At 40.1% G+C, this 144,179-nt stretch overlaps 1 protein-coding gene across 1 annotated transcript; it reads right to left on the bottom strand.

The window, feature by feature from the left end:
- Nucleotides 1-38,917: 38,917 nt before the first annotated feature.
- Nucleotides 38,918-128,781, bottom strand: LOC133254333 (transmembrane protein 45A-like). The gene is made up of 6 exons (XM_061428618.1): nucleotides 128,568-128,781; nucleotides 74,678-74,869; nucleotides 73,765-73,974; nucleotides 71,834-72,018; nucleotides 57,321-57,466; nucleotides 38,918-39,324 (listed from the first exon to the last, which is right to left on the bottom strand). Exons 1-6 carry the CDS (start codon nucleotides 128,584-128,586, stop codon nucleotides 39,231-39,233), a joined length of 846 nt encoding a protein of 281 aa, XP_061284602.1. The 5' UTR covers nucleotides 128,587-128,781; the 3' UTR covers nucleotides 38,918-39,230.
- Nucleotides 128,782-144,179: the final 15,398 nt, after the last annotated feature.

Raw genomic sequence — 144,179 nt, 5'->3', positions numbered from 1 at the left:
CTCCCAGCATCAGAGTCTTTTCCAATGAGTCAACTCTTTGCATGAGGTGGCCAAAGTACTGGAGTTTCAGCTTTAGCATCATTCCTTCCAAAGAAATCCCAGGGCTGATCTCTTTCAGAATGGACTGGTTGGATCTCCTTGCAGTCCAAGGGGCTCTTAAGAGTCTTCTCCAACACCAGAGTTCAAAAGCATCAATTCTTCGGCGCTCAGCCTTCTTCACAGTCCAACTCTCACATCCATACATGACCACAGGAAGGCTTGCCATCCAATAACTAAGGACAAAAGGGCTTTGAATTGGATGTGAAGGAGAATATTGACCTGAGAGACCAGAAATAATATGTAAAGTTCCTACTAGATATTGAATTATATGTTGATCCTTCTTTCTTTAATCAAATCTGAGTAAACATGAAAGGCAAAGAGTTCTACAGTACTGCAGCATCTAGAAAATACGTTATTGGCTCTCAATAAATCACTGGGTTTATTTCCTAGGATTATACCTGAGTCTCTGCATCTCAATGTCCTCCTCTGGCCAGTACTCAAGAGGCTGTAAAATCACCTCCAGCTGTCATTAGAAGGACAGCTGATCAGTAGGTGAACTCTCCTCAGGACCAGCTTTGGGTAGCTGTTTGAGCAACAACTAAAAACACAGAGACTGCTCCTACAACTCTTAAAGTAGAAGGTTAAAACCATTCCTACATGATTGTTCTATCTCTACAGCATTATGAAAATTTTAAACATTTATGTAGGATGTTATTTTTTAAGTGGTCATAGTTCAAAGGCATCTTTTCCTCTATATTATGTACAAGTATGAACCCACCTACTCAAAACCATTGAAAAGTATTTTGGTCATTCACTATCAGTTCAGTCACTCAGTTGTGCCCAACTCTTTGCGACACCATGGACCACAGCACACCAGGCTTCCCTGTCCATCACCAACTCCTGGAGTGTACTCAAAATCATGTCCATCGAGTCAGTGATGCCATCCAACCATCTAAACCTCTGTCGTCCCTTCTCCTTCTGCCTTCAATCTTGCCCAGCATCAGGGTCTTTTCAAATGAGTCAGTTCTTTGCATCAAGTGGCCAAAGTATTGGGTTTCAGCTTCAGCATCAGTCCTTCCAATGAATATTCAGGACTGATCTCCTCAAGGATGGACTGGTTGGATCTCCTTGCAGTCCAAGGGACTCTCAATTGAGAGTCATCTCCAACATTGCAGTTCAAAAGCATCCCTTCTTTAGCGCTCAGCTTTCTTTATATTCCAGCTCTCACATCCATACATGACTACTGGAAAAACCACAGCTTTGACTAGATGGACCTCTGTTGGCAAAGTAATGTCTGTTTTTCAACATGCTGCTATGTTGGTCATAACTTTTCTTCCAAGGAGCAAGTGTCTTCTAATTTCATGGCTGCAATCACCATCTGCAGTGATTTTGGAGCCCCCAGAAATAGAGTCTGCCACTGTTTCCCCATCTATTTGCCATGAAGTGATGGGACCAGATGCCAAGATCTTAGTTTTCTGAATGTTGAGTTTTAAGTCATCTTTTTCACTCTCCTCTTTCACTTTCATCAAGAGGCTCTTTGGTTCTTCTCCACTTTCTGCCATAAGGGTGGTGTCATCTGCATATCTGAGGTTATTGATATTTCTCCCAGCAATCTTGATTCCAGCTTGTGCTTCATCCAGTCCATCATTCACTATATAAAGCCAAAAAATTAGAAGTAATTATTAATATGTTCATAATACTACTAATGTTACTACTAATAATACTAAAGGCAAATTTGCCAATAGTTTTAGTCTGTGAAGAGGAACTAAAAAGCCTCTTGATGAAAGTGAAAGTGGAGAGTGAAAAAGTTGGCTTAAAGCTTAACATTCAGAAAACGAAGATCATGGCATCCGGTCCCATCGCTTCATGGGAAATAGATGGGGAAACAGTGGAAACACTGTCAGACTTTATTTTGGGGGGCTCCAAAATCACTGCAGATGGTGACTGCAGCCATGAAATTAAAAGACGCTTACTCCTTGGAAGGAAAGTTATGACTGAACTAGATAGCATGTTCAAAAACAGAGACATTACTTTGCCAACAAAGGTCCATCTAGTCAAGGCTATGGTTTTTCCTGTGGTCATGTATAGATGTGAGAGTTGGATTGTGAAGAAGGCTGAGCGCTGAAGAATTGATGCTTTTGAACTGTGGTGTTGGAGAAGACTCTTGAGAGTCCCTTGGACTGCAAGGAGATCCAACCAGTCCATTCTGAAGGAGATCAGTCCTGGGATTTCTTTGGAAGGAATGATGCTAAAGCTGAATCTCCAGTACTTTGGCCACCTCATGCGAAGAGTTGACTCATTGTAAAAGACTCTGATGCTTGGAGGGATTGGGGGCAGGAGGAGAAGGGGACGACAGAGGATGAGATGGCTGGATGGCATCACTGACTCAATGGACGTGAGTCTGAGTGAACCCCGGGAGTTGGTAATGGACAGGGAGGCCTGGTGTGCTGTGATTCATGGGGTCACAAAGAGTCAGACACGACCGAGCAACTGAACTGAACTGATGTGTTTAAATAACTTTATGGGATCAATCTTAAGTTCAAGTATAGTATAGTATAAGTAAATATTTTCATAATAAGTATATTTTTTATACTATAGTATAACTATTGTAAACATTTTCATAATAGTTTCTCAGAGAAGAAAAATATATAACCAAATGAAAGATGGTGATTCTTTGGTCCCAAAAATGTAATATGTTTCAAGCAATTGTGATGTCCCTTGATGGGTATACCACTGACATTTTTACTGTTTCTGATTCAATAGCACAGTTATTTTTTTTTTTTTAGCCACATCTGTTTTGTAATTAAATTAAATATTTAAGACATAAAAACATAAAAAGTAAGACAGTAGGTATCTATGGAACAACATAGGCAGTAAGTATCAATGTAGCTGTAGTTCTTTTAACTCCAAGCTTTTAGTCAAGAAACTGGAAGGAACTATGTAAAGAATAAAATCATGAATACTTGAGTAACCATGATATATGTGAGCAGAGACAATTTAGATTCAGCAAATGGAATTCCAGTCTAAATAATCTCTTAGAAGAAATAAGACAAAGAAGGACATAGGGAGAAGCAGTACATGTAATTATTTAGTGTTTCAAAAAGTGCTTGACACACATAGGAATAAATACCTAAATAAAATGTAAAAAGTTTTCCAGGTATGTTATTGGCATAAGTTTGATCAAATACTTGCATATTTGATCAAAATATTTACACTGAGATATCCTGTTCTGCACGAAGTGGATGATGACCCCCAGGAAGGTATGAGAGGCAAGAGTACTAGTCAGATGAAAATCAATGCAAACAAAGAGCTTCTAAAACATTTAGGGAAATTATATGACATAAAGGGCTCTAAGCTGTCAGGAAAGGAGTCTATGAATTTAAAGGTGACTCTAAGAAGATATTACCCAACTGGCATTAAAATCACATATGTCATCAAAACCCTGGCTATCATCAGGGAGTATATTAAAAACAGAAAATGTAACTTGCTCCTTTATTCTTGGAAAGTGTCTGTGCAAAAAACATTGTCATACTTCAGGAAAGGTATGCTGAAGCTAGAGAATGTTCCAAGATGAAAACCTAAAATGTTCAAACAGGTGAAAGACTACTAACTGGACAGACTCAACTGCATTTCTACCTAGAAAGATGAAGTCTCAAAATCCATGGTCTAGCTAATCTTTAAAATTGAGATAAATTAGGTAACTGAGAGAATAGATCTTAACCTGGTCTAACTCCAGGAGATGAAGGAGGCTGCAAGAATAAATCAAGCTGAAGAAGAATTAAAAGGAATTCATTACTTCCAATCCTAAAGGAAACCAACCCTGAATATTCATTGGAAGGACTGATGCTGGATCTGAAGCTCCAGTACTTTGGGCACCTGATGCAAAGAGCCAACTCACTGGAAAACACCCTAAAGAGGGGAAAGACTGAAGGCAAAAGAAAAAGGAGGCAGCAGAGGATGAGATGGTTGATGGCAACATCAACTCAATGGACATGAGTTTAAGCAAACTCCGGGAGATAGTGAAGGACAGGGAAGCTGGGCATGCTGCAGTCCATGGAGTCACAAGAGTCAGACATGACTTAGTGACTGAACAACAATAACACTGATCTATATTTCAGTTTTTAGGAAAACTCTAATTATGTGAGTTAACACCCAAAACTTTGAACATTGGCATCATGAAAAGGAGCCAAATTCTTTGACAAAATCTCCCTTGATGCCTCTTTCAGGGACCTAATACTTATTGGAGAAAATAATAGGTATGATCCAGCACAGCAATTCATATGCCTAGACAGAAGAGATGTTTGGAAAAGCACATACCATTTTGAGTGTTCTTGTCACAGGTTTGCAAGGAAGACCCACATCTTCCCACAGGAATTCTGTCACAAGTGAAACTCCTATAGGCACTGTTGCCACAGTAACTGTAATGGAAAAGAAAATTAACTGTAATGGAAAGAAAAGATATTTTTCACCATAAATTCATCATTAATCAAAAATTTTTCACTATAAATTTTCATTATTTTTCTTTCTCAAATTATAAACCAGATAAAAGTCAAAGTTCGAAATCTATCCAGTGTAATCTGAAAGGTAACAGAAGGTTTATAGGCCTCACTGACCAGCCAGGAACTACAAATTTTCTTATCAAGTTAAGTTACTACCATTTATGTTACATAACAGGTTCCAGTTAAAATGTGCACAATATATAACTCAGTAGAGGTGGAATGTGATCACCAACACGTCAGAAAGAATAGTGTGTCACATTATCTGAAGTCTTGAAAATTAAAGATAAAGAGCCTACAGTAGCAAATGAACTGTTAGGGTATGGGTTAAAGCAAAAATGTCAAAGTGAGGTACAGGGGATACCCTGGCTGCTTGGAGTGTAGGAAATTATAGCAATCATCTTCTAGGTCTCTGAATCCTTAGGCAGCATGAAGTGTGCAGAGTGTTGGGAAGCACAGGAAGATCAAAAAGTGGCTTTGAACTTTCATTCTGAAATACCATTGATGGAAGTAAGGCCACTAATTTAATAACATCTCTCCAACAGAAAGGAAGAAAAAAAAACAAAATTCGATCTAAGTCTATACTTGGGTAAGTAGGTACATATTGACTTCAGAAAAGTTAAATATGTTAAAATTATGATGTTTGAAATGGAGTGATATGGCACATCACCAATTGAAAGGATCTGAGAAAGCCATATTATCCACTGCCCTGTAGTAGACACTGTCAGATCAGATCAGTCGCTCGTCGTGTCTGACTCTTTGTAACCCCATGAATCACAGCACGCCAGGCCTCCCTGTCCATCACCAACTCCTGGAGTTCACTGAGACTCACGTCCATCAAGTCAGTGATGCCATCCAACCATCTCATCCTCTGTCGTCCCCTTCTCCTCAGAAAGAAAAGCAACTGTGAGTTTTACAGAGAAACTTGACAGTTTGGAAATAAACAAGGTACATTGAACATACAAGTAAATAGCATAAGAAACCTCAGCTTTTACTACTGAGCTAAAAAACACATCTTAAATCCATCATCCCAAAGCCCATTGTTACTACAGTCATTAATGGAAGCTTTGAAAGTCTTTGTTGCTGTCCTTATAAACACAAGAGTCACCTAAATCTCGCACCCTAGTATTATCCCAAGTAACTCACTGATTGTACATCTCAGTCCTTTCCGTTCTTCTGGGCAAATGCATCTGCCATTTTCCCAGGTCCCGCATTCTTGCAGAACTCTACAAGGGTGCTTAATGTGGAGATTAACAGTTCCTAATGAAACAATAACAGAGTAGTATATGAACTGGCTGATTAGTTTCTCTTTTGGGTTCTATGGCCTGTAATTTACATATGTAAAACCATTATTTTGAATACCACTGCTGAAAAACATTCTTTGTAATATCAAAAAATATATACACTGAGAATCTATACAGGGTATACAAAGCTTACTAGATGTTATGGATACCAAAAAAAAAAAAAAAAAACATATTTGAAAGATAACAGCATCTTGACCAAGAAGATTAGAATCTACTGGAGGAAAAAGGAGACTTATAAATAGACTGCTGCTGCTGCTGCTAAGTCGCTTCAGTTGTGTCCGACTCTGTGCGATCCCATAGACAGCAGCCCACCAGGCTTCCCTGTCCCTGGGATTCTCCAGGCAAGAACACCGGAGTGGGTTGCCATTTCCTTCTCCAATGCATGAAAGTGAAAAGTGAAAGTGAAGTTGCTCAGTCGTGTCCGACTCTAGTGACCCCATGGACTGCAGCCTACCGGGCTCCTCTGTCCATGGGATTTTCCAGGCAAAAGTACTGGAGTGCGGTCCCATTGCCTTCTCCAATAGATAGACTAGATCGACAGATATAGACAAACCATGTCAACATGTAGATTTTTAAGTGCTGTAAGAACACAGAAGACAGATGTTGAGGATTGAGACAAACTCTCCGGGAAATACTGGTAACTCACACAGGGAAGAGGTGCTGTTAGCATCAAATTTTAACACTAAATCTAGAAAAGTCAGATAAAATGTAGGCAGGATACAAACAGCAAAAAATCAAAAACAGAAAGTTCTGATGTGCCCAAGAACAGAGAAATACTTAACATATCATGAGCATTGGTTCTAGATGGATCAACAGCAGGACATAAACTGCATTTTAGCAGTTTATAGACCAAGCTAAAAAGATTTAACCCTGCACAGGCCTTGAGGGGTCTAAAAACAAGGGAGTAACAAAATAAGGAATCTTTTTAGGAAGCTGTCTCCTACGATATGGGAAGCAATATGGGAAGTGACTGGGGCTGGAAGGAAAAGAAGACCAGCTAAATGAGAACCTGATCTAAAATAGCAGTTCTAAAGAAGTTAGGTGTCAATCAGCTCAGGAGCACACCTGAGACAGGACTGTTTGGATCTAGTGATGGGGATATTTTGATCTGGGGACACTGGGGACTCTAAATTGAAACACAGGGTGGATGATGAACAAATTAACTAAGGTTAAAAATATAGGAGGCAGAGTTCCAGTTCCAATAATGATAGAGTAGATTGTACCACATTAATTCTTCCACAGTTGACAATTTTAAACTCTGGACAAAAATTTTAAATTAGCTACTTGAGGAGACTGGACAGCAATAAAAAAAACCAGAGAGAAACTGAAGGTTATTTCAAGTTTATAGAGTTTCTCCACAGAAGGGCACTACCCAGTCTGTATAGAAAGAGTGACTGAGACACCAGCAGAAAGCTGCAATCTTAATGGGCGAAGTTTTGAAAGGAGAAAAGGCTGAGGCTACTCACAACTAGAAACTGAAGGGAGACATCCCAGAAAGGAGGGAGCCATACAGAAGGGAAATTCAAATTCTAGGTGTAAATTCCCCTCAAATCTGGAGGAAAAAAATAAACAGAACTTCTGGGACATGTAGAAAAATATCAAGAGTCTAACCTGTAAGCAAATGAAGTCCCAGAAAGGGAGAAGAAAAGGAATAAGGCAGATAAAAATATCTGAAGGTGAAAACTTTTCAAACTTGGCCCAAGAAGTTCAGTAAAGCACAAGTAAAATTCATACCAGATTTATACCAGCAGTTCAGGGGAAAACACACTTAGACACATGGTAGTCAAACTGCTAAAAAATAAGAAGAAAATCCTGAAAGCAACCAACTACAAGTCCAAACAGTTTTACTGCTGAGTTAGAGAAGAAATACCAATCTTATATAAACTCTCTTAGAAAATAGAGAAAGGGAGAAACTTCCCAAATGATATTAAAATACCAGGATAACCTTGATACCAAAATCTGACAAAAACATTATAAGGAAATAAAATTACTGACCAATAAACCTCATTTATACAGATGCAAAGATCTTTCTGAAATAGCAGAAAATCAAATCCAGCAGTATATAAAACTGACAATACATCATAACAAAGAGATTTATACTAGGAGTACAAAGTTGATTTAACAATAGAAAATAAATTATTTAATTCACCATGTGATAGAATAGAGGGGGAAAACCATATAATTATTTCAATAATCATAAATTCAAGAATCATTTCAATAAAAGGGGCAAAAAACATCTATTTTTAAACTTTCAGCAAAAAGGGAACTTCTTCAAACTGATAAACCATCTATAAAGAACCTACCACTCACATCATACTTAATAGTGTAAATATTGAATGCTTTCACCCCTGAGACTGACAGAAAAGAGGTCAATATAACTGCTATAGCCACTTTCATTCAACATTGTGCTGAAGATGCTAACCAGTGATATGGGTAAGAAAAAGAAATAAAAATCACAAAGAAATGGCAAAGTAGGACTACCATCTGTTGCAGATGACATAATCAAATATATAGAAAATTCTAAGGTGTCTCAAAAACATTACTAGAAATAATAAGTAAATTTAGCAAGATTTTACAATATAAAATAAATAAAATTATATTTATTTCCCCATGCCAGCATCACATAATTGGAAAATAAAATTATTAAATAATTTATATTTAAATCAGCTTAAAAATCATTAAATTTTTGAAAAGAAATTTAATAAAATGTGTGTTAGATCTCAGTACTGAAAAAAATTTTTAAAGATCTAAATAAGTAGAAACATATACCATGTACTTATGAAAGACTCAAAGTTAAGGTGTCTATTTTCTCCAAATTTATAAAGCCAAAATCCAAAAACATGAGAACTCTTTTGTAGAAACTGATGAACTGATCTGAAAATGTCATGGAGGGACTTTGCTAGTGGTCCAGTGGTTACGACGCTGTAGTCCTAATACAGGAGGCCCAGGTTTGATCCCTAGTCATGGAACTAGATCCAATACACCACAACTAAGACCCAGTGCAGCAAAATAAAAATTTTTTAATGTTACAAAAATGTAAAAGACCTGGAAAAGCAAAAATAAACAGTTGAACTCTACTCAATACTCTGTAATGGCCAATATGGTAAAAGAATATTTTTTTAAACTGAATCAGATCAGATCAGTCGCTCAGTCGTGTCCACCTCCTTGTGACCCCATGAGTCACAGCATGCCAGGCTCCCTGTCCATCACCAACTCTCGGAGTTCACTGAGACTCACGTCCATCAAGTCAGTGATGCCATTCAGCCATCTCATCCTCTGTCGTCCCCTTCTCCTCCTGCCCCCAATCCCTCCAAGCATCAGAGTCTTTTCCAATGAGTCTTTTCCAATGAGTCAACTCTTCGCATGAGGTGACCAAAGTACTGGAGATTCAGCTTTAGCATCATTCCTTCCAAAGAAATCCCAGGGCTGATCTCCTTCAGAATGGACTGGCTGGATCTCCCTGCGGTCCAAGGGACTCTCAAGAGTCTTCTCCAACACCACAGTTCAAAAGCATCAATTCTTCAGCACTCAGCCTTCTTCACAGTCCAACTCTCACATCCATACATGACCACAGGAAATACCATAGCCTTGACTAGATGAACCGTTGTTGCAAAGTAACGTCTCTGCTTTTGAATATGCTATCTAGGTTGGTCATAACTTTCCTTCCAAGGAGTAAGCGTCTTTTAATTTCATGGCTGCAGTCACTATCTGTAGTGATTTTGGAGCCCAGAAAAATAAAGTCTGACACTGTTTCCACTGTTTCCCCATCTATTTCCCATGAAGTGGTGGGACCAGATGCCATGATCTTTGTTTTCTGATATATGTATATAAATAACTGATTCACTTGGTGTACACCTGAAACTAATACAACATTGTAAATCAGTTCAGTTCAGTTCAGTCGCTCAGTCATGTCCGACTCTTTGCGACCCCATGAATCACAGCATGCCTGGCCTCCCCGTCCATCACCAACTCCCAGAGTTCACTCAAACCTATGTCCATCGAGTCAGTGATGCCATCCAGCCATCTTATCCTTTGTCATCTCCTTCTCCTCCTGTCCCCAATCCTTCCCAGCATTAGGGTCTTTTCCAATGGGTCAACTCTTTGCATGAGGTGGCCAAAGTTTTGGAGTCTCAGCTTCAGCATCAGTCCCTCCAGTGAACACCCAGGACTGATCTCCTTTAGTATGGACTGGTTGGATCTTCTTGCAGTCCAAGGGACTCTCAAGAGTTTTCTCTAACACCACAGTTCAAAAGCATCAATTCTTCGGCACTCAGCTTTCTTCACTGTCCAACTCTCACATCCATACATGACTACTGGAAAAACCATAGCCTTGACTAGACGGACCTTTGTTGGCAAAGTAATGTCTCTGGTTTTAAATATGCTATCTAGGTTGGTCATAACTTTCCTTCCAAGAAGAAAGCATCTTTTAATTTCATGGCTGCAATCACCATCTGCAGTGATTTTGGAGTAAATCAACTACATTCCAATAAAAATTAAAGGAAAAAACAGAGTTGGATAGTTGACATTACTAGTTTTATGACTTTCTATACAGCCATGGCAATCAAAGCATTATGAGAACTTCATAAAGACAGTCAAATACACCACTGCTTAGAAATAGATACAACACATATAGTCAGTTTATTCTTCCAAAAGATTCCAAGGCAATTCAGTGGGAAATGGAAAAATAGTTTCAACAAATAGTGCTAGACTAACTGGATAATATACCACACTCAAAACGCAATTTAAGATGGACCAGAGATCCAAAAGCAAAAGCTAAAACTACCAAGCTTCTCTAAGAATACAGGAGAATACCTTTGCAACTTTGGGACAAAGTTTTTGTTTTTTTTTAAGAGGACACAAAAAGCACTACACATAAAAGAAAAAATACTGATCAATTGTACTTAATCAAAACTAAAAACTGCTCATTGAAAGACACCATTAAAAAAAATAAAAATGGAAACCACAGACTGGGAGAAATGTCTGCAGTACTTCTCTGACAAAGGAAGTGTTTCTATAACTTTAAACGAGGATTGTAAAGAGTATACATTATTAATAAGAACACAAACAACCCACTTTTTTAAATGGGCAAAAGGCTTGAATATACACTTCATAAAAGAAGATATACAGAAGGGTACTAAGCACATGAAAATGATCAGCATATTAGTCATCAGAGAAATCCAAGTTAAAACCACAATGAAATATCATCTCACATTTGACTAGAACAGCTAAAATTACAAAACAGACAAGGTCAAATGCTGTTAAGGAAGTGAAACAACTGGAACTTCAGCAAATTGCTGAGAATTTCAAATAAAGCAACCACTGTGGAAAGCTGTTTGGTACTGCCATGAAGTTAAAGACACACCTACCAGAAATTCCACGAATAAATGGAAATATATGTCCACAAAGAGATTTGAATGTTTCTAGCACCTGCAGTAAATGCGATCAATCATATGCCACCTTTAGGACTAAAGCACTCACTCCTCCTGCCTTGGGGGATGTTGGCAACTAAGAAAATAGCTGAATCCTTTTCTAGAAATTGCCCTCAACTGAAGAGAGTCAGACTGTACAGGAGTCTCGTGATACATGCCATGACTAGTCAATGCCAGGGAATAAAGGCTCATCCCTCAGCCTCAATACCTCAAAGAATGCATTTTCCAAAGACAGCTGTACTACATATTCCATCTCACTCACTCTTCTTGTAGTGATGACACTTCTCCATTGAGAAGCAGGTTTGTGTTCTCTCCTTGGATCCTGCGGACTTTTGTATCTGTCTTGACTAATACGGTGGGAGAAATGTGCTGTGTGACTTCCACGCTGGACCATAGAAGGTGGTTTGCCCTCCACCTAGCTCCTTCTCACTCAGGACAGACACTTTAGTAAGCCTTGAGCCTACAAGAGACATGTAAGAAGCCTCGCTACTCTGAAGCCTCCATGCTGGAGATACAAAGCAGGGAACTACACAGAGACAGGGAAGCTGGAAGAGCTTCAGCTGTTTCAACTTTCTGAGTCTTCCCAGCCCAGGCACCGGGCTTCCCAGGTGGCACAGCAGTAAAGAATCGGCCTGCCAATTCTTTACTTAACAAGAGACACAGGTTCCTTCCCTGGGTTGGGAAAAGCCCCTGGAGAAGGAAATAGCAACCCATTCCAGTATTCTTGCCTGGGAAATCCTATGGACAGAGGAGACTGGCAGGTTACAGTCCAGGGGGTCGCGAAGAGTTGGACACAACTTAGCACCTGCACACAAAGCCCAGGCACCACACACGGGTGAAGAAGCATTTACCCAGCTCCAGTCACCATCTGAGGGCAACTTTATGACAGATCCTAATCCAGAACTACACAGGCAGGCTGCTTCCAAATTCTAAATTCTGACAGATAATAAATGATTGTGGTTGTTTTAAGCCACTAGGTTTCAGGGTGATTTCTTCTGCAGCAAGAAAACTGATACACAGAGGGCAACTCTGAAGGGCCAGTCCAGTTTCAGCTGTGTTCAATTTCTCCTTTCACCCAATCCTGCCTGTCATTTCCCATGAGTACTGATCTCAACAACACCTGTTGAAACCTTTATGTAGAAAAATCAATTCAGAATTTGTTTTCCAGAGAACACAATCTTGGAGTTTTGTGGGGTTTTTTAACTTTTCATTTTTTTTGGCCACACCACTTGGCTTGTGAGATCTTAGTTGCCTGACAGAGGATCAACCTGTGCCTCCTGCGGCGCAAGCACAGAGTACAACCACCAGATTGCCAAGGAAGCCTCTTGGAAGTTTTATTCATGGTAGCCACAAGAAAAGGAAACCACCCAAACAGTCCATCAACAGGAGACTGAGTAAACAAATTATGGTATATTCATACAATAGAATACTGATTGTTTAGTAATAAAATCAATACACTCAACATAGATATGTTAATGAAAGTATTCAGACACAGTAAATCTTGTATGGTTCTTTTCATGAAGTTCAAGGAAAACAAAACTAATCTTATGGTGATAAAATCAGAACAGTGTGGCCTAAAGGGTGGGTAGTAGGGACGGGGAGATTGACTGGCAAGAACACCTACAGCTACCATAAACAGCGAACACAGTCTAATTCCTGGCCTGACAAACATAAAACCTCACACTAAAGGCTTGCACCTCAGTTCCGTTCACCTAATATATCATGTCTGATTTTCTAGTACACATTAAAGGGCATGCTGAAAGGCAAAAGACAGCCTGAAGGGACAAGTCATCCATCAAAACCACATTTATAGATGACAGAGATTTTGGAATTATGGATCAGGAACTTAAGATAATTATGATTAATATGCTAAGAGCATTAAGGGAAAAAACTGGACAATTTTTAAAAACAAGGAGGTGATATAAGTAGAGAGATGGAAACTCTAAGCAAGAATCAAAAGAAATGCTAGATTTCCCTGGTGGGCCAGTGGTTAAGAATCCACCTGCCAGTGCAGGGAACACAGGTTCAATCCCTAGTCCAGGAAGTTTCCACATTCCTCGCAGCAACTAAACCTGTGCGCCACAACTGGGCCCATGTGTTGCAACTGCTAAGCGTGTGCATTGCAACTGCTGAGCCTATGCACTGCCACTGCTGAGTCTGCTTCCCCTGGAGCTCTTCAAAAAAAGAAGCTACCACAATGAGATCATGCACCACAAACAGAGAGTAGCCCCCAGTCTCTGCAACTAGAGAGAGCCCATGCACAGCAACAAAAAGCCAGAGCATCAAAAAAAATTTTTTTAATTAATTAACAAATGAAGAAGGCCTTTTCTGGGTTCATTAGTAGACTAGACAAGAATCAATGAGCTTGAAAAATGTCAGTAGAAACTTCCCAAACTAAACAGCAATGAGAAAAAATAATGAAAAATATAATATCCAAGAAATGTGGGACAAAAGGTATAGTGTATACATAATGGGAATAACAGGAGAGGAAAAGGTAAAAGAAATTTTAAAATATTTGAAGTTTTTATGTCTGAGAATATTCCAAAATAAATGACAGACACCAAATTACAGATCCAGAAATCTCAGTCAGAGAACAGTAACCAGGATAAATATTAAGTACAATACAAAAGCCTACACTTAGGCATTTCCTATTCAAACTGCAGAAAAATCAAAGATGAAGAGATTATTTCTCAAGAAGTTAAAAGGGGAGAAAAATACCTATAGAGCAACAAGTACAAGAATATACTGAAATTTTCTTCAGAAATCACATAAGCAAAAGAAAGTAGAGTGAAATATTTGGTGTTGAACGAAAACCAACAAAGAATGCTGTATCCAAGGAATTATCCTTTAAAAGTAAAGTAGAAATAAAGACATTTAAAAGTAAAGTAGAATTTAAGACAAAGAAAAATTGAGGGAGTTTGTCACCAGTAGACCTGCCTTGCAAGAAATATCAAAGGAATTTATTCAGAAAGAAGGAAATGATAAAGGTCAGAAGCTAAGATCTACATAAGAAGAACATTAGAGAAGGAATAAATGAAGGTAAAATAAAATCTTTCAGTTACTTTTATTTTTAATTGAACTGATAACAGTTTGTTTAAAATAATAATAGTAATGATATATGAGGTGATTAAAGCTCATGGACAAACGAAATGAATGACAAAAAGTGTTATAAGGAACGAGGATGAAGAACTGGAAATACTCTGCTATAAGGTACTGGCATTACCCATGAGGCCATATATTGTTACTAGAAAGTCAATTTAGATTAATTGTAAATGTATATTGCAAACTTTAGGCTGCTCCTAGGCATTCACCCAAATAAGTGAAAACTTGCCCCCAGATAAAAAGCTGCACCTGGACGTTTATAACAGCTGTATATACAATCACCAAAAACTGGAAGCAAACAAGATGACCTTCAGTAGGTGAATGGATTTTTAAAAAAGCCTGCAGTATATCCATACAATGGTATATTATTCAGCCATAAAAAGAAACGAGCTATGAAGCTGTAGCCCACAAAAGATAGGAGGGAATCTTATATATATTTAGCTAAGTGAAAGAAGTTAGTCTCAAAAGGTTACATACTGTATGATTCCAAATATGTTATTCTGGAAAAGGCAAAACTATGGAGACAGTAAAAAGATCAGTGGTTGGGGAAGAGAGGGAAGATGAATAGGTGAAACAGTCAATTTTTAGCCAGTAAACTACTCCTAATGAGCCTATATTAGTGAATATGTAATTTTGTCAAAATCCATAGAACTATACAACACAAGAGTTAACCATTATGTAAACTATATATTTTAACTAATAATAATGTATCAATATTGGCTTCTCCATTGTAACAAAAGCAACACACCAGTGTAAGCTATTAATGATAAGGGAAATTATAGAGGAGGAGGAGTGATGAGAGAGAGAGAGTAAATGGGAATTCTCAGTACTTCCTGCTTAATTTTTCTATAAATCTAAACTGCTCTAAAAATAGTTTTTTCAAAACAAGGTATGGATCCTGATCTCAAAGAGCTTGCAGTCTAGCAAGAGAGATTTAATTGTAACTGTTGTGTGACAAACTTCTCTATGTGAACAAGAGATATGCAAATCTTTCTAAATTATGAAATACTTCAAATACACAAAGCACAGATAATAATAAAACATCACTAATTACCCACATTCAGGTTTAAAAGACAGTAACTCTCTCACATATTTTCTTTAGATTTTTTTTAATGAGCAATGAAACTTTACAGAAAGAGATGAAACCCTCTGAATTTCTATTGATATTCTTTTAACCCCCTACCTAGAAATAACACTATTCAGAAATTATCTTCCCCATCACATTTTATACTAGTGTTATATCTAAGTCAGTATGTAGCATGCATGTAGCTTTTGGAAAAAAAATACCAATAACTATTTTAATGGTAACTGTTCTATTTAGGTTTTTTCCCTTCTTTTTGGAGTAAATTTTGGTCACTTACATTATTTCAAGAAAATTGCCATTTGACCAAAGTTTTATAGTAGCTAAGATTCTTCATGGTATTTACTTATGAGTTTCCTCATAAGTTACTGTTTTTTTTTTAATCACTGTCTTACTTTAATATATATTTTAATAGGTAATATATACAGAGTTGAAATATAAAAATAACACTTGTTCCCATTCACAAATATACACAAGTAATTAATTTCTATTCATTTTTTCCAATCTTCTTTTCACAAGGATAAGAAAATATGAATCTACAGTCTTATTTTCTCCCGTTTTCTGTAGCTTGAGTGAGTGAAGTCACTCAGTTGTGTCTGACTCTTTGCAACCCAGTGGACTGTAGCCCACCAGGCTCCTCCCTCCATGGGATTCTCCAGGCATTTCTGTAGCTTGCTCTTACACTTTACAAATGTCAAAAATCTTTACAAGGCAGTTCACAGGGAACTTCCACATCTTCCTTTGCAGTTGCATTATATCCCATTATGTGACTGTACTCTAACTAACTTCTTATGAACAACACTAGCATTGTTTTCAGTTGTTGCTTCCAGGTTGCATTATGCACATTTTATTTTGCCACTGTACAAATTCATCTGTAGAATAAATTTCCAGAAATGAAATTTCTGAGCCAAAGAGTACACATTCACATCTTGACAGTTTTTACCACCTCGCCACAGGGGTGGTGCTAATTTGTATTTTCAGCAGCAACACAACCACATGCACGATCTGGGACGAAATACGATGAAGACCTACGTACCATTTATATATAAGAAAACAGAAAAGTCTATTCTAATGCCATAATAAACATACCTTCACAAACACCTGAAAATCCAGGTCTGGAATTTAGAAACCGTGGGTTTCTCGGAGCCCTACCTCAGAAGGCCAGCGACAGGCAGCTGCCCTTCTCACCCCATGTCCGTTCTAACCCACCCTCAGGGGGCTTTGTGCTCACACACGCCGACAGCCCAGCCCACACCCACAAGCTCTTCTCACACCACACTGTGGACAGCCTCCCCTCACAGTCAGCGAAGGTTGACCCAAGAGAGGATGATGGGAAAGGGAAGCACAGTCTCACAGGCTGGTCAGGGCTTCTAAGGACCCAGAAGCAGAAGAGGCACGCAGCGGTTAGAAGGGGTGATGCAGGATCTGGGTGGGTGTATTTCCTTGGCTTCCCAGAGGAGTGGGAGTTTGCTTAAAGAGTCGTGACCCTTTTATTTTTGTATGAAAGTGAAAGAAAGTGAAAGCGTTAGTTGCTGAGTCCTGTCTGACTCTTTGTGATCCCCATGGACTGTAGCCCACTGGGCTTCTCTGTCCATGGGGTTCTCCAGGCAAAATTACTGGAGTGGGTAGCCATTCCCTTCTCCAGGGGATCTTCCCCACCCGGGAGTGGAGCCAGAATCGCCTGCACTGCAGGCAGATTCTTTACCATCTGAGACACCTTATTTTTGTATATATTGCTTAATTATGCTCTTTTTTTGGGGGGGGGGTCCTAATAAGTCTCCCAGGAAATGTATCTATTTAAATTATTCTTTTTAAAAAATTAATCTTTTGGTTTTGTTGATCTCTCCTCTTGTTTCTTTGATTCCCATTAATTGGTCTTCCTTTTATTACTGCCAAACTTACTTTCTTAGAACTTACTCTTTTCATTTTTCCTTCTAAAATTAGAATCCTTAATATCACTCTATCCTGCTTTTTAATACATACCTAAAGCTATACATGTCAATCTGTTCAGTTCAGTCACTTAGTCGTGTCAGATTCTTTAAGACCCCATGGACTACAGCACGCCAGGCTTCAACAATATGTGAACCGTGTACTTCCAGATGTTCAAGGTGGATTTAGAAAAGACAGAGGAACCAGAGATCAAGTTGCCAACATCCACTGGATCATCGAAAAAGCAAGAGAGTACCAGAAAAACATCTATTTCTGCTTTATTGACTACGCCAAAGCCTCTGACTGTGTGGATCACAACAAACAACTGTTGAAAATTCTTCAGGAGATGGAAATACCAGACCCCCTGACCTGCCTCCTGAGAAATCTGTTTGCAGGTCAAAAAGGAACAGTTAGAACTGGACATGGAACAACAGACTGGTTCCCAAATCGGGAAAGGAGTACGTCAAGGCTGTATATTGTCACCCCACTTATTTAACTTATATGCAGAGTACATCGTGAGAAACACTGGGCTGGATGAAGCACAAGCTGGAATCAAGCTTGCCAGGAGAAATTTCAATAACCTCAGATATGCAGATGACACCACCTTTATGGCAGAAAGCAAAGAGGAACTAAAGAGCCTCTTGATGAAAGTGAAAGAGGAGAGTGAAAAAGTTGGCTTAAAACTCAACATTCAGAAAACTAAGATCATGGTATCAGGTCCCATCACTTCATGGCAAATAGATGGGGAAACAATGGAGACAGTGAGAGACTTTATTTTCTTGGGCTCCAAAATCACTGCAGATGGTGACTGGCAGCCATGAAATTAAAAGACACTTGCTGCTTGAAAGAAAAGCTATGACCCACCTAGACAGCATATTAAAAGGCAGAGACATTACTTTGCCAACAAAGGTCCATCTAGTCAAGGCTATGGTTTTCCCAGTAGTCATGTATGGATGTGAGAGTTGGACTATAAAGAAAGCTGAGCACTGAAGAATTGATGCTTTTGAACTGTGGTGTTGGAGAAGACTCTTGAGAGTCCCTTAGACTGCAAGGAGATCCAACCAGTCCATCCTAAAGGAAATCAGTCCTGAATATTCATTGGAAGGACTGATGCTGAAGCTGAAACTCCGATACTTTGGCCACCTGATGTGAAGACCTGACTCATTTGAAAAGACCCTGATGCTGGGAAAGATTGAGGGCAGGAAGAGAAGGGGACGACAGACGATGAGGTGGTTGGATGGCATCACCAACTCAATGGACATGAATCTGAGTAAACTCCAGGAGTTGGTGATGGACAGGGAAGCCTGGTGTGCTGTAGTCCATGGGGTCTCAAAGAGTCGGACACGACTGAGTGACTGAACTGAACTGAACTGACACTGGTAGGATAAATTCAGCTTCTATAGCCTGGGGTTTCATTTACATGTGGTGACTATTCTTTTCCTACTCAGGTCCCTGAACAGATGATACTATTTTTCAGTGCTTCTCTGGAATAGTGAAAAGAGCTCTTCTAACCTTCTAATGGTCAAGGCAACTTTTTAAGGCTTTAGGATAATCCCTGTGGCTCAGGTCCAGCTTTCCCTCTTGACACAGGATGGAAGACATGCTTCCAGTGCCCATGTCTACATTGAATGACCACCCCCAGCCTCTAAAGCTAATTCAGTGCCTCATCATTATGGTACTGACTTTTCTGTTTCTGCCACCTGGAATTTCCCTTCAAGAAAGAAAGTCTGCTATTTATTTCAATTATTTTTATTTTTTATTTATAATTTTTATGTGTTACAAACACTGCTACTGCTAAGTCACTTCAGTCTTGTCCGACTCTGTGCGATTCCATTGACAGCAGCCCACCAGGCTCCCCTGTCCCTGGGATTCTCCAGGCAAGAACACTGGAGTGGATTGCCATTTCCTTCTCCAACACAGGAAAGTGAAAAGTGAAAGTGAAGTCGCTCAGTCGTGTCCGACTCTTAGCAACCCCATGGACTGCAGCCTACCAGGCTCCTCCGTCCATGGGATTTTCCAGGCAAGAGTACTGGAGTGGGGTGCCATTGCCTTCTCCGATTACAAACACATACAAATACAAATACAAAGTAGGAAGGGTGCCTATCTGTGTCTATTCTTTTTGCCATTAATCAAGAGTCATTAGAGTCATTCCTTTTACTTAGTGAGTATTTTGACTCCCTTTAGAGAAGGGCTGTCCGAAGAAGCCAATGGCAACCTGTTCCAGTACTCTTTCCTGGAAAATCCCATAGACGGGGGAGCCTGCCGGGCTGCTGTCTATGGGCTCACACAGAGTCGGACATGACTGAAGCGACTTAGCAGCACCAGCAGCAGAGAAAGGCTGTGAGTTATATCTTCAGTTGCTAGCACAATGCCAGATACATGGAAAGTACCCCAAAATTTTTGCTCACTGGCTTCTTTGCCATTTACCTTTTTGTTGAGGATATCAAACTGAGCTATCTACTCTTGGATCATAATCGCATTTTAACTCCTTGTGCTCCCCAGTTCAAGACCCTATCCTCTGAAATACCTAAAATACCCACAAAATATACTAAAAGTAGTATTCGTATTTTTAAGCCTCTCTGTTTTCAGTAAAGAAAGTCGGATCCAGAAAGACTGAGTGATTTGTTTTTATCCTATATCTAGTATTTTAGGGTTATTGACTCATAAACATGGCATTAGCTCTTCACTGGCCCAACTTCCTCATCCTATGTAGTGAGTATATTCTCCATTAAGAACAATTCTTTCTAGTTCAATAATTGGTTGGTAACTGAGTAGGCACTATAATTCAGATCTCATTATTAGCAACCAAGTCCTCCTGGTCCCTCCTCACAATGCCTAACTTTACCACAGAGAAAACAGGAAAAGTGGGCATCAGCTTCATTTTACTTGAGATTCCATACACTGGAACATACTTAATAGTGCTATTTTTCTTTTATAACATCAGTGTGATAATAATAAATATTCATCATATTTAATACTTACAAAAGCCAGGACATGGAATCAATCTAGATGTCCACTGACAGATGAGTGGATAAAGAAGTTGTGGTACATATATACAATGGAATATTACTCAGCCATAAAAGGACTGAATTTGAGTCAGTTGTAATGAGGTGGATGAATGTAGAGCCTATTAAACAAAATAAGTCAGAGAAAGAAAAACAAATATTATATATTAATATATGCTAGTAAACTAATGCTCAAATTCTCCAAGCCAGGCTTCAGCAATATGTGAACTGTGAACTTCCTGATGATCAAGCTGGTTTTAGAAAAGGCAGAGGAACCACAGATCAAATTACCAACATCCGCTGGATCATCAAAAAAGCGAGAGAGTTCCAGAAAAACATCTATTTCTGCTTTATTGACTATGCCAAAGCCTTTGACTGTGTGGATCACAATAAACTGTGGAAAATTCTGAAAGAGATGGGAATACCAGACCACCTGACCTGCCACTTGAGAAACCTGTATGCAGGTCAGAAAGCAACAGTTAGAACTGGACATGGAACAACAGACTGGTTCCCAATAGGAAAAGGAGTATGTCAAGGCTGTATATTGTCACCCTGCTTATTTAACTTAAACGCAGAGTACATCATGAGGAACGCTGGGCTGGAAGAAGCACAAGCTGGAATCAAGATTCCTGGGAGAAATATCAATAACCTCAGATATGCAGATGACACCACCTTTATGGCAGAAAGTGAAGAGGAACTAAAAAGCCTCTTGATGAAAGTGAAAGAGGAGAGTGAAAAAGTTGGCTTAAAGCTCAACATTCAGAAAACGAAGATCATGGTATCCGGACCCATCACTTCATGGGAAATAGATGGGGAAACAGTGGAAACAGTGTCAGACTTTATTTTTGGAGCTCCAAAATCACTGCAGATGGTGACTGCAGCCATGAAATTAAAAGACCCTTACTCTTTGGAAGGAAAGTTATGACCAACCTAGATAGCATATTCAAAAGCAGAGACATTACTTTGCCAACAAAGGTCCATCTAGTCAAGGCTGTGGTTTTTCCAGTAGTCATGTATGGATGTGAGAGTTGGACTGTGAAGAAAGCTGAGTACAGAAGAATTGATGCTTTTGAACTGTGGTGTTGGAGAAGACTCTTGAGAGTTCCTTGGACTGCAAGGAGATCCAACCAGTTCATTCTAAAGGAGATCAGTCCTGGGTGTTCTTTGGAAGGAATGATGCTGAAGCTGAAACTCAAGTACTTTGGCCACCTCATGCGAAGAGTTGACTCATTGGAAAAGACTCTGATGCTGGGAGGGATTGGGGGCAGGAGGAGAAGGGGATGACAGAGGATGAGATGGCTGGATGGCATCACCGACTCAATGGACGTGAGTTTGAGTGAACTCCAGGAGTTTGTGATGGACAGGAAGGCCTGGTGTGCTGCAATTCATGGGGTTGCAAAGAGTTGGACACGACTGAGCAACTGAACTGAATATATATATTGGGCTTCCCTGGTGGCTCAGATGGTAAAGAGTCCACCTGCAATGCAGGAGACCCAGGTTCAGTCACTGGGTTCGGATGATCCCCTGGAGAAGAGAATGGCTATCCACTCCAGTATTCTTGCCTGTAGAATTCCATGGAGAGAGGAGCCTGGCAGGCTACAGTCCATGGGCCTCATAGAGTCAGACACAACTGAATGACTAACACTTTCACTTTCACTTCATGGAACCTAGAAAAATAGTACCGATGGACCTACTTACAGACAGGAAATGAAGGTGCAAACATGGAGGACACTGGTGGACACAGTGGAGGAAGGAGAGGGTAAGACAGGAAAGTAGCATTGACATAGTTCATTTCAGTTGCTCAGTTGTGTCCAATTCTTTGAGACCCCATGGACTGTAGCACACCAGGCTTCTCTGTCCATCACCAACTCCCAGAGTTTACTCTAAATCATGTCCATCAAGTCGGTGATGCCATCCCATCATCTCATCCTCTGTCATCCCCTTCTCTTCTCACCTTCAATCTTTTCCAGCATCAGGGTCTTTTCAAATGAGTCAGTTCTTCACATCAGGTGACCAGAATATTGGAGTTTCAGCTTCAGCATCAGTCCTTCTGAAGATATTCAGGACTGATTTCCTTGAGAACTGACTGGTTTGATCTCCTTGCAGTCCAAGGGACTCTCAAGAGTTTTCTCCAACACCACAGTTCAAAAGCATCAATTCTTCGGTGCTCAGCCTTCTTCACAGTCCAACTCTCACATCCACACATGACCACAGGAAAAACCATAGCCTTGACTAGACAGACCTTTGCTGGCAAAGTAATGTCTCTGCTTTTGAATATGCTGTCTAGGCTGGTCATAGTTTTTCTTCCAAGGAGCAAGTGTCTTTTAATTTCATGGCTGCAGTCACCATCCGCAGTGATTTTGGAGCCCAAAAAAATAAAGTCTCTCACTTTTTTCACTGTTTCCCCATCTATCTGCCATGAAGTGATGGGACCAGATGCCATGATCTTAGTTTTTTAAATATTGAGTTTTAAGTCAGCTTTTTCACTCTCCTCTTTCACTTTCATCAAGACACTTTTTAGTAATTCTTCACTTTCTGCCATAAGGATGGTGTCATCTGCATACCTGAGGTTATTGATATTTCTCCAGGCAATCTTGTAGCACTGACATACTATACACTATCATATATTCATGAAGATATACTAGCGGGAAGCTAGTGTAACACAGGGAGCCCAGTCTGGCACTCTGTGATGACCTAGAGAGGTGGGATGGAGGTTCAGAAGGAGGCTTAAGAGGCAGGGTATCTAGCTATCTATATATGTATATATAGATATAATTTATATTTTTATTTTAGAGGGACAGAGAGGCCTGGCATGCTGCAGCCCATGGAGTCACAGAGTAGGACACAACTCCACAACTAAACAACAACAAAATTAAATTATGACTGATTTGTATTGATGTACTGTTGAAAGAGATGGGAATACCAGAACACCTGATCTGCCTCTTGAGAAACCTGTATGCAGGTCAGGAAGCAACAGTTAGAACTGGACATGGAACAACAGACTGGTTCCAAATAGGGAAAGGAGTATGTCAAGGCTGTATATTGTCACCCTGCTTATTTAACTTATATGCAGAGTATATCATGATAAATGCTGGGCTGGAGAAAGCACAAGCTGGAATCAAGATTGCCGGGAGAAATATCAATAACCTCAGATATGCAGATGACACCACCCTTTTTTTTTTTTTAATTTTTAAACTTTACAATATTGTATTAGTTTTGCCAAATATCGAAATGAATCCACCACAGGTATAACTGTGTTCCCCATTCTGAACCCTCCTCCCTCCTCCCTCCCCATACCCTCCCTCTGGGTCGTCCCAGTGCACCAGCCCCAAGCATCCAGTATCATGCATCAAACCTGGACTGGTGACTCGTTTCATACATGATATTATACATGTTTCAATGCCATTCTCCCAAATCTCCCCACCCTCTCCCTCTCCCACAGAGTCCATAAGACTGATCTATACATCAGTGACACCACTCTTATGGCAGAAAGTGAAGAGGAACTAAAGACCCTCTTGATGAAAGTGAAAGAGGAGAGTGAAAAAGTTGGCCTAAAGCTCAACATTCAGCAAACTAAGATCATGGCATCTGGTCCCATCATTTCATGCCAAATAGATGGGGAAACAGTGGAAACAGTGTCAGACTTTATTTTGGGGGGCTCCAAAATCACTGCAGATGGTGATTGCAGCCATGAAATAAAAGACACTTACTCCTTGGAAGGAAAGTTATGACCAACCTAGATAAGCATATTCAAAAGCAGAGACATTACTTTGCCAACAAAGGTCCATCTAGTCAAGGCTATGGTTTTTTCAATGGTCATGTATGGATGTGAGAGTTGGACTGTGAAGAAAGCTGAGCACCGAAGAATTGATGCTTTTGAACTGTTGAGTTGGAGAAGACTCTTGAGAGTTCCTTGGACTGCAAGGAGATCCAACCAGTCCATTCTGAAGGAAATCAGCCCTGGGATTTCTTTGGAAGGAATGATGCTAAAGCTGAAATGCCAGTACTTTGGCCACCTCATAGAAAGAGTTGACTCATTGTAAAAGACTCTGATGCTGGGAGGGATTAGGTGCAGGAGGAGAAGGGGACGACAGAGGATGAGTTGGCTGGATGGCATCACTGACTCGATGGACATGAGTTTGAGTGAACTCCAGGAGTTGGTGATGGACAGGGAGGCCTGGCGTGCTGTGATTCATGGAGTGACCAAGAGTCAGACATGACTGAGTGACTGAACTGAACTGCTGAGACAACCACAATTATTAATTGTAAAGCAATTATCCTCCAATTTAAAAAATTCTTCTTGGGAATCTGAGAGATGTGATGAAAAACATTTTTCATTTTTCATCCCTTTTATGTTTTCATCTTATATTTTTATTATTTTTTCAAGTATTATAATAATAAATATATCTATTATCTCTTCAATAGTAAAGGGAATCATTTTCAATAAATAAGAAACCCAAGTAAAAGAATACCAACAAAGGTGCTAGGCACTTTACATATTTTATTTCATTTATAAATATGTACAATAATCCCATGGAACAGATACTTTTGCCCATTGCATGAATGAAGAAATGAGACTTGGGCAAGTACTACTCTGAACAGGAGCTCTGTGGTTAAGGACATCTGGGTGACACTGGGTTACACAAAGTTAACAGCTTTCTTCAATTCTAGGATTTCTCAGAGCCTTTCGTATGCTCACATACCTTGTGAATGATCAAGTTCCCAGCATTATTTGGCCACAGAATCCTCTTCCTGAGAAGAACCTTTCAGAGGTAGCATTCTTAGGAGTGTGCTTTGGAAGCACTGCCCCACATGAACATCTGCAGAATGGTCTTAGTTGAGCAGTGTGACTGCAGGCGCTGGTGATGGGCAAGTCTTTGCCATGTAGCTAAGGGCATTCATCTCATGTAAAGTTCCAGGTATGTTGAAGGGGTGACTAAAAACCAGCTTTGGTGGTGCTCAAGACATATTCTGTTCCACACATGGTAGAAGTGCTGGAATCCTGGGAATCTACATTAGCCACAACTTTTTAGTGTCTCCATCTTCATCTGTAGGCCAGATATCCCCCTAGGCACTCAAGAAATTCAGGGAATGGAAGAAATCCCTAGGCACAGAAATTTAGATGTTGACATTTATATAAGAGCATGAATTTCTATTGGTTATAGACCAATATTAACATATAAAGTCATTAACCTATGCACACATATACTAAGATGACAAAGAAGGAATGGAAAAGAACTACACAGGGGATGATTCACTCATTCATTCATTGTATTCATGGAGACATCACTCTAGGTGCTGAAGACAAAGCAGTGAACAAGAGAGGCAGGGTTCCTGCTCTCACATAGCTGACACTCAGGGGGACCTGGACTTGTACTGACTTTGTCTCAATTTGGTCTGTGACCAGGGATAAGCCACATAAACTTCTGAATCTCTGTTTCTTCACATTTTAAACAACCTATTAGATCCCTTTCCTTCATTTAAATTTCAGCCATAAAGTCATAGTTGAGGAAAAACAAGGTAGGTATCTGTGATGGGGGTATAGAGTAGAAGTAGCCCAGAGCAGGTGTCAGAATTCAACAGGATAAGAAGGGGATTCATAATGGTTGAGGGCAAAGGATGGGGAAAGCCTGGCATGAGATGTTAACCCCTAAGCAAGGTGAATAAGCCACCCACACAATGGGGAGAGGAGCCTGGCATGAGGTATCAGAAGCAGATGTGAAGAAGGTGTCCAGGTGATAGACAATCCCATATGGGAAATCAAAGTCAGAACAGAGGAGGACAGTGCTTCAGAGACCAGGACGGGTCAGAAAGACATCTTCATGATGAGCTGATTGATGTGGGAACTCAAAGTCATGGTTAGTGGGAAGGGTATCCACATGGAATGGCAGCCTAGAATAGGGAGTCAGACCCCAATCAAGAAGGAAAGGGTGTCCCACATGGAGGTGGGAAGTGAAGTTGCTCAGTCATTTCCGACTCGTTGTGACCCCATGGACTGTAGTATACACCAGGCTTCTCCATCCATGGCATTTTCCAGGCAAGAGTATTGGAGTGGGTTGCCATTTCCTTCTCCAGGGGATCTTCCTGACCCAGGGAATGAACCTGGGTCTCCCGCACTGCAGGAAGATGCTTTTACCCTCTGAACCACAAGGGAAGCTATTGGGTGGAGGTGGGGGTGAAGACAAAAGTTTGGTTACACAGAGGATCATCAAACAAGTCAATGTTTAAGAATAATCAGAGCCAATTTCCTTACTCTAGGAGAAGAGAGTTACAACAATGCAAAAGAAGAAAACTTAATTCCATGAGAATTTCAAAACAAGTAATCAGCAACATGGAGAAAGAAACAAAGCTACATACAGTCAATTCTGAAGGAAGCAATATCCTCCAGAGAAAGCGGCACTCAGACAAATGCATTAAATGCAACAATGAACAATGAATCCAAAAGCTGAAAACTTGTGACTTGCTGTGATACAACACAAACAAATATTTTGAAGACATATTATAACAAAGACAAATATTACTTTTCATTTCTAGTGCTTGAATGAAATAATTTCCATTGTGCCTTAATAAAAGTCATATACGAATGTGAGAGTTAGACCATAAAAAGTCTGGGCACCGAAGTGCTGATGCTTTGCAACTATGGTGCTAGAGAAGACTCTTGGGAGTCCCTTGAACAGCAAGGAGATCAAACCAGTCAGTACTATAGAAAATCAACCCTGAATATTCATTGGAAGGACTGATGCTAAAGCTGAAGTCCCAATACTTTTGCCTCCTGATGCAAAGAGTCAACTCATTTTAAAAGACCCTGATTCTGGGAAAGATTGAAGGCATGAGAAGCGGGTGACAGAGAATGAGATGGTTGGATGGCACCATTGACTTAATGGACATGAGTTTGAGAAAACTCTGGGAGATAGTGAAGGACAGGGCAGCCTGGCATGCTGCAGTCCATGGGGTTGCAAAGAGTTGGACACAACTGACCAACTGAATAACAAACTGTAGTGTTGAATTGGAATTGGATGTATATGTCAATATAAACTCATGGTTTTTCATATATTTTGATATACTTTTCATCATATATTTCAACATATGTTTAATAAATTTATTTTATATGTAAATAATATAGAAGCAAGCATAGATGCAAGTGTGTTAAATACAAAAATATATATACTGCACATTTGTGATATATATCACACAGATATTCTCTAGCTCCAGCCACTCATAGGGCCTGGAAGCAGTTATACCCCATTAGCAATAAGCACACCAATGCCCAGATTCTGACTTCTAAAAACAATTTTCCACTAAAAGGAATATGGCTCCTTTAGGAAATGGCTAATTCCAAGACTGGGGCAGGGAAAATCCAAGTTGAGCCTAGACTATCCTAGACCAGAAAGCAAAAAAGTGTACAAGGAATGATAGGTACATATTAAATGGACACAGACTCCAGCATGAAGTGACTCTCCATTACCAAATGGGAGACAATTTGAGCATCAAAATAAATGATGTTTACAACATATTATAATTCATTAAATAAAATAGGAAATCTACTGAATCTGAAGTAGGGCTCAGCAATCTGTGGGCCCAGCAATCTCCAACTCTATGCCCACAAATGTTTGGTAACCACTGTTCAAGGTGATTCTCCCAAAGGCAGTGATCAAGTTTGTGGTAAACTAGCAAATGGCAAGAGATTGAATGGCTTTTTCAATAATAGGATATTACTTTGTTAATGCTTATGGGAAATCTTATGGCTTTAAAGATTGCCAGATATCAGATAAGTATGCTAAAATTCATAAGTAGACTATATTTTTTGTCATATGTAAAACTACCATTCTGTTTTATCTTATTCATTTATTCAACTAGATTTTTAATGGGTTTATACCCAGAAGTGTCACGCAGTTCTTAAATCCCTTTAATCTTCCTACCATCTGGACTGTGATCCCAACAAAGAGTTAAGTATATATAAACCTGCTTACCTTACCTCCCACAGCATTGATGAGGAAGGCCAATCTCAACTTCCCCATCTATTATAACTTAGAGATGAGTCCCGGGTGTTCAATGGAAGGACTGATGCTGAAGCTGAAACTCCAATACTTTGGCCACCTGATGTGAAGAGTTGACTCATTTGAAAAGACCCTGATGCTGGGAAAGATTGAAGGAAGGAGGAGAAGGGGACGACAGAGGATGAGATGGTTGGATGGCATCACTGAATCAATGGACATGAGTTTGGGTAAACTCCAGGAGTTGGCGATGGACAGGGAGGCCTCAAAAAGTCAGACACAACTGAGCGACTGAACTGAACTGAACTGAGCCTCTGAGTTTCTCTATTGGAAAATATCCCAGTGGCATTATCTACCCCTTAATTAGTGAAAAGTCTGAACTATTGCCTATAGAGAAGCCTGAACTCACCTGTTTATATTTCTATTCAACCCTACCATCCTCTGTTTCTACCTAGTCAATGGAGGACAGGAAGAAAGATATCAAAAAAACCTTTTCTGGGCCAAGAGGAAGTTACCAAGTCACTCGCCTTGCTTTCTTTGTGCTTTTCTGCTTTCCCATGCTCTGTGTGTCGTTATTCATCAGGTACCTCCTATGCTCCCCACAGCAAAGTGTTCCAGATCGTATTTCAAGGGCTGATTTCTTCATAGACGGAAGTACCGTGTTTAATACTAGTAGTAGCTTGTTGCCTAAGAAACTCAAATGTATGTGGAAGATGCTGCACTCTGATTAATGTGTGTTCAGTCATTTCTGACTCTTTGCGATCCCGTGGACTGTAGCCCACCAGGCTCCTCTGTAACCTCATGGGGTTCTCCAGGCAAGAATACTGAAGCAGTTAGTCGTTCCCTTCTCCAGGGGATCTTCCTATCCCAGGGATCCAACTTGTGTCTCCTGCATCTCCAGCATTGCGGGTGGATTCTTTACCACTGAGCCACTGGGGAAGCCTTGGTTAATGTAACCCTGAGCTAACCTCTTCATGCCCCAGAAGAGGAAAGAAAAGGCACCCTCAATTTTTTTTTTAGTTTTAAATTTACCTCAGCATCTTGCTCCAGAGAATCTCAATTTCTCTCTCCATGTATTCCAACATATTCCTATTAAATTCCTTTCCTGTTTTCTTCTCTTTTATTTCTTCTCTTTTTCATCCCTCGTTTGAGCTGATGGGCACAGATATGTGGTCAAGACTGAAAGCAGAGAGAAATTGTCCACTATGGGTTAGATTAAGAAACATAGTGTGGGATAACAGTGTGGGAACAGTTTTATTCTTTTCCTTTCTAAAAACCCAGCTCCAGGTGAAAGACGAATCCAGAATTTATAGCAAATAGACATGAGCTTTAGCCAAGAAACATTAGTCCCATGTAAATGCTAGTCCTCCTGAAAATAGTAATATAAAGTCTTAAGCTTAACTGAGCTAAGTTGATATTTTCAATGTCTTGTGTCAAAAAGCACTGTGATTTATATCTTAACAAGATAATATTCTAGATCCCAAGTCTCTCAATTAGTATAATTATTTTACAGAAATCATTGGCCTAAATATCAATTATCTATTGCTATATAACTGGCCACTCCAAAGTTTAGTGATTTAAAACACAACCATCATTTATTTCCTCATAATCAAGTAATTTGGGAAGAACTCAGCAGCAGTGGCTATGCTCCACATGATCATATAGCCGAATCATCTGAAAGTTTCACAGGAGCTTCAAGGATCCAAGATGACCTTTCTCACATGTCTGGGATCTCAGCTGAGATGACCAGAAAGGCCAACTGCCAGGGCCTCTCTCTACCTCGTGGTCTGTTCTGCTCCAGGGCCTCCTCCTTGAAGATTTCCCAACAGAATAGCCTTGTTTCCTTCACATTCAGGCTAGGTTTCAAGACAGCAACAGGGTAAGCTGCAAGACCTCCTAAAGTGTAAGACCATAATTTGCCACATGGTCTTACCACATTTCATTGGTGAAACAAAATTGTAAGACCCGTCCAGATTCAGGGTTGAGGAAACCACAAAAACACATGAAATCAAGTAAGCAGAATCCCTAATGGCCATGAAGTTTCATTTTATGTGTCAACTAAGCTAGGCCCCGGTTCCTTCTTATTGGTCACACTTTATTCCAGATGTTTCTGTGAAGGTGATTTTTAGATGAGATTAATGGTTTCATCTGTAGACTTTGAGTAAAGTAGATTACCTTCATCCAAGCAGTTGAAGACCTTAATATTAACAGAAAAACACTGACTTCCACCTAACACGGAATTCTGCAGCAGGCTGCCTTTGAACTCAAACTGCAGCATCAACTCTTTCCAGCCTGCCTTCTTAAAAGCTTAGGAGGGCACTCTGCAGATTTTGCACTTGACAACCTCTACAATGAGTCAGTTATTTAAAATACATAAATTGTATATATATATATGCACATATATATATGGGACAAACTAGGAGTTTGTGATTAAAATATATACAATATTATATATAAAATAGATAACCAACAAGGACCTTCTAAATAGAACAGGGAACTACATTCAATATCATGATATATGTACTGAATCACTTTGCTGTATACCTGAAACTAACAAAACATTATAAATCAACTAAATTTCAAACTAAACAAAAATTTAATTAAATATATCATATATATGTATGTGCCAAGTCGTTTCAGTCATGTCTGACTCTTTGTGACCCCATGGACTATAGCCCACAGGATCCTCTGTCCGTGGGATTCTCCAGGCAAGAATACTGGAGGGAATGGGCTACTGTGCCATTCTCCAGGGGAACTTTCTGACACAGGGATCAAACCTGAGTCTCCTGGGGCTCTTGCAGGCGAAGTCACAGGGAAAACTCATATATATGTGTGTGTGTATATCTTACAGGTTATGTATCTGAAAAACCTTGGCTAATACAAGAGCATCTTGTGATGAACACCGTGCATTTTCCAGAAAAGGACTGTAATTCCCAGAAAGCTTAATATTAGTGTATGATACTCAAGGAGTTTGTGATCTAGTTAGAGAACAGGCATATAAAATTTAGAGAATACCAAAGATGATAATGCAGAAGTTACTTGTTGATAAATGATTTACTCTCCAAGTGTAAACTACCTACCTGAGAAATGTTGAACAAAAAAACCAGTTAAGGAAACTTGCCAACCTGAGTAAGGCCATAAAAAAAGCATAAATGTATAACCAAGCCACTTGTCAGCAGTTTTCCCAATAAGGACAACGTATTTTATGGCTGTTAACAAAACATAGGAGAGATCATATTTTCATGTCTGGAATTGCCATATAACCTTCAGTATGCCATTTCCCAGCTCAAATGCATATCTTATTTTGAAGTCTAAAACATTAAATTTAAAACTGATGTTAGAGTAGTGAATGTATTAGTTTTCTTTGGCTGCTGTAACGAAGTAACACAAATAGAGTGGCTTAACAGAAATTTATTGTCTTATAGTTCAGGTAGCTTAGAAGTCCAAGATCAAATTATTGGTGGGGTCATGCTCCTTCCCTCTAGAGGTGCTGGGAAAGAATCTGTTCCAACTCTCTCTCCTTGTTTCTGATGGTTTGCTGGCATTGTTGGCACCCCGGTCTGTTCCTTCCTGTCCGCATGATATTCTCCCTATGTGTATCTTCACCCAAATTCCTTTTTATATGGGCATCAGTCTATTGGGATTGGGGGTCACCCTACTCCAGTATGACCTCACCTTAACTAAGCTAATTGCATCTGCTACTGCTAAGTCACTTCAGTCATGTCCGACTCTGTGCGACCCCATAGACGGCAGCCCACCAGGCTCCTCCGTCCTTGGGATTCTCCAGGCAAGAACACTGGAGTGGGTTGCCATTTCCTTCTCCAATGCATGAAAGTGAAAAGTGAAAAGTGAAAGTGAAGTCGCTCAGTCATGTCCGACTCTTAGCGACTCCATGGACTGCAGCCTACCAGGCTCCTCCATTCATGGGATTTTCTAGGCAAGAGTACTGGAGTGGGGTGCCATTGCCTTCTCCAAGCTAATTACATCTACAGCACTGTATTTCCAAATAAGTTCACAGTCTGAGGTGTTGGAGGTTAGGACTTCAACTTGAACTTGAGGAGATAAAACTCCACCCATCACAATGTGTTAGGGTGCTGATAAATTAAAATCTAATATATTTTTAAATTACCCAAACTCTTCTTCTAACAATGCTTGTGGTTTGACATGTTACTTTGATAAGTGAAGCCCTCTTTTCAGGTGTGAAACATGGTGTTTTGGCTTATGAGTTGTGTTTCCATGCTTTACCACTAGAGGGTAGCATCATTGCTATTTTTTTCTGCTGCCAAGTACTCACCATTCATCCATAATGGGGACACATCAGATATGAAGTAACTGTAGATACATTTATCCAAGGGGTGAGGAGAAGGGAAAGTATCAGCTGGGAAGAACACAGTGTCATGGTCATCCCTGTATTGGTGATTCCTCTGCTGAATTTTTGCTATGGACTGAATGTTTGTGTACCTTCAAAATTCATGTGTTGAAACTCATCCCAGTGTGATGATATTTGGCCCTGAGGCTGTTGGGAGAAAATTAGGTCATCAGGGTGACGCTCTAGTGTTGAGATTAACACCCTTATAAGAAAGAGACTGGAGAGAGAAGACCTGTCTCTCCCACCAGAAAGTGGGCCTTTACCAGACACCAGATCTGCTGGCACCATGATCTTGGACTTCCAAGATTCCAGAATCGTCAGAAACAAACATTTGTTGTTTAAGTTACCCAGTTTATGGTCTTCTATTACAGCAGCCCAAACTAACATAATTCTGACCAGAATCAAATCACCAGACATATTAGAACAGAAGCCAAAGTCTCTTCCCCTGAATGGACATTTGTGTGGAAAGCAGGGCTGGGGGACAATGGGTCTTATGAATGAAGCAGGTCCCTTGAAGACGGACCCGAGCCATTCACTGTGTAGTCATGAAGCCTCTTCAGCGGACAGAGCCCTCTGTCCCGGGGTCAGGAGATTTATATCCCATCATGGGCTTGGCCACTAATTGACAGCACAATCTTAGATAAATCACTAAATCTGGTCTCAGAATCTTCACCCATAGACAACCTTTGGGGCCCTGTTTTCTTTAAAGTATATTTTCCTTTGATTGTTCTCTCTCGTTCCTACTCCTCTAGCTCACCTTTCAATGCTGCAGGTTTAGAAGAATTCCTTAGGTGCTACAGCAGAGACGAAAAAAGTGAGACTGCCTTTAGGGAATTACAGCTTAGCAACAAGATAGCATTTCATTGCAGAGGTAATTAGGGGATTGAACAGCCTATGATCCTGTGCTGCTCTGGGCTCCATACCGTAGGAACTTATAAACAGCAAAGGGTGGTAAGAAGAAATAGGAAAGAAGAGCTTTAAACTGGGCCTTAAAGAATCTCCTGAAGTTAAGCTGCAAAAGAGGAGGAGGGGAAAAAAGGGCAATTGGTATGATACAGACACAGAAATACACATGTTTTAAAAGAAACAAATTTTAGGAAACAGAGAACAAGTCACATTTCTGGAACAGGGGTTGTGTTAGACAATATGACAGTATAACTACATATTGAAGTACATTCAAAGTAATTTTATTTTATTCGGGTGTAATGTTAGTCAACTTAGAATTAATCTGAGAAGCCAAGCAACCGAAGTCAGTCTCTGAGCACATGAGAGAATTGTTTCAACTTAAACTGTTTAGCCCTTTGATTACTTGGCTGAGTTTTTCTGTGTTTTATCACCTTAATTTTGGCTTCAGATACAAATTATAAGTGGGACTTATATTGGGCTCCTCCACATGGCTTCTTACTAAAAGTATTTAATTCTCCCTTTTGGACATTTGAAAACAGGCAGAAGAGCTCAGGTTCATGAGAGGAACCAGACAGGAGGCACTCTTTTGCCTCCATTTTAACCTTTTGCATTAGTCATATCAATTCCTCCCACAATTCATGCAAGCACTGAACAGAGAGGTATTGTCCTGGCTTTAAAAGATTAAAGGCTAAGAAATACTGACATCCAAGCTCAGAGCTGCTGAATCATTGTTAAAAGAGAGTGACCTAGAATTCATTAGAATATCATCTTAATATCTGCAGAAAATGAGTAGTCTCATCATATAGGAAATGGTCGGGGGGTGAGGGGGAGTGGAGGATTCTATCAAGTTCAGAAATTTCTACTTAGAAGGAAACACAATTAATATCTTAAGAGCTAAAGAATAGTGAAATCCCATCAAGTGACATGGCAGCTTGGGCAGGGGTTGCAGATTTTCACAAGTAGGCAGAAAAGACAGATAATTTTAAGTATGACTCCAGCAGGGGAAGCCTCCTTCCATGTGCTGTGCAAGACTGGGAGACAGCCTATGTGGAGGGTCTGATGTAGTGACTGTAAATAACAGGATTCATTCCTAACTGTCATTCATTCATAAAGTGCTTTTAGGGTCACTGTCAAGAATCCTGTCCTGTTCAGTATCTGGGCCCAAAATCTCGACAAGCAGACTAGATGTCTCTGGCATTGTCTGTTGTAAACAAATCATCTCCTTACCAGTAAGTTACTTACTCCAGCTAAGTACAGAAATGTTTAAGAGCATCAGAATCAACAAATGTTGATATTTGTGCCTTAAAGAATTGTACATGTATAGTATTTTAAGTATTTATATCCTACAAATAATTTTATCTACGCAGATTAGTCTTGTAAGTTCAGTTTATAAGTGTGCGATTGACCAACAAATTTATGCTTGTGAGTTGCAGTTGCAATCTCACTGTTTATACAGTATTGGAATATTTAAGAAAGTTTAAATAATACCACATTTAAAAGTTTAATAAATTAAATTTTTAATAATAACAACTTGAGAAGATCTGTTGATTAATTAAAGTACTCAAGAATCTGAAAAAATATTTAATTCATAAACACAGTGAGGAAATCTAAAGGGCAATCTTATTATCTAAGTTTAAAATTGTGCCCCAAATACTAAAGTTTCCTTAAAATTGAATGCTTAAATTTTCCAGACTTAAAAATAGAATAATACTATTCACATATTGAACTTAAATTTATAAGAATGGCTTATATTTTTCATTTTTACTTGTGTGAATCAGAAACCCAAACACTGTATTTTCTGCACAGCTCTTGAAGCACCTCTCCAAGCTTAAAGCAAACATCTCCTTTTATTGCTATTATTTAGGGAAAATTCTTATCTATTATTTCATGCATGTCCTCTATTCTTTCAATCTTCTCCATCTGGAATTCAGATTAGGAGAATATAGAATTTCTGGATCTGTTGGGGGCCAGAGTGAGGTACTCCGCCCATGGCAAAGGTCATGAGGAAGGAGGCTCGACATACGCAAAGGCGGGATCGAGCCTCAGGAGTCCCCCTGGAAATCCTCGAGCGTCTACCCCCATAACCAGAGCCGGCCTACTTTACTACTTTGTGCTCTTTCCTACATCTCTGACTTTACAGGGGGCTGTCCCCCACCACCTCTTTCGGAGAAGGAGTTAACCTAGAGCTCCAGTCAATAAAAACTCTTGGGTGTGACAAGAGTGTTTTAACCTACAAACTCCTCTGAAGGTTCTCTAGCCTGCCTGACAGGCTCCTCCGGCCACATGTGATTGCTCACAGCCTCCCAACCATGAGAGGCACAAGATGCTTTAAACCCTCTAAAAACAGGTTCTTTAGAGAAGTTAGAAAACTATAAGTATAAGTATAGTGGGCTAATTAGAAATTGTGTTGGTGAAGGGTTTTTCATTTGTTGAGCCAATGTTTGTTGCTAAGTCTCCATATCCCCTGCCCTTACACACATTAATGAATATGTAGAAGGAATAAGTATTAACCTTTGATATTAATCACGTTAGACCTTAGGCTAAGTAAATTCTTTCCTTAACTAAAACCCACTATACCCTCACCCTGTAGGAATGTAACTTTATTTGGGTGGCGTCTGTTTTGAGAATAATCAGCCCTGGAGAAATAAGTGTCCTGATTGACTGACCGCTGTCACAAGGAGAGGGTCGTAAATTGTCAGCAGGCCCCCCTGGCCAGAAGATGATGTAACACCCCTAAGACCTCTGTATACATTTGTGTGAAGCACCTGACTTTAATAAAAGTCAGGACTGCTGTCCCCACGTGACTTTTGTATAACATCTCAGTGTATAAAAACAGACTCTGGAAAATAAAGAATTGGGATCAGTTTCTCGAAATACTGGTCTCCCCATGTTGCTCTCTCTCTCACTCTGGCTGAGTCTCCATCTGGAGCGCGGAACCCACCATGCTTACTAATTATGCCTGGGCTTCTAAGATCCGACCGGGGAGGCCTCAGTGTCTCCTCTCCTTCGGGAGAACGGAAGGACGCCTGCGGCCTACGTAAGTGGTGCAAACTTCTTGTCTTGAAGTTTTATTGGTCTCCCGCGTAAACCAAGCTACTCAGCCTCTTTTCTCCACTGAATTTTCCTACTGAGCTATCCTTATTCTATTACTCTTTATATCTTTAATTAATATCTAATTGAAGCTATTGTATCCTGATCCTCGCCTATGCCGTCTCTCCTTCGAATACCCTGGATCAGCCGGGGCTGGTCCTCGGCATGGATCTATTCTCCATGTATACAAATGTTTCTTTCATGCTTTGTAATCTATTAATTCCTTGCATTTGGGATACCTTGTCATTTCTCAGCTTTTATTTTCACTGCTCCTGTAGTTCTCAGTAACTATTGCATCACCTTCTTAATCCACATCCAAGATACAATCACTACAACCTTGAGTAATGAGCCCTGTAGTGACATGATGAGGAGGACACCGTGCTGGTCATAACCTGATCTCCCAGTTCAACAGTGAACTGGCAGTTGGTGCCATGCGAGGCTGCAGTTTCCTAAGCAACGGTGGTAAGAGATCACAGAATTCACTGAGGAGGTATTAGAGACCACAGAAATAGCTGAGGAGGTATTACCATATCCATAGCCATGTTGATATTGTGCTGAGTTATTTAAAGAATCTCTTTCCCTTGGTTATGGCATATCAAGCATGGGTTAACTCTGAAGAGGCTTGATAAAAGCTCAGGACTTGAGACTTGTTTTTGGAAAAGTTGAGATAAAATACAAACAAAAGTACGGGAGGATGCTCTTCCTCTACTCCTTTCTTGATGAAGGTTCCATAAAGTTATATTAATTATATTTAGTTTATTGCTCATTTCATGGACTACAGGCAGATAACCCCAAACTATGGACTTAGACCTGAACAGGAAGTTTCTCCTCTGAGAACTCACTGGGTTGCATCTCACTTGTGTTCTCTCTGTGAAGAAACTGCAGGAATAGACATTTCTGCTATCTTGTAAAGACTGCTAGTATATTTACACTTACAGCTTTCAAAACTCCAGACTTAATCTCATTCATGCTAATTATCATAGAGTTCCTACTCAGGCCTAGGTACCAGCAATGCCATTTTGACATAACTGCAGTTGACAGCTCACTTGTTTGAAATACAAATTGCCAAAAATCATAGAAACTTGCCCTAAGATATAGTATACATATGGGGGCAGAATGCCATGGTCACCTGGGGACCACAGCATGTGGGCATTTCATATGCCAGAAATGTACTAGGGTCTATTGCATTGTTCAAGATAAACCTTTAGGCCCCCTCATCAGCTCTTCTCAACCATTACATAAAAAAAGAAATGGGTCCAGTCCTTTGGCCTAAAGAATCCACTCACATCCCTCTTCACTGTCATGTGAAAATACCAGACTGGGGCAGCTTTCTGGATTAGTCAGTGCTTCTGGAACACCAGGGAGCTTCTGGTTTAAATTGAGTGCATGTCACCTCCAGCTACTCACTTTTTTTTCTGGTTGTTGTTTAATCACTAAATTGTGTTCAACTCTTTTGTGACCCCATGGACTAGCCCCCCAGGCTCCTCTACCTGCTAGACTGCCTCTTTTCCTTCATATTCAGGTCAGCCATCCATGGACTCATGCAGTGCTCCTTATCTTTCCTGTCACAGCAGAGACTGGCCTTTCTGACTAATCTGTACTAAATTAGCTTCAATTTTGTCTCAGAGATTCTAGATTCATAAAATATGACAGCCAGAAATTGATCCATTTGATTGAATTCCCTACCTTCACAGAGAAGACATGGTCACTGTTTAAACCCTAGAGGCTAGTGATGGTAAAGCCAGAATGAGAAAGAATTTCAGACTCTCCTTTGGGAGTTACTTAGTCCACCAGTGAAAAAGGGCTCTGATTGTTTACCCATGTATTCCATAAAAGGCTTCTGTTTTAACCCCTCAGTTATTCTAGCAGGGTAGATGGCATGGTGGCCATACTAAGCCATGTGATGATTTTTTCCTCTACAGATAATATTCAAACTCTCCTTTCCTAGATTTTCATGGCTTTTTCACCATGTACCCTTCTGTAACCATGGATCATGCCTTTTATCTTCTTTGAGAGAGTGCACCACAGGATGACTTCCAGCTTGCTCTTCCCAGAAGAGAACACAGGTGCTACAGAAAGAGATGTCTCGCGAAAAGGAATTTCGGTGTCACACAGGTTCTATCTTCATGATATAAAGGTGGGGTGCAGCTGAATAACAAAAATATCTGAGGTGTTTGAACCAAGATCCATGGATTTGTTTATTTCCCACCGTAGCAAGGCAGTAAACAAGTGAAATCCCATCTATGAGTTACAAATGATAGTAAGCCCAGGAACCTTGAGCATATATATCTATAAGGCAAACAAAACAAGTATTTTTCAGAATGTGGGCATCATGCTTTAACTAATCTAGAGAGAGCCACCTCAAGCCCCCAATATCATGACACCAAGAATCATTTTCAATCAGCTGTTCTCCAAACAAAAGATAAAAAGGCAAAAATAATAGAAAAAGAAAAATTTCATCTAGAAAGACTGGATGCCCATCAAAGTCACATCTCTTCTTCTGAATCTTGTTCTCGTTCAGCATTTTTCAGCAGTTCAACTTCTGAAGGGCAGAACCTCGTAAATCGAGATTTAACCAACCTGAGGAGAATGAAAGTCATCTTACATTATTCCATTTAAAATTAAAACCCCAAACTATCTGTATCTATAGTACAACAAACTCCAAATTATCTGTGCAAATGGAAGAGGCACCCTCAAAAAGAAAATCACTTTTATTTGTCTTTGGAGCTACCTGTGAACATTTTGTGGATTAAAGCAGTCTATAAGCAAACAGACACAATAAACCTCTAATATGTAACATAATTGTTTGCATCATATTCAAAATTCATAACTTTAACCATTTCTAAGACAAACAAAAGAATCTCTGGACTGTAGTAGGTCCTGAAGAAACTGAGCTCAGCTGAGTATTACAAAAAGGAGCCCTGTCCTGAGAAGGAAGCCCATGAAGCCATCGCCTTCCCCAGGTTGAGCCCCATGTCAAGTCTGGGCTGTACTGCAGCCCTTACTGTGTCTTCAGAGAGCTGCTTCTGTGCTGGCCCCAGGCTGTTCTGTTGAATGTGATGGTCCCTGATGCACTAAGAAGTTGAAAGAAGTGACCTCTATTCTTGTAACTGTTTTCATAGATTAAGAAAATGTGTAGGTGCTGGGGGGAAATTTCAGAATTGAAAGATGCCAAGTTTCTTGGTAGCAGAAACTCAGCAGGCTCTCAACTTTTCTGATGTAATCAGAACTACATAAAGCTTTTCCTGTGGAGGATTATTTGTGAAGAAATGGTGCGTGACTATGTCAATAAAATATTGTTAACTTCCAGAAGTACATAAGGATACACAAACAAACTGATAAACCAAATCCAAAATCATTATTGTTTTATGAAAAACGTCACCAGCCTATCTGTAACTTTACACTTGTTTTCTGTCTTTTTCTCCCAAAGAAGGTCTGGCCCATCCCTCTCAATACACCAGGCTTTTACTTGTGCTCTGGATCTCACTAGAGTATGAGTTTCCTAAGAGCAGAGGCTTCATCTTATTTACTGCTCTAACTCTTGTCAGAGTCTAGAACAATTCATAATAATTGTTCTATGGTTCATAGAATAACTGTTCACTGGTTCGTAATAGTGGTTCACTATGTATGTGATGATTCAGTGGACTGTGGAGCGGTCCTACAGAAGTTCATATCACTCATCTACCCAGAGGTAATTCTTCAGTCATTTCCAACTCAACATTAATTTCTCCAACACACAACAATTGAGTGGTATCAGTAACATCTACGGACTCATCAGAAGCCAAGAAAAACTACTCAAAATCTTTTGCCTTGATAATTAGTTGACCATTGACCTGGTTCCCAATGTTCTCAACTCTTCAAGGCACTGTTTTCATGAAAAGCTAATAGTTTTAACTAAGGTTAAAACTAGGACACTGTATCATTTCATTTTTTTAAACCCACATGGTTATCTCCACATTGCAAAACCTGAGTAGGTGCTAAATGAAAGGGATTAATTAGTACATTCATTAGATTCATTCTTGATGACTCTTCTGGAAAGTGAAACAAAGAACTAGCTATTTAGTGTAAGTTGCCTACATGTGAAACTTCAAGTCGCACACTTTCAAATATGTGAATGTGCATGCCAGCCCCTATATGCCAGCTGTTGTACTATAGTACTGTACTTTTCAAGGTACTGTATTGTGAGGTTAAAAATACTTCTTTATTTTTGTGTTTGTTTTTTATGTATATATTACTTGTGTGAGAAGTATTATAAACCTATTACAGTACTGCTGCTGCTAAGTCACTTCAGTCGTGTCCAACTCTGTGCGACCCCATAGACAGCAGCCCACCAAGCTTCCCCGTCCCTGGGATTCTCCAGGCAAGAACACTGGAGTGGGTTGCCATTTCCTTCTCCAATGCATGAAAGTGAAAAGTGAAAGTGAAGCCACTTGCACTTACAAACAAATTGGACTTATGAACAGGCTCTCAGAACGGAACTCATTTGTCTGTAGGAAATTTGCTGTAGAAATTGTTTACACGGTTAACAGTGTTAACACAGTGACTACTCCTGTTCCAGATTCCTCCTCTCTGAGTTGTATCTGCTGTTGTTAGACGCCATCAAGCTGAGGCATATTCAGGCTCTGTCCACACCCTGAAGCCCTTGGTATTGGCACACACAGAAATGGCTACTGGGGAGAGATTGAGGGATGGAATAATAAACAGGAAGTACAAATAATTGCTAAATCCTGGAATGGTGCAAGTTCAGGAAACTAAGTTCAGGGTGTGTCTGGGCTTTTGCTCCCACATGTTCTCTTCTGCTCTTAATATAAGAGCAGAGCTGAGACTCTGGGTATACTTCCAGAGTTGAAGTGGAAATCAAACTTCCAAAAATCAAACTACCATCTACCATGAATTTGGTCATTTCTATTTTGTTCTTCAAAATGGCTCACAAGAATCATTTGTTTGGAAAACCAACCTGAAAATGGGTAATATTTCTTTGTCCATCCAAAGGGGCTTTTGAAGTACTTCTGTATCACAGTGATGTTTATGTAAGTTTATATGTGAAATACAGTAAAACACACAATAAGATTTCCCAACAGATAGGGGTCTCCTATGAGCTGTCATGAGAACAACAGGCATGGGACTAGATGAAGCAATCTTTAAACCATTATTCGGGAAAGCTGCAAAGCACAGCTTCATTCTTCAGAGATTTGGGGGGCAGCAGTTCCATAACCCAGTTTTGTTTCCATGGTGATCTTTGTGCTTTGTCAAATAAATTCAGATAGAATGTCCTTAAAACCTATCACCTGTGACTGAGTTATAATCCACTTCACAGTCAAACCCAGATGTACATATTTTCAAAGCTCTTCATGACTACAGGATTGAATTGAATTATCCTACATATAACCATGCTAAAAGTCAATATTCAATCTTCGTGATATTGTTTAATCTACTGCTTAATATTATATTAAAATATATCAGAATACAAGCTCTTGGCCTTATATTTCATAAGCAGTATGAGAGTAAAACTTAAAAGCATATAAAACATTCCCAAACAACTGAACCCTGTTTGAGAAGTTCTGAAGCAGAGCTGTTAAAATAGAAAATAAGTGTTTTTGAGAGTATGCCAAGATCAGTGAGAGATATGAAAAAGATCTTTTCCTCCAGGTAGCACAATCTAGTTAGCAGATAAGCCTAACATGAGCTAATAGTAAATATCACAAGATAGATCACAACTGTTAAAATGTGTGATCAAGACTAAAGTACTGTAAACTCATGCAAGGAGATAAGCAAAGACAAGAACAATCACATATGTTTTCATAGAAGAGATGAGCATTTGATTGGATATGCCGGGAAGAGACAACATGTGGTCAAGAAGTCCAGGGTGCTGGGGAAGGAGAGGCAGTTGCAAAAGTAAACATGAACTTCCTGGTTTCTAGAAAACTATACGTGGGTAAGCGGCTCATTAGGGGTCTGAGGTTTTTAAAACAGAAAGAAGCAATAGTCTTCTTTTGGCTCTAGAACTGACATGGAATAGAGAGGCTTCTTGAATGCCGGCTTTATTCTTGGAGGCTGTCCAAACCCTAAGGAGATGAGGCCCAAAGTCAGCCTAAAACAATAGAGGAAGAAGTCAAGTTTCACTCAGTGGCAGAGTGAACCTTAACCATCAGTGCATACACATGCTTTGGGGGAACTGAATAGGACTAATAGAAATCATTCCATAAGAAGGTAGAATTTCAAGCAGGCATAGCACTTAGACCTCTAGAAGAAGGTAACTACAAATCAAAGCCTACTAGAGACATCTGGGAGCTAGACAAGGAAAAGGCCTTTTTACCCAGAGACACAGCACCAAATCTCTTTAGCAGTAAAACCCACAGAAGCACAGAGAAGTAGAGGTAGCTGGGGAAACATCTAGAGAGGACTAGAAAGCTAGTTTGGGCAGAGGCTGAGACCCCATTGGGCCTCGAATCAACTACTGAATCTAGGGATCTAGAGAACATACTAGACGTGTACTATCCAAAATGATAGTCACTATGTATGTATGAAAGCTAAAATTCATTAAAATTAATGTAGTACTGGGTTGGGAAGATCTTCTGGACAAGGAAATGTCAAACCACTCCAGTATTCTTGCCTGGGAAATCCCATGGACAGAGGAGCCCTGTGAGCCACAGGACATGGGGTTGCAAAAGAGTCAGATATGACTTGGCAACTGAATAGCAACAACAATAACAAGGCACATGTCAAGTGTGCAATAATCACACATAGATCATGGCTACATGGTGGAGACTGCAGATATAGAACACTTCAATCAATGCTAAAGTCTGAAGATTTAGAGCCTGCATGATTAACAGTTGGAATCAGCCAAGCCAACTGTGGTTTGGCATTAGCTACCATGCTAATGGAAATAAGGAACCATGCTCATTCCATTCTATTCCTACTCATCCTTCAAGTTGCAGCTTAATTCTCAATTGTGAGGAGACCTCCTGTGTGTTCCAATAGTGTTTTATTCTTACACTATTTCCATTCATCGTACTATATTTAAACTGTCTTTCTTTCTCCATAAGGTCCATCAGTTTAGTTCAGTTCAGTTCAGTTCAGTTGCTCAGTCATGTCTGACTCTTTGTGACTCCATGAATCGCAGCACGCCAGGCCTCCCTGTCCATCACCAACTCCCGGAGTTCACTCAGACTCACGTCCATCAGGTCAGTGATGCCATCCAGCCATCTCATCATCTGTCGTCCCCTTCTCCTCCTGCCCTCAATCCCTCCCAGCATCAGAGTCTTTTCCAATGAGTCAACTCTTCGCATGAGGCGGCCAAAGTACTGGAGTTTCAGCTTTAGCATCATTCCTTCCAAAGAAATCCCAGGGCTGATCTCCTTCAGAATGGACTGGTTGGATCTCCTTGCAGTCCAAGGGACTCTCAAGAGTCTTCTCCAACACCACAGTTCAAAAGCATCAATTCTTCAGTGCTCAGCTTTCTTCACAGTCCAACTCTCACATCCATACATGACCACTGGAAAAACCATAGTCTTGACTAGACGGACCTTTGTTGGCAAAGTAATGTCTCTGCTTTTCAAGATCAGTCATAACTTTTCTTCCAAGGAGTAAGCATCTTTTAATTTCATGGCTGCAGTCACCATCTGCAGTGATTTTGGATACCTTATACAATTTTTGATGCAGAAGAAGAAGGAGAACAAGAACAAAAGGAATAATAAAAACAACAAGGGAGGGTGGGGGAGGTGGTTCAAGAGAGCAGCCTAGGAAGGTCCTGAATTCACCGTCTCCCATGGACACAGCAAATCTACAGCTACATAAGGAACAATTTCCTATGGAAATAGAAAAAGACCTGAAAACTAACCAAACAGCTCCTCTACAATAAAGGACAAAAGGTCCACAATGAGATGGGTAAAAGAGGCAGAGATGTGGTCCCACCAAAGACCCCACCTCCAGGTTGGAGACCCACAGTCAAAGAGATCTCACAGATACAGAGCTTCTTCCTGAGGAGCAAGGATTTGTGCCCTATATCAGGCACCCGAACCCTTTGGACTTGCATTGATGAGATGAGCCCCCAAAACATCTGGCTTTGAAGATCAACAGTGCTGATGTCCAGAAGAACCAAAGGGCTGTAAGGAATGGAGATTCCACTCTTAATGGGCTTGCATGCAGACTCACCCACCTGGCCATACAGCATAAAAACCACAGTTTGAAGAGTCCAAACCATATGTGAATGGGATTCATTTGCTAATCTTAAAGCATCTGCCAGCAAGGAAGAAATCTGTTAGGATTCTCTCCCAGGAATGGAAGCACTGGCAGGTTCCATTTTCACTTTCTTCCCCCTCTACTTTGCTAGTGCCAGCACGAGTGGCAACCATTTTTGTACTCTAATTCTAACTTGCTAGCACCAGTGTTAGATCAGAGGAGAAATTAAAAACCACCTGGAGACAAGTGGAAAATGGAAATACAACATACTAAAATCTATGCAATGCAACGAAAGCAGTTGTAAGATGGAAGTTTATAGCAATAGTCCTACCTTGAGAAATAAGAAAAACTTCAAATAAACAACCTCACTTTTACACCAAAGGGAACTGGAAAAAGAAGAGCAAACAAAGCCCAAAATTACTATAAGGAAGGAAATAGTAAAGATCAGAGTAGAAATAAATGAAATAGAAAGTGAAAAGACAATAGAAGAGATCAGTGAAACAAACAGCTGATTATTTGAAAAAATTTAAACAAAATTGCTGAAAATATTCCCAGCCAGGCTTCAGCAGTACATGAACCATGAACTTCCAGATGTTCAAGCTGGTTTTAGAAAAGGCAGAGGAACCAGAGATCAAATTACCAACATCTGCTGGATCATGGAAAAAGCAAGAGAGTTCCAGAAAAACATCTATTTCTGCTTTATTGACTATGCCAAAGCCTTTGACTGTGTGGATCACAATAAACTGTGGAAAATTCTGAAAGAGATGGGAATACCAGACCTCCTGACCTGCCTCTTGAGAAACATGTATGCAGGTCAGGAAGCAACAGTTAGAACTGGACATGGAACAACAGACTGGTTCCAAACAGGAAAAGGAGTATGTCAAGGCTGTATATTGTCACCCTGCTTATTTAACTTATATGCAGAATACATCATGAGAAATGCTGGGCTGGAAGAAGCACAAGCTGGAATCAAGATTGCCGGGAGAAATATCAATAACCTCAGATATGCAGATGACACCACCCTTATGGCAGAAAGTGAAGAGAACTAAAAAGCCTCTTGATGAGAGTGAAAGAGGAGAGTGAAATGTTGGCTTAAAGCTCAACATTCAGAAAACGAAGATCATGGCAGGAAGGCCAGGGGTCTCCAAATAGAGGAAATAGCCTGCAAGTGTCAGACATTTTTATCTCTCTTAAGCGGCAGGAGGAAACAAACTAGCAATATTTTTTCCTTCTCTATACAAATTTAAAGGGAGGTTTTTCTTAAAATATTGTGTTGCCATAATGACACCCGGCTTCGCCTGAAGTTAGCTATTCTCGAGTCTAGAGATAACCAATGCCTTTTTCTTATGGAAATGTTTGTCTTAAGCTATGTTAATGTACTATGCCTTTACCCCAAACTCTGTCTCCAAGTCGGTTCCACCTCTTGGCCCAGAACCTACTTGACAAACCAGTATGGATATTGTTCCCCTAATCTTTGTAAATGAAACTATTTGTATGGTGGTCTGCCCTTCTTCAAGATTCAAGTTAATCATTTTATGGCCCAGGATAAACCATTTGGTGCCAAGATTATCCCAAAATGCATCTTATGGGTGAGGGGCCTGGTGCCATTCTGAATTTTAAGACATTCCTTTCTTTCATTAACAGACTGCTAGTGACTATATAACATCCAGCTAAAGACTAGCAGGGGGTACTCTTTCTGCCCCCTTCTGATGCCTATGTCAGAAGCTTTCTCTATCTCCTTTATACTTCAATAAAACTTTATTACACAAAAGCTCTGAGCGATCAAGCCTCGTCTCTGGCCCCGGATTGAATTCTTCTCCTCCGGGGGCCAAGAATCCTGGTGTGTTCGCGTGATTCAACAACAACCTTTCAGTCCCATCACTTCATGGGAAATATGTGGGGAAACAGTGGAAACAGTGTCAGACTTTATTTTTCTGGGCTCCAAAATCACTGCAGATGGTGACTGCAGCCATGAAATTAAAAGACGCTTACTCCTTGGAAGAAAAGTTATGACCAACCTAGATAGCATATTCAAAAGCAGAGACATTACTTTGCCAACAAAGGTCCTTCTAGTCAAGGCTATGGTTTTTCCAGTGGTCATGTATGGATGTGAGAGTTGGACTGTGAAGAAAGCTGAGCACTGAAGAATTGATGCTTTTGAACTGTGGTGTTGGAGAAGACTCTTGAGAGTCCCTTGGACTGCAAGGAGATCCAACCAGTCTATTCTGAAGGAGATCAGCCCTGGGATTTCTTTGGAAGGAATGATGCTGAAGCTGAAAGTCCAGTACTTTGCCTACCTCATGCAAAGAGTTGATTCCTTGGAAAAGACTCTGATGCTGGGAGGGATTTGGAGCAGGAGGAGAAGGGGACGACAGATGATGAGATGGCTGGATGGCATCACTGACTCGATGGACATGAGTCTGAATGAACTCCGGGAGTTGGTGATGGACAGGGAGGCCTGGCGTGCTGCAATTCATGGGGTCGCAAAGAGTCGGACAAGACTGAGTGACTGAACTGAACTGAACTGACTGAAACAAAATTGACAAACCTTTAGCTAGACTCACTAAGGAAAAAAGAAAATGAAATGCTAGTCATTTAGTCATGTCTGACTCTTCATGAGCCCATGGACTGTAGCCTGCCAGGTTCCTGTGATCATGGGATTCCCCATGGACTGTAGCCTGCCAGGTTCCTGTGATCATGGGATTCTCCAGGTAAGAATACTGAAGTGGGGTGCCATTTCCTTCTCCAGGGGATTTTCCCGACCCAGGGATCAAACCTAGGTCTACCACATTGCAGGCAGATTCTTTACCATCTGAGCTACCAGGGAAGGAATGAAAGAGAGAAGTCTCAAAGAAAATCAGAAATAAAAAAAGGAGAAACCAACATTACCCTCACACTAAAATCAGACAAAGATATCACATACAAAAAAGAAAATTACAGGCCAATATCACTGATAAAAATAGGTGTAAAACTTTCAACACTATAAGTAAACTGAATTAAAGGCTATATTAAAAGGATCGTATACCCTGATCAAGTGGGATTTATTCCAGGGATGTAAGAATAGTTCAACATCTACAAATTAATCAATGTAATATATCACATTAAGAAAAAGAAGGATTAAAGTCATATGATTATCTCAATAGATGTATAAAAACATTTGACAAAATTCAACATCATTTATGATAAAAACTTTCAACAAGTGAATATAAAAAGATGTAGCTTAACATAATAAAGACCATATATGACATGCTCACAGGTAACACCATACTCAGTGATGAAGTCATGAAATTTTATTCCTTAAAATCAGGACCAAGACAATAAGGTTCACTCTTACTACTTTCAGTCAAAATAGAGTTTAAGTCCTAGCCATAGCATTTAGGCAAGAAAAAAAGGCATCCAAATTGTAAAGGAAGAGGTAAAACTGTTACTATTTGCAGAGGACATGATACTCAGTATAGAAAACCCTAAAGACTCCACCAAAAAAACTGTTAGAATTAATAAATAATTTTAGTAAAGCTGCATGGTACAAAATCAATATGCAAACATGTTGCATTTTATACAGTAACAAGGAACTATTAGAAAGAGATATTAAGAAAACAGTCCCATTTACAATGGCATCAAAAAGAATAAAATACCTATGAACAAATTTAACCAAGGAAATGAAAGACCCAAGGCAATGGCGCCCCACTCCAGTACTCTTGCCTGGAAAATCCTATGGACGGAGGAGCCTGGTGGTCTGCAGTCCATGGGGTCGCTAAGAGTTGGGCACGACTGAGCGACTTTACTTTCACCTTTCACTTTCATGCATTGGAGAAGGAAATGGAAACCCACTCCAGTGTTCTTGCCTGGAGAATCCCAGGGACGGGGGACCCTGGTGGGCTGCTGTCTATGAGGTCACACAGAGTCAGACACAACTGACACGACTTAGCAGCAGCATATGCTAAAAACTATAAAACATTGATAAAAATAATTGAAGAAGACATAAATAAATGGAATGATATTCCATGCTTATGGACTGGAAAAATTAATATCATTAAAATATCTACATTACCCAAATTGATCTACAGATTCAATGCAATCCCTATCAAATTATGAATGGCATTTTTCACAGAAATAGAACAAACAATCCCAAAGTTTGTATGGAATCACAAAAGATCCTGAATAGTCAAAAAGAGGTTGTTCTTCTTAAAAAAGAAGAACAAAGCTGGGGGGGGTGGCGCTCATACTTTCTAATTTCAGACTATACAACAAAGCTATAAAATCAAAACAGTATGATATTGGCATAAAAACAAACCCATAGATCAATGACACAAAATAAAGAACTAAACTCATAAATACATTGTCAATTAATTTATGATAAAGGAGGCAAGAATATAAAACGAGAAAAGGCCAGTCTTTTTGTTGTGCTAGGTAAACTGTATAGCCACGTGCAAAATAATGAAACTTGGACACTCTTATACTATACATAGAAACTAACTCAAAATGGATTAAAGTCTTGAATGTAGGACTAAAACCATAAACTTCCTAGAGGAAAATATAAGTGGTAAGTTCCTTGATATTGCTCTTGTTAATATTTTCTGGATCTGACTCCAAAGGAAATGGCAACAAAAGAAAAACTAAACAAATGGAACTACATCAAATAGAAAGCTTCTGCACAGTGAAGGAAACCATCAACAAAATAAAAAGGAAACACTGAATGGAAGAAGATATTCCTAAATGTTATCTGATAAAAGGTTATATCCAAAATACATAAAGAAATCAAACAACCCCATAACAACAATGAAAATTCAATTTAAAAATAGGCAGACAGTCAGAATGGCTGCGATCCAAAAGTCTACAAGTAATAAATGCTGGAGACAATGTGGAGAAAAGGGAACCCTCTTACACTGTTGGTGGGAATGCAAACTAGTACAGCCACTATGGAGAACAGTGTGGAGATTCCTTAAAAAACTGGAAATAGAACTGCCTTATGACCCAGCAATCCCACTGCTGGGCATACACACTGAGAAAACCAGAATTGAAAGAGACACGTGTACCCCAATGTTCATCGCAGCACTGTTTATAATAGCCAGGACATGGAAGCAACCTAGATGTCCATCAGCAGATGAATGGATAAAGAAAGCTGTGGTACATATACACAATGGAGTATTACTCAGCCATTAAAAAGAATACATTTGAATCAGTTCTAATGAGGTGGATGAAACTGGAGCCTATTATACAGAGTGAAGTAAGCCAGAAAGAAAAACACCAATACAGTATACTAACGCATATATATGGAATTTAGAAAGATGGTAACAATAACCCTGTATACGAGACAGCAAAAGAGACACTGATGTATAGAACAGTCTTTTGGACTCTGTGGGAGAGGGAGAGGGTGGGATGATTTGGGAGAATGGCATTGAAATATGTATAATAGCATATATGAAATGAGTTGCCAGTCCAGGTTCAATGCACGATACTGGATGCTTGGGGCTGGTGCACTGGGATGACCCAGAGGGATAGTATGGGGAGGGAGGAGGGAGGAGGGTTCAGGATGGGGAACACATGTATACCTGTGGTGGATTCATTTCGATATTTGGCAAAACTAATACAATTATGTAAAGTTTAAAAATAAAATAAAAATTAAACCATCAAAATAAATAAATAAAAATAAAAATAGGCAGAGAATCTGAATAGACATTATTCCAAAGAAAACCTACAGACAACTAAAAGGCATACCTGCAGAACAGCTGTTATCAAAAGGACTAGATATAACAAGTATTGGCCAGAATATAGAGAAAAGAGAACTCTGATGTACTATTTGGTATAAATGTAAATTTGTATAGCCACTATGGGAAACAGCATAAAGTGTCCTCAAAAAATTAAAAACAGAAGTACCGTACAATCCAGCAAATCCACTTCTGGGTATTTATCTGAAGAAAATGAAAACACTAATTGAAAAAGGCACCTCTAGGTTCACTGTACCATATTTATAATATAATAACCAAAATATTTGGGCTTCCCCAATGGCTTAGTGGTAAAGAATCTGCCTGCAGGGCAGAAGATGTAGAAAAGGTGAGTTTGATACCTGGATCAGGAATATCCCCTGAAGAAGGAAATGGCAACCCATTCCAGTATTTTTACCTGGAGAATCCCATGGACAGAGAAGCCAGCGGGCTATAGGGTCGCACGGACTCAGACACAACTGAACACACACACACAAAACCAGGATATGGAAACAAATGTCTATCAATTGATGAATGGATAAAGGAGATGTTTTATATATGTGTTTATATAAGATAAATATTTTATACTTATATGTATATAATAGAATATTACCCAACCATAAAAAAGAATGAAATGGACCTTGAGGTATTATGCTAAACACAATACAACAGATAGAGAAAGACAAATACCAAATGATTTCAGTTATCTGTGAGATCTAAAAAACAAAGGAACAAACAAAAGAAGGAACAGATTCACGGTTGCCAGAGTTGGGGGAGGTAGGCAAAAATGGATGAAGGGGATCAAAAGATACAAACTTCCAGTTATAAAATAAGTAAGTCTTATAGTTTGGGGAATACAGGTCTTTGGTCTCCTTAGGTAGGTTTATTCCAAGATATTTTATTCTTCTAATGGGGTCGTTATTCTTGTTATTACCAAGTTATTATTCTTGGTAAATGGGGTTGTTTCTTGAATTTTCTTTTGGATCTTTTATTGTTAGTGTATAGATAAGAACAGACTTCTATGTATTAACTCTGTAACCTGCAAATTTACCAAATTCATAATGAGCTCTAGTAGTTTTCTTTCAGTGTTTTTAGGATTTTCTAAAACATTTTCTACATGTATAGGATCATGTCATTTGCAAACAGTGACATGAATTTAACTTCTTTCTCATTTGAATTTCATGTATTTCTTTCTCTTCCCTGATTGCTGTAGCTAGGACTTCCAAAACTAAGTCAAATAGAAGTGGTGAGAGTGGACATCTTTGTCTTGTTCCTGATCTTAGAGGAAATGCATTTAGCTTTTCACCAATAAATATGATTGTTAGTTATAGTTTGTCGTATATGGGGTTTATTATGTTGAGGTATGGTCCCTCTATGCCCACTTCTGGAGTTTTTATCATAAATGGGTGTTGAATTTTGTCTAAAGCTTTTTCTGCATCTATTGAGATAATCATATCACCTCACACCAGTCAGAATTGCTATCATCAAAAAATCCACAAACAACAAATGCTTGAGAGGGTGTTGAGAGAAGGTAACCCTCCTACACTGTTGATGAGAATGTAAATTGCAGCCACTATGGAGAACAGTATGGAGATTCCTTGCTGCTACTGCTGCTAAGTCGCTTCAGTAGTGTCTGACCCTGTGCGACCCCATAGACGGTAGCCCACTAGGCTCTTCTGTCCCTGGGATTCTCCAGGCAAGAGCACTGCAGTGGGTTGCCATTTCCTTCTCCAATGCATGAAAGTGAAAAGTGAAAGTGAAGTCGCTCAGTCATGTCTGACTCTTCGCGACCCCATGGACTGCAGCCCACCAGGCTCCTCCGTCCATGGGATTTTCCAGGCAAGAGTACTGGAGTGGGGTGTCATTGCCTTCTCCTTAAGAAGCTAAAAATAGAGTTACCATATGATCCTGCAATCCCACTCCTGGGCATACAACCAGAGAAAAACATGATCCAAAAGGATACATGCACCCCAATGTTCACTGAAGCATTATTTACAGTAGACAAGATATGGAAGCAACCTAAATGTCCATCAAAGGGATGGAGCCAAAGCAAAAAGAATACCCAGCTGTGGATGTGACTGGTGATAGAAGCAAGGTCCAATGCTGTAAAGAGAAATATTGCATAGGAACCTGGAATGTCATGTCCATGAATCAAGGCAAATTGGAAGTGGTCAAACAAGAGATGGCAAGAGTGAATGTCGACATTCTAGGGATCAGTGAACTGAAATGGACTAGAATGGGTGAATTTAACTCAGATGACCATTATATCTACTACTGTGGGCAGGAATCCCTCAGAAGGAATGGAGTGGCCATCATGGTCAACAAAAGAGTCTGAAATGCAGTACTTGGATGCAATCTCAAAAATGACAGAATGATCTCTGTTCGTTTCCAAGGCAAACCATTCAATATCACAGTAATCCAAGCCTATGCCCCACCCAGTAATGCTGAAGAAGCTGAAGTTGAACGGTTCTATGAAGACCTACAAGACCTTTTAGAACTAACACCCCAAAAAGATGTCCTTTTCATTATAGGGGACTGGAATGCAAAGTAGGAAGTCAAGAAACACCTGGAGTAACAGGCAAATTTGGCCTTGGAATACAGAATGAAGCAGGGCGAAGACTAATAGAGTTTTGCCAAGAAAATGCACTGGTCATAACAAACACCCTCTTCCAACAACACAAGAGAAGACTCTATACAAGGACATCACCAGATGGTCAACACCGAAATCAGATTGATTATATTCTTTGCAGCCAAAGATGGAGAAGCTCTACACAGTCAGCAAAAACAAGACCAGGAGCTGACTGTGGCTCAGACCATGAATTCCTTATTGCCAAATTCAGACTTAAATTGAAGAAAGTAGGGCAAACCACTAGACCATTTAGGTATGACCTAAATCAAATCACTTATGATTATACAGTGGAAGTGAGAAATAGATTTAAGGGCCTAGATCTGATAGACAGAGTGCCTGATGAACTATGGATGGAGGTTCGTGACATTGTACAGGAGACAGGGATCAAGACCATTCCCATAGAAAAGAAATGCAAAAAAGCAAAATGGCTGTCTGGGGAGGACTTACAAATAACTGTGAAAAGAAGAGAAGTGAAAAGCAAAGGAGAAAAGGAAAGATATAAACATCTGAATGCAGAGTTCCAAAGAATAGCAAGAAGAGATAAGAAAGCCTTCTTCAGCCATCAATGCAAAGAAATAGAAGAAAACAACAGAATGGGAAAGACTAGGGATCTCTTCAAGAAAATCAGAGATACCAAAGGAATATTTCATGCAAAGATGAGCTCGATAAAGGACAGAAATGGTATGGACCTAACAGAAGCAGAAGATATTAAGAAGAGATGGCAAGAATACACAGAAGAACTGTACAAAAAGATCTTCACGACCCAGATAATCACGATGGTGTGATCACTGACCTAGAGCCAGACATCCTGGAATGTGAAGTCAAGTGGGCCTTGGAGAGCATCACTACAAACAAAGCTAGTGGAGGTAATGGAATTCCAGTTGAGCTATTCCAAATCCTGAAAGATGATGCTGTGAAAGTGCTTCACTCAATATGCCAGCAAATTTGGAAAACTCAGCAGTGGCCACAGGACTGGAAAAGGTCAGTTTTCATTCCAATGCCAAAGAAAGGCAATGCCAAAGAATGCTCAAACTACCACACAATTGCACTCATCTCACACGCTAGTAAAGTAATGCTCAAAATTCTCCAAGCCAGGCTTCAGCAATATGTGAACCGTGAACTTCCTGATGTTCAAGCTGGCTTTAGAAAAGGCAGAGGAACCAGAGATCAAATTGCCAACATCTGCTGGATCATGGAAAAAGCAAGAGAGTTCCAGAAAAACATCTATTTCTGCTTTATTGACTATGCCAAAGCCTTTGACTGTGTGGATCACAATAAACTGTGGAAAATTCTGAAAGAGATGGGAATACCAGACCACCTGACCTGCCTCTTGAGAAACCTGTATGCAGGTCAGGAAGCAACAGTTAGAACTGGACATGGAACAACAGACTGGTTCCAAATAGGAAAAGGAGTATGTCAAGGCTGTATATTGTCACCCTGCTTATTTAACTTATATGCAGAGTACATCATGAGAAACGCTGGACTGGAAGAAACACAAGTTGGAAAGAAGATTGCCGGGAGAAATGTCAATAACCTCAGATATGCAGATGACACCACCCTTATGGCAGAAAGTGAAGAGGAACTCAAAAGCCTCTTGATGAAAGTGAAAGAGGAGAGTGAAAAAGTTGGCTTAAAGCTCAACATTCAGAAAATGAAGATCATGGCATCCAGTCCCACCACTTCATGGGAAATAGATGGGCAAACAGTGGAAACAGCATCAGACTTTATTTTTCTGGGCTCCAAAATCACTGCAGATGGTGACTGCAGCCATGAAATTAAAAGACGCTTACTCCTTGGAAGGAAAGTTATGACCAACCTAGATAGCATATTGAAAAGCAGAGACATTACTTAGTTAACAAAGGTTCGTCTAGTCAAGGCAATAGTTTTTCCTGTGGTCATGTATGGATGTGAGAGTTGGACTGTGAAGAAGGCTGAGTGCCGAAGAATTGATGCTTTTGAACTGTGGTGTTGGAGAAGACTCTTGAGAGTCCCTTGGACTGCAAGGAGATCCAACCAGTCCATTCTGAAGGAGATCAGCCCTGGGATTTCTTTGGAAGGAATGATGCTGAAGCTGAAACTCTAGTACTTTGGCCACCTCATGCGAAGAGTTGACTCATGGAGAAGAGTCTGATGCTGGGAGGGATGGGGGGCAGAAGGAGAAGGGGACGACAGAGGATGAGCTGGGTGGATGGCATCACTGACTCGATGGACGTGAGTCTGAGTGGAGTCCGGGAGTTGGTGATGGACAAGGAGGCCTGGCGTGCTGCGATTCATGGGGTCGCAAAGAGTCAGACACAAGTGAGTGACTAATCTGATCTAAAGAATATGTGGTACATATATATACAACGGAATATTACTCAGCCATTAAAAAGAATACTGCTATTTGCAGCAACATGGGTAGACCCAGAGATTGTCATACTTAGTAAAGTAAGTCAGACAGAGAAAGAAATATCATATCTTATTTATGAAACAGAAACAGACTCACAGACTTAGAGAAGGAACTTATAGTTACAGAGGAGAATAGTGGGGGGAGGGATGTTTAGAGAGTTTGGAATTGATATGTACACACTGCTGCCTCTAAAATGGATAACCAAAGAGGACTGACTGTATAACATAAGGAACTCTGCTAAATATTCTGTAATAAAATAAATGCAAAAAGAATTTGAAAAAGAATAGATATATGTATATGTAGAACTGAATCACTATTCTGTACACTTTAATTAGCACAACACTGTTAATCAACTATACTATAATATAACATTAAAAAATTTTAAAAACAATAAAATAAGTCATGGGGATTTTGTATATAACACAGTGACTATAATCAAAAATATTCAATTGCAGATATTAAAGTTGGTTAAAAAAGTAAATCTTGAAAGTTCTCATCACAAGAAAAAATTTTTGCAACATTAATATGGTGACAGATGGTGTTAATATGGTGACGGATGGTGTAACTATTAATAGACTGATTGTGGTGGTCATTTTGCAATGTATACAAAAGTTGAATCATTATGTTGTACGAAATGACACTAGTATAATGTTGTATGTCAATTGTGGTGGTTGTTGTTTAGTCTCTAGGTTGTATCTGACTCTTTGCAACCCCTTAGGCTATAGCCCGCCAGTCTCCTCTGTCCATAGGATTTCCCAGGCAAGAATACTGGAGTGGGTTGCCATTTCCTTCTCCAGGGAAAGTTCCCAACCCAGGAACCAAACCCCCATCTCTTGCATTGGCAGGCTAATTCTTTACCACTGAACCACCAGGGAAGCCCATGTCAATTGTACTTCAACTGAAAAAGAAATCTATCATAGGAACCAAAGCGGGGAAAAAAAAGAGCAAGGGTAAGAAGAATTTCTGTTGAGCTCTTATTATATTAAGGGCAGTTTAATGATATGATCTTATTTAGGTACCATCATTATCCCCATTTTGCAGACAACAAAACTGATATTTAATGTAGTTAAATCATTTACCCAAAGTCTTTTAGCTGACAAGAAGCAGAGCTGGAAACATGGGTTCTTAGCAATCTGTTACATTGCTCCTCACCCATCATGAAACACTGTATCAAAGTCCTTATAAAAACATGTAGCATTCAACTTCATCTTACTGTTACAAATATTACAGCAATTATCAAATTAATCAGATACTCAAAGTTAATGAGAGGCATACATGTTGGTCAAAAATGCCACCACATTTGGGAAGTGACATAACTGATGTACACATGGGCAAATGGAGGGGGCTCACTGCAGGTATGTTGATGACCATTTGGGAAAGAAAACAGAATATACAAAGACATGAAGGCACAGAAGAACATATTGAAGGGTGATGCATAGGTTCAGAGTACAGCAGAGACACTCTTTAGCTATTCCAATCTTAAACCAGCATTTATTATTTTAATTGGAAATGTTTGTGTTTGTAGATAATTTTCTGCTATATTACCCTGTTTGTGGAATGCTAAGGAATAAAATACCTCTTTGAACTTAAAGTTCAGACTGTCGAGTCTTGATGATCATATACCAAAAAAAAAAAAAAATAGAATTTCTATGAACAATAATCACTAACTTACCAGGTGACAAAGGCATAAATTGCTCCAGTGATGATAATGGCTATTGCATAATGCCAGCAAAAGCATATGGTGAGAAACATAATGTTGTTATGATCCATTAAATCCCAAGGAGGGTTTCCGTTGATGGGATAAAGGACAAACGCCATCTGTAATTTAAAAGAAAAAGTGAACATTAAAGCATTACTGCCATATTCCCAAAGATGGTGCAATTCAAAATGCTTTGTTTCAAGATTAATGGTGACAGATAACTCCCATTATCTGAGATGCTACAGATAAGAAACTGCTATCTGTTTTACTAAGATAGACAATATCTACTAAATCACATTTTTGCAAAAATGTTTAGGATATTTACAGATCAATTTTCAAAATATGACTAGTAGTCATCTCTGTAGATTGGTAGACTTTCAGAGAATTTGGTAGGATTCTAAGTTGCTCGGTTTCACTCTATTATTTCAAAATCAGAGTTTTTTTTTTTTTAAGTTTTTGAAATAAACAAAGCCCATGGGTAACATTATATTTATATTTAAAGTTTGTCTCCTAAGATCAGGAGCAAGACAGGGTGTTTGGTTTTACCATTTCTGTTCAACACTGTACTAGAAATTCTAGCCAGAGCAACTAGTCAAGAAAAATAGATAAAGGGCATCCACACTGCAAAGGCAGAAGTAAAACTATCTATATTCACAAATAAAATGATCGTATGTACAGAAAATTCTAAAGAATCCACAAAAAGCCTATTCGAGCTAATAAATGAATTTAGCAAACTTGCAGGATACAAAAGCAACACTCAAAACATGTAATGGACAATTCAAAAAAGTAAATTAGGGAAACAACTCCACTTATAAAAACACTGAAAAGAATAAAATATTTAGGAATAAATTTAATCAAGGAGGTTCAAGTCTTGTACCTTGCAAAACTATAAAATATTGTCAAAAGATATCAAAGATCTAAATAAATGAAAGTATACCTCATGTTCATGAACTGGAGCATTTAATATTGTGAAGACAGCAATAGCACCCAAAGCGCGCCACAGATTCACTACCATCCCTATCAAAATCCCAATGGTCTTTTTTTTGCAGAAATGGAAATCTGATTCTAAAATTTATGTGGTATTGCAAGGGACCCTGAATAGCCCAAACAGCCTTGAAAAAGCAAAGCAAAGTTGTAAGTCTTACACTTAGTGATTTCAAAACTTATGACAAAAACTACAATAATGAAAACATTGTGGTACTAACATAATGGTAGACATACAGATCAATGAAATAAAATTGTGAGTCCAGAAATAAGAAACCATAAGCCTGAAATAAATTGGTTTTTGACAAGAGTGCCAAGGCCATTCAATGGGGAAGTTAAAGTCTCTTCAACAACCGGTGCTGGGACAAATGAATATATACATGCAAAAAAAAAAAAAAATTATTTACCCTTATTTTACACCATATATAAAAGTTAACTCAAAATGAGTCAAAAACCTAAATATGAGAACTAAAATCATAACTGCTAGAAGAAAACATAAGGAAAAAGTTTCATGTCCTGGGTTTTAGTGATGATTTCTTATACACGACACCAAGACACATTAAAATTAAGAATTTTTGTACATCAAAGGACAGTATCAAGAAAATAAAAAGAAAATCCTCTGCATAGGAGAAAATCCTTGCAAATCACGTATCTAATAAGGAATTGGTATCTAGTTCTAACTGTTGCTTCTTGACCTGCATACACATTTCTCAGGAGGCAGGTAAGGTGGTCTGGTATCCCCATCTGTTTAAAAATTTTCCACAACCAACCACAACAAACACAGTCAAAGGTTTTGGCACAGTCAATAAAGCAGAAGTAGATGATTTTCTGAAACTCTATTGCTTTTTCCATGATCCAATGGATGTTGGCAACTTGAACTCTGATTCTTCTGCCTTTTCTAAATCCTGCTTGAACATCTGGAAGTTCACAGTTCATGTACTATTGAAGCCTGGCATGGAGAATTTTGAACATTCCTTTGCTAGTGTGTGAGATGAGTGCAACTGTGTGGTAGTTTGAACATTCTTTCACATTGCCTTTCTTTGTGATTGGAAAGAAAACTGACCTTTTCCAGCCCTGTGCCCACTGCTGAGTTTTCCAGATTTGCTGGCATACTGAGTGCGGCACTTTCACAGCATCATCTTTTAGGATCTGAAATAGCTCAACTGGAATTCTATCACCTCCACTAGCTTTGTTTCTGGTGATGCTTCCTAAGGTCCACTTGACTTCCCATTCCAGGATGTCTGGCTCTAGGTGAGTGATCACACCACTATGGTTATCTGGGTCATAAAGATCTTTTTTGTACAGTTCTTCTGTGTATTCTTGCCACCTCTTCTTAATCTCTTATGCTTCTGTTAAGTCCATACCATTTCTGTCCTTTATTGCGCTCATCTTGAAATGTTCCCTTGGTATCTCTAATTTTCTTGAAGAGATCTCTAGTCTTTCCCATTCTATTGTTTTCCTCTAATTCATTACACTGATCACTGAGGAAGACTTTCTTATGTCTCCTTGCTATTCTTTGGAACCCTGCATTCAAATGGGTATATCTTTCCTTTTCTCCTTTGCCTTTAGCTTCTCTTCTTTTCTCAGCTATTTCTAAGGCCTCCTCAGACAACCATTTTGCCTTTTTGCATTTCTTCTTGGGGATGGTCTTGATCACTGCCTCCTGTACAATGTCACAAGCCTCCATCCATAGTCCATCAGGCACTCTGTCTATCAGATCTAATCTTTTGAATCTATTTGTCACTTCCACTGTATAATCATAAGGGATTTGATTTCTGTCATACCTGAATAGTCTAGTGGTTTCCCCTACTTTCTTCAATTTAAGTCTGAATTTGGCAGTAAGGAGTTCGTGATCTAAGCCACAGTCAGCTCCCATCTTGTTTTTGCTGACTGTATAGAGCTTCTCTATTTGGCTGCAAAGAATATAATCAATCTGATTTTGGTATTGACCATCTGGCGATGTCCATGGGTAGAGCCTTATCTTGTGTTGTTGGAAGAGGGTGTTTGCTATGATCAGTGCATTCTCTTGGCAAAACTCTGTTAGCTTTCGCTCTGCTTCATTTTGTACTCCACGGTCAAATTGTCCTGTTACTCCAGGCAGCTCTTGACCTTCTACTTTTGCACTCTAGTCCCCCATAATGAAGAGGACATTTTGTATGGAGAAGTAGTGGGAGAAAAAAATTGTGAAAAGCAAATAACAATGTAATTTTATTAGCTTGAGATAGAGTTTGGGAAATAAACATTCAAAGCAACCAAACATGGAAGCATAATAAATTCACCTAAGTCCCTGAAACATTTTCATTTCAGAAGAATCCAGCACAGAGGGGACGAGGGACATGTACCATGGCTAAAGCTTCCTATCCTGCAAGTATGTTTGCTTGTATTGGTATCAAATATTCATTTTTCTCTAAGTCTCAAATGTCATTTAGTCTGACCACCCAGTAAAGAAAAATACTAGTCTGGACATAATGATGGATAGAAAGTTTTAAAAATAATCTCAAATTTATACCCTCAAAATTTAATCTCATATATCTTCTTTAGAAAAGCTCTTGGGGAAATATGAAAACATTATTACTCTGCCAAAAGGGACAACATTAAGCCAACCTATGCTCAGTTGCAAAAGTTCACAGCTTCTTCCCTCAGATATTTAATTAATTAATCATTAATTTTTAATGGAACACTAGTTTCATCAGTTCTGCTCTTAATTGTATTATTACTTTATTCAACTATCTTTGGGTTTCCCCCATTTATCTTAGTTTCTTTATTTGAATATTTAGCTCTTTAAGAAATTGGATTGCATAAACATGTGGATAATCTTCAGCCCAAAAGATGGCATACACTTTCTTCTCAAATATATATTTACTACCACTGACATTGGGCTGCATCCCGAAAAAGTCTTGACACATTTCAAAGGGAACACATACAAAGGAATTGAAAACAAATAATAAAAAGAATATTTTTGGAAATTGAAAACAATTGTTTCTGAATAACTCATAAATTAAAGAGGAAAACACATAGAAAATGCAACATTCAAAATCACCCAAGGTGAAAGCTGCCACATACAAAATCTCATGCTGCCTGCCAAGTCGCTTCAGTCATGTCCGACTCTGTGCGACCCCACGGACTGCAGCCTACCAGGCTTCTCCATCCATGGGATTCTCCAGGCAGTAACACTGGAGTGGGTTGCCATTTCCTTCTCCAATACATGAAAGTGGAAAGTGGAAAGTGAAAGTGAAGTCACTCAGTCGTGTCTGACTCTTAGCGATGCCATGGACTGCAGCCTACCAGGCTCCTCCACCCGTGGGATTTCAGAGGCAACAGTACTTGAGTGGGGTGCCATTGCCTTCTTCCACAAAATCTCATAGGAAGTAGTTATACTAGTGTATAGGACGAATTCTACAGTCTTAGGAATATTTATATAAAAATAAGAAAAATTACATATAAGTGAATATTCAACTCAAAAAAACTAAAAATAGAGGAGAAGAATATAGCCTCATGACATTAAAGAAAACTGAAAATTAGGAGAAACTGACAAATCCATAAATATAACATAAAATGATCAACTGGATGGAAAGCAATTAGAAATAGAAAATATTTAGAAACATTTAATTAAAAAGAGTCAAAGAGATCCCCCCAGAAGATGGCGGAGGAGTAGGACGGGGAGAACACTTTCTCCCCCACAAATTCATCAAAAGAACATTTAAACACTGAGTAAATTCCACAAAACAACTTCTGAATACCGGCAGAGGATATCAGGCACCCAGAAAAGCAACCCAAGTCTTCGAAAGGAGATTGCGAGCCCTATGGTAACTCCCCCAGCAGAGAAGCAGCGCAGATGCCTGCACACGCCACTAGCAAGCGGGGGCTGGGCTGGGCAGGGAGGCGCGGCGCGGGCTGCATGGCTTAGAGTAAAGGTCTGGCCTGAATACCCTGAGCGCTATCTGAGTGAAATAATTTGGGCTAGCAAACCAGACTGTGGGATATCTACCACGCGAAAAGCCAGCCCTAACCTAAGACACTGCCAGGCCTGCACACGGAACAAAGGACTGAACAGAGATAGCCGGCTGCAGACCATCCCCCTCCAGTGACAGGCAGCCAGAGCCGGAAGGGGGCAATCGCAGCCCCAGAGAAACATTATCTATAAAACTAAGCAGGCTTCTTTGCTAACTAAAACTTCTTGGGGGTCTGGACGGTCAACATCTGCCTGAGAAGTTGCGCCGGTTGTACACCTAGATAACCGAGCAGCAGGAAGGTGATAAGTCGCAGCAATTGCGCTCACCAAACACCTCATCACCTGAGCTGCTCGGACCTGGGAAGGGCACAAAACGCAGGCCCAACCGAGTCTGCGCCTCTGAGGACTACCCGAGTGCCTGAACCTGAGCTGCTTGGACCTGGGAGGTGCAGGCAGCCCAGGGCCGGGCACGGATGGTTCCTGGTGGAGCAACCTAGAGCCTGAGCAGTGTGGGCAGGGAGGCTACACGCGCAGTGAGCGGGGGCTGGCCCAGTGTGGCTGAGGCACTGCGAGCACACGCCAGTGTTATTTGTTTGCAGCATCCCTCCCTCCCTCCCCACAGTGCGACTGAACAAGTGAGCCTAAAAAAAAAAAAGTGTCCTCCACCATCCCCTTTGTGTCAGGGCAGAAACCAGACACTGAAGAGACCAGCAAACAGAAGGAGCTATAACAGAGGGAAACGCCTTGGAAGCTACAGGCAATAGATTAAAACCCTGTGGTTAATACCAACTACATAGGAAGGGGCCTATAGATCTTGAGAAATATAAGTCGGACCAAGGAACTAGCCAAAAATGAACTGAACCCACAAAACTCACAACAAAACCAGAGAAAGTCCTAGATATACTTTTACTATTTTTACGATCATTCTTTCTTTTTTTTTTTAATTTTTTAAAAAAATTTTAAGTCCTGTATTATTCCTTTAATTTTCACTTTTATAACCTATTACTTTGCAAAAAAAAAAAAGACCCATTTTTTTTTACAAAGCAAACTTCATATATATAAATTTTATCATTTTTTTGACCTTGTTTTGTTTGTTTGTTTGTTTCTTTTTGTTTTTGTTTTTCTTCTTTTCTTTAACATTGTATTTTTGAAATTCCAAACTCTACCCTAGATTTTTAATTTTAGCTTTTTGGTATTTGTTATCAATTTTGTACCTATAGTTTTTTTTTATATAATTTCTGTGACTTTTTTTTTTCTTTTCTCTGTTTCTTTCTCTTCTTCTTTTATATAACATTGTATATCTGAAATCCCAAACTGTACTCTAGATTTTTAATTTATGTTTTTTGGTATTTGTTATCAATTTTGTACATGTATTTTCTTTATAATTTTTACGACTTTGTTTTTGTTTGTTTTTTTTTTTTCTCTTTATTTTTCTTCTTCTCTTTTTTAACATTTTATTTTTGAAATTCCAAACTCTACTCTAGATTTTTAACTTTTGCTTTTTGGTATTAGTTATCAATTTTGTACCTATATTTTCTTTATAATTTTCACGACCTTGTTTGTTTTTGTTTGTTCATTTTTTCTCTCTTTCTTTCCCTTCTTCTTTCCTTTAACATCATTTTTTTGATATTCCAAACTCTACTCTAGATTTTTAATTTTTGCTTTTATGTATTTGTTACCAATTTTGTACCTTTAAGAACCCAATCTTCAGTACCCATTTTTCACTAGGGAGCGAGATTACTGGCTTGACTGCTCTCTCTCCCTTTGAACTCTCCTTTTTCTCCACCAGGTCGCCTGTGTCTCCTCCCTAACCCCTCTCCACTCTACCCAACTCTGTGAATTTCTGTGTGCTCCAGACAGTGGAGAACACTTAGGGAACTGATTACTGGCTGAATCTGTCTCCCTCCTTTTCATTCCCCCCTTTTATCCTCCTGGCCACCTCTGTCTCCTTCCTCCTTCTTCTCTTCTCTGTATAACTCCGTGAACATCTCTGAGTGGTCCAGTTGTGGAGTGCACATAAGGAAGTGATTACTGGCTAGCCCACTCTCTCCTCTATTGATTCCACCTCATCTCATTCGGGTCACCTCTAACTCCCTCCTCCCTCTTCTCTTCTCCATGTAACGCTGGGAATCTCTCTGGGTGACCCTCATGGTAGAGAAACTTTTCATCTTTAATGTAGATGTTTTATCAATGGTGCTATATAGAAGGAGAAATTTTGAAACTACTGTAAAAATAAGACCGATAACTGGAAGCAGGAGGCTTAAGTCCAAACCCTGACTCCAGGGAACTCCTGACTCCAAGGAACATTAATTGATAGGCGCTCATCAACGCCTCCATACCTACACTGAAACCAAGCACCACACAAGGGCCAACAAGTTCCAGGGCAAGACATACCAAGCAAATTCTCCAGCAACAAAGGAACACAGCCCTGAGCTCCAAGATATAGGCTACCTAAAGTCACACCAAAACCACAGACATCCCATAACTCATTACTGGACACTTAATTGCACTCCAGAGAAAAGAAATACAGCTCCACCCACCAGAACACCATCACAAGCTTCCCTAACCAAGAAACCTTGACAAGCCACCTGTACAAACCCACACACAGCCAGGAAACACCACAATAAAGAGAACTCCACAAACTGCCAGAATACAGAAAGGACACCCCAAACTCAGCAATTTAAACAAGATGAAGAGACAGAGGAATACCCAGCAGATAAAGGAACAGGATAAATGCCCACCAAACCAAACAAAAGAGGAAGAGATAGGGAATCTACCTGATAAAGAATTCCGAATAATGATAGTGAAATTGATCCAAAATCTTGAAATCAAAATGGAATCACAGATAAATAGCCTGGAGACAAGGATTGAGAGGATGCAAGAAAGGTTTAACAAGGACCTAGAAGAAATAAAAAAGAGTCAATACATAATGAATAATGCAATAAATAAAATTAAAAACACTCTAGAGGCAACAAATAGTAGAATAACAGAGGCAGAAGATAGGATTAGTGAATTAGAAGATAGAATGGTAGAAATAAATGAATCAGAGAGGATAAAAGAAAAATGAATTTAAAGAAATGAGGACAATCTCAGAGACCTCCAGGACAATATTAAATGCTACAACATTCAAATCATAGGGGTCCTAGAAGAAGAAGACAAAAAGAAAGACCATGAGAAAATACTTGAGGAGATAATAGTTGAAAACTTCCCTAAAATGGGGAAGGAAATAATCACTCAAGTCCAAGAAACACAGAGAGTCCCAAACAGGATAAACCCAAGGCAAAACACCCCAAGACACATATTAATCAAATTAACAAAGATCAAACACAAAGAACAAATATTAAAAGCAGCAAGGGAAAAACAACAAACAACACACAAGGGAATTCCCATAAGGATAACAGCTGATCTTTCAATAGAAACTCTTCAAGCCAGGAGGGAATGGCAAGACATACTTAAAATGATGAAAGAAAATAACCTACAGCCCAGATTATTGTACCCAGCAAGGATCTCATTCAAATATGAAGGAGAAATCAAAAGCTTTTCAGACAAGCAAAAGCTGAGAGAATCCTGCACCACCAAACCAGCTCTCCAACAAATACTAAAGGATATTCTCTAGACAGGAAACACAAAAAGGGTGTATAAATTCAAACCCAAAACAATAAAGTAAATGGCAACAGGATCATACTTATCCGTAATTACCTTAAATGTAAATGGGTTGAATGCCCCAACCAAAAGACAAAGACTGGCTGAATGGATACAAAAACAAGACCCCTATATATGTTGTCTACAAGACACCCACTTCAAAACAGGGGACACATACAGACTGAAAGTGAAGGGCTGGAAAAAGATTTTCCACGCAGATAGGGACCAAAAGAAAGCAAGAGTAGCAATACTCATATCAGATAAAATAGACTTTAAAACAAAGGCTGTGAAAAGAGACAAAGATGGTCACTACATAATGATCAAAGGATCAATCCAAGAAGAAGATAGAACAATTATAAATATATATGCACTCAACACGGGAGCACCACAATATGTAAGACAAATGCTAACAAGTATGAAAGGAGAAATTAACAATAACACAATAATAGTGGGAGACTTTAATACCCCACTCACACCTATGGATAGATCAACTAAACAGAAAATTAACAAGGAAACACAAATTTTAAATGATACAATAGACCAGTTAGACCTAATTGATATCTATAGGACATTTCATCCCAAAACAATGAATTTCACCTTTTTCTCAAGTGCACATGGAACCTTCTCCAGGATAGATCACATCCTGGGCCATAAATTTAGCCTTGGTAAATTCAAAAAAATAGAAATCATTCCAAGCATCTTTTCTGACCACAATGCAGTAAGATTAGATCTCAATTACAGGAGAAAAACTATTAAAAATTCCAACATATGGAGGCTGAACAACACGCTGCTGAATAACCAACAAATCACAGAAGAAATCAAAAAAGAAATCAAAATTTGCATAGAAACGAATGAAAATGAAAACACAACAACCCAAAACCTGTGGGACACTGTAAAAGCAGTCCTAAGGGGAAAGTTCATAGCAATACAGGCATACCTCAAGAAACAAGAAAAAAGTCAAATAAATAACCTAACTCTACACCTAAAGCAACTAGAAAAGGAAGAAATGAAGAACCCCAGGGTTAGTAGAAGGAAAGAAATCTTAAAAATTAGGGCAGAAATAAATGCAAAAGAAACAAAAGAGACCATAGCAAAATTAAACAAAGCCAAAAGCTGGTTCTTTGAAAGGATAAATAAAATTGACAAACCATTAGCCAGACTCATCAAGAAACAAAGGGAGAAAAATCAAATCAATAAAATTAGAAATGAAAATGGAGAGATCACAACAGACAACACAGAAATACAAAGGATCATAAGAGACTACTATCAACAATTATATGCCAATAAAATGGACAACGTGGAAGAAATGGACAAATTCTTAGAAAAGTACAACTTTCCAAAACTGGACCAGGAAGAAATAGAAAATCTTAACAGACCCATCACAAGCACGGAAATTGAAACTGTAATCAAAAATCTTCCAGCAAAGAAAAGCCCAGGTCCAGACGGCTTCACAGCTGAATTCTATCAAAAATTTAGAGAAGAGCTAACACCTATCCTACTCAAACTCTTCCAGAAAATTGCAGAGGAAGGTAAACTTCCAAACTCATTCTATGAGGCCACCATCACCCTAATACCAAAACCTGACAAAGATCCCACAAAAAAAGAAAACTACAGGCCAATATCACTGATGAACACAGATGCAAAAATCCTTAACAAAATTCTAGCAATCAGAATCCAACAACACATTAAAAAGATCATACACCATGACCAAGTGGGCTTTATCCCAGGGATGCAAGGATTCTTCAATATCCACAAATCAATCAATGTAATACACCACATTAACAAATTGAAAAATAAAAACCATATGATTATCTCAATAGATGCAGAGAAAGCCTTTGACAAAATTCAACATCCATTTATGATAAAAACTCTCCAGAAAGCAGGAATAGAGGGAACATACCTCAACATAATAAAAGTTATATATGACAAACCCACAGCAAACATTATCCTCAATGGTGAAAAATTGAAAGCATTTCCTCTAAAGTCAGGAACAAGACAAGGGTGCCCACTTTCACCATTACTATTTAACATAGTTTTGGAGGTTCTGGCCACAGCAATCAGAGCAGAAAAAGAAATAAAAGGAATCCAAATTGGAAAAGAAGAAGTAAAACTCTCCCTGTTTGCAGATGACATGATCCTCTACATAGAAAACCCTAAAGACTCCACCAGAAAATTACTAGAACTAATCAATGATTATGGTAAAGTTGCAGGATACAAAATCAACACACAGAAATCCCTTGCATTCCTATACACTAATAATGAGAAAACAGAAAGAGAAATTAAGGAAACAATTCCATTCACCATTGCAATGGAAAGAATAAAATACTTAGGAATATATCTACCTAAAGAAACTAAAGACCTATATATAGAAAACTATAAAACTATAAAACACTGGTGAAAGAAATCAAAGAGGACACTAATAGATGTAGAAATATACCTTGTTCATGGATTGGAAGAATCAATATAGTGAAAATGAGTATACTACCCAAAGCAATTTATAGATTCAATGCAATCCCTATCAAGCTACCAATGGTATTCTTCACAGAGCTAGAACAAATAATTTCACAATTTGTATGGAAATACAAAAAACCTCGACTAGCCAAAGCGATCTTGAGAAAGAAGAATGGAACTGGAGGAATCAACCTACCTGACTTCAGGCTCTACTACAAAGCCACAGTTATCAAGACAGTATGGTACTGGCACAAAGACAGAAATATAGATCAATGGAACAAAATAGAAAGACCAGAGATAAATCCACGCACCTATGGACACCTTATCTTTGACAAAGGAGGCAAGAATATACAATGGATTAAAGACAATCTCTTTAACAAGTGGTGCTGGGAAATCTGGTCAACCACTTGTAAAAGAATGAAACTAGAACACTTCCTAACACCATACACAAAAATAAACTCAAAATGGATTAAAGATCTCAATGTAAGACCAGAAACTATAAAACTCCTAGAGGAGAACACAGGCAAAACACTCTCCGACATACATCACAGCAGGATCCTCTATGACCCACCTCCCAGAATATTGGAAATAAAAGCAAAAATAAACAAATGGGACCTAATTAAACTTAAAAGCTTCTGCACAACAAAGGAAACTATTAGCAAGGTGAAAAGACAGCCTTCAGAATGGGAGAAAATAATAGCAAATGAAGCAACGGACAAACAACTAATCTCAAAAATATACAAGCAACTCCTACAGCTCAACTCCAGAAAAATAAATGACCCAATCAAAAAATGGGCCCAAGAACTAAATAGACATTTCTCCAAAGAAGACATACAGATGGCTAACAAACACATGAAAAGATGCTCAACATCACTCATTATCAGAGAAATGCAAATCAAAACCACTATGAGGTACCATTTCACGCTAGTCAGAATGGCTGCAATCCAAAAGTCTACAAGCAATAAATGCTAGAAAGGGTGTGAAGAAAAGGGAACCTTCTTACACTGTTGGTGGGAATGCAAACTAGTACAGCCACTATGGAGAAAAGCGTGGAGATTCCTTAAGAATCTGGAAATAGAAGTGTCTTATGATCCAGCAATCCCACTGCTGGGCATACACACTGAGGAAACCAGAAGGGAAAGAGACACGTGTACCCCAATGTTCATCGCAGCACTGTTTATAATAGCCAGGACATGGAAGCAACCTAGATGTCCATCAGCAGATGAATGGATAAGAAAGCTGTGGTACATATACACAATGGAGTATTACTCAGCCATTAAAAAGAACACATTTGAATCAGTTCTAATGAGGTGGATGAAACTGGAGCCTATTATACAGAGTGAAGTAAGCCAGAAAGAAAAACACCAATACAGTATACTAATGCATATATATGGAATTTAGAAAGATGGTAACAATAACCCTGTGTACGAGACAGCAAAAGAGACACTGATGTATAGAACAGTCTTTTGGACTCCGTGGGAGAGGGAGAGGGTGGGAAGATTTGGAAGAATGGCATTGAAACATGTATAATATCATGTATGAAACTAGTCGCCAGTCCAGGTTCGATGCACGATACTGGATGCTTGCGGCTGGTGCACTGGGACAACCCAGAGGGATGGTATGGGGAGGGAGGAGGGAGGAGGGTTCAGGATGGGGAACGCATGTATACATGTGGCGGATTCATTTCGATATTTGGCAAAACTAATACAATATTGTAAAGTTTAAAAATAAAAATTTAAAAAAATAAAATAAAAAGAGTCGAAGAGCTTGACTTTACCCCTACATCCAGAGAAATCTCTAATTTCCTTTTAGTTCCCCTGGAGCCAAATAACCAACCATCATGCCTACCCCAGACTTGGAGTCCACAGAGCTACAGCCCAGCTCTGCTCAGTCTGGGAATGTCTAGTCTCGTCTATTTTTATTCTATTCACTGGGGGCTTGCCCTATTTTTGTTTGTGGTGTTTAATTTGCAACTGTGTATTTTTAAACTCTCTTACTTTCATTTACTTTTCTATTCTTTTAATTTACTTTTTATTTTATAGGTATTTTTGATAGTTTATGTGTCATTGTTACATATTTGAAGCAGAGGCAATACACTGAGGCATAAACTCACTGTGTCATCTTGATCTGAAATTATCACTATTAAGTTGTTTAATTTTATTTTTAGTTTTGAATCAGCAATACCAGAACATAGTAAAATATTCCAATCAAGAGATATAGAATGCATAATCACATCTTACATGCCATTCTATTTAGCTTGCCAACTGATGGTAAATAATCTCACAATACAACATCTATATACCAAATGGTTAAATTCACTGATTATCAAATTATACCATGATAAGGTATTTGTTATTTTTTCCAAATCATTTTACCTTCAAAAAACCCCTGAATCTCAGACCCTATTTACTAGCCTGTGCTCCAACAACCTTTCTACTCCCCCACAAGCTTAAATATCACATCTTTCCTAGCCCCCGTTTGACCATAATGTTTCTCTGAGTCTACCAGGGCTTTCTTATCAATCTTCACTGAAATGCAAATCCCTGGAAGAACCTCATCATCCCAAATCCCTGCACTTTAGTGACTAAAAACCTCCTCTAAGAAATCTTCTGTGATTAAACCACATTCACCTTTTATTCCAGACTTTCCTTATATTCATGAATGTATGTTCAGACAGAGGATGAGACGGTTGGATGGCGTCACCAACTCAATGGATATGAATTTGAGTAAAGTCCAGGAGTTGATGATGGACAGGGAGGCCTGGTGTGCTGTAGTCCATGGGGTCACAAAGAGTCGGACATGACTGACCGAACTGAACTGAACTGATAAAGTATATGTTCACTGATTGGAATATATGTTTTCAACAACACTCCAAGGTTAGGGAGTCAACAATAAAAGTGCCTGGGATTTGGAGTCAGACAGACCCACATTTAGATCCTAGTTCCACTACTGTGTGATCCTGAGTAAGTAACCTGCTCTCTCTGAGTCTCTTTATCAGTTAGTTGGGGATGATAATATCTAACTTCCAAGTTGTCGTGAAGACAAAATGAAAATGAAACAATGTGTATGTAAAAGTCATGTCCAGGGGCCGGCACATACTTATTCCTCAATAGATAATAATTCCCTTCCTTTCCTGCCTTCCTTATGTTTCTCGAGCTTATTACCCATTAGGCTTTAAGTGACTTTAGCATCGGGAACTGCTTCCAGCTAAGCACCAGCTCAGAGTTCCTACAAATGGATATTCAGGTGTGTGATGAAGGTGTACACCTCCCACCTCCTTCCCTGCTGCTCTGCCACTATTCTCACCAGGGCTGCTGGGCCCCTCAAAGGCCTGCATTCTCACTACCAGCAGCATATCAGAAGGAAATCTTTGGGTTCCAGGGCACAACACCCACAATCAAAGAGAGAAGGTCATCAGTGCAGACACCAGGCACATTCACTGGAGGCCCCAACTCACCTGCCAGAACCAGCTTCCCTGAAGCAGGAAAAGGCTTGTCCGCAGAAGTTCCACAGTTATCTTGGCCTGTATGAAGAGCTCCATGAAGGTAATCAGGGCTGTCAAACAGATGGCCAAGAACAGAAGATTGTGCGCAAAGATGTCCAGCACTTCCCGGCCATGAGTGTGATTGTAGAAAACAAAAGCTGTTGGAGGCAGAAAAAATAGTTTGTCTTTCTCAATGAAACTACTGTTCCTCCCCCATCTCCACACAGCTTTACATTAAGCACACACATTTGTCCAAAATATAAGGTGCCCACTGCTTCCATTAATAATGGAAATCTCTAGCATTTTTGGAGTCATCACTATACCTGTTTACAATGTAATCTTTGAAATCTCCTTTTCCCTTCCCCAGTCTTTATTCTCTTCTCCAATACATCATGACATTTTCAACTAACTAAATTTCAAACCATATTTTATGCAAAAGGATAAATAATAAGCATGATGAAGGCAGGGGAGCAGGAGTTAGGGCAAGTGGACAGATGAATGAAATAGTCTTTCCTTAAGCAATTTAGTCTACTGGAGACAGCAAATATAAACACAAATCATAAGAGTGCACTGCGATGGGTAGGGCAAGGTTCTCTGGAAGCTCCCAAGAAGTAGTAACTAACTATATTTTTAATCCTATGGACAGATAGTGGCTTCAACTTCATCCTTTTCATTCGGATGTATAGGAAAAGATGTTCATTCAAAATATAGTAACATCTGGAGAGTAGCTTCGGTGTGAATGGATACATGCAGATATGTATGGTTGAGTCCCTTTGCTGTCCACCTGAAACTATCAAAGCATTGTTAATCAACTATACTCCAATATAAAATAAAAAGTTTAAAATAATATGATAACATCTGAGATAATGAGAATCATGCTGTTGGTGACTGTTGCCCAACTTTTATCTATCACTTGTTCTCAAAGAGCATTTGGCAAAAGCACTTATCTTTAGATGTAGGAGGCAAGGTGGACATTAGAAATGACTGCCTCTTGATAATTGGGGGCTTTTTAGTTCTATGACCAGTCTACCCCTTACATATAAAATGTTGTGGTTCAGTCACTAAGTCGTATCCAACTCTTCTGTGACCCCATGGACTGCAGCCCACCAGGCTCCTCTTCCATGGGATTATCCAGGCAACAATACTGGAGTGTGTTGCCATTTCCTTCTCCATACATATAAAATAAATGAAAACAAAGCATTAAATACTTGTCATCAGTGTTTTCTTATGCAGTAACAGGGAGGCCAACTGAACAAAAAGTGTTAGGACCTCAATTTTATGTGACTGGATTTTTTGGACTCTGTTTATCATGTAATGGTGGAGTTTCATTATATCAATATTAAAAAGGCTACTTCATAGGTATGGGAACTATTCTGCTTTGAGTGGTCTCTTCTTTGGAGGATATTCATGCTTTACTAACCCCAGAGAAGGAAATGGCAACCCACTTCAATATTCTTGCCTGGGAAATCTCATGGACAGAGAAGCCTGATGGATTTCAGTCCATGGGATCACAAAGAGTTGGACACAACTGAGTGACTAAAAAACAACAACAACAACGCTTCACTACTCTGAGCTCAGTTTGTTGTGTTAAAAATGGAAATAATGATCATCTCCAGGATAAACCTGAGATAAATGAGCATAGCAGGTGGTTCTTTAAGGTAGATGTGAAATTTGAATACGATACCTGAATATTGTGCTTGTCCAGTTTTACTAAATAAGTTAGTAGGGAAGGGAAATCTTTGGCATCCTGTCTAGGACACCTCAATAGCTTACCATGACCCAGACAGCTGGCCTACAGGTCAAGGCTGTACCAGGACACCAAAGGAAAGGTGCCCTTTATTGTTGTAAAGGGCTAGACAAATGTCCAATAATAATGAAAGATAAATGAAAACACTCATACTTACCCTCCACAAATAAGGCATTTAATAGCATTAACTTGCTAAAGGAGGGAGGAAGTGACCTGATGGAACATAAGATGTTTGTCACACCCAGCAGCCCAAAGAAGAGGTATATGGTAAAATGATGCCAGTCTAGGAGTCTGACCCATTGATTCTCTTTGTAGTTGTATAAGATCAAGTGCGGTCCTCCAGGAATAAACTGTCCTGAAAGTATGCCTGCAGAGGGATAAATCACACTTTAAGCCATCTTTCCACAGCTTTACTGAAAACTGAAAATGCAGAAGGATCAGCCTACAGCTTAGCCCAATATATTGTCTTTTTATGGCACTGATTCTTCTTTCTGGGCCATTACCTAACAGCTGAGCACTGGTTCTTTAGACTGGTTTAGAGCTTCAAAGACTGGTTTAGATAATCCCTTTTAGTCAAAGATAGCCAATTCTGTCAAACAGCTATGTCAGATCTTCAAAGCTAATGGACTTAGTTCCACTGAGTTCCCCGATCAGTTACACTGACAGACTAAGTTCCTATTTTAATCTAATGACTAGATAAATCCTGAGTAATTTTGGATTTAGATTTGTGAGACCAATCCTATAGCATCTGATTACTTCCTTCTTACACAGTACGTCTTTGGGTCGGGAGTTGTGCTTGGTTCAGGATTAAAATGCTAGAGTTCAGCTTCTCCCCAATTAAGGATAACCAAATACAACTGAGCAACTGAACCGAACTGTTAGAAAACCAGGCTTGAACTGAATTGCTACATGATCAAGCAATAAAAAACAGAAATACAATTAGAATACGTATTCAGATGTATTTGAATAAAAAATTTGTTTTAGTAATCTCTTGTTTTGATATTCAGTCTTCTCTTTGCATGTGAAAATACACCAAGAAAGCAAACAGAACACAGAAAAGGATCACTCACCGATTAAAGCCATTCCAACTAGTACAATTCCCTCCAACATTTCCATTCGACAGAATAATGCTTTGGGATCGAAGTAGGAAGTCTGCTTCTGGTTTTTGAAGGCATATTTCAGAACGCACTTTGTAGTCCACCAAATCCCCAACGTAATTAAGAAGACTCCAGGGAGAATATGGCCTTTGAAATCCCCCATGACTACCAAAATAAGAACATAGAGAAGATGAAGGCATTTCATTTCCAGAACTTGGCCTAAATGTCACTTTTTCTGTAAAGTATACTATCTCTGATAATGGTAGATATACCACTGAGTCAGAGGATCCAGTATTACTGATGACAGTAGTAGACCTATTACAATATCAACAATACCAGCAAGTAGAAAAATCCACATTTGTTGAACACTTACCTTTGTCTAGGCACTGTGTCAAGTGGTTTACATGTGATCTCTAACTTAATTTTCACAACATACGCATAAATCAAGGGTTAAATCACATTTTCAATTGGCATACAAGTATAGGAAGTGAAATGACTTACCCAAACCTCACAACTATTGGGAAAAAAAAAAAAACTTATTGTTTTTAACAGAGAACTGAAAAGATCTTTGAAAAATGATAGTGTGTACTCAACCAACACATTTTAAATATATTTGAAAGAAAGTAACATGAAAGTTTTATCTTTATGTTTAAAACTTGAAGTGATATAAAATTGCCTACAAGAATTTTTAAATAGGTAATTTCAAAGTATCAAACACCAAGAGTGTGGAAAAGATCATTAGTACTTATCAAATATCTGTACTCTTCCACACTTTTCCCAGCCACTTCACCATTTGATCAGAATCACATTTCCAGTTCTGAGCAGTGGACTGTGGCATTTGTCACTTCCAGGGTGAGTCAGTTAAGAATCTACATGCTTCCTTTAACTCACTTTTCCCCTGCCTTGGCAACCTGGGCATAGCATATCTACAAGATAGAAGACAATCAAACAGCCTGCATCAGATTTCTACAAGAAACAACTCTTTATTGGGTTAAGTCATTTAAACATTGAGGTTTAATAGCTTAATCAAGCAGATCCAAAGGGATACCAAGCTAAAACATACTGCAAATTCTGTTCATTCCATTGCTACATGATTGACCAATAAAAATCACACATATCCTCCTTTTTGGTCAGCACTATATAAAACTATTGCACTCATCTAACACGCTAAAAGTAATGCTCAAAATTCTCCAAGCTAGCCTTCAACAGAAAAAGAAACAAGAACTTCCAGATGTTCAAGCTGGGATTAGAAAAGGCAGGGGAGAAGGCAATGGCACCCCACTCCAGTACTGTTGCCTGGAAAATCCCATGGATGGAGGAGCCCCTGGTAGGCTGCAGTCCATGGGGTCGCTAAGAGTTGGACACAACTGAGCGACTTCACTTTCACTTTCCACTTTCATGCATTGGAGAAGGAAATGGCAACCCACTCCAGTGTTCTTGCCTGGAGAATCCCATGGACAGAGAAGCCTGGTAGGCTGCAGTCCATGGGGTCTCACAGAGTTGGACATGACTGAAGCGACTGAGCAACAGCAGCAGCAGCAGAAAAGGCAGAGGAACCACAGATCAAATTGTCAACATTCGTTGGATCAGAGAAAAAGAAAGAGAATACAAGAAAAACATCTATTTCTGCTTCATTGACTATGCTAAAGCCTTTGACTGTGTGGATCACAATAACCTATGGAAAATTCTGAAAGAGATGGGAATACCAGACCACCTGACCTGCCTCCTAAGAAATCTGTATGCACGATAAGAAGCAACAGTTAGAATTGGACATGGAACAACAGACTGGTTCCAAATCAGGAAAGGAGTATGTCAAGGCTGTATATTGTCACCCTGCTTATTTAATTTATATTCAAAGTATATCATGCAAAATGCTGGGCTGGATGAAGCATAAGCTGGAATGAAGATTCAGTTCAGTTCAGTCACTCAGTTGTGTCCAACTCTCTGTGAGCCCATGGACTGCAGTACGCCAGGCTTCCCTGTCCATCACAAACTTCCAGAGCTTACTCAAACTCATGTCCATTGAGTCAGTGATGTCATCCCCTTCTCCTCCCACCTTCACTCTTTCCCAGAATCAGGGTCTTTTCAAATGAGTCAGTTCTTCCCATCAGGTGGCCAAAGTATTGGAGTTTCAGTTTCAGTATCAGTCCTTCCAATGAATATTCAGGACTGATTTCCTTTAGGATTGACTACTTGGATCTCCTTGCAGTCCAAGAGACTCTCAAGAGTCTTCTCCAACACCACAGTTCAAAAGCATCAATTCTTCAGTGTTCAGCTTTCTTTATAGTCCAACTCTCACATCCATACATGACTTACTGAAAAAACTAAAACTGTGACTAGATGGACTTTTGTTGGCAAAGTAATGTCTCTGCTTTTGAATATGCTATCTAGGTTGGTCATAACTTTCCTTCCAAGGAGCAAGCATCTTTTAATTACATGGCTGCAGTCACCATCTGCAGTGATTTTGGAGCCCCCCAAAATAAACTCTGTCACTGTTTCCATTGTTTCCCCATCTACTTACCATGAAGTGATGGGACCAGATGCCGTGATCTGTTTTCTTAACATTGTTTTAAGCCAACTTTTCACTCTCCTCTTTCACTTTCATCAAGAGGCTCTTTAGTTCTTCTTCACTTTCTGCCATAGGAGTGGTATCAGCTGCATATCTGAGGTTATTGGTATTTCTCCCAGCAAACTTGATTCTAGCTTGTGCTTCATCCAGCCTGGCATTTCTCATGATGTACTCTGCATATAAGTTAAATAAGCAGGGTGACAATATACAGCCTTGACGTACTCCTTTCCCAATTTGGAACCAGTCCATTGCTGGCAAATGGACTGGAACTGGACCAGTCCATGTCCAGTTCTAACTGTTGCTTCTTGACCTGCATACACATTTCTCAGGAGACAGGTAAGGTGGTCTGGCGTTCCCATCTCTTTCAGAATTTTCCATAGTTCTTTGTGAACCACAGAGTCAAAGGCTTTGGTGTAGTCAATAAAGCAGAAATAAACATTTTTCTGGAACTCTCTTGCTTTTTTGATGATCCAACGGATGTTGGCAACTTGATCTCTGGTTCTTCTGCCTTTTCTAAATCCAGCTTGAACATCTGGAAGTTCACAGTTCACCTACTGTTGAAGCCCAGCACAGAGAATTTTGAGCATTACTTTTCTAGTGTAAGATGTGTGCAACTGTGTGGTAGTTTGAACATTCTTTGGCATTGCCTTTCTTTGGGATTGGAATGAAAACTGACCTTTTCCACTCCTGTGGCCATTGCTGAGTTTTCCAAATTTGCTGGCCTATTGAGTGCAGCACTTTCATAGCATCATTTTTAGGATCTGAAATAGCTCAACTGGAATTCCATCACCTCCACTAGCTTTGTTCATAGTGATGCTTTCTAAGGCCCACTTGACCTCGCGTTCCAGGATGTCTGGCTCTAGGTGAGTGATCACACCATTGTGATTATCTGGGTCATAAAGATCTTTTTTGTGTAGTTCTTCTGTGTATTCTTGCCACCTCTTCTTAATATCTTCTGCTTCTGTTAGGTCCATAACATTTCTGTCCTTTATTGAGCCCATCTTTGCATAAAATGTTCCCCTGGTTTCTCCAATTTTCTTTTTTTTTTTTTCTCCAATTTTCTTAACGATATCTCTAGTCTTCCCATTCTTTTGTTTTCCTCTATTTCTTTACACTGATCACTGAGGAAGGCTTTCTTATGTCTCCTTGCTATTCTTTGGAACCCAGCATTCAAATGGGTATATCTTTCCTTTTCTCCTTTGCCTTTAGCTTCTCTTCTTTTCTCAGCTATTTCTAAGGCCTCCTCAGACAACCATTTTGCCTTTTTGCATTTCTTTTTCTTGGGGATGGTCTTGATCACTCCCTCCTGTACAATGTCATGAGCCTCTGTTCATAATTCTTCAGGCACTCTGTCTATCAGATCTAATCTTTTGAATCTATTTCTCACTTCCACTGTATAATCATAAGGGATTTGATTTCGGTCATACCTGAATGGTCTAGTGGTGTTCCCTACTTTCTTCAATTCAAGTCTGAATTTGGCAATAAGGAGTTCATGATCTGAGCCATAATCAGTCAGCTCCCTGTCTTGTTTTTGCTGACTGTGTATAGTTTCTCTATCTTCAGCCACAAAGAATATAATCAGTCTGAATTCAGTATTGACCATCTGATGATGTCCATGTGTAGAGTCTTCTCTTGTGCTGTTGAAAGAGAGTGTTTGCTATGATCACTGCATTCTCTTGGCAAAACTCTATTAACCTTTGCCCTGATTCATTCTGTGCTCCAAGACTGTTTGCCTGTTACTCCAGGTATTTCTTGACTTCCTACTTTTTTCCAGTCCCCTGTAATGAAAAGGACATCTCTTTTGGGTGTTAGTTCTAAAAGGTCTTGTAGGTCTACATAGAATCATTCAACTTCTTCAGCATTACTGGTTGGGGAGTAGACTTGGATTACTATGATATTGAATGGTTTGCCTTGGAAACGAACAGAGATCATTCTGTCTTTTTTGAGATCACATCCAGGTACTGCATTTCAGACTCTTTTGTTGACTATGATGGCTACTTCATTTCTTGTAAGGGATTCTTGCTCACAGTAGTAGATATAATGGTCATCTGAGTTAAATTCACCCATTCTGGTCCATTTTAGTTTGCTGATTCCTAGAATGTTGATGTTCACTCTTGCCATCTCCTGTTTGACCACTACCAATTTGCCTTGATTCACGGACCTAACATTCCAGGTTCCTATGCAGACTTTACTTCCATCACCAGTCATATTCACAACTGGGTATTGTTTTTGCTTTGGCTCCATCTCTTCATACTTTCTGGAGTTATTTCTCCATTGATCTCCAGCAGCATATTTGGCACCTACTGACCTGGGGAGTTCATCTTTCAGTGTCCTATCTTTTTGTCTTTTCATTCTGTTCATGCCGGGAGAAATAATAATATCCTCACATATGCTGATGACACCACTCTTATGGCAGAAAGCAAAAAAGAACCAAAGAGCCTCTTGATGAAAGTGAAAGAGGAGAGTGAAAAACTTTGCCTAAAACTCAAGATTCAAAAACTAAGATCATGGCATTCAGTCCCATCATTTCATAGCAAATAGATGGAGAAACAATGGAAACAGTGAAGGTCTTTATTTTTGGGGGCTCCAAAATCACTGTGGACAATGACTGCAGCCATGAAATTAAAAGATGCTTGCTCCTTGGAGAAAAGCTATGACAAACACAGACAGCATATTAAAATGCAGAGACATTACTTTGCTGACAAAGGTCCATCTAGTCAAAGCTATGGTTTTTCCAGTAGTCATGTATGGATGTGAGAGTTGGACCATAAAGAAAGGTGAGCACCAAAGAATTGATGCTGTTGAACTGTGATGTTGGAGAAGACTCTGGAGAGTCCCTTGGACTGCAAGGAGATCCAACCAGTCCATCCTAAAGGAAATCAGTCCTGAATATTCATTGGAAGGACTGATGCTGAAGCTCCAATACTTTGGCCACCTGATGCAAAGAACTGACTCATTTGGGAAAGACCCTGATTCTGGGAAAGATTTAAGACAGGAGGAGAAGGGGATGACAGAGGATGAGATGGCTGGATGGCTTCACTGACTCAATGGACATGAGTTTAAGCAAGCTCCAGGAGTTGGTGAAGGACAGGGAAGCCTGGCGTGTTTCAGTCCATGGAGTGGCAAAGGGTCTGACATGATGAGTGACTAAACTGAATTGATTGAAAACCAGGCTTGAACTGTATTGCTACATGATCAAGCAATAAAAAACAAAAATATCCTCCTTTTTTGGTCAGTGCTATAGAAAATCAGAGTCTTACCTAGTGGCTCAGACAGTAAAGAGTCTGCCTACAAATTGGGATACCTAGGTTTGATCCCTGGGTGGGGAAGATCCCCTGGAGAAGGCAACGGCAATCTACTCCAGTATTCTTGCCTGGAAAATCCCATGGATGGAGGAGCTTGATGGGCCCCAGTCCATGGGGTGGCAAAGGATCAGACACAACTGAGTGACTAACACACTCATAGAAAATCAGTCTTTAGTTATATGAGTTTTGAATTACATGAGCACCCTTTTGTTCAAAGATATTGTATCATCTACAGAATAACAAAGAGAGTGTTCAGAATAACCCCTGTGGATCTTACAGTGGGCCAGTGCAGGAAAACTCACAAAAGGGGATTTCAGGATTCCCTTCAGCTCAGCAGAGGTGGGTGATGGACCTCTCAATTCAGGGAAAATCCCTTTGAGTTACTTCCACATCCTTCTGACAGAACTGTGAACTTTCAAAGATGAACTATGAAGCTCACTCAAACACTAAAAGGCTCTTAAATCTCCAGCTGAGACCCCAGATAGACATTGTAGCAACCCCAGAATCATCCATACCATCCTAGAGACTCTGCCTCAGCATATCACAAAGTGCCAAATGCAGCTTCTTGTCCAGACTGACTCTAATGAGGGGTGTGACCTGGATGAGGTCCCTTAAGCTCTCTGAGCCTTGGTCCTTAATAAAGAAGGACATGGCTCCCTGACACCTGGAGTTCCTTCCTGCTCTAACAGATTCACTGATTCATTATCCTAACCACCATCTTTATCACAGTGTTACTGAGTCCTCTTGTATGTCATGGCTTAGACAATCACATGAGATTGAAATATACTTCTATGTGGGATTGAGAAGTACACCTAGACTCTAAATATTTTTAACTTTTCTGAAAAAGAATCTGATATATTCTAAAAGAAGCTTAAATTTTACATTCTTTGGTACAGGGAATCCACTTCCAGGAATTTACCCTAAACATCTAACCAGAAATCAGGAACCAAATTACAAGCAATATACATGTCTGAAATTAATAAACAGGGGATATATTTACTTTAAAGAAAAAAAAAAAAAGGTTGTTTTTAAAACTGAGAAGAGGGGACTTTAGATTCAGATTGACTAGAGATGAATCTTAACTTTACTGTTTAACAGTTCCATGACTTTGGGAAAGTTATTTAACCTTTCAGGGTTTTAGCTTTCCCTCTGTAAAATAAAACAAAGTTTCAACCTTATAAAATTAAAATGAGTTGTTCCAAAGCAAATAACCCACAGTATTATTAAATGAGCTCCAGCTATACTCAACATCACAAACTATGAAAGTAAAACCAAATGACAAATTCTTCTTGTATACCAATTGCAGAAAAGCAAGAAGCACCTATACAATTCACTTAGCACTCATTCATGTACTGCCTGTAACATTGCTCCTGCTGTTGACTTAGAGAGTTACTAGCAACTGCAATTTGGAGAAGGCAATGGCACCCCACTCCAGTACTCTTGCCTGGAAAATCCCATGGATGGAGGAGCCTGGTGGGCTGCAGTCCATGGGGTCGCTAAGAGTCAGACACGACCGAGCGACTTCCCTTTCACTTTTCACTTTCATGCATTGGAGAAGGAAATGGCAACCCACTCCAGTGTTCTTGCCTGGAAAATCCCAGGGACAGGGGAGCCTCGTGGGCTGCCGTCTATGGGGTCGCACAGAGTCGGACACGACTCAAGCGACTTAGCAGCAGCAGCAACAGCAGCAGCGACTGCAATTAGAGAATAAGCTCCTTGAAAGCAGGAACCATAAATCTACTCTTCCATTCCCCCCTGGACCTGTACAATACACTATATACTGGGAAGTTGTAAGTTAAGAGTAAAGAAGTCCTTCCTGTAACACAGGATCACATATTTACTCAACACCACCATTAAACTTGGGGCTTCCCTTGTAGCTCAGTCGGTAAAGGATGTGCCTGCAGTGCAGGAGACCTGTGTTCGATTCCTGGGTTGGGAAGATGCCCTGGAGAAGGAAATCACAACCCACTCCAGTATCCTTGCCTGGAAAAGCTCATGGACAGAGGAGCCTGGTGGGCTGCAGTCCATGGGGTCGCAAAGAGTTGGACACGACTGAGTGACTAACACTAACTAACACCATTAAACTAATTATCTTATTTACCACCCAGTACCAGAAAATAATTTTCCTCCAGTTACCACCATTCACCGGCTTGCTCAAACCCAAAATACGCAGGTCATCCTAGAGTCCATCTATGTCCCTGAAAACTAGTTGATTATCGAGATTTACTGCTTCTGCTTTTCTATGTGAACCCTCTCCTGCCCCAAACTAGGCTGACTTCCCTTAGCCTCTTGAATTTTTCTGCTTGGTGAATCTGCCCTGATGGCCCAGACAGGAGATGCTAATACCTTCTCCAAGTATTGAGTTCTTACTTTACTGAATTCTTTCTGTAATTAGTCACTGGAAGTTGGCCTTCTTCATTAGTCTCTATATTTGTTACTATATTGTGAGTGCCTGTGAGGCAGGCAATTGAGGCCTCTCAGAGGTTAAATGCCTATACCATCCTTATTTATTTTTTTAGGCTTCTGGTACATGGGGAAAAGAGAAAGAAAATTCCAAAACAGGTTACCAAAACTGGCTGCTTTTAAGTGTTTACGTTTCCCTAGTAAATACTTTGAATCCACACATAAAATGTATTGCCTATTTTGGTAATAACATGAAAACTTCTGAATTGTGCAGCTCTAGGCCAAATCCACCTCTATGACCAGCTAACAGATTACCACACCCCCAAAGGCTTGAACATACCAGTGTATCTCAGAACAGCCCCTGGGATGTGATAGGGTGGCAATGAGGAATAGTTGAAAGATTTTGAGATGATTGGAATGGGGTGAGAAATTACTTCTTTTCCTATGTCAGCTTTAGATCTTCTGTATCTTTAGCCTTTTAATCTCAAACACTCTGATGGTTCCAATCTTTCTGTTTAAAAAACCCAAACAAAATGAAGTCAAAGCAGGCTTGCTATATTTGCCTGGCTAAGGGACCCATCAGACCCAGTTTCTCCCAGCAACAAAAATGGCACTCAATTGATTTCACTTCCATTGCAGAGAGAGAAAACTCACTCAGAACCTCAAACATCACTCAAGTCAACTTCTAGAACACCACCACCTGTATATCAGTCTGTTGTTCCCTGCTTTTGCAACTGCTGGTAAAAACCTAGGAATCCAAGTTTAATTAGATCTCAATCTAAAAAGCAGATATGTTGCCCTTGGAAGGAGAACATGGGGCCCTCCTCCACAAAGCAGAGCATACTTGCCAGGCAGACAGCAGAAACCCCAGGGAAATCACCAGGCTAGCAAACCAGAAGGTCCTTCCTCAGCATCCTTCCTGCTTGATTGCACCACTTGCAATCTCGTGCAGAAGAGGTTCAGGCAGCCCTAAAGTGGTGGGCTTCAAGATTCAATCACTAGCTTTCAGCTGCCAGCCATCCTAAAAATCTATACCCTTCTCCATCCAGAAAAAAAACCTCTGCTCCTAATGACACCAAACATCACCCCCTAAGCTAAGACAAGAAACAATACCTGCAACCCACATTGGCTGCTTTTTTCTGAACATCCCCTGACATACACAAATACTCACCACTCAAAAGGGAAATGTTTTTAAACTCTCTCACTTAAGGATAATGGGCAAATCTCAAGATTTAAATCAGGTGTTAGGGATTCATTCCCATTAACCAAAGCCACTTAAACCAATGGCCAGGGCTGTGTATGGAAAGAGAGAACTCAAAATGGCCTAGAAATAGAGATTCTACAATTTACTTGTTGGATTTTCAACTTCAATATAAAATGAATACTATGGAGAAAAACTTAAACTAAAAATTCAGCTTGAACCATCACCAAAATGAAATATTCTTAAATCTTAGCGATTCATATTTCAAGATATTTACATATTCAAATACACTAAACCAATTTGAGCTATTTCCTGAGCTTACTTTACCACTTGTCTTAATTCTCAAAGCAATGTATATACAAGTATATGTAGGTTTAATATATTTTATTTTCCATCATTCCATACCAGTTCTTTCTCTCCCAAATTTCAACTGTTTTTAAAGACTCTTCTTTTTTATTAGCAGTATTATGAATAAATTTATTATTAATAAGTTAGCCTTACATTCACACTTTCCTCAGTGTCAAGTCCTATGCAATTCTCTTCTTCTAGAAGAGAATTTACAATAGTCCCAGTCTCAAGAAGGAAAAGCAGATACTGACTGACTTAAATCTAAAACTGCCCCCTCTTCCTTCTCGGAGACTACACCAATGTCCTCATATCTTTCCAGCTTGAACTTGAGCAGATACATCAGAATATGTCACAATGCCTGCATAAATGTGAATCTAAGGACCAATCCCTTTTGAAAACCCTACCTTCTGGTCCAAATGTTGTGCCATAGAGTATTTCTCAATGAGACTCACCTGACACTCCATCCACATGACCACAGTCATGTCCCACCTGCTGTGAAAACCAGAGCCAGGGTGCATGTCTGATCTTTACCCTCTCTCTTCCAGGCCATCAAGATGGATAGATGACAAAGGGAATGGCAATAGCAGCAGTAACATAATAAAGCCTGACTGATAAGACTGATAATGACAACCATCTTCTAACATACAGTGAAATGTTCCCTTGGTATCTCTAATTTTCTTGAAGAGATCTCTAGTCTTTCCCATTCTGTTGTTTTCCTCTATTTCTTTGCATTGATTGCTGAGGAAGGCTTTCTTATCTCTCCTTGCTATTCTTTGGAACTTTGCATTCAGATGCTTATATCTTTCCTTTTCTCCTTTGCTTTTCACTTTTCTTTTCACAGCTGTTTGTAAGGCCTCCTCAGATAGCCATTTTGCTTTTTTCCATTTCTTTTTCTTGGGGATGGTCTTGATCTCTGTCTCCTGTACAATGTCACGAACCTCCATCCATAATTCATCAGGCACTCTATCAGATCCAGTCCCTTAAATCTATTTCTCACTTCCACTGTATACTCATAAGGAATTTGATTTAGGTCATATCTGAATGGTCTAGTGATCTGCCCTACTTTCTTCAATTTAAGTCTGAATTTGGCAATAAGGAGCTCATGATGTAAGCCACAGTCAGCTCCTGGTCTTGTTTTTGCTGACTGTATGGAGCTTCTCCATCTTTGGCTGCAAAGAATATAATCAATCTGATTTCAGTGTTGACTATCTGGTGATGTCCATGTGTAGAGTCTTCTCTTGTGTTGTTGAAAGAGGGTGTTTGCTATGACCAGTGCATTCTCTTGGCAAAACTCTATTAGCAGAAGATATTAAGAAGAGGTGGCAAGAATACACAGAAGAACTGTATTCATGACCAAGATAATCATGATGGTCTGATCACTCACCTAGAGCCAGACATCCTGGAATGTGAAGTCAAGTGGGCCTTAGAAAGCATCGCTATGAACAAAGTTAGTGGAGGTTATGGAATTCCAGTTGAGCTATTTCAAATCCTGAAACATGATCTTGTGAAAGTGCTGCACTCAATATGCCAGCAAATTTGGAAAACTCAGCAATGGCCACAGGACTGGAAAAGGTCAGTTTTCATTCCAATCCCAAAGAAAGGCAATGCCAAAGAAGGCTCAAACTACCACACAATTGCACTCATCTCACACGCTAGTAAAGTAATGCTCAAAATTCTCCAAGCCAGGCTTCACCAATATGTGAACCATGAACTTTTAGAAGTTCAAGCTGGTTTTAGAAAAGGCAGAGGAACCACAGATCAAATTGCCAACATCCGCTGGATCATGGGAAAAGCAAGAGAGTTCCAGAAAAACACCTATTTCTGCTTTATTGACTATGCCAAAGCCTTTGACTGTGTGGATCACAATAAACTGTGGAAAATTCTGAAAGAGATGGGAATACCAGACCACCTGACCTGCCTCTTGAGAAACCTATATGCAGGTCAGGAAGCAACATTTAGAACTGGACATGGAACAACAGACTAGTTCCAAATCGGAAAAGGAGTACGTCAAGGCTGTATATTATCACCCTGTTTATTTAACTTATATACAGAGTACATCATGAGAATCACTGGGCTGGAAGAAGCACAAGCTGGAACCAAGAATGCTGGGAGAAATATCAATAACCTCAGATATGCAGATGACACCACCCTTATGGCAGAAAGTGAAGAGGAACGAAAAAGCCTCTTGATGAAAGTGAAAGAGGAGAGTGAAAATGTTGGCTTAAAGCTCAACATTCAGAAAATGAAGATCATGGCATCTGGTCCCATCGCTCCATGGCAAATAGATGGGGAAACAGTGTCAGACTTTATTTTTCTGGGCTCCAAAATCACTGCAGATGGTGATTGTAGCCATGAAATTAAAAGACGCTTACTCCTTGGAAGGAAAGTTATGACCAACCTAGATAGCATATTCAAAAGCAGAGACATTACTTTGCCAAAAAAGGTCCATCTAGTCAAGGCTATGGTTTTTCCAGTGATCATATATAGCTGTGAGAGTTGGACTGTGAAGAAAGCTGAGAGCCGAAGAATTGATGCTTTTGAACTGTGGTGTTGGAGAAGACTCTTGAGAGTCCCTTGGACTGCAAGGAGATCCAACCAGTCCATTCTGAAGGAGATCAGTCCTGGGTGTTCATTGGAAGGACTGATGCTGAAGCTGAAACTCCAATACTTTGGCCATCTCATGCAAAGAGCTGACTCATTGGAAAAGACTCTGATGCTGGGAGGGATTGGGGGCAGGAGGAGAAGGGGACGACGGAGGATGAGATGGCTGGATGGCATCACCAACTCGATGGACATGAGTCTCAGTGAACTCCAGGAGTTGGTGATGGACAGGGAGGCCTGGCGTGCTGTGATTCATGGGGTCACGAAGAGTCGGACATGACTCAGCGACTGAACTGAACTGAACTGAACATATAGTGCCTCAAGCAAGAGATTGGCATTGGTACTTAAGTTGGGAGTCACAGCCAAATCAAAGTTATGGGAATAAGAAAAGATGATGGGAAAACATTTAACTAGGTCAACAGTGAAGGTCACTTGTCTTCAAGGAATACACAAACTAAGAGCTGGGTGAATAAATAAGTTAGAATAAGTTTTCCTAAATCAATATGAAGCTTGCCCAAAGTGAAATGTAAACAAGAAAGAAGCAATGGTCTGACTCTAACCTGGAAAGCCAGCAACTGCTACCTATCTGCATTGAAGTCTTATTTCCTCCTTCATTGTAAACTCTTGGTGAACAAGAGCCATGTCCCCTAGAATGCTTCACACCTAGTTAGCCAATGAATGATGGACCCACCTCCCTGAAACACTGGCCTGGGTGGCAACCAAGATCAGAAAGAGTCAGAGTGACTAATTGCAAATTCCTAGGCTCACTTCATATCTACTAACTCAGATTTAAATGTGGCCTCCCCATCAGCATACCCAGAGGCATTTGTCTCCCATCAGTACATAAGCCGTGATGTGTCTGCTCATATCAGGCTTCGTATAAGACAAGGGTAGATGGTGCAATAGCTGCTCTTGAGACCAGACGATAATCTGGCTCTGTCAGATGACAATAACCATTCTAGAGTGCTTCCATTCTATTTATTTTACTCTATTTTATCAGGTATTACTAAGACATTATTTTATTTTGCTCTCTTCTGTACAGTTCAGTTAGGTTCAGTCACTCAGATGTGTCCGACTCTTTGCCCTGCCATGGACTGCAGCACACCAGGCTTCCCTGTTCTTCAACAACTCCCAGAGCTTTCTCAAACTTATGTCCATTGAGTCAGCAATACCATCCAACCATCTCATCCTCTGTCACCCCTTTCTCCTACCTTCAATCTTGCCCAGCATCAGGATCTTTTCCATTGAGTCAGTTCTCTGCATCAGATGGCCAAAGTACTAGACCTTCAGCTTCAGCTTCAGTCCTTCCAATGAATATTCAGGACTGATTTTCTTTAGGATGGACTGGTTGGATCTCCTTGCAATCCAAGGGACTCTCAAGAGTCTTCTCCAACACCATAGTTCAAAAGCATCAATTCTTTGGCACTCTCTTTCTTTACGGCCCAACTCTCACATCCATACATGACTACTGGAAAAACCACAGCTTTGACTAGATGAACCTTTGCCAGCAAAGTAATGTCTGCTTTTTAATATGCTATCTAGGTTGGTCATAGTTTTTCTTTCAGAGAGCAAGCGTCTTTTAGTTTCATGGCTGCAATCACCATCTGCAGTGATTTTGGAGGCCAAGAAAATAAAGTCTGTCACTGTTTCCATTGTTTCCCCATCTATTTGCCATGAAGTGATAGGACTGGATACCATGATCTTAGTTTTTTGAATGTTGAGTTTTAAGCCAGCATTTTCACTCTCCTCTTTCATCAAGAGGCTCCTCAGTTCCTCTTCGCTTTCTGCCATAAGGGTGGTGTCATCTGCATATTTGAGGTTATGGATATTTCTCCCGGCAATCTTAATTCCAACTCGTGCTTCATTCAGCTCTTCTGTACACTTGGTTCTTATTCCCATAACTCTTTGAGTTAAACATTGAGATGTTTAAATAACTAAAACCATCCCTGTCACATACATGGGCTATTCTTAACCAAACATTCAGAACAATAAACAGAACACTTAACCTGAAAATAGAAGACAGGATAAGGCAATCCAAAGACTTATATCTTGAACAACAAAACTGACAAATAGTAAGAACAAGTATATGTCACATTACCTGCCTGTAGCCAACTCTTCAAAATATAGAAGCCTAGATTGTTTCTGTTAGAAGTGTTGCACCTGAGGTAGGTAGGAAGCTAGCATCTACTATGTGCTAAACTTTTCATGTATTTGATTATTCTTTGAGAAAACCCAAGAAGTATTCTTTCTACCACAGGTGAGAGAAATATGAGACACCAAGAGATTAGCTAACCAACACTAGGGCACAGGGGCTCCTCCCAGGTAGCACTGGTGGTAAAGAACCCTCCTGCCAATGCAGGAGACCTGGGTTCTATCCCCGGGTCAGGAAGATCCCTTGGAGAAGGACATGGCAACCCACTCCTGTAGTCTTGCCTGAAGAATCCCGTGGGCAGAGGAGTCTGGCAGACTACAGTCCTTGGGGTCACAAAGAGTTGGACACGACTGAGCGACTAACACAAGGCACAGAGTTGGTTAAAGATCAGAGCCAGGATTTCAAGTTCTTTATATGTCTGACTCCAAATCCCATTCTGTCCCCCTAGATCAGGGCAAAGACTAAAAAAAACCTTCTCAGCTAGCCCCATCAGACAATCTTCATCAACTACATTTGTGTAGGTTAAACACAGTGGGGAGAGGGCTTCTCCTTCTAGGACTATCTATAACTGAATTGTCAGCACATGTGAAGGAGGTGAAGCTTTGCACATAGTCAGAGTATTTATTTACCACTGTGGTAATCAAAGTCAGAATGCACAGGGTTGCCAACAAAAAAAGCACTGAGTAGTCTGAGACATCATTTGACAAAGGTCTAGACACTGAGATGAGTATCAGTGATGTAGAAAGAATCTAAAGCAGTCATCTATAGTTCCAGGCTTCATGCTGCTTCACAAATCACATCAATGAAAAATGTCATCAAAAATCATCAAATTACACACTTAAAATTTAGGGCTAAACTTTATTGTATGTAAATTATACTTCAATGAAGCTAATTGAAAAGGGAGAATGAACTCTTCTGCACTTCCTTCTCTCCTGGCAGCTGGGAACATGATTTTGATGGATAGAGCCTTAGCAACTATTTTAGACTATAAGGCCCAAGTTGAAGAGAAGGAGCAGTGAATCTGAAAGAAGCTTATTCCTGACAACTTTGTCAGGATCCATTCCATTCCTGAATACTTCTGTTGTCATGAATATTTTATGTAATATGCAAATTAAATTCTTTTGTGTATAAAAGAAAAAATATTTAAATCTATCCTGTATAGCAAAAAAATAAAAATTATGTGTCAAAATAATAGCTAACATTTATTGATTGCTTTCTGTGTACCAGTCTCCATTCAAGCAAGTGCTTTGCATTTTAACTAATTTAACCTTCATAAGAAGCCTCTGAAGTAGATACTATCAGATATTTTGTCACTCTGATTTTGCAGATGAAGAACCCGAGGCAAAGTTAGGAACTAAAATGTTTACAATCACACAGGTGATAAGTAACAGAACTGGAATTCATATCCAGCCCTGGGTCTATAGTACCTCTATGACAATATACCATAAATACAGTTAAAAGACACTTGACCAAGAAGATATTGACAATTAATGTAAAACTGACAAAGGCTGAGTAGCCAGAATGTCATTTTTAATCAGGGATCTGTTTGTTAAAAAGAAAAAAAAAAAATCTGCTCCCCTACACCCCTCTACCATGGGCAAGGAATTGTTCTTAACAGACAATTCAACACAGAGAAAACCTTAATGCCTGATAATCAAATGAAAAAAGTCCAATCTCATGAGAAATCAAAGCAAATTGAATTAAATCAGAGCTATTTTTCTTATTAGATTAGCAAAATTCAAAAGATCCATTATATCAAGTGTTGGTGAGAGTATGAGGAAATGGGAGTGCTTATACACTGTCAGAAGTATAAATTTGATTGCTGACTACAGTCCAGCACTTCCATTTGTACTATGTACTCTAACAAGTCATAGATATGCTCTCTTGAATATATAAGAAATTTTATTGTTGCATTGGTAGTAGTAACATGAAATTAGAAATAATCTGAATATCCATCAACAGAGAAATAGAAAAATAACATGAAGTAACCTATACAGTAGAATATGATGTGTGTGTGTGTAAAAGTTGCTCAGTCATTGTCCGACTCTTTGTGACCCTATGGATTATACAGCACATGGAATTCTCTAGGCCAGAATACTGGAATGGGTAGCCTTTCCCTTCTCCAGGGGGTCTTCCCAACCCAGGTCTCCCATGTTGCAGGTGGATTCTTTACCAGCTGAGCCACAAGGGAAACCCAAGAATACTGGAGTGGGTAGCCTATCCCTTCTGCAGTGGTAGAATATGATACTAGAGTTTAAAAAGACCTTTTTAAAGATGAAAGCATTAGATCTATATTGAGAAACATGGATAGGTTTTTTTAAAGCATTAAGTTGAATGAAAATTGCAAGTTGCCAAATACAATTATGGTTTGATGTAACTTATGTAGTTCTAAACACCTGAAACATAATACAATTAATTACTCAAGCACATATATAAATATAAAAACATAAAAGCAAGGATAGGCATTAGTAATAGTAGTTTCCTTTGGGGAGAGTGAAGGAGACTAGAACTGAGGGATGTCATGGAGTGCTTGTTCTGTAATACCTTATTTCCTTTATTTAAAAGGAAAACTTGAAGCAAATAATACAAAATGTCAGTTCTGCATGGTAGGAAGACTAGAGTATGCCATATTATTTTTGTGCTTTCAATTTTTTAAATTAGTACACTTTATTTTTTAAAAAAGCTTTAGGTTTAGAGAAAACTGAGCAAAAATTATAGATTTCCATGTTTTTTTTCTCCCCAACTCTCACAATTTCCCAATTATTTACTTCTTGTATTAATGTGGTATATTTGTTACAATTGGAGAACCAATCAATACGTTTTTATTAACTGAAGTTCATCATTTACATTAGGGTTCACTTTGTGCTTTACAGTTCTTTGCATTTGACAAATGCATCATGTCATGTATCTATCATTACCATAGCATGCAGAATGTGCCACAAAAACCTCCTTTGTTCCACCTACTCATCCCTTTCTTCCTGCCCCTGAGCCCTTGGCAACCATTGATCTTTTTACTTTGTCTATAGTTTTGTCTTTTCTTGAATGTCATATAATTGGAATCATACAATATGTAGCCTTTGCAGACTGAGGCCTTTTATTTAGCAATAGTGCATTTAAAGTTCATCCATGTCTTTTTCTGGTTTGATAGTTCATTTCCTAGTAGTGCTGAATAATATTCCATTGTATGAGTGTATCACTGGGTTTTTTGTGGGGTTGGTTTTGTTTTTTGTTTTTTGTTTTGCTGTTGTTGTTGCTTGTTTTTGTTTTTTATCCATCCCCCTATTGAAGGACATCTTGTTTGTTCCAGTTTGGGGTGACTATATTATACAGCTGCTATAAACATGTAAACATTTATGTGCAGGTTTTCGTATGGACATTAGTTCCCAACTCATCTGAGTAAACACCCAGGAGCCTAACCCTGAATCACATGATCAGAGTACGATTTCTTTTGTAAGAAGCTGCCAAACTGTCTCCCAGCAGGGCTGTATCATTTTGCATTTCCAACAGTAAATCCAGAGAGCCGTTTCTCCAAAGCTTCTCTAGCACTTGATTTTGCCAGTGTTCTAGATTTCAGCCTTTCCAATAGGTGTACAATAGTACCTCATTGTCGTTTCCATTTGCAGATCAATCAAGATACACAATCATTTGCCATCTGCATATCTCCTTTGATGAAGTGACTTACTTTTTACTTGGGTTATTTATTTTCTTTTTGTTGACTTTTAAGAGTTCTTTGTATATTTGGATATCTCTTTTTATCAGACACATGAATTGCACGTATTTCCTCCCAGTTTGTCGCTTGTCTTTTCAGTCTCTTAAAAGTGTCTTTCACAGATTAGAAGTTTCAAATAATATGGTATAAATTATATATGCTTTTCTTTGATGGGTTGTGCACTTGATGATGTATCTAAAAACATCATACCCAAGGTCATCTTGATTTTCTCTTATGTTATCTTCTAGAAGTTTTATAGCTTTGGTTTTGTATTTAGGTCTATGATCCATTTTGAATTAATTTTTGTGAAAAAAATATAAGGATTATGCATAGATTTCGTTTTTGTTTGTGTTTATGTGGATATACTGTTGTTTCAGCACCATTTATTGAAAAGATTATTCTCTCTATACACAGAATTGCTTTTGCCCCTTTGTCAAAGACCACTTGACTATGTGTGGGTTTATTTATGGGCTCTTTATTCTGTCTCATTCATCTTTGTGTCTTTTCTTTCACCAATACTACACTGTCTTGATAACTACGCTGCTGCTGCTAAGTCGCTTCAGTCGTGTCTGACTCTGTGCGACACCATAGACAGCAGCCCACCAGGCTCCCCCGTCCCTGGGATTCTCCAGGCAAGAACACTGGAGTGGGTTGCCATTTCCTTCTCCAATGCATGAAAGTGAAAAGTGAAAGTGAAGTCGCTCAGTCGTGTCCAACTCTTAGCGACCCCATGGACTGCAGCCCACCAGGCTCCTCCGTCCATGGAATTTTCTAGGAGTGGGGTGGAATGGGGTGCCATTGCCTTCTCAAACTAATACCTGAACTTGGATAGTGTCAGTCCTCTGATTTTGTTCTTCAAGATTGTGTTGGTTATTCTGGGTCTTTTGCCTTTCCATATAATGCTTAGAATAAGTTTGTCAATATTCACCAAAAAATTGCTGGGGTTTTAACTGGGACTGCATTGAACCTATAGATCAATGACAACACTAACTCTAAGAATGACAACAGCACTGATTCTTCTAATCCATAAACATGGAGTATCTCTCCATTTATGTGGATCTTTGGTTTCTTTCATTAGAGATTTGTAGCTTTCCTCATAAAAACCTTATACATATTTTGTTAAACTTACATTTCATTTCTTTTCCCTCTTCTTTTGGTGCTAAGGTAAATAGTGTTATGCTTTTAATTTCAAACTCCAATTATTCATTGCTGATACAGTTGACAGCAGTTGACTTCCATATATTAATTTTATAACTTCAACTATAATCACTTTTTAGTTCCAAGAGTTTTTGGTTGTTGTTGATTCTTTGGGATTTTCTAAATAGACAGTCATCATCATCTACCAAGAAAGATAGTTTTATTTCTTCCTTCTCACCTTGTGTATTTTATATTTCTTTTTCTTATATTATTGAAGTAGCTAGAATTTCCAGTATGATGTTGAATACTAGTGGTGAAAAGGGACAACTTGCCTTGTTCCCAGTTTTAGGGAGAAAGCATCCAGTCTTTCAGCATTAAGTAAGTTAACTGTGGGTTTTTCTGTAGATATTCTGTATCAAATTGAGGAAGTCTCTGCCTTTATTCTTAGGTTACCACTCTTCAGATTAAAAAAAAAAAATTTCTAAAAAATTTTTTAAAAACTAAGATGGTCTTTAGAACCAGAAACTAGAGAACCTTAAATGCTAGGTTAAGAACTTTATTCCATGGACAATAAGATGCAACAGAATGCTTTGAGAAAAAAAAAAAAAATCAACAGAGATATGCATCAGACCCCTTAAACTCTTCCACAATACAAAAATATAATTTCTATCTAAAAATGTCCAGCAAACTCCTCCAACTACTTCAATACCTCATTCTGTGGACATTCAAATCTCACTCTCCATTAGCCCTGCCTCATAGCCAACTTGAGTCCCTTGGAGGTCCCAGGGAAGATGCAGAATATTCATCTGTCTTGATAAACTGCTTCCACACAAACCTGACTTGCAAACTCAGTATTCTATTACCCACTCCCTGCCCAGAAGGGAAAGTTAGATCACTCTGGTTCAGAGCAGAGACACAGTCACCCCATGGCCCAGACTCACTAACCAATGTGCAGTCAAAATGCAGTGACCACCTCTGAATCAACAATGTTGAACAGTCATTTGTACCACATATTCTAAAGAAGGAGTTGTTGTCAAGAGCTCTATCCATAATGGTATCTGGATGCCTGTCTACAGAGAACACCCTGTAGCCTGGTTCTATCCTCTGGGGACATGAGATCAAACTAGAATCCTCATTTTAGCCAGATACCCATGTGACTCATACGCACATTAAAAACTAAAAACCCTTGTCTGGTCTAGGGCAGAATTTCCCTACAGTGGCACTATTGACATTTCATGCACAATTATTTGTTTATTATGTAAGGTTCGCCTGTGCTTTCCAGAATGTTCAGCAACATCCTTGGCCTCTACCTTGTAGATTCTGATAGCACTTTACTCCCAACTGTGACAAAGATATCTACAGATATTGATAAATGTCCCCTGAGGGGCTAAATCATAGTCCGTCCCCATTAAGAAGTACTGGTTTAGAAGATCTTTGGTCCAAACTCTTAACATAAAAAGTTTTTTTTTTTCTTTTCACTTGAGAAAAAGAGAAATCTAACAAGTTTAGCTGTTAACTACTGTATAAGTCCAAAAAATATGATGTACACCTTTTCAGGAAGATAAAATACATGTTATTGCAAATACTAGAACAAAACATCATTTGAAAAAAATGACTTGCAAAATTCCCATGACCTTTCATACAAAAATTTTTGAAGTTTAAGTTTGATATTATTACTGAAGACAAAGGAGGACTTAGCAATAAATATTCCATACACGAAATGAGGTCCAAGGACTTATCCTTTCATGTCATCACTGCAAAAAACTTTTGCCCTAGATATCATCATATAAAAGTCTATCTAGAACATCTCATTTTGAAAAAGATGACCTATGAGGCATCATAACCTATCAGTTTATAGTGTTACAGTGTTAGTCCCTCAGTTGTGTCCAGCTGTTTGCGACCCCTCGGACTGTAGCCCGCCAGACTCCTCTGTCCATGGAATTCTCTAGGCAACAATACTGGAGTGGGTAGCCATTACCTTTTCTAGGGGATCTTCCCAACCCAGGGATCAAACCCAGGTCACTCTCATTGCAGGAAGATTCTTTACCATCTGAGCCATCAGGAAAGCCTGTCCAGCCTCAAATAGTGGACATGGTAACAAGGTAGGGGAAGTCATGTTCAAATTCAGCTTGTGAAAAAACATATAAGCAGAAGCTGAAACCAGTATGGTGATATCTGAACCCTGTACAATTTTTGTTGGCATAGAGGAGGAAAAGGTTGCAGAATAATTCTTTGGTCTCTTAGTCTCTTGGAGTTAGGAAATTTAGGTCTCATATTTATTCTAATTAATTTTTTCACAGAAGCCATCTAGGAAATAATGGCTCCTAATTTGGGTGAGTGTCTATGGCAAATAAAGAAAGAAACAAGACAATTTCAGCTATTGATAAACTAGCTCAGGGCATTATGGGGGAGGGTGGGGACACTGGTTCCTCGTGGGAGTGCTAAGCTGGGTTGTGCTGAGTTGAAGGATCGAGACCAAGGCAGGGGAAACATCTATGCAGTGGATGAAGCCATCGGCCCAGTACTACCCTCAAATATGTATGGTCATATTGATTCCATCACACAAAAGAGACAGCTAAACTTAGAGACATTTGCCACTTGTCTGAATATCCTTAGTCAGTAAGCGGTAGAGGGCAGAAAAATAAGCCAAATCTCCCAAGTACTAGCAGACAGTGTTCTTTCTATTAATACAACACCAAATACCCCCATTTTAGCTTCCTGTTGCTGTTCTAACAAATCACCATAAGTTACAACAAAAGATTCAATGTCTTACAGCTCTGGAGCTCAGAAGTCAGAAATGAGCTGCACTCAAATCTCAGCCTCTCTCTCTGACGCTGCTCCCCATTCTTCTGTTGCTGTGTCCTTTTCGACTCTGATGATCCTGCCTTCCTCTTATAAGGATCCTTATGCTTACATTGGACTGACCGGAATAATCCAGAGTATAATCTCCTTATCCCAGATCCTTAGCTTAATCAAACCTTCAAAATCCCTTTTACCATGTAAAGGAAAGCAGAACACATCACCCCAAAGTATGCCTCTTTGACATAAAAGTTATTCTGAGCTGAAGGCTATTAAGAATGCCAGGAAAGCTCTCTCTACCTCACCTTTTTACCTAAAGGCAGAACACACATTCTCCTTCCACTGGAGACAGCCTTACCAGCCCAGAGATGGCCCCAAAGGAATCTGTAAACAAACATTAACCACTAGTTCCCTGCCATACATTTTTCTTCCCAGTTTGCTGCCCTAAGAAGCCCAAACTTCCTTTCTTTGTCCTGTCATTTCTCTCCACAGTTATTGTTCTTTGTTGAAGATGATCTAGAAATTGTAGTTATAAGCCCTGCTTTGAATTACTTTTAACTGAGATTTCTCCCACGTGCTATGCGCTGCATGAGTTAATAAACTGGTTTCCTCTTGCTGGTTGATCTTTCTGTTACAGAGTCCAGGCTGAAAATCTAAGATGAGTAAAAGAGTGTTGTCTACCCTGCTTCTTGACACTCCACATGGAACCAGTTGGAATGTCCCACTGTCTATGAAACCTGCAGATTGGATCCTGGGACAAAAAGCCAGTGAAAGATAAGAATTCCTACCCAAGTCTGCTCTCTCAGTCTCTCTGTAATTCCTGGGCAAGAAAGAAAGATAAAAATTTCCCTTATCCCTTCCTCTCCAAGTGTTTTTCCAAAGAAATATTTGTAAAAACTAGTTCTTTAAATTGTGACTCTGTGGATTTGGTGGCACTAGTAGTAAAGAACCCATCTGCCAATTCAGGACACATAGGAGACTCGGGTTCGATCCCTAGTCTCTTGGGAAGATTCCCCTGGAGGAGGGCATGGCAACCCACTCCAGTATTCTGGCCTGGAGAATTCCATGGACAGAGGAGCCTGGTGGGCTACAGTCCATAAGGTCACAAAGAGTTGGATACAACTGAAGCGACTGAGCACGCACGCATGCACTCTGTAACCAGACCTCCTCACCTCTAGATCTTTCCATGTTTTGGGCCCCCATCACACACACACACACACACACACACACAAAGTCATGGACTATCCTATACTTGAGAAATTTCTTAAATAGCAGTTGCTTTACATTTCTCATAAGTAAATGTGCCCCCAAATTTCTTTAAAATCTTTCTGGTGACCTGGTTTCTGGTGATGTAAATTTTACCACACCTCCAAAATATAAACATCAGAGGAGTTAATTAAAACAACTGCCTACAACCACCTGAGATTGGAGGGAAATAGAGAGACTTTCAAAAAAAAAAAAAAAACAGCTATGAAAACACCCTTGTTCAAAATCTAGTCCACAGTCTCTGTGAGATTAGCTATGAAGAGCAAATTTTAAAATCTTGGAAGTTTTCTCTACAAATATTTGTAAAATGTTTTAGCCATCTAAGCAAATAACCTTACCTTGTTCCAACTGCCAGAAATGCAATTTGAATTCAACATTCTTTTATAAGCTAGTGAGTTTTATATTCCATAACTGTTTTTAGCCATAAATGGCTAAAATTTTTTAATGAAGTTTCAGAAGGGCATGGCAACCCATTCCAGTATTCTTGCCTGGAGAATTCCATGGATAGGGGAGTATGGCAGGCTATAGCCCATAGGACTGCAGAGAGTCAGAAAAGTGAAGTGACTTAGCACACACATAAGATCTTTGTCTGCACCTGTCTGTATATTTACGTACGTCTAGGCATGTGTTATGTGTATGTGATATTTTTGTACCTTTGGATGGTATTGCCAAAAATAACTTATGAAAGAGCTTAATAATCAAGTGTATAAATTAAATGTTCCTAAAAGTCTCAGAAATATAGAAATTAACTAAATGTCTTTCAAGTTCACATTATTGGGATAATCTTCAGTAAATAAAAGCTAGTTTAAGTTCTTCAAATTAATAAAACTGGCATGTCTCCAGAGCTTTCAACATTAAATTTAATGCATATGTATGATTTTTTTCCTCCCTGGATTTAATAGTCAAACAAGTATATGTTATCTCTATTAGATATTTAAGATTATAAACTTATAAATTGAAACTAAGAAAAACACAATAAAAAAATTATTTAATGTATGTTAAGCACAACAGCAAAACAAAGGAAAGAAAGAGAAGCCACGTGTTTAACTTTTTAGGTACTTTGCCTCTATGATGTTTGATGCTTGCCTAATATATAATCATGTATGGATGTGAGAGTGGGACTGTAAAGAAGGCTGAGCCCTGAATAATTGATGCTTTTGAACTGTGGTGTTGGAGAAGACTCTTGAGAGTCCCTTGGACTGCAAGGAGATCCAACCAGTCCATTCTGAAGGAGATCAGCCCTGGGATTTCTTTGGAAGGAATGATGCTAAAGCTGAAACTCCACTACTTTGGCCACCTCATGCGAAGAGTTGACTCATTGGAAAAGACCCTGATGCTGGGAGGGATTGGGGGCAGGAGGAGAAGGGGACGACAGAGGATGAGATGGCTGGATGGCATCACTGACTCGATGGACGTGAGTTTGAGTGAACTCCAGGAGTTGGTAATGGACAGGGAGGCCTGGCATACTGCAATTCATGGAGTCGCAAAGAGTCGGACACAACTGAGCGACTGAACTGAGCTGAACTGAATATATAGATGTTACAATTGATAGCAAGAAAAGTAATTTAAGATGATGGCTACTTTTGTCTAATATTATGAAATTGTCATGAGTAATCTAAACATAATTGTTTAGAACAAGCAAGTTAAATAAAAATATGTGGGGAAAAAAGTTTATAAATTAACTTTTCAACAATGATTATGTTTTACTTAAAAATAGTTTCCAAAAATCTTTTTGGTAAAATAAAGCCTTAAAGCTATCCTGTATTAAGTGATGCATAGTCATGGAATATCTAGATCATTTCCAGATAAAATAAAATTCTGTAACAATATTGCTAAACATAAGTTTATTTACTTTTGACTTCTTATGACAGAGGGACAAAAGATATTTAGGTCTATTAACAATATGTTTTTCTTGCCATGTTAAAAATTTGTTGTATGAATAAAAGGCATATGAATCTAAAAATTATGAAATGGTTTATTCATAATTTGCCAATCTACTATAAAATGTTGGTATGTGACAGTTCAAAGTTGTGCTTCTTAGTTTTCACTGAAAATTAGGGTCACTAGAGATTAAATTTTTTAATAATATATGTAATTAAAACTATTAAAATAATAAGAAAGCTCTGTATGCAAAGTATATAAGGAAAGTAAGAGGTATTTTTGGTAAGAAAAGGTATGAGATATGAAGATGCTTTTTTGTTCATGGAAACAGGGAGTAATTTTGTCCTGGTTTAGAGGTTATTTAAAGGCTGTTTCAGAATAATAAAGGAGAGAAAGAGATGAAAAAATAAAGGAGAACAACTGAAAATATTTAGAAAGTTGGAAATAGAAAATCTTGTGTAGTCAAGTTGGTTTAAATTGAATGAATTTATCAGAATTTTCTTTTTAATAAGCTTTAATATAAAAATGTGGGTATATATAAAACTAAAATTTAATTTTCTTTCTCTGTTCAAAGAACAAAGTCTTTTGGAGGTTTTTCTCTTTACCTTTTAAGAAATAAGCTTAGAAAAAAAGTCCATAAAACCAAGACTTTATGTCTTATCAAAATATTTCTTGTGCTTCATGTTATCTTTACCAGGTTTTCAATTACTTAAGAAAAACTGAGTCAATATTAAGAGAGTTAAGGTTTTTATTCCAACATGGGTAATTATCTTTATTTGCCTTTGAAACCTTTTTGTTGTCAACTTGGTTAAATGGATAAATATTAATTCACTGTGACTTGTGGTTCTATTAATGTTTCAAACCTTTTGATATTTTTTTTTTACAAACTTCCCAAACCAAATTCTAAGTGAAATCTTTTATATTTGGAACTAATTTTTCCAGAGAGTCCCTGGAAAACCTCAAAGAATTTGTTCTCTCAAAAGAAAAATGTTAAATTAATTAGGCTTATTTGATATGTCAAATTACCTGAGAATAAGAAATGATGCTAAACCTTCTTTAGGTTATATTTGTATGGCTGCATGTTACTATTTTAAGTGTTACCAAGTCCAAGCTCACTTTTCTCACCACATGATAGGCCAACAAATCCAAGAAATGAGTTGTTGAGGCAAAGAATACGACTTTATTCAGAGAGCTGGCTGACAGAGAAGATGGCAGACTAAAGTCTCAAAGTCATCATCTTGTTGGGGGCCTTCATGTCAGGTTTTTTTATGGATCAGAGATGGAGAGAGGCGAGGAAACAACGTAAAAAGACCATTTAATTCTTGCAGATATCTCTGAGAACAACAGGCCTCAAGTAGGGGGATGTGTTAGTTTTTTTTCCTAACAGTCATTCACAGGTGGGCAGGGTCAGATTGTCTCCCTGTGAGCTAAATAAAAGCACCTTAAGGGTCAGGCAGAGGGGACAGGATTCTCTGAGGCAGGTCATTATGTATGATTTTAATGACAAAAATGGCAAAAATAAGGTTAAAGTCATAGCATGAAGTCAAAATTAACCCTTCCCAGTTACAATTCCCCACTGTCAATGGCCATCTCACAATCTTGTGGGGGAAGGGGGTGACAACTGTTCTGTCAGATGGATCTTTCTGGGAGTGTCTATCTTCAGTGCCAGTGTCTCAAAAGTCATGATTTGTCTTCTTTTTGTTCTTTTTTGAAAAGTGTCCACTTTACACCTGTAGGCTTAGAAATATCTAACTTCAAACCCAAGAGGCAGCAACTCAAGTTAAGAAATTTAGTGCTTTTCTATGTATGGGAAGATACAAGAGTCAGGGCTCATTCAAATAATTTCCATGGTATGTACCTCATCTGTCTGGGGACCGTGTTCCTGTATTCTCAGTTTCCTCAGGGCTCACCACCTTCCTCATTCGCCTTCCTCAGAGCTCACTGGCTCATGTTGAAGGGCTGCAATCACTGATTCCATTTCTCAGGTCTTTCTTCTTGGTCATGGTTTTGACCGATATTTGGGAAACATTTCCTGATCAACTTTTGTCCCATGGTGCTGAGAGGCTCATCCCAGATTAGGCAAAAATGCTTGATACATCACACCAGTTGGTAAATTTTGGACCAGGCCCCATCAATAATGAAAATTCTCTGGTTTCTGTCTAACTGTTAATATAATCCAGGAGACATTTTCCCTTGTTGTTTCTTCTCATACCCAGAATCATATTATTACAATTATTTCCTCAAAATATTTAGCCACAGAAGTTTCACTGGAGACCTGATCTGCACATTGGTTACTGCAAGAGATAACAATCTTATAAATTGGACAGAATGTAAGTAGTGCAGCCAGTAACATTGACAATGACATAGTGCAGGAGTGAGACACAAAGCACAATTTGAAGACAAAGAACAAATTTAAACAATGATTAAATTTATAATCCAATTGCAATAGTTGAGAGACCAAAGGAGGCATAACTGATTTAATGAGCTGTTCACAGTTTCAGTGTACTGGCCGTGTGTACTTAGACATTCATAGCTTAATCTTTGAGACAAGCATATGTTACTGGTAGGATCAACAAAGTAGAGAGAAAAAGATACATATTTCAGTTTTGCTCACAAAAGATATAATTTTCCAAGTTATTATAAGCCATAATTTAAGGAGAAGATTTTCCTTACTCTTGGAAAACACAGATTTAAATCAGTAATCCTTTTAGATAAAAACCATAAAAATTACAACCATATTTACCAGTTTACTCAGTCCTGTGTAACTAATCCTTTTTGATAACAGCTTTATGAAGTCATCAGCTTTCTCATTAGAATTCTTTGATTTACAAAACCACAATGAGGTACCATCTCACACCAGTCAGAATGGCTGCAATCCAAAAGTCTACAAATAATAAATGCTGGAGAGGGTGTGGAGAAAAGGGAACCCTCTTACACTGTTGGTGGGAATGCAAACTAGTACAGCCACTATGGAGAACAGTGTGGAGATTCCTTAAAAAACTGGAAATAGAACTGCCTTATGATCCAGCAATCCCACTGCTGGGCATACACACTGAGGAAACCAGAAGGGAAAGAGACACGTGTACCCCAATGTTCATCACAGCACCGTTTATAATAGCCAGAACATGGAAGCAACCTAGATGTCCATCAGCAGATGAATGGATAAGAAAGCAGTGGTACATATACACAATGGAGTATTACTCAGCCATTAAAAAGAATACATTTGAATCAGTTCTAATGAGGTGGATGAAACTGGAGCCTATTATACAGAGTGAAGTAAGCCAGAAAGAAAAACACCAATACAGTATACTAACACATATATATGGAATTTAGAAAGATGGTAACAATAACCCTGTGTACGAGACAGCAAAAGAGACTCTGATGTATAGAACAGTCTTACGGACTCTGTGGGAGAGGGAGAGGGAGAGGGAGAGGGTGGGAAGATTTGGGAGAATGGCATTGAAACACGTAAAATATCATGTATGAAATGAGTTGCCAGTCCAGGTTCGATGCACGATACTGGATGCTTGGGGCTAGTGCACTGGGACGACCCAGAGGGATGGTATGGGGAGGGAGGAGGGAGGAGGGTTCAGGATGGGGAACACAGTTATACCTGTGGTGGATTCATTTTAATATTTGGCAAAACTAATACAATTATGTAAAGTTTAAAAATAAAATAAAATATATTTTAAAAAAAAGAATTCTTTGATTTATTACTCAGTTCATCATTATGGTCTGAAAGTCAGAAATTTGTATTTATCCAAAAGTCCTTTTTATAAATCTTGAAGAGGAGACATTTTTGCAAAGGTATTAGAGTGAAACCATACTGTCTGCAAATAACTTTAAAAAGGCACAGTTTAAATCTGATTACAATGCAATTGACAAAGCCATCCGGTTGCCACTGTGACATTCAACACTTTCAGAAAATAACTAGAATTATGACTGACAATATTCCACCAGGATATATCAGATTATTAGGAACTTCATATAATCTCTAGAATATCTGCACCATTTATCATATAATGTAAAATTTATTAGGTGGCACTAGTGATAAAGAACACACCTGCCAAAGCAGGAGACATTAGAGATGCAGGTTTGACCCCTGGGTTAGGAAGATCCCTTGCAGAAGGGCATGGCAACCCGCTCCAGTATTCTTGCCTGGAGAATCCCATGGACAGAGGACCCTGGCAGGCAATAGTCCATGGGGTCCCAAAGAGTTAGACATGACTGAAGCAACCTAGCATGAAAATTTATAATTCATTTGACATCTCCCTTACAGTTAGGGCTTTCCTGGTAGCTCAGCTAGTAAAAAAAAATCTGCCTGCAATGTAGGAGATTCCGGTTCAATTCCTGGAAGATCCCCTGAAGAAGGAATAAGCTACCCACTCCAGTATTCTTGGGCTTCCATGGTGGCTCAGATGGTAAAGAATCAGCCTGCAATGTGAGAGACCTGGGTTCGATCCTCAGATTGGGAAGACCCCCTGGAGGAGGTCATGGCAACCCACTCCAGTATCCTTACCTGGAGAATCCCCATGGACAGAGGAGCCTGGTGGGCTACAATCTATGGGGTCCCAAAGAGTCAGACACGACTGAACGACTAAGCACAGCATAGCACAGCACTTGCAGATAAATATACCGAGTGAACCTAATTAATATCTCCCTTTGGTGTGCCTCAGGGGCTCTTTGAAGCACACCAAAGTTAGCTCGAGGTCAAAGAAACATAATTTGATTTGGGAAGTTTTGTCAAAGGAACACCAAAAAACTTTTTAAAATACAATAGGACCATGAAAGTGAAAGTGAAAGGGTTAGTCACAGAATCATGTCAGACTCTTCGTCATTCCATGGACTGCAGACTGCCAGGCTCCTCTGTCCATGGAATTCCGTCCACTGGAGTGGATAGCCATGCCCTTCTCCAGGGGATCTTCCCTATCTAAGAATCGAACCTGGGTCTCCCACATTGCAGACAGATTCTTTACCATCTGAGCCACAAGGGAAGGCCATAGGTTACTGTGAAACTTAGCCAAAGTGACAATTAAAGATTTCCAAGGCAAATACAGATTACTACAGAAGTAAATAAACTTAAAATCTGTTATCAAAGGCAATTTAGCATCTTCAGAAAACTTGTCTGTTTTAACAGGGAGCAAAGCCAAATTTATGTTTTGCCTCAGTTTTAAGTTTCATTTACTGAATTAAACTTGTGATGCTTTTGAACTGTGGTGTTGGAGAAGACTCTTGAGAGTCCCTTGGACTGCAAGGAGATCCAACCAGTCCATTCTAAAGGAGATTAGTCCTGGGTGTTCTTTGGAAGGAATGATGCTAAAGCTGAAACTCTAGTACTTTGGCCACCTCATGCGAAGAGTTGACTCATTGGAAAAGACTCTGATGCTGGGAGGGATTGGGGGCAGGAGGAGAAGGAGATGACAGAGGATGAGATGGCTGGATGGCATCACTGACTCGATGGACATGAGTCTGATTGAACTCCGGGAGTTGGTGATGGACAGGGAGGCCTGGCGTGCTGCAATTCATGGGATCGCAAATAGTCGGACACCACTGAGTGACGGAACTGAACTGAACTGAAACTTAGTCAATCCTGACTGATCATGTACAAAACCCTTTTGTGGTTCCATTTTCCATAAACCTTTCATTCCTTCAGTTATTTTAGCACAATTTTAACTTTTAAGTTGTAGAATATCTGGAGAGATCCTAAAACATGTATTTCTTTTTTAAAATATACTATTTATTTTAATTGGAGGCTAATGACTTCACAATATTGTATTGGTTTTGCCATACATCAACATGAATCCGCCACGGGTGTACACGTGTTCCCCATCCTGAACCCCCCTCCCACCTCCCTCCCCGTACCATCCCTCTGGGTCATCCCAGTGCACCAGCCCCAAGTATCCTGTATCGTGCATCGAACCTGGACCAGCGATTCATTTCATATATGATATTATACATTAAAACATGTATTTCTAAAGGTCTAGTCAAAAACTCTTTTCTCATTTGCACCTTCTTTCCTCAAAAATTTCTTCACATTAATTTACTTTCCTTGCTGACAGATTTGCAACAGATATAATAAATCTTATTTAGCTGATACTAAAACTGATGCTGGGAAAGTGTAAAGGCAGGAGGAGAAGGGGATGACAGAGAATGAGATGGTTGGATGGCATCACTGACTCCATGGACGTGAGTTTGAGCAAACTCAGGGAGATAGTGAAGGACAGGGAAGCCTGGTGTGCTGCAGTCCGTGGGGTCGCAAAGAGTTGGACATGACTGAGCAAGTGGACAACAAAACCTATGCACAATGAAAGTATTATACTTAATATTTTATTTAATGTTGATATAAGACATGCCTGTTGGATCAACTAACTTATTTTATTTTATTATTTTTTTTTCAACTAACTTATTTTAATGTGCATGCATGCTAAGTTGTTTTACTCATGTCTGACTCTGTATGACCCCATGGACTGTAGCCTGCCAGGCTCCTCTGTCCATGGGATTCTCTAGGCAAGAATACTAGAGTGGGCTGCTGTTTCCTTCTCCAGGGGATCTTCCTTACCCAGGGATTGAACCCACGTCTCTTACATCTCCTGCATTGGCAGGCGAGTTCTTTACCACTAGCACCACCCAGGAAGCCTAGTATTGAATATTTCCCATTCATGTGAACCTGAAATTTACTTTGCTTAATTTCTCTTGTATTTAGGATCGTTTGGTTTGTAAGTGCTAACTTTTGTTTAAGCCAATTAAATAGAGCTCTCTTACAGATCAACCACGGCAATGTTATCCAAAGACAAAGACATGTACAGACACACAAACAGTGAGATCTCAGTTCTTATTTCAAGACTTTAATCCTGAGTCAGGTACAGCAGTGTAAAACCTATACGTTTACAAAAGAGGTTGGATTAAAATTGGGTTTTTCACAGATGGAACAAGTCAAGTTCACTCAACTAGACAGCTAAATATTCACAGGGAAAAAAACATTTAGGATTTCTATTTGTCTTCAGTTCAGCCACTCAGTGGTGTCTGACTCTTTGTGACCCATGGACTGCAGCATGCCAGGCTTCCCTGTCCATCACTGCCGGGAGCCAGCGTGAGGAGCTCCACCCGTGGCAAAGGTCATGAGGAAGGAGGGCTCGGCATACGCAAAGGTGGGATCGAGCCTCAGGAGTCCCCCTGGATATTCTCGAGCATCTACCCCCAAAACCAGAGTCTGCCTACTTTACTGCTTTGTGCTTTCACCTCTGACTTTACGGGGGCTGTCCCCCACCACCATCTCGCTCTCTCTGAAAAGGAGTTAACTTACAGCTCCAGTTAATAAAGTTCCTCGGCATAATAGGAGTGTTTAAATCCAAACCCCTCAGATAGCTCTCTAACTCGCCTGACAAGTTTACCTGGACTCCTACAGCTATGCACATGATTGTTTACAGTCTCTCAGCCGCGAGAGGCATGGGAAGCCTAAGATATTCAAATAGCTTAGAGCCTCTCAGAGAGTTATAAACTGTCAGAATAAAACTAGTAAAAGATTTCATTGATGAGCCAATGCTTGCTGCCAAGTTTCCACATCCCCTGTATTGTATCCTTGAATGTGTATTAATTAATATAGTTGGTATGTAGAAAAAATAAGTAGTGGCCTTGGTGTTAGCAACTTTAGACCCTTAAGGTAATAAATTCTTTCCTTTGTTGTAAACCCACTGCACCTCTGCCCTATAGGAATGCAACTTTATCTAACGCCTTTGGAGGATAGTGCCAAACATTAAAATAATTACTCTTAGAGAAATAAGTCTTATGGTTGACAAACCTTTATCAGAGTCATAAAATGTTAACAGGCCTTCTGGCCAGAAGATGATGTAAATTACCTAAACCATTTGTATACGATAATTTACAGAAAAGAAAGCCTGGTCTCAATAAGGATCAGAGACTGCTGACTTTGCATGATTTCACACCCCCTGTTATCCTCTATGTGCAACTTAGGGTATAAAAGCCCCTGTTGAAAATAAAGCTATGGGCCTTGCTCACTGAAGCTTGGTCTCCCCATGTCATTCTTTCTTTCACATTCTGGCTGAGTCTCCATCTGGAGCGCAGAGGTCCTCTGTGACCATTTATTTGCCTGGGCTTCTAAGACCCACTCGAGAAGGTGCCTAAGGCGGGGCACCTTCTGCTATTCGAGAGGGCACCTGCGGCCTCCATGGTCAGAGCTAACCTGATGTCACAGGTTGTATTGATTTTCCGCATAAACCAAGCTACTCAGCCTCTTTTCTCCACTGAATTTTCCTACTGAGCTATCCTCATTCTATTACTCTTTATATCTTTGATGAATATTTAAATAAAGCCAGGGTAATCGCCGACGCCATCTCCCCTTCAAACTTCCTGGATCAGCCGGGGCTGGACCCCAGCACATCACCAACTCCCAGAGCTTGCTCAAACTCATGTCCATTGAGTCATTGATGCCATCCAATCATCTCATCCTCTGTCATCCCCTTCTCCTCCTGCCATCAGTCTTTCCCAGCATCAGGGTCTTTTCCAATGAGTCAGTTACGTGCAGCAGGTGGACAAAGTATTGGAGCTTCAGCATCAATGGCCACCTCCATGAAACCAAAGGACTGACACACCCATCCACCCCTCTTGCAAAGCTTCACCCCTCCTACTATAGCCTAGGGGAGAAGGCCTTCTGCTAAGAAACCAGCCTTACAATAAGTACTTTTCATTTTACCTTGAGCAGTTAGTACCAGAGGTCTGTGTGTTACCGAACCACACTAACAGGAAATCACCAAAAAAAAAAGCAAATAGCAAAAATATGCCCAGAAACCCAAAAACCAACTGGCAAGAATGCCCCAAATGTGACTCCAAGTCCCACTAAGCCTTGGATGTTTCTCTAAAATGTTGTAGTTTTACTTCACTGGGAGAGCTTCCAAACTGGAGCTGAAGCTCTCACTGCCAAAGTTACCTGGGGCCCCTGTAGGGAAAATTATAATTGGATGTCTCAAGTCCAAGGGGGACCCCAGGCCTGTTCATTATCAGTGTTCCTCTCCTTGGCAAAGCACTGCTAACTATGAGATTGTATACTTGAGTCACTCAGGGGCCTTCTGATCTTAACATATCTAATATGCTCCCCCAAAGAGCTATCCTATGGGATAGATGAAATATTTCCCATTTTTATAAGTTTGGTAACACGAAAACACAAAAGACATAGGTAAATCTCAACAAAAATGGCACAAACAGGTTGCATCAATGCACAGATGAACCAGCTCCCAACTCAGGTAAATAAATTTACCCTACAAAGAAAAAAAAAAAAAAAAGAACTAATTCCAGCCAGGTAGCTCACCACACGATACTAGCTCCCCAATGAACCGGTTCGCACTCAGGTAGAATCCAACAAAATCTCCCCACCTCCAACAGGGTGCCCCAAACAAATTGGCTTGTCTTGTAAAGGAAAAGCCCAGACTGAGGGGGAAATACGTTTTTGATGTGTATACTGGAGCACCTTAGCCTATACAATTGGGTTCATCAACTTGCAACACAAAGGATACACAAAACCACAAATAAACAAACTGGCTGAACTGGCTATCAGAGCAGGTAGAACAAGGGGCTTCCCTGGTAACTCAGTGGTAAAGAATCCACTTGCAATGCAGGAAACATAAGAGAAGTGGGTTCCATCCCTGGGTCAGGAAGATCCCCTGGAGGAGGAAATGGCAACCCACCCAGTATTCTTGCCTGGAGAATCCCCACAGACAGAGGAGCCTGGTGGGCTACAGTCCACGGGGTCACTGTGAGTTGGACATGACTGAGCACATACGCTTAGGAACCTACCAATGAAATTGACTTTTGTTTTGTCAGTTTCTTATACCAACTGCCAAGCACTGTGCAGCCAGTGCCACTTCAGGATATCTTGAAGGAAGGATCCTCAGGACAAGTAGTCCTGGTAGATGCTTAGGGTCTTACAACAGTACTCCCTGACCAGGGCCAGCTAGCCACAAGCAGCAGGACTCCTGGCTGGCTAAGCCAAATTTGTTATCGAGTCCAAGCTCTCTCTACTGACCACATGCTAGGTCAATGAATCTGAGAAACGAGGTGTTGAGGTAGGAATACAACTTTAGTTGGAGAGCCAACTTTTCTCTTTCTTATCCACCTATTAATAATTTAAAGCAAATTAAATTATATTGGTAAATTATATCTTTGTAAACAAAATTTTCTTTCTACCTGATCCCTCAAGAATTTAGAAACTCTTACTGAGTGTTCCTATTTTCACTATAAGAAAATAAAACTATTTGCATATAATTATGTAATATAGTTATTTGCATAGACTGAGGGAGAACCTGTTTTCCTTATTACAGGACACAGTGGGCAATACTGGTTATATTACCAGGACTTTGACTGGAATGTTATATTTGAGAATATAAACTAATATAACTAATGTTAATTAGTTTTTTTAAAACTGTCTGGTCATGTATTTAGACTAAGACATGACCAGACAGTTTTTTAAAAAACTAAGATTGACTTTATGGAGCCTTTACAGCCTCCTTTCAAAAAACTATCTGGTATCTTGTTTATAGGGTTCCCAGCCTAACCAATGAGAATGCAAAGTCATTTCCTAGTAGACCCAACAACTTATGGCATCTTACATCTCAAGAAGAGAGGAATTCACCTAAATCTACAGGCAATGCAAGTGAGTCTTTGACTTGGCTTCCAGAGTAATCTTATATTCTTTATCAAAAATTCTAGCAAAACAGACTTAAAAGAGCTTACATGATCAGTGTCTATTCTTGCTTCATTTATGTTAATAATCAGACCAAGTTTAATGAAATTAGACTTATTTAGCAAAGCAATCAGAGAAGGCAATGGCACCCCACTCCAGTCCTTTTGCCTAGAAAATCCCATGGATGGAGGAGCCTGGTAGGCTGCAGTCCATGGGGTCGCTAGAGTCGGACACAGCTGAGCGACTTCACTTTCACTTTTCACTTTCATGCATTGGAGAAGGAAATGGCAACCCACTCCAGTGTTCTTGCCTGGAGAATCCCAGGGACGGGGGAGCCTGGTAGGCTGCCGTCTATGGGGTTGCACAGAGTTGGACACGACTGAAGCGACTTAGCAGCAGCAGCAGCAGCAGCAAAGCAATTTGTCTTATTATCTCTTTGGTAAAAAATGGGGGTGATCATAGAGATAAAAAAATGATGTTTCAATGGAAAACTATGACACAACTTTGTGGATATTGGACCCTAGTCCTGTTCACTATCATTGAGGTTTTGTTATTTACCTGTGAATCAAAGTGGATCCCAAATTCTTTTAGATTCTGAAAATATCTGGTCACAGCTCTCCAAGCTAACATTTCCAGTTTTTCTCCTACCCTTCTGACTTGTAATCACTAAGAAATCACTAAGAAATAAAACTGCCCTTTTCCCAAAGGGCAGTTTCCCAAAATGACTAGACAACCTGATATAAACAGAAATATCACCCACAACAGCTCATGTATGAACAACCTTCATGCCTGTTGTTGTGTAGGTCACTCAGAAGGTTCACTGGAACACACCTGATGACAGCCTCAGAGACATTCAAACTGCAAAACATACTTTGAGCTCAATATCTTGAAATCTGCTCAGTTGGCTGTCATCTGGACTCAAAAATCAGTTTTATAGTCTACTCCAACCATTAAACTTCATTTTCCTTTTGTTTCTATAGAAATGCCTCTTACTAAATCCCTGATTGCTCAGATCATATAGTGCAAACATCACCTTCTGAAATGAGACACAACTGTTGAACCAAACTGACCTATTACCAAATTAACAGACCGACTCAATCAAACAGAAAATAGTGTTCTTAAATTCACTCTATTCTGCTTGTTTCTGTCTATATTTTTCTCCCCCTGTGCTGATCTCTTATCTCACAACTTGTAACCCAATTCAGCTTTTAATATGTTCAGTTCAGTTCAGTCACTCAGTTGTGTCTGACTCTTTGCAACCCCATGACTACAGCACGCCAGGTTTCCCTGTCCACACCAACTCCAGGAGCTGCTCAAGTGAAAGAAAGTGAAAAGTGAATTCGCTTAGTCATTTCCAGACTCTTTGCGACCCCATGGACTGTAACCTAACAGGCTCTTCTACCCATGGGATTTTCCAGGCAAGAATACTGGGGTGGGTTGCCATTTCCTTCTCCAGGAGATCTTCCCGACCCAGGGATTGAACCCAGGTCTCCTGCATTGTAGGCAGACGCTTTACCATCTGAGCCACAAACTCATGTCTGTTGAGTCGGTGATGCCATCCAACCATCTCATCCTCTGTCGTTCCCTTCTCCTCCTGCCTTCAATATTTCCCAGCATCAGGGTTTTTTCCAGTGAGTCAGTTCTGCGCATCAGGTGGCCAAAGTATTGGAGTTTTGACTTCAGCATCAGTCCTCCCAATGAATATTCAGGACTGATTTCCTTTAGGATTGACTGGTTTGATCTTCTTGCTGTTCAAGGGACTCTCAAAAGTCTTCTCCAACACCACAGTTCAAAAGCATCAATTCTTCAGCACTCAGCCTTCTTTATGGTCTAACTCTCATATCCATACATGACTACTGGAAAAACCGTAGCTTTGACTAGACGGACCTTTGTTGGCAAAGTAATGTCTCTGCTTTTTAATAACCTATCTAGGTTGGTCATGTGACACTTTCTAAAAACATGTGACACTTTCTAAAAATAAAGCTACAAATTGGGAACTAAAGGAAACTAGAATACACCATCCCAAAGTACGCCTATTTGACATAAAAATATTTTTGAGCTGAAGGAAATTAAGAAGCAGCCAATGGAGGAAAAGATTTTTCTTTTCCCTCCTTTCTGCCTAGAGGCAGGATATACATTCTTTCACTAGAAACAGATTCTAATCAGCACAGAGGTGGCAAGTGGAATCTGCAAACAAATCTTAGCCAAACTTAAACAAATCTTAGTTCCCTCCCATATGTTTATATTTCCACAGTTCACAGCCCTTGAAAACCAAAATTGCTTTCTTTTGTCTTATCATTTCTCTACAAATTTATTGTTTTTTGTTGAAGATACTCTATAAGTCAGAATTCTAAGCTGCCACTTTGAGTTATTTTTCATTGAGGTTTCTCCTGCATGATATGTGCTGCACGTGTTTAAACAAAAACAACAAAGATGGTTAGTTTTTCCTCCTGTTAATCTTTTTGTTAAAAATAACAGTTGAAAATCTAAAATGCATAGAGGTCCAGTGTTTCCTTCCCAATATATTTTGTTGTTGTTGTTGTTCAGTCGCTCAGTCGTGTCTGACTCTTTGAGACCCCATGGACTGCAGCACACGAGGCTTCCCTATCCATCACTAACTCCCAGAGCTTGCTCAAACTCATGTCGAATGAGTCAGTGATGCCATCCAACCATCTCATCCTCTGTCGTCCCCAATACATGTAAGGCAACACATTCTAATTTCCAGAGATTGGCCCATCTTTGGGGCTGGGGAAGGGGGACGTTATTCAGATTGTCATACCCTGTTAGGAATGCCAGTCAGAAGGAGGGCCTCTGACCGTCATAAAAGTAAAAACTTTAAAAATCACTACCAGATGGTGGGGGGAGAAGAGAACAGAAATAGAAATGTTACAACAGAAATGGGAACTGGGTTTTTCTGCTAAGTGAAAGTGAAAATGTTAGTTGCTTAGTCCTGTCTGACTCTTTGCAACCCTACTGGAGCTCATCAGGCTCCTCTGTCCATGGAATTCTCCCAGGCAAGAATACTGGCATGAGTTGCCATTTCCTTCTCCAGGGGATCTTCCTAACCCAGGGATTGACCCCAGGCCTCCTGTGCTAACAAACAAGGAAAACAAAGGAATGAGTATAGAAACCCCCAGAACAGGCCTGTAGGAATTAAGCAATCCTAGTTTTACTTTGACTGTTTCTAATCTTTGGTGCACATAACTAGACTTGTCCTTCCCAAAGTTAATTTCTTAATCACTCTCTGACCCTAGGCATCCTGCACCTGCATTCTTCCCCCACACACCCTTGTAACACTCCCTTGCAGCATTCTTCAGAAAGGAAGTCACAGGCCAATAACCTCAAGGATGACCAAACCCAGTGTTATGGCTGTGTTAGAACTTTGCAGAAGAAAGAAGAATGTAAAACCGCCACTGCCCTGATCCTTATCATATACCGCTGACAAAGACATCAAACTATAACACCTCTCCCTATTTCCCAGGGAGGTGGGCACAGTTGAGGTGCTAGCCTGATGCATTCCCTCCTTGCCTTGCAAAGGAATAAAGCTACCCTTTCTTTCTCCTCTATAACTGTTTCTGTACTTCTGTTTGTCATCGGCACACAGACAGCCAGATTTTGGCAGCAGAAGGAGCCTCTTTAAACTCTCAGATTCCATCACTGATGAAAACTCAAGGGCTTAGTATTGTCTACTTCTCAATCCTGGCTGCACCAGAGAATGCCCTGAAGAGCTCATAAAAAATAACTAACGCCTGGACCTCAATTCCTAGAGATTCGGCTTCAATTATATCAAAGTCTGCTTTTATATATATAAATAAGTCTGCTTTTGTGTATATATATATATATATATATACACACACATATATATTTTTTGTGTGTATGTATATATATATACAAAACAATTTTGTGTATATATATATATTTGTGTGTTTATATATATATATAAATATATATATCTGTGTGTATATATATAAATTTGTGTGTGTGTGTGTATATATATATATATATATATATATATATATAAACTAAGATCATGGCATCCAGTCCCATCACTTTCATGGCAAATAGATGAGGAAAAGATGGAAGCAGTGATAGATTTCTTCTTCTTGGTCTCTAAAATCTCTGCAGATGGTGATTGCAGCCATAAAATTAGAAGCCAATTGCTTCTTGGAAGGAAAGCTACGACAAACCTAGACAGTGCATTAAAAAGCAAAGACATCATTTTGCAGACAAGGTCTGTATGTATGCATCCAGCCTCACAAGTATGGACGTGAGAGCTGGAACATAAAGAAGGCAGAGCACCAGGGAATTGATACTTTTGAACTGTGGTGTTGGAGAAGACTCTTGAGAGTCCCTAGGACAGCAAGGAGATCAAACCAGTCAATCTTAACCAAAATGAACCCTGAATATTCATTGGAAGGACTGATGATGAAGCTGAAACTCCAATACTTTGGCCATCTGATGTGAAGAGCTCACTCGTTGGAAAAGACCCTGGTGCTGGGAAAGATTGAAGGCAGGAGGAGAAGGGAGCAGGAGAGGATGAGATGGTTGAATGGCATCACTATTTCAATGGATGTGAACTTGGGCAAACTCTGGAAGATACTGAGGGACAGGGAAGCCTGGTGTGCTGCAGTCCATGGGGTTGCAAATAGTCAGACACAACTTGGCAACTGAACAACAACAAAGTATATATACATCTCCTGGCTCCTCTTTGAAGCAGTTTCTCAGACCTACTGTGAGGCTATTTTCCAAACTAGACTATAGCCTCAGTAAGTGAAAGTGAGTGAAGTCGTTCAGTCGTGTCCGACTCTTTGTGATCCCATGGACTGTAGCCTAAGCTCCTCCCTCTATGGGATTCTCCAGGCAAGAGTACTGGAGTGGGTTGCCATTTCCTTCTCCAGGGGATCTTCCCGACCCAGGGATCGAACATGGGTCTCCTGCATTCCAGGCAGATGCTTTAACCTCTGAGCCACCAGGGAAGCCCTCAGTAAGATCCTGAAAGTGAAAATGGAGTCACTCAGTCGTGTCCGACTCTTTGTGACCCCATGGACACCAGGTTCCTCCGTCCATGAGATTTTCTAGGCAAGAGTACTGGAGTGGGTTGCCATTTCCTTCTCCAGGGAATCTTCCCGACCCAGGGATCGAACCCAGGTCTCCCGCATTGTAGACAGACGCTTTACCAACTGAGTCACCAGGGACAAAGCTCAAACTCACATCTCGCATGTTGTACATTTTTGTTTAAGTAGACAGTTTGTTAGCTCTCCAGATGATACTTGTTAACTAGAGGTTAAACTGCTAAGTCCTCTTCTTATGCCTGGTATCTGAGTTTCATTAGCCTCACAAATTTCAACAGTAAATGCAGGAAGGGAGGGGAGAGAGTGACTCACCATGAATGACCTCTTCCTATTATGTGCCAACACCTAATACATTCTGCATGCTCCAATTATGTTAAACCTCTTGATTATCATTCCCATTTTTAAAGATAAGATAAAGATCAGTTCAGCCACTCAGTCATGTCTGACTCTTTTTGACCCCATTAATCGCAGAAAGCCAGGCCTCCCTGTCCATCACCAACTCCCAGAGTTCACACAAACTCATGTCCATCGAGTCGGTGATGCCATCCAGCCATCTCATCCTCTGTAGTCCCCTTCTCCTCCTGCCCCCAATCCCTCCCAGCATCAGAGTCTTTTTCAAGGAATCAACTCTTCACATGAGGTGGCCAAAGTATTGGAGTTTCAGCTTCAGCATCAGTCCTTCCAATGAACACCCAGGACTGATCTCCTTCAGAATGGACTGGTTGGATCTCCTTGCAGTCCAAGGGACTCTCAAGAGTCTTTTCCAACACCACAGTTCAAAAACATCAATTCTTCGGCGCTCAGCTTTCTTCACAGTCCAACTCTCACATCCATACACGACCACAGGAAAAACCATAGCCTTGACTAGACGGACCTTTTTTGGCAAAGTAATGTCTCTGCTTTTGAATATGCTATCTAGGTTGGTCATAACTTTCCTTCCAAGGAGTAAGCGTCTTTTAATTTCATGGCTTCAATCACCATTTGCAGTGATTTTGGAGCCCAGAAAAATAAAGTCTGACACTGTTTCCACTGTTTCCCCATCTATTTCCCATGAAGTGATGGGACTGGATGCCATGATCTTCGTTTTCTGAATGTTGAGCTTTAAGCCAACATTTTCACTCTCCTCTTTCACTTTCATCAAGAGGCTTTTTAGTTCCTCTTCACTTTCTGCCATAAGGGTGGTGTCATCTGCATATCTGAGGTTATTGATATTTCTCCCGGCAATCTTGGTTCCAGCTTGTGTTTCTTCCAGTCCAGCATTTCTCATGATGTACTCTGCGTATAAGTTAAATAAGCAGGGTGACAATATACAGCCTTGATGTACTCCTTTTCTGATTTGGAACCAGTCTGTTGTCCCATGTCCAGTTCTAACTGTTGCTTCCTGACCTGCATACAAATTTCTCAAGAGGCAGGTCAGGTGGTCTGGTATTCCTGTCTCTTTCAGAATTTTCCACAGTTTATGTGATCCACACAGTCAAAGGCTTTGGCATAGTCAATAAAGCAGAAGTAGATGTTTTTCTGGAACTCTCTTGCTTTTTCCATGATCCAGTGGATGTTGGCAATTTGATCTCTGGTTCCTCTGCCTTTTCTAAAGCCAGCTTGAACATCTGGAAATTCACGGTTCACGTATTGCTGAAGCCTGGCTTGGAGAATTTTGAGCATTACTTTACTAGCCTGTGAGATGAGTGCAATTGTGCAGTAGTTTAAGCATTCTTTGGCATTGCCTTTCTTTGGGATTGGAATGAAAACTGACCTTTTCCAGTCCTGTGGCCACTGCTGAGTTTTCCAAATTTGCTGGCATATTGAGTGCAGCACTTGCATGGCATCATCTTTCAGGATTTGAAATAGCTCAACTGGAATTCCATCCCCTCCACTAGCTTTGTTCATAGTGATGCTTTCTAAGGCCCACTTGACTTCACATTCCAGGATGTTTGGCTCTAGGTGAGTGATCACACCATCGTGATTATCTGGGTCATGAAGATATTTTTTGTACAGTTCTGTGTATTCTTGCCACCTCTTCTTAATATCTTCTGCTTCTGTTAAGTCCATACCATTTCTGTCCTTTATCAAGCCCATCTTTGCATGAAATGTTCCCTTGGTATCTCTAATTTTCTTGAAAAGATCTCTAGTCTTTCCCATTCTGTTGTTTTCCTCTATTTCTTTGCACTGATCACTGAGGAAGGCTTTCTTATCTCTCCTTGCTATTCTTTGGAACTCTGCATTCAGATGCTTATATCTTTCCTTTTCTCCTTTGCTTTTCACCTCTCTTCTTTTCACAGCTGTTTGTAAGGCCTCCTCAAACAGCCGTTTTGCTTTTTTGTATTTCTTTTTCTTGGGGATGGTCTTGATCCCTGTCTCCTGTACAATTTCACAAACCTCCATCCATAGTTCATCAGGCACTCTGTCTATCAGATCTAGTCCCTTAAATCTATTTCTCACTTCCACTGTATAATCATAAGGGATTTGATTTAGGTCATACCTAAATGGTCTAGTGGTTTTCCCTACTTTCTTCCATTTCAGTCTGAATTTGGCAATAAGGAGTTCATCATCTGAGCCACAGTCAGCTCCCGGTCTTGTTTTTGCTGACTGTATAGAGCTTCTCCATCTTTGGCTGCAAAGAATATAATCAATCTGATTTCGGTGTTGACCATCTGGTGATGTCCATGTGTAGAGTCTTTTCTTGTGTTGTTGGAAGAAGGTGTTTGCTATGACCAGTGCGTTCTCTTGGCTAAACTTTATTAGCCTTTGCCCTGCTTCCTTCCGTACTCCAAGGCCAAATTTGCCTGTTACTCCAGGTGTTTCTTGACTTCCTACTTTTGCATTCCAGTCCCCTATAATGAATAGGAGAGCGCCAGGCTCTGTTGGCGCAGGGGCGGCTGAGAGGAGCTACCCCACGTTCAAGGTCAGGAGCAGCGCCCTTGAGGAGATATCCCTCATCCAAGGTAAGAAGCAGCGGCTGCGCTTTGCTGGAGCAGCCGTGAAGAGATAGCCTACGTCCAATGTAAGAGAAACCCAAGTAAGACGGTAGGTATTGTGAGAGGGCATCAGAGGGCAGACACACTGAAACCATAATCACAGAAAACTAGCCAATCTGATCACACGGACCACAGCCTTGTCTAACTCAATGAAACTAAGCCATGCCATGTGAGGCCACCCAAGACAGGTGGGTCATGGTGGAGAGGTCTGACAGAATGTGGTCCATTGGAGAAGGTAATGACAAACCATTTCAGTATTCTTACCTTGATAACCACATGAACAGTATGAAAAGGCAAAATGATAGGATACTGAAAGAGTAACTCCCCAGGTTGGTAGATGCCTAAGATGCTACTGGAGATCAGTGGAGAAATAACTCCAGAAAGAATGAAGGGATGGAGCCAAAGCAAAACAATACCCAGCTGTGGATGTGACTGGTGATAGAAGCAAGGTCTGATGCTGTAAAGAGCATAGGAACCTGGAATGTTAGGTCCATGAATCAAGGCAAATTGGAAGTGGCCAAACAGGAGATGGCAAGAGTGAACATTGCCATTCTAGGAATCAGTGAACTAAAATGGACTCGAATGGGTGAATTTAACTCAGATGACCATTATATCTACTACTGTGGGCAGGAATCCCTTAGCAGAAATGGAGTAGCCATCATAGTCAACAAAACAGTCCAAAATGCAGTACTTGGATGCAATCTCAAAAATGACAGAATGATCTCTGTTCATTTCCAAGGCAAACCATTCAATATCATGGTAATCCAAGCCTATGCCCCAACCAGTAATGCTGAAGAAGCTGAAGTTGAACGATTCTATGAAGACTTACAAGACCTTTTAGAACTAACACTCAAAAAAGATGTCCAAAAAAGATAATGATAAAGAGATGAATTTCATAAGGATTACAACACCTATCACAATAATGTTGTGACAGAACCAATATTCAAATCCAAAGCCTATGTCCAAAGGGGACAAAGAGGAAAAATAATATTTTTTGAGCATCCACCCATTTGGATCTCTATAGAATCCTCTCAATTCCATGAGGTAATATTTTCCTTATAGGTCAGTAACTTGAAAGGCTAGCTAGTTTGTCCAGGCCACACTGCTTTATACTTTTTCTCCTCCAGGTGAGAAAGCCCAGCTCCTATAAGATATTACCTTGAACCTCATAGACACTCTCATTTCAAAAATATATTCTGACCATTGCAGGTTCACATGGGAATGTCCCCTTCACCCTTCAAACTTATTTTAGAGGGATTCTTATCCCACTGCTGCTATCCATTAACACTCCGCTATGCTCAAACAAAATAGTCGCATTTAAAGTTCCCCAAATATTCCAAACTCTCTAACATGCTTCCTTAGCTCTCTACAGTCTTACTGCTGCTTGGAACCCTTCCTTCCCTCAACCAATGACATACATCCTGCATGGCTCAGTTCAAGAAAAAAGGAGGAAGAAAGAGATAGGAAAACTCCATTCAACAGTCATTTCATCTCAATCAAGCACTCTCCCTGATCCACCGTGCAAGTGTGAGGAACCCTATTCTGTGTTCCCAAGGCACTCTCATTGAAATTTCCTGAATGCCATCATTACACATCTAGGGTCTCTCTCACTGCACTGTGAGCTTCTAAAAAGCAAGATCTATGTCTCTGTCTTTACATTCTCATTGCCCAGCATTCATTGAATGAGTTGTTAAACAGGTAAATAAATGATTGGTTGGGTCGGTGAGTATGCTTATAGCTCTGTCTGAGTATAAGAAGCAATACCCAGTGCCACATAGTCTTAAGTGTTAAAAGAGAACTAGAGTGCTCTTGGAACATTGGCATCCCAACAGACCAGTAGTCAGGGTATTTGTCATAGTGACAGGAGCAGACAGTCTCCACAGAGCATCTGGTGATGCCTTCAACCATTTCATAAGAAGCCACCAGTCCTCAACGTTTTTGGCACCAGGAACCAGTTTCACAGGAAAGTTTTCCATGGGCGGGAGTGGGATGGTTTCAGGATGATTTAAGCACATTACATTTATTGTGCTCCTGTGAGAATCCGATGCTGCCTCTGATGTGACAGGAGGTGGAATTCAGGTGGTAATGCAAGCAATGGGGAGTAGCTTTAAATACAGATGAAGCATCGCTCCTTGGCCACCGCTCACCTTCTGTTTTGCAGCCCATTTCCTAACAGGGCACAGACAGGTACTGCACCATGGCCCAGGGGTTGGGGACCTCTGCTCTAAGCTGTGCAGAAGATGTAGCAAATCTGGAACTAGCCCCATGTTAGCTCCCAGGGGGCAGGAATATGTGGAAATGGTGAAATACCTAATAAAGTAGTGAGTAGGAAGAAGCCTGCTAAGCATCACAATGTGGCCACAGAGGCAAGGAGCCCAGGCTCGCTAACCTGGAAGGGACAGGGGACAGGAAGTGTTGGCATCCATCCATGTCTAGAATGGCAGATGGTGGTAAACTGTACCGAGCAAGGGGCAGGACCACAGGAACTTAGTTCTCCCTAACTCACAACACTTGGGTAAGTATGTTGAGAGATGTTTCTAGACACCTTAAAAGATGTTTATAGATGTTGACTGCACTGAGATAGTGGTCTATACTAGGTCTTGGACCTGAACCTCTAACCTTTGATGCAGCACACTGGTGTGCCCCTGATGGGTACAGCTATGACAGAAGGAAATACAAATGCACTCAGGCCCAGGAGCAGTCAGCTGAGTGTAAGGGGATCCAAAGCCTATGAAGCCAGACCTCCCCTGGCCTGTTCTCTAAGAGTGAGTCCTCTCATCTACATGGTGTGATGTTCTACATATACTGTGACAGAAATAAATGATGAGAATCGTTGGGTTAGACTATATGAGACAGATGAGCAGCACCAGGGGTTGGGGATGTCAAAAAAAGGGATTTCACTTTGTAACTAGGACAAGAATTGCAAACTCTCAAATGTACAGACCAAGATCATCCTATTTGTGTGAGTGCTTCTGTGAGTTCAGATGGAAGATGGGACATTAGAGTGTTGTACCATTAAAAAGAACTAAACAATAGTAACCCACAAGAGTAAGGCCCATGTTTTCAGCAGGAGTTATTTGCTCCTGAAAAGCAAATAAATCAATGTGAGCAACATGTCATCCCCCAAATAGCCCATATTTCCTCATCCCAAGAAGAAGATCAGGGGCCAGAGCAGCCTACAACCACTGTCTGGCACCCACTCTCTTGCCTCTACTGCAGAATGGCCCCGGGAGAAATTAGTTCTTCAGTTCAGTTCAGTTCAGTTGCTCAGTCGTATCTGACTCTTTGCAACCCCATGAATCACAGCACGCCAGGCCTCCCTGTCCATTACCAATTCCTGGAGTTCACTCAGACTCACAACCATCGAGTCAGTGATGCCATCCAGCCAACTCATCCTCTGTTGTCCCCTTCTCCTCCTGCCCCCAATTCCTCCCAGCATCAGAGTCTTTTCCAAGGAGTCAACTCTTCGCATGAGGTGGCCAAAATACTGGAGTTTTAGCTTTAGCATCATTCCTTCCAAAGAAATCCCAGGGCTGATCTCCTTAAGAAAGGACTGATTGGATCTCCTTGCAGTCCAAGGGACTCTCAAGAGTCTTCTCCAACACCACAGTTCAAAAGCATCAATTCTTCGGCACTCAGCCTTCTTCACAGTCCAACTCTCACATCCATACACGACCACAGGAAAAACCATAGCCTTGACTAGATGGACATTTGTTGGCAAAGTAATGTCTCTGCTTTTGAATATGCTTATCTAGGTTGGTCATAACTTTCCTTCCAAGGAGTAAGCGTCTTTTAATTTCATGGCTGCAGTCACCATCTGCAGTGATTTTGGAGCCCAGAAAAATAAAGTCTGACACTGTTTCCACTGTTTCCCCATCTATTTCCCATGAAGTGATGGGACTGGATGCCATGGTCTTCGTTTTCTGAATGTTGAGCTTTAAGCCAACTTTTTTACTCTCCACTTTCACTTTCATCAAGAGGCTTTTGAGTTCCTCTTCACTTTCTTGCCATTAGGGTGGTGTTATCTGCATATCTGAGGTTATTGATATTTCTCCCAGGAATCTTGATTCCAGCTTGTGTTTCTTCCAGTCCAGCATTTCTCATGATGTACTCTGCATATAAGTTAAATAAACAGGGTGACAATATACAGCCCTGATGTACTCCTTTTCCAATTCGGAACCAGCCTGTTGTTCCATGTCCAGTTCTAACTGTTGCTTCCTGACCTGCATACAGATTTCTCAAGAGGCAGGTCAGGTGGTCTGGTATTCCCATCTCTTTCAGAATTTTCCACAGTTTATTGTGATCCACACAGTCAAAGGCTTTGGCATAGTCAATAAAGCAGAAATACATGTTTTTCTGGAACTCTCTTGCTTTTTCCATGATCCAGTGGATGTTGGCAATTTGATTTCTGGTTTCTCTGCCTTTTCTAAAACCAGCTTGAATATCCAGAAGTTCACGGTTCACATATTGCTGAAGCCTGGCTTGGAGAATTTTGAGCATTACTTTACTAGCATATGAGATGAGTGCAATTGTGCAGTAGTTTGAGCATTCTTTGGCATTGCCTTTCTTTGGGATTGGAATGAAAACTGACCTTTTCCAGTCCTGTGGCCACTGCTGAGTTTTCCAAATTTGCTGGCAAATTGAGTGCAGCACTTTCACATCATCATCTTTCAGGATTTGAAATAGCTCAACTGGAATTCCATCCCCTCCACTAGCTTTGTTCGTAGTGATGCTTTCTAAGGCCCACTTGACTTCACTTAAGAACTGCAAATTCTCATGTAATTTCTCATGAAAACCATCATTATAGCATCATGGACCAGGTGACAAGTGAAGGAAAAGAGGGCATGATTGTCAAGGAGCTGATGGCTCAGTGGTAAAGAATCTGCCTGGCAATGTAGGAGATGCAGGAAGCATGGGTTCAATCTCTGGGTTGGGACAATCCCCTGGAGGAAGCCATGGCAACCCACTTCAGTATTCTTGCCTGGAAAATTCTATGGACAGAGGAGGCTGGTGGTCTACAAAGTCCATGGGGTAGCAAAGAGTCAGACACAACTGAGCCACTGAGCATGCACCCATGGGCCATTATCCCCATGGTAATTTACTCACCAAGCACTGTTTGGCTTTTCTTTCTTTTTTTTAACTCTGCTTATGAGTTCTCAGTTCCCAGACCAGGGATGAACCCAAGCACAGCAGTGAAAGCACAGAGTCCTAACCACTAGGCAACCAGGAACTCCCTGCCTTGGTCTTCTTAAGGGCAGATCTGAACTCAGGATTGGACACTGCTGGTCAGTGATCCAACCAGAGAACCACAGTGTTCCCTGAGAGAGGACTAGAGGTGTTAGGCTTCTATTGAAATACTGTTCATCCAGAAACAATAAATAATTGACAACAAACATACCCCCACACACACATTACTAAGCTGATTAGATATACTCTTCATAGTCATGCTAAATGGCTTAGAGATATCCTGGAGCCTGGGTGCAGGAGCCAAATGTGGCAAGGAGGCTCTGGGCACTCCCCACAGGTGTCAGAGCAGTCCCACCTGTCAGAGTGATTCTGGCTGCCATTGCTCTGCTGTGACCTGAGTGGGCAGGAGAAGGCCAGACCCAGCTGGTACAGAGTAATAAGAGTCAATAGCCCAGAGGTCTGTGTGTACGTGCTGAAGTGAGCGTGGCACTATAACAGCCCTAGCCAAGAAGCAGCTAGCTCAGAATAAATAAATAAATAAACAAGTGTGTCATCTAAAAAAGCAGCTGACAACTGAGATCCAAATACACCCTGCCAAGGTGGGGCTGATACCAAATAGAGGAAGCTCAAGCTAATTCCCACACATCCAGCCTCAGCCAGAGGTGCCAATGTCACCTGTACTGCATCTGTCAAATACTGCCAGTGGGATTTAAACTCTTCTACATCCCACATTAAAAGACAGCCAGGACTTCCCTAGTGCTCCAGGGGTTAAGAATCTGACAGCAAATGCTGGGGACATACTTAGTCCAGGAGAATTCCATGTCCCGTGGAATATATGTGTGTCCCAATTCCTGAGCCTGCACTCTAGAGCCCATGAGCCCCAACTACTGAAGCCCACGCACCCTACTTCCCATGCTGAGCAACAAGATAAGCCCCAGCAATGAGAAGACCACACTGCAATGAGAGAGTGGCTCCCACTTGCTGCAACTAGAGAAAGCCTGCACACCGCCATGAAGACCCAGTGCAGCAAGAAATTAATAAATGAATGAATGAATAAGTAAAGCAAAAATACCATGTGATATAGCAATTCCACTTCTGAGTATTTACACAAGAGAAACAAAAATTGCTGTCTCAGAAAGACATATGTACCCCCATGTTCCCTGGAGTATTATTTATTGTAGCAAAGACATGGAAACAATATAAGCGTCAATTTATATGTGTCAACTGACAAATAAATGAATAAAGATGTGATACACATATCACACACACACATACATACAATGGAATATTATTCAACCATGCAAAGGAAGGAAATCCTGTCATTTGTGATGACATGGATGGACCTTAAGGGCATTATGCTAAGTCAGACATATACACAAATACTGCTCCGTGAGAATATATGTGACCTTAATTATACATGGAATCTAAAAAACCATAAACTCATAGATAAAGAGAACAGGCTGGTGATTGCCACAGGCTAGTGGGAGAGGAAGGGTAAAATGAATAAAGGTGGTCAAAAGGTACAGCTATCCAGGCATAAGATAAATAAAACCTAGGAATGTAATACTCTGCATGGGGACTGTAGTTAATACTACTATAGTGTGTATTTGAAAACTGCTTAGAGAATGGGGTTAAAAGTTCTTATCTCGCACAAAAAAATATGTACCTGTGTGTGATGATGGATGTTATCTAAGTTTTTTGTGGTAATCATTTCTCAGTAGATATGGGATGGACAAAAATGTTCACTTAGAACAGCTTATGAAAAAACCCAAACTTTTCGGTCAACCCAATACATATATCAAATTATTATCTTATACACCTAAAACTAACACAATGTAATCTGTTGATTTTATCTCAATAAAAAAGAAAGGAAAACAAAACAAACAGCCAATTTAAAAGTAGGCAAAAACATCTCTGGTGGCTCATTGGTATAGAATCCACCGAAGACACCAATTGTCTCTGCCAATGCAGAGACACAGGTTCGATCCCTGGTCTAGAATATTGTAAAGTAATTAGCCTCCAATTAAAATAAATAAATTTATATTAAAAAAAAAAAGAAAGATTCCACATGCTGCAGAACTGTGCCTGTCCCCCACCCCCACTACCTCGGGATCAGGCAGGTAGTCACATTTCTACCACCAGATGTGAAGGGAAGAAACAATGAGCTCTGCACCCCACCAGAGGCTCCCTGTTTGGAGGAACATCCCATTCTGCTGATTTGGCAGCCCATTCCAAAAGAATTGAAGGTTGCTTACAACGATTAATGGAATTGGCAAAATAAGATAAAGATGAATCAGAAAAATGGGAAGGTGAAGGGCTTAGTTCCTCTGGATTGGGAATGAGGAAGACTGGTAGCAATTTAATGGTCACTAACTTCATCTCTCCCTACTTCAACCTGTCCCTTCTTTACTGGACCTACCTGATTCTAGCTCTCTTGTCAAGGTCACTGAAATCCCAATTTGCTGCATTCAACAGCCAATTCTGTCTTCATCTTACTTGAGCCACTAGCAGAAATTCACAGAGTGGATCAGGGCCTTCTGCTGGAAAATATTTTGCCCCTGTTTTTACTCCTCTCTGGTTCTTCCTCCTTTTCTGCTTTCTTTTATCTCACAGGTCCTTAAAATTAGCAAGTCCTCTGGCTGTTTTTAGAACTCTTTTCTACCTGCCCTCAGTACTGGGGTATCTCATTCTGCTTCACAGCTGTAAATACTACATCACGTGTCCACCACTCCTAGATTTCTATCTTGAGCCCAGGCTTCACTGCTTAACTCTTGACTCCCAAATCCAGCTTCCCATTCAGTATCTCCACTCTGGTGTCTGACTTACACCTCAAATCCCAAACCATCCAAGACAGATCTCCTAACATCCCGGACGAAATCTGCTCCAGTTTTTCCCACTCAATGACAACGTTATCTTTCTGGTGAGTTGCCCTCTCCCTAAAATTTAGAGTCATCCTTAACTCCTTTCTTTCTCTCACTACTCACATCTAACCGACTAGAAAATCCTGTTGGCTCTATCTCCAAAATATTCCCTGGGGCTGTCTACTCTTCACCCCTTCCCTGTAACCACTTTTATACAGGTGTGTGTTATTACAATGGTTGAAGTAGACTCTGCTTCCACCTCTGCCCTTCACATTGTTCTCAACATAGGAGTCAGTGTTACTCTACTGAAGTGTCGGTTACGCTCAAGGTTTCACGAGAACCTCCGTAGCCACAAGTGATTTAGCCCTTGTCACTCCTCCAGCCTTCTCTCGTCCTCTCCTCCACCAGCCACACCGGCTTCCCTGTTTCTCCTTGCACAACAGGCTTGCTTCCACCTTCCAGCCTTTGCACTTGCCACTTCTCCTGCTTGAAATGTTCTTCCCCTTTTCTCCTTTCAGCCTTTGCTCAAAAACTTTCTCAGGGAGGCCTTCCCTGATCACCCTATGGAAAACCTGCAGAGTGCCTCAAACCCCAACCTTTTTTCTTGCTTTACTTTCCCCATAACAATGCCCCATCTAACACACTACAGACTTTGCTGATTTATTTTGTTGATTGCACCATGGCTCACTAGAATAAATGCTTCAGGAATGCAGGATTTTTTTTTCCTGTTTTTCTTTATTGCTTAATCTCTGGCTCTTAGAACTGTGCTTGGCATACACTGATTCAGTACACAAATGTTGGGTTGATAAATGGATGAATGGATAGATGGAAGAGTGGACAGCTGGATGGATAAATAAATGGATGGATGGGTGGATGGATGATGGATGAATGGAAAGAGTGGATAGCAGAACCTATGCTTTAGTTGCCACATCCTGAAAGATCTCAGAAGGAAAAAATGCTCCACACCAAGTGAAGTAGAATTCAGCATTTGAGACACATTCCTTCCCACATTTACTCTGCCTATCTAACTACAATGCTAGAGTCTAACATGAAATGAAATGTCCATAGAATCATTAAATTAGGCTAGTCTTAGCTTTGTCTTAATCAGCCACAACCTACAATAAGTTGGCTATGGAAACACCATTAAGGGAGTTGAGAATGGCAGGACATGACTCCAGTGCTAGGGAAGTGGAGCTAGAGAAAGAGTTGATAAACTAGAGGTAACCATTGCTGAGTTTCTATCCAGAGACAGCTGCTGCACTAGGCTCTTTGCGAGCATTATTTCATTAAATCCATACTACTCTGCAAGTTCAGAAAGACTAAGTTATTTGCACAATGTCAAACATACACAGAAGAGTCAACCTAGGTCAGTGTGAATGAAAAGTTCTTGCCCTTTCACACTAAAGACTACTCTGGAAATGGTGAACTACTTTTGACCATTTCAAACCAGTTCTCCATCTAATCATTCATCAACCATGGTCTGAGTAACACCTTAGATTTGAGGCAGAAGAGTTAAGGAATAAGAAGTTAAAACAAACCCTTCATGTCTTAGTTAATGCTGAAAATTTGCCAACAGAATAAAAAAAAAATCAATAGACTGCAACCTGACAACTTTCAGTCAGTTTTATACACATATACACATCCAGGTGCACACCAAACCCAATGAGTAGGAAAACACAGTACTAAAATATACCACATTCTTACCTTTGCCCTCATGTCCCATGGCTCGTGAGTATGGAGATGTGTTTCTTAGTAGCTGACAATCCTGGCAGATGCTGCTTTATTGCTTTAGAGAGACAAGCATCTTTCACCAGCATCAGCCTTGGAACAGCTCCAGAGAAATCCTTTTTCTTCCTCCCACTCACACATTTCTCCCTGGGCACGGCACACATTGCCAGTGGCCTCCACCTCTGCCCAACCTACAGAAACCTCGCCCATAACACCCTGTAATTAATGTCATCAGACGAGCAAGACTGAGTGTCACTCCACAATGCACACTCTCTGCTTAGCAGTAGACACTGTCCTTGGCAATCAGGGAAGCACTCCCCAGCCACCGTCAGCAGGTGCTTCTCCAGGTCCTGAGAAGGACTTACAGCCTTTATGCCCACTCTCACCAAGTCTGCCTCCTGACTAACAATATCTATGAAACTGCTCAGTCGTCCTGCTTAGGCAGCCAATATGTAAGCACAGTAAAAGTGGAGGCTTCCTCGGGGATAAGGCCTACTCATGACTCTGCTTCTCTCTCCTGGGCCAGTCCACCAAGCCAACCCACCCACACCTATTCCCACCCAAGGGGAACAGATAAAAGCTACAGGGTGCACTCCTCACCTGTGCACAGCCTATAAAAATTAAGAAAACTCAGGAAAGAATATTCACAATCACTGGGGCTGGTTTCAGTATTTGGACCCACCAGCCAATAAGAATATTTCTTAGTTCTTGCTTAAAAAATAAGACATACTGAACTGTGTGTAAAATGCACCCATGAAATTGAGGTTGTGCTAAAGACCATAACACAAAGTAAAGCAAGTAGATGTAGAAAGTTCATCTTTTCAAAGGATGTTGCCAAGACCTAAATCATTCTATTAACTAGAGTTTCTGAATCAGTATGGAGATGGTTCTAAAAGGGGAAAAGAGACCTCTGAAAATCTTAAAGGAGGTTAAATATGCTACCAGTTAAGATCATGGGGAGGAAAAAGTGGAAGTAATGACAGATTTTCTCTTCTTGGGCTTCAAAATCACTGTGGATAATGACTGCATCCATGAAATTAGAAGACGGTTGCTCCTTGGAAGAAAAGCTTTGACGAACATAGACAGCATATTAAGAAGCAAAGACATTACTTTGCTGATAAAGGTCTGTGTAGTCAAATCTATGGTATTTACAGTACTCATGTACAGATGTGAGAGTTGGACCATAATGAAGGCTGAGGGCTAAAGAATTAATGCTTTTGAATTGTGGTCCTGGAGAAGACTCTTGAGAGTCCCTTGGACAGCAAGGAGATCAAACGAGTTAATTCTAAAGGAGATCAACCCTGAATTCTCATTGGAAGGACTGATGCTGAAGCGTCAAGCTCCAATACTTTGCCCACCTGATGCAAAGAGCCGACTCACTGGAAAAGATTCTGATGCTGGGAAAGATTGAGGACAAGAGGCAAAGAGGGAAGCAAAGGATAAGATGATTGGATGGCCTCACCAACTCAATGGACATGAACTTGGGCAAACTACGGGAAACAGTGAGGGACAGGGAGGCCTGGCATGTGGTAGTCCACAGGGTCACAAAGAGTCAGACATGACTCAGTGACTGAACAACAACAACAGAGATCGAGGAATGGGTAGCAGTTTCATTAGGTGCTTATCTGGATACATAAACTTGGAGGACGGTGACAATGGAGGTTCTTGATTTTTTTTTTCTCACTCTTGTTACCTCAATCTTGCATGACCTTGGATGCATAGAAGCAGAACCAGCTTCAAGATTTGTATGGCCAAGAACAAAATGAAAATGTGGGTCCCTTGTTTATAAATTGTTGGGATGTTGACAACAGTAACAGTACAGCATTAAAATAAGACTGAGGCTCTCCCATCTAAAACTGGACATCTAAAACTATACAACTATACAAGTTGCACAAACATGAAGCTGGCCCTGAAGATAAATAATTTCTCTTCTGTTTTTTGAGCAACCTGCATGGAAACTACAGTGTAAATAAATGCTCTTGGGCACCATCAATCCTGGGTAGAGTGCCAAAAAGCTCAGTGTCCCTGTGAAGCATCATTCCATGCTGGTATCACTTGGAGAGAAGAGTAATTCCTTCCATCTGACAAAATCCTGAACTGGACTTCCACAAACATGGCTGTTCCACTGGAGATTCAAAAGCTTTCTGTCCCTGAGACTAAATAGACATTTCTCCAAAGAAGACATACAGATGGCCAATAGGCACAGGAAAGCATGCTCAACATCATTAATTATTAGAGAAATACCAATCAAAAACACAGTGAAGTACCACCTCATACTGATCAGAATGTCCATTATTAAAAAGCCTAGAAATAACAAAGGCTGGAGAGGATGTGGAGAAAAGGGAACTCTCCTATATTGTTGATGGGAATTTAAGTTGGTGCAGCCACTATGGAGAATGGTATGGCGGTTCCTTAAAAAATTAAAACAGAATTACCACATAAGCCTGCAATCCCAGTCCTGGGCAATATACAGGGATAACTATAATTTGAACAGATACGTGCTTCCCATTGTTCATAGCAGCGCTATTTACAATAGCTCAGACATAGAAACAGCCTAAATGTCCCTCAACGAATGAATGGATAAAGAAGATATGGTCTACATATACACTGGAATACTACTCGGCCATAAAAAATGAAATAATGCCACTTGCAGCAACATGGGTGGATCTAGAGATTATCATACGAAATGAAGTAAATCAGAAAGAGAGAGGCAAGTACCATATGGTATTACTTATAGGTACCATCCACAATGTGACACAAATGAACTTATTTACAAAACAGAAACAGTCTCAGAGAAATAAAAAACAAACTTAGCTACCAAAGGAAAAGGGAAGGGAGGGTTAAATTAGGAATCTGGGATTAGTAGATACAAAGTACAATATATGAAACAGATAAACAACAAGATCCTACCATATAGCTGTGTGTGTGTGTGTGTGTGTGTATCTGAATCATTTTGCTGTACACCACAGATTAACACAACATTGTAAATCAACTACACTTCAAATTGAAAAGAAAAAAGCTTTCTTCATTGCCAGGAGAAACATCAACAACCTCAGATATGCAGATGATACCACTCTAAAGACAGAAAGTGAAGAAGAACTAAAGAGCCTCTTGATGAGGGTGAAAGAGGAGAGTGAAAAAGCTGGCTTACAATTCAACATTGAAAAAACTAAGAGCATGGAATCCAGTCCCATCACCTCATGGCAAATAGAAGGGGAAAAGTGGAAGCAGGGGCAGATTTTATTTTCCTGGGCTCCAAAATCATTGTGGATGGTAGCCACGGCTGTGAAATTAAAAGATACTTGCTCTTTGGAAGGAAAGCTATGACAAACCTAGACAGTGTATTAAAAAGAAAAAAAGAAGAAACATCATTTTGCTGACAAAGATTTATATAGTCAAAGCTATGGTTTTTCCAGTAGTTATGTATATACGTGACAGCTGGACCATTAAAGAAGGCTGAGCGCCAAAGAATTGATATTTTCAAATTATGGTGCTGGAGAAGACTCCTGAGAGTCCTTTGGACAGCAAGGAGATCAAATCAGTCAATCCTAAAGGAAATGAACCCTGAATATTCATTGGAAGAACTGATGCCAAACTGAAGCTCCAATACTTTGGCCACCTGATGCGAAGAGATGACTCATTGGAAAAGACCCTGATGTTGGGAAAGATTGAAGGCAAGATGAGAAGGTGACAACAGAGGGTGACATTTTTAGGTAGCATCACTGACTCAATGAACTTGAGTTTGAGCAAACTCAGGGAGATCATAAAGGACAGGGGAGCCTGGCATGCTGTAGTTCATGGAGTTGCAAAGAGTCAGACGCAACTTACCAACTGAAGAAATAAAATTCCTGTTGTACTTAGGTTTACTAGAGGTCAAATAAGACCTTATTCTATCTGTTACAAATTTGTCAACAAGAAAAGTAGCAAACTTTAAGAAAACTAAGATTTGTGCTTTCAATAAAGGGAAGTATGACTATAAATAAAAGTACTGAAATGAAGACAAAATTCTTTTCTCAAGACCCACTTTTCACAAAACTTTCTGTAGCATTCACTTAATTTATTCTAGCACAATTTTAACTTTTTAAGTTGTAGAATATCTGGAGAGCTCCTAAAATACATAATTATATCTAAACATTCACCCAAAACACTTAATTCATTTTCACTTTTTTCCTCAAAAATTTCTTCACATCAAGTTACTTTCGTTGCTGACAAATTTGCAATGGATGTAAAATCTTATTTCAGTTCAGTTCAGTCACTCAGTTGTGTCCGACTCTTTGCCACCCCATGAATCGCAGCACTCCAGGCCTCCCTGTCCATCACCAACTCCCGGAGTTTACCCAAACTCATGTGCATCAAGTCGGTGATCCCATCCAGCTATCTCATCCTCTGTCGTCCCCTTCTCCTCCTGCCCCCAATCCCTCCCAGCATCAGAGTCTTTTCCAATGAGTCAACTCTTCATATGACGTGGCCAAAGTACTGGAATTTCAGCTTTAGCATCAGTCCTTCCAAAGAACACCCAGGACTGATCTCCTTTAAGATGGACTGGTTGGATCTCCTTGCAGTCCAAGGGACTCTCAAGAGTCTTCTCCAACACCACAGTTCAAAAGCATCAATTCTTCAGCGCTCAGCTTTCTTCACAGTCCAACTCTCACATCTATACATGACCACTGGAAAAACCATAGCCTTGACTAGACGGACCTTTGTTGGCAAAGTACTGTCTCTGCTTTTGAATATGCTATCTAGGTTGGTCATAACTTTCCTTCCAAGGAGTAAGCATCTTTTAATTTCAAGGCTGCAATCACCATCTGCAGTGATTTTGGAGCCCCAAAAAATAAAGTCTGACACTGTTTCCACTGTTTCCCCATCTTAGGCTATATTAAATGTAATGAAAGCATTTTGCTTAATATTATATTTAATGTTGATGACTCAAGACATGTCTATATTAATTAGATCAACAAACTTAAATATCAATTCAGTTCAGTTGCTCACTCAGTCTGACTCTTTGCATCCCCATGGATAGCAACATACCAGGCTTTCCTGTCCTTCACCATCTCCCGGATCTTGAAACTCATGTCCATTGAGTAGTGATGCCATCCAGTCATCTCATCCTCTATCGTCCCCTTCTCCTCTTGCCTTCAATCTTTCCCAGCATCAGGGTCTTTTTCAATGAGTCAGTTCCTGACATCAGATGGCCACAGTATTGGAGCTTCAGCTTCAGCATCAGTCCTTCCAATGAATATTCAGGATTGATTTCCTTTAGGATTGACTGGTTTGATCTCCTTGTAGACCAAGGGACTCTCAAGAGTCTTCTCCAGCACCACAATTTGAAAGCATCAGTTCTTTGGTGCTCAGCGTTCTTTATGGTCCAACTCTCACATCCGTACATGACTACTGGAAACACCATAGCTTACCAGGTACTAATTTAATATTGACAATTTCACAGTTCACATGAACCTGAAATTCAATTAACTTAATTTCGTTTGAACTTAGAATTGTTTGGTTTGTAAGCATTAACTTTTATTTAAGCCAATAATAATTGCCGGTTGCTTGGAAACCTCTGGAAAAACCTGGAGAATCCCATGAACAGAAACCTGAGTTAAAAAAAAAAAAAAACTGGCTTAAGGAGCTTCCTTTGTGGTCTTTGCTTCAGCTCAATGGGTCTTACAGATGCTAATAATAACATTAGAATAATTAAAAGTTAACAGAAAAAATTTGTAAGAAAAGTCTAGGTATTATTTCCAACAAGGAAAAATTTTAAAGGAATTTTCTCAATGAATAAAGAAATCTTTTGGATAGTTACTTAAAATGGGAAAATTAAAATGGACATTTATGGGATTAAAACAAGGAAATCAGTCCTGAGTATTCATCGGAAGGACTGATGCTGAAGCTGAAACTCCAATACTTTGGCCACCTGATGCAAAGAACTGACTCATTTGAAAAGACCCTGATGCTGGGAAAGATTGAGGGCAGGAGGAAAAGGGGATGACAGAGGATATTTGGATGGCATCACCAACTTAATGGACATGGGTTTGGGTGGACTCTGGGAGTTGATGGACAGGGAGGCCTGGCGTGCTGTGGTTCATGGGGTCACAAAGAGTCGGATACGACTGAGCAACTGAACTGAACTGAACTGATACTTCTACACTACATAAGGTTATATGGGCCAAAAGGGGCCCCGTGTCCTGTGCTGTGCTTAGTCGCTCAGTCAAGTCCAATTCTTTGCAACCCCATGGACTGTAGCCCACCAGGCTCCTCCGTCCATGGGGATTCTCCAGCCAAGAATACTGAAGTGGGGTGCTATGTCCTTCTCCAGGGGATCTTCCCAACCCAGGTATCGAACCCAGGTATCTCACATTGCAGGTGGATTCTTTACCATCTAAGCCACTAGGGAAGCCCTAAGAAAGTGGAGGAGGATGCAATCTAAATTGGGAGAGCTTACTCTCAAAAATAGTATGGCAAAAGCCAAGTTTTCAAAAATGCAAATGAGCAAAACACACAAACACAGAACAACCCAAGAAGATCAGATAAAACATTTACATCTCAAAGATATAGAGAAATGTAAGTTTCTACCTAGAACTCCATTGTTTGAAGTCTGTAAAGATATTTTTACTAAGCTAGCTCATAACCTTAATGTAACTTAACTACATAGCAATGAAAGAGCCCTCAATTTTTAGGGCGAGATTTCCTTTAATTTCCAATTAAGCGAATACTTATAGGTTTTGTACATATATTAAGCCAGCTTGGGTGTTGGCAATTTGTTGTTCCTTTTTCTTTTATTCTGAAACCTTTATTTCCCATTTTGAAGTCAATGTTTCAAGATAAAATTGCAAGTGACAATCACGCGATGGGCCAGTGTGTGCTGCTTCGGAGCTTAACTCCTCTGGTTTTGTTCCAGAGTTGTTTTAGCCCCCTCCTACATGTCTCAGGTCTCCCAGTGAAGTATAAGACTTCCCCAGGTGCTCAGATCATGGAATGGCCAAATATTGTGCATGTCCATGGTTGAGCACTTTGTTAATTACATGAGTGGGTTTCCCTTCAGGGACAACCTCACAGCGTGGGGTCTTGCCTCTACCTTAAATTTCCTTAAAGTTTCTCAGTTGCCTGAGGAAGCTGTTGCTGGCAAGGAGGGTAGAGTCCCTTCTTCAGAGCTCAAAACCACTCATAAGATTTCTGCTTTATTTTGACAAACTCTACTAAGGCAACCAATTCAAGGAAACACCACAGGCCAGTTTCCTCCCTAATAACTTGGTCCCAGTTTGGTCAGTGTTTAACTAAGTAAAGTCTTCCCAGTCTCTAAATTGAGGATAACAATCACTCAGAATCCAAACTGAGGCTTCCCAGTGCCTTGCACACTGAGGATCACCTACTCAAGCAAAATCTTCCCAGTGTCTTTTTACACTGAGGATACCCACTCAGCACCTATGAAGAAGGAATTCATAGGGCCTGGACTCCATCTTAGGCCTGTTCATGCTGATCGTGCTCAGCCACCTTTCCAATGGACTCTGAACTCTGTGTTTAGTGCCTGTGAAAACAACAACAGAAGGATAAGACCCCCTCCAGACAGGGGAACCTTGAAGATCATATCTAGGTTACTCATCGTCTAAGAGAAAACATACACTAATCACCCCTTCCTCCAGACAGGCCATACATTTTCCAGTATCTATCGGAGTGTAACCTCAGGTTTATTGATTATTGGCTGATTGTTTGACTGTTTGAGCACTTGAGCACATAGCACATGAATGATGGGGTTATTGAGATTGTATTTTCCTTGGTTTATGTAAGTCTCAAGGAATTTGGAGTGGTGGGTTCAGACACCTACACATGGGGTATAAAAGATTTTCACAAATGCTGGTCGGGGTCCTTGGCTAAGAGGAGACTCTGCCTTGGGCCCGCCGGTGTAATAAACTGCACTCCACTATCTAAATTGTCCTTCTGAGTGAGTTTTTTTCCCGGAACGAGTGGCTACAACACCTAAACTAAGCAAAATCTTCCAGTCCTACAACTGAGGATAACCCACTCAAGTCTCTAAAGTGAACAACCCAGGTACCTCTTCTTGAAACCAAGTTTCAAGGAGAGCCTCTTCCCACCAAATAAATCTTAGAATCATCAACCAAAACGGGAGACCTGAGAACCAGGAGAGGCTCTTTCAAATCCATCTGGACTCCCTAAGCAGGCAGATGGGCACAAAGGGCCTCTGCTGGTACCAAGCCTCCAGATTTTCAGACAGCTCAGGTGGAGGGGAGAAATCTACTCTGGTCCCCTCATGGTCACCATAACTGTCAACTTGAAAAACAGTCACAACCTAAAAGCTGAGAGTTGCTTTATTTGGTGGGAATTTTTAGGACTTCAAGCCCGGGAGACAGCATCGCAAGTGACCCTGAAAGAACTGTTCTGAGGAGGCAGGGGGACGAGTCAGGCTATATAAAAGCTTGCAACAAAGGGCACGTAAAAGTATTTTTGTGAATTAAAGAAAATCAGATATCTCAAGTTAAGGAATCTAGCACTTTTCTATACATGAGAAGATGCAAGAGTCTGGGCTCACTGAAATCATTCCTTTCATATGCATCTCAGCTATCTAGGGCCAGTATCCTGTGTTTTCCACATTCTGAGTTCCTCAGGGCCCTCCACAGGGAGTGGCTGCAGCCTGATGGCTGCTGATCACAGGGACTCTTCTCCTTCCTGGAATCACTGATGACTGAGACATCTTTGTTTATTGATGTGGCAGGGAATATTCCAATTTTCAATAGAGATGACCACAAAACTAAACTAAATTAAATTAAAATGTTAGCAAAGAAAAGGAAATGAGGTCTATGCATTTGTGGCAGCAAGCAGTACTTTTCTCTCCCTTATGAAGAGAAGGCTCGTGAGAACAGCAAAAAGAGACAGGGTAGCGATCACAGCGGGAAAAATAGGACATCTAGCACATATCCAAAACTTACTCAACACTATTTGCCCCACTTTGCCAGTTTTATATCAGACAGCAGCTAGGTTTTTTGTTGTTTGGATCCCAAGAAAGTTAAATTGTGTGTTGGATAGGATCTGGCCCCATCTCGCATTAGAGGGGAAAAGTTTTAAACTTGGATTTCTCACTGCTTCTCTGGGAGAATTAAAGTAATAAGTTACAGTACACGTGCTTCTCTCTTGTGGAGCCCAGGCTCCAGGGTGCATGGATTCAGTAGTTGTGGTGCATGGGCTTCGCTGACCCTCAGCATGTGGAATCTTCCCAGATCAGGGATCAAACCCGTGTCTGCTGCTTTGTCAGGTGGATTCTTAACCACTGGACCACCAGGGAATTCCTGCACTCTCATATTCTTAAAGTTTAGCATTGCTTTTAGGGACCCAGCACTAAGGCAGTATCTCCTACCATCAACCCCAGCCTACAGTGGATGGCCACCACTTCTCAAAGACCCACCACCCACACCCTTACTAGTGCATTTCTTATTATCTTAATGAATAGAGTATCCTCTGGCTCCTCTTGGATAACATGATAATGGATGTGTTCTCTGGTCTTATTTTATAAATCCACTTTAATATTCTCAAGTTTTGGAGCCCTCTGGTGCCTTCTGCAGTGCTCTGCCAAGGCAGTTCTATTTTGTTATCTTTATCATGCCCAGGCTTCGAAGAGCCATGCCAGTGGCTTCTAAGACAGGCTCCAGGTATCCTTGTTAGGTCATTAAATTCTGAGTCACATAAGTTCCCATGGCAATAAACTTTCCCTATCTGATACCCATGTACCCTAAAGCTTACACATATTCTCCTGGTTCCTGTCAGTTAATATTACCTGGGTCCTCCAATTTTGGGGAGGTGACAGAAGTGTATTTCTCTCCTAGGCTGTTGGTGTACAGCCAGTGAGGTATAGTGGTGCAAATACTGAGAAGGCTGAACATCATTCTGTGAAGCAGCCACCTCGGGGAGTCTTTCATGGTTTCAGGCAAAGAGAGGCGATTTTACTCTAACAAAGAAAAGGCAACTGCTTCTGCCAACCTTAAGGGTTTAGGGAAAGAAATCAGGGAGGTCCAAATTCTGGGACCTATCCACTCAAATACCTCCACTGCAGGTCTGAGTCCCACTTCTTGGTCAAGGCTCTGACTTCAGCATAAAAGACACATCAAGGCTACTTTGCAGTTCTGCAGTTTTCAGTCAAATTTTGGGTTTGATTTTTATCACCATCTTCTGATCCTTGCAAATGATGGAGGTCTCTATAAACACTGCTGTTGAGGCCCTCCGGTTTTCATAGCTTGGACTGAATTTCTAGTTGTCTGAACTGAGCCTGTCATTCTCTTCAAGGTTTCTGAGGCAAATAACATATGCCATCTCTTCTCCTAATACTGTTCGAGTCTGGCCCTATTGCATATTCCATTTCCTCTTCCACTTATACCTCATCCTGTTGCATGAAAGAGGAGACTCTAAGTATTGTGATGTGAAAGTGTGGCCAGAGATCCTGCCCCTTTTCCACAGCAATGGAATCCTTGCTGACATCTCACCAGTAAGTGATCTGATTCTAGAGTTTCATCCCAACTACTGGCTTTTCACTAATGTTTCCAGGAACATGTCTTACTTTATGTCCTTCTCCACATAGTCAAAGGATTTAGTATAGTTAATGAAACAGAAGTAGATGTTTTTTCTGGAACCCCCTTGCTTTCTTCATGATCCAGTGAATGTTGGCAATTTGATCTTTGGTTCCTTTGCCTTTTCTAAACACAGCTTGTACATCTGAAAGTTCTTAGTTCACATACTGCTGAAGCATAGCTTGAAGGATTTTGAGCATTACTTTGCTAGCATGTGAAATGAGCACAATTGTATGGTAGTTGGAACATCCTTTGGAATTGCCTTTCTTTGGGATTGGAATGAAAACTGACCTTTTCCAGACCTGTGGCCACTGCTGAGTTTTCCAAAGTTCTTGACATGTTGAGTGCAGAACTGTAAGAGCATCATCTTTTAGGATTTGAAATAATTCAGCTGGAATTTTGTCACTTCCACTAGCTTTGTTCAAAGTAATGCTTCCTAAGGCCCACTCAACTTCATGCTCCAAGATGTGTGGTTCTAGGTGAGTGACCACACCATTGTGGTTATACAGATCATTACGGCCTTTTTTTCATATCTATAGTTCTGTGTATTCTTGCCTCCTCTTCTTAATCTCTTCTGCTTCTGCTGGGTCCTTACTCTTTCTGTCCTTCATCATGCATATCCTTGCATGAACTATTCCCTTAATAGCTCCAATTTTCTTGAAGAAATCTCTAGTCTTTCCCATTCTATTGTTTTCCTCTATTGTTTTGCATTGTTCATTTAAGAAGGCCTTCTTATTGGTCCTTGCTGTTCTCTGGAAGTATGCATTTAGTTGGGTATATTTCTCTCTTTCTCCCTTGCCTTTTACTTCTCTTCTTTCCTCAGCTGTTTGTAAGGCCTCCTCAGACAACCATTTTATGTTCTTGCATTTCCTTTTCTTTGGGATGGTTTTGGTCACTGCTTCCTATACAATGTTATGAACCCCCATCTATAGTTCTGCCACTCTGTCTACCAGATCTAACCCCCTGAATCTATTCATCACTTTCACTGTATAATCATAAGGGATTTGATTTAGTCACATCTGAATGGCTTAGTGGATTTCCCTACTGTCTTCAATTTAAGTCTGAATTTTTCAATATAAGGAGTTCATGATCTGAGCCACAGTCAGCTCCAGGTCTTGCTTTTTGCTGACTGTATAGTGCTTCTCCATCTTTGACTGAAAAGAACATAATCAATCTGATTTCAGTATTGACTGACTGGTGATGTCCACATGTAGAGTTGTCTCTTGTGTTGTTGGAAGAGTGTGTTTGCTATGATCAATGTGTTCTCTTGGAAAAACTCTGTTAACCTTTGCCCTGCATCATTCTGTACTCCAAGGCCAAACTTGCCTGTTATTCCAGCTATCTTTTTACTTCCTACTTTCGCATTCCAATCCCCTATGATGAAAAGGACATATTTTTTGGTGTTAGTTCTAGAAGGCGTTGTAGGTCTTCATAAAATTGATCAACTTTAGTTTTTTCAGCATCAGTGGTTGGGGCATAGACTTGGATTACTGTAATGTTGAATGGTTTGCCTTGAAAATGAACTGAGATCACTCTGTCGTTTTTTGAGGTTGCACCCAAGTACTGCATTTTGGACTCTTGTTGACCATGAGAGCTACTCCATTTCTTGTAAGGGATTCTTGTCCACAATAGTAGATATAATGGTCATCTGAATTAAATTTGCCCGTTCCCATCCATTTTATTTCATTGAGTCCTAAGATATTGATGTTCACTCTTGCCATCTCCTGCTTGAGTACATACAATTTACCTTCATTCATGACCTAACATTCCAGGTTCCTATACGATAGTATTCTTTACAGTATCGGACTTTGCTTTCACTACCAGACACATCCACAACTGCACAGCATTTCCACCTTGGCCCAGCCGCTTCATGCTTTCTGGAGCTATTAGTAATTGCCCTCCACTTTCCCCAGTAGCATACTGGTCACTTTTTGACCTGGCTGGCTCATCTTCCAGTGTCACATCTTTTTGCCTTTTCATACTGTTCATGGGATTCTCACAGCAAGAATACTGGAGTGGTTTGCCATTCCCTCCTCCAGTAGACCACATTTTGTCAGAATTCTTCACTCTTATCTGTCTGTATTGGGTGGCCCTGCCTGGAATGGCTCATAGGTTCATTGAGTTACAGAAGCCCCTTCTCCACAAAAAGGCTGTGATCCATGAAAGGATCCAATACATATGTGCATATGCAATGGAATATTACTCAGCCATAAAAATTAAATACTGCTATTTGTAGCAATGTGGATGGATTCAGAGAATATTATGTTTAGTGAAATGTCAGAGAAAGATAAATATTATGTGATATCACTTATATGTGGAACTAAAAATAATACAACTAAATAAATATACAAAAATTAGGGGTATAGGATTAACAGATACAAATTATTACACATCAAACAGGCTTCCAGGTGGCGCTAGTGGTAAAGAACCCACCTGCCAATGCAGGAGACATAAAAGGCCCAGATTCATTTCCTGAGTCAGGAAGATCCCCCAAAGAAGGGCACAACAACCCACTCCAATATTCTTGCCTGGAGAATCCCATGGACAGAAAAGCCTGGTGGGCTACAGTCCACGGGGTCACAAAGAGTCAGACATGACTGAAGTGACTCAGCACTCATGCATAGAACAAACAGAAAAGCAACAAGAATTTACGGTATAGCGCCAGGAACTCCATTCAATGTCTTATGATAGGGAAAAGAATCTGAATAAAATACTGGTCACTATGCTGTATACCTGAAACACACTACCATGTATCAACTACACATAAAAGAAAAGAAGCTAGAAAGATTTAAAAGCCAAAAAAAAAAAAAAAAGGAAGGGAAGAAGAGGGGAAGAAGGAAAGGAGGGAGGGCCAGAGGCATGGAGGGAGCCTGGGAAGCACCTGGCAGACCCATTGCAGAGGGACTTGTTGCCTCAAGTAGAAATTTGGATGAGACAGTCTTGAGTCAGATGACCCCTCCCTGCCCCAGGTACACAGTGTAAAGTTTGACTTACATATATTGTGAAATGATAGCCACAATAAGTTTAGTTAACACGCATCCCCTCTTATAGACACATAAAAAGAAATGGAAAAAAAAGGCAAAAAACATTTCTCTTTGTGATGAGAGCTCTTAGGATTTACTCTTAATAGCTATCATATATAACACATTTGTCTTTGTAAAAAGCCACTTGTTTATAAGAACCTAATGAAAAATCTTTACACACACAATTGCTAGTTACAGGCGAAAGATTTATTAATATTTCAGAGATAAGAGAATCCTGGGAAAGTACTTCACTGGCTCCTTGCTCAGGTTAAAATTGTTCATGACAAGTATATTACTATTACCCATTATGAATGGCTAACCAGCACCCATTGCAAATGGAAACTCTAAACAAAGAGACATAGTAATCATTATGAAGATTTAATTTGTTTGCATTTATCTCTCCACCAAAACACCTGAAGGTGATTTACACAATAGCAATGAAATCACCTATAGCAATTGCAATGAAATCACTCTTGGGAGTCCCGTGGAGAACGGGGAGATCAAACTGGTCAATCCTAAAGGAAATCAACCCTCAATATTCATTGGAAGGACTGATGTTGAAGCTGAAGCTCCAATACTTTGGCCACTTGATGCGAAGAACTGACTTATTAGAAAAGATCCTGATGCTGGGAAACATTGAGGGCAGGAGGAGAAGGTGATGACAGAGGATGAGATGGTTGGATGGCATCACCAACTCAATGGACATGAGTTTGAGTGAACTCCAGGAGATGGTGATAGACAGAGAAGCCTGGTGTGTTGCAGTCCATAGGGTCACAAAGAGTCAGACACGACTGAGCAACTGAACTGAACTGAACTGGATGAAATCATCTGCTGTGAAGAAAGGTGTATAGGACACAGAACACTGAGGAGGTATGAGAAGAAAGGGAAGGAGGCAAGAAGAGTTTGAAATAATATTTTTGTCATCAAAGTTTGAAAACCAGCTCCATGGGGTGTTTGATGCCATGCTGGAAAGTTTTAATTCTGTAAGTAATGAGCCATCTAAGGGCTTCAAGCTAGAGAGTGACACAATATATATATATATATATATATATATATTTTAATTAGTTATCTCTGAGGAAGTGATGTGTAGACTTTCATTTACTGTTTATCTTCCCCACGGCAATGTGAGCTCCTGAAAGAGGTTTTTATCTGCTTTGCTCACTGTTGTATACCTAACACAGAGCAGGAAGTAAAACAACAACAACAACTTTTATTGAATGAACAAGCAAATCCTGGCAATTAGTAAAACGGGAGAGACTTAGAGATCATGAGCCAAGGCGAGGTGTGGCTATGCTCTGTGGTGTAAATTACTCAAGAGTTGCTGGGCACACATGTATGCACAAGCTGAGCTAAAATTAAGGAGCTTCACAGTTCATTATTGATTTTTGTTTGTTTGCTCGTTTCTTTAATCTAGATAAAATTGACCTATAACATAATACTCATTTCAGGTGCACAATGATTCTATGTCTGTATATATTGCAAAATGATCACTACAATGTCTAATTAATATCCACTACCTCTGCTGCTGCTGCTGCTAAGTCGCTTCAGTCGTGTCCGACTCTGTGCGACCCCATAGACGGCAGCCCACCAGGCTCCCCCGTCCCTGGGATTCTCCAGGCAAGAACACTGGAGTGGGTTGCCATTTCCTTCTCCAATGCATGAAAGTGAAAAGTGAAAGTGAAGTCGCTCAGTCGTGTGCGACTCTTCGCGACCCCACGGAAGGCAGCCCACAAGGCTCCTCCATCCATGGGATTTTCCAGGCAAGAGGACTGGAGTGGGGTGCCATTGCCTTCTCTGATTCACTACCACACACAGTTACAAATTTTTCTCTTGTGATGACAGTTTTAAGATCCACTCTCTTAGCAACTTCTGTTTATACGGTGTAGAATTGTTAGCGATAGTCACCATGCTGTACGTTACATCCCCAGGACTTATTTTATACCTAGAAGTTTGTACCTTTTGACTCTCTTCACCCATTTCACCCACTGCCTACTCAC

Source organism: Bos javanicus, chromosome 1, assembly GCF_032452875.1.
Source record: "Bos javanicus breed banteng chromosome 1, ARS-OSU_banteng_1.0, whole genome shotgun sequence".
In the NCBI taxonomy this organism is placed as follows: domain Eukaryota; kingdom Metazoa; phylum Chordata; class Mammalia; order Artiodactyla; family Bovidae; genus Bos; species Bos javanicus.
The sequence above is the reverse complement of the archived record's forward strand: the minus strand, read 5'-3'. Positions and strand labels throughout refer to the sequence as shown.

Coding starts and splice junctions, on each gene's coding strand:
- LOC133254333 (XM_061428618.1), bottom strand. Junction 73,975..74,677: donor AGTTGGAATGGCTTTAATCG/GTGAGTGATCCT, acceptor ATCCCTCTGCAG/GCATACTTTCAGGACAGTTT. Junction 57,467..71,833: donor AGGGAAGCTGGTTCTGGCAG/GTGAGTTGGGGC, acceptor TTTAAATTACAG/ATGGCGTTTGTCCTTTATCC.